This window comes from Lutjanus erythropterus, chromosome 20, assembly GCF_056507025.1.
Source record: "Lutjanus erythropterus isolate fLutEry1 chromosome 20, fLutEry1.hap2, whole genome shotgun sequence".
Lineage (NCBI taxonomy): Eukaryota > Metazoa > Chordata > Actinopteri > Lutjaniformes > Lutjanidae > Lutjanus > Lutjanus erythropterus.
The window spans coordinates 2,273,537-2,408,800 of NC_139336.1; the positions used below are offsets into that span (position 1 = coordinate 2,273,537).

Genomic DNA, 135,264 nt, shown 5'->3' on the forward strand with positions numbered 1-135,264 from the left:
GTGCAAAGTATTCTTCTCAAAAACTACTCAAAGAACCAAAAAGGGTTCACCTATGGGGACAATCAGAAGAACCCTTTATGGTTCTAGTTAGCACCTTTACTTCTAAGAGTGTAGTGCTACGACACAGAGATGGCTGTCACTTACAAGCCTGAACCCATAGTTTGAGGGTTATGAGTTTACATTAAAGTAGGGGAGGACAATTATTTTTCATGGGGGCCACATGAGAAAATGATCAGACTGCCCTGGGCCAGACACAAATGATATAAGGTCCTAATAATGGACAAATCTCTGGTCAGAAGTCTTCTATATAGAGAACTTGTACTGTTGGTCACCCTTTCTGAATTGCCATGTTTAATTGTGAGTGAATATTTTGTTGGCAACATCCAAAACTTGATGTTTTACAATGTACCATGCAGCAAAAGTAGAAGAAGAACATAAACAACATGGATATACAGCATTGAGTGGATAAAGTTACAGATTAATATAAAAGATACAGTTCAATATCATTATCAATGAACACAACACTGAGCCCTTTCAAAATAAAGTTCTGATGACAGTTTAATGGTAAGCAAAATGCTATTGACTGTCTTAGATTTTTAATGTTTGTGATTTCCACAATACTCAGCTATGCATAAACCAGTAAGTTTCACCTGTGAATAATCCATTGATATACGTTAAACTCGGACAGATTGTTGAGCTTCCTCTGATTATTAGAGCTTTTATTAGAGTTTTGTTGTTAACATTTACTGAAAGGTCACCAAATACCTTGTGGCAACATGTGTTCACATGGCTTTCTCTTCATATGTTCGCTCCTTTTCCCAGCATCCTCCCCTACATCCTCTGCTGGCTATCAGCCTTGGCCTCTTCAGAACCCTGCAAGACTGATTAGCTGGATAGATTATTGAATCATGCTTCCTTGTGTACATTGTAAAAAAAACATTTGCATGGGTCCTCAAACAAGCAACACATTTAGAAACTCACCAAATATAATGATAGTAAATGATGTCAACATCAGAGAGAACCTTCTAGTGTGAAACCTGGAATCTAAACCATCTTTCCCCTCTCTCCATTTCTTCTATCTCCAGCCCTCCTCCTTAGGTGCAGACCTCCACCCCCAGCCGCCCTACCTCATTCAAAACCCATCTGGGGCCAGTAATCATAGCGATGTAGTGGAGGGTGGGTGGTTGTGGTGGTGGCAGATGTGACTGAGAGACTTTCCAGCTCTTGAGCCCCCCCCATGGCCGACAAGTTCCCTGTGCGCCTAATGGGAGCTGACACATCGTAATAACAGTAAGAATCCTTTCCTGTCCCGTGTCATGCACTGAGAGATTGGATCTCTCTTTGCGACGCTGGGGTAATTTTCTCGAGCTGGAATACATTTGTGGGTGGTGAGTGTCAGATTCGGCCAGGGTGACATGGGGAGAGAAAAATCAACACCCCCTCCCAGCAGACTCACCTTCCTGGAAAATGTTTTCAATGATATGATATCAGTCTGAACAGAAGGTGCATTTTCTCTCTGTGCTGTTATTGTTATGAACACCAGCAAAGCACACTGCTGATGTACAAGTGTGAGGCTCTGTTGGGTTCAAATCAGCTATCACTGGATTTCAAACAAAGATTGTTGTGACAGTGAGTGTATTTTGTAAGTGAAACAACGCTGTCCTAACCTGACACATTAGCTGGTTTGTTACACAAAACCATCTGGGAAGTCATAGAAACTGTCTGGAAAAGGGCAGGCACTTTAAAAATAAAGACCTGGCAGGTGATTGGATGGACAATCTGTCTGTGTACAGACAGTGACTACAATTTGATTTCTCTAAGCTGTGAATAAAGTGGTCTGTTGCATGTTTTCAAATGGAGGACAGAGATCAATATATTATTTAAAAGAAATTAAACAGAAAACTTGAACAGTGTATCAGCTACTAAGGGTTTAATTGGCTGTTGAAGTTATGTTGAGAATATTCTCATTCTTTTTGGTTTATTGCTGGCACTGTACTTAACTTGAGTGTGTGGCTTTGTAATTTTGTGTCAATGCTGCCCTCTTGTGACCACAGAACAGAGAGGGAGAGTGACAGAAAAAAAAACTCTGGTTACTCAAGTTCAAACAGGACCCTCTGAGTCATGTGACAGTCTGCCAAAAGAAGAACCAGTTAATGTTCCCTCTGATCAACACAACTCATAAAGAACTGTACCAGGGTTTTTGCACATTATAACAGATTTAATGCAAATTACTCTTACTACAGGGGAATTCCACAGACTATATACACAATGATCCGTTCACTCATCTCAGGGAGTACTGCTCAGCCTGAGAACACAGTTGTATGATGTAAGATATTATCAAACCTTATTCATGCTGAGGGAAAATGTCTTTTATGGCTCTGAGAAAAAAAATAAATCCTGAGAGTAGGGCTTGAGATCTGTACCCAAACTCAACGGAACCAGACAGGTTTGTTTATTACTATCATCATCATCATCATTATTATTAATATTATTATTATTTTTATTATTAGTGGTAGTAGTAGTAGTAGAAATAGCAGTACTTTTTTTGTCTTTTTTTTGCTCAGATTTTCAGGCCCAATTATTAAGTTCTACCTTTGAGATGTCCTCAGCTCAGACTTGAAAACATGTAACAGAAACCAGCAGTGTTAATAATATGGATATGGAGGTTAAAGATATGAGTATTTATCAGGCAGAGAGCATCAAACAAAAACATGCTACCGAGATGCATTGTGGGAAGTGTAGGATCAGCATTTTGAAGCTTGACCCATACATACAAAAAATATCTCAGCCCCTGCTTTTTCCATTTAGACTATTCTTATTTTAAAAAATGTCTTATTTATTTAATCTGTAAGCTGAAGTGCAATGCAGTAAGCTATCCCTTTAAAGGGAAAATTTAACATTTTTTATGTGTCCAGTTAGTGTTGATGATAAATGCTGTCAGTTGAAGCAATAAATTCCTCAGTGCTGCTATATTGACTGAAAAAGCTGAGTTCTCCTTCTTGTGGTGCCTACATTTACCAGGATGCATTGTGTTTGTGCTTCCGATGCCCATATTACCATGTTATCACCATCCTAGCCTATATTACTTTATTGGCTAAAATAGTGTTAGGTAACAAAAATATTCATCTAGCACAGCTCCTGGCTTCCCAGAAGAGAAATCCAAGCTGAAATAGCCTGTAGTTCTTCCTTAACACCAACGGCATCACTGTGACATCATTGTGACATCACTGGATGCTGGAAGAACAACAGATTTTGCACCTTGAGAACTGATTTTCTTAGTCAATATAGCAGCACTGAGGAATGTATTGCTTCAATTGATTACATTTAACATCAACACATAAAAAGTGCAGAATTTTCCCCTTATTCCTCACTCCCCTGAAATCCCTCCTGTACTACAGCTCCCTAGTGGGCCTCAGAGCTCCCTGGAGTTTGTAAATTCAACCAAAGCACTTGTGTATTTGAGGAAATGGTGTCATCTGCTCTTGAGCAGGAGTTGTGTTTGTGCATATGTTTGTTTAGAGTAGTAAAAGTCCTGTGGTGCTCCCATCAGATGGATTATTCTAGGACGAGGACATATAGCTTACATTTATGAAGAGGTTCTCTTCAGGCCTCTTATGAAATGTATACAGCACATGTGCAGCATCTTGTGGCTGGGAAAGGCACTGCATACAGCTCAATGTGAACTGAAGGACCAGCCCTTCTCAACACTGTACAGATGAAGGCAGGGGTGGAAATAAGCAAGTACAAATACTCAAATTACTGTAACTCCGTACCTTTGGGTACTTGTACTTTTTTATAAGTAGATTTTCAAGTCTGTACTTTTACTTGTACTTCAGTATGCATACATTATGTAATCTACTTAGTAACATTAGTAAGATGGTGTGATTGCAAACAGGCCAATGAAAACAGGACATTCAAAAAACAAAACGCTGCAGCAGCACAGATTTGAAATAAGGATGCTAATGGTTAATGATTAATCATTAATCGCCTATATGAATTTAATCAATTAAAAATGTATTAATCAATATTCAAGCAGTAGCTCGCCGTAATGTCTGGTGGAGCCATTTGTTGAATAAGGAAACTTAAAATGGCAAAAAAAAAAAAAAAAAAAGAAGAAGAAGAAGAAGAAGAAGAAAGAAAGAAAGAAAGAAAGAAAAAAGAAAAAAGGTTTCAGTTTGAAGAGGTGACTTTTGAAAGTGAGCAGCTGAGCAGCAGTTTGGAGTCATTTAGACAGAAGATTTGGAGAAACAGAAGCTCCTTTGATTCAATAGCTGTTATTTAATTAACAATTACAAAGTAACTAATACTCTGAGTACTTTTGACAGGAATACTTTGTACTTTTACTTCTAAGTATTTTTCTAACATCTGTACTTTTACTGGTAATTTAGTAAAATTGAGTAATGTTTTCATAATGTAACAGTACTCATACTTGAATACAGATTTTCAGCACTCTCACCACCACTGGATGTAGGCTCACTGTGGACAGCAGGCTCACAGCTGCAGACAGTCTATGTCACACACACACACACACACACACACACACATACACACACACACACACACACACACACACACACATATATATATATATATATATATATATATATATATATATAAATATATATATATATGTATGTATATATATATATATATATATACACATGTATATACACAGTATAATATGAGTACAGTATAATATGAATCACTTGGTCATCAGGTCAGAAAATTCTGATCTGAGAAGAAAAATCTAAGAACTAAAGTGAATATAAACACTCAAAAAAGGGAGAAAAAGCGCATAATTAAGCAAGTAACCAAACAATAATCAAGAGGGCAGAAACCCCCAACATTACCACCTTGACTGACAATAGTTCTATCATCAAAATCAATATCAGCAAGTAATATTAGTCAACTGATGTATCTGTCTGACTTTAATGTGTTAGTATGTTTTTTTTTGTTTTTTGTTTTTTTTTTTGGGGGGGGGGGGCAAAAAAATGATAAATAATAATAATAAACTAAAATAATATTTTAGTAACATAACCATACTTGTACATGAGTACAAACATTCAGTATTATTTCCAATGCACCTCTAACGTTTCAGGTTTTATAGGCATATTTGCAGTTACTTTACTTATTACAAGCTAATTGCTGCATGGTGAACCTGGAGTCTTTGGGGTCCCTGCCTTAATTATCAGCATCATCAAGTTCTAGCATTAAAAAATACTTAGAAAAACACTTCATGCTCGATGCTCTTGCGGCCCCACAGTTATATTTTTCTGGAGACTGGAGGCAGTCCTCCACTGACTGACCTAAAATGTATTCATTATATTTAATATTTAATCAGTAGTCTATTTTGTTATTTGTTATTTGTTATTATGTTATTTGTTGAATAAGGAAACTTGAGCTTAAAATTACAAAAAACGGCTCACAAAATGACATGTATGAGCATATATATTAGTGTTTTCATGCTGTGTGGGCCCCGGGGAGGGAGTTGGGGGGGACGGCGCCTCCAGTCGACTCACTGATCACTCCCCCTGCTCCCACTCCCATCCACCAGCTCCACTGATGGCACCCTCCCCAGACCGCTAGCTGCACACCAAAACCACCATGCAAATACATACAAAGCAGCTCATGTTTCGGATTGGTTCGCTATTTCTGGCCAGTTCATAAAGATGCGAGTCTCACCAAAGCTGTGAGAAGGTGTGTGAGAGGACAACAGAAGAAAATACACGACGAGAGATCGGATCGAACTGAAAGCCTCGCTGGGTGAGTGCACTGAGCTGCTTTGCTAGTTAGCTAACATTAGCAGCTAGCTAACATTACTGTGTGTTCAAGCGACACTGTGGTGTGAAAAGCTGCTTTGTCTCAGACAGCGGGACACTACAGAGACTAAGACGTGTATGGGAAGCTTTTAAATGGACTGGTGGACAATGTTAGCCAGGTTAACCAGGAACACCCGAGTCAACGGTCCCGTCTGACAGTGGTGTCGTTTGTCGCAGCTGCTGTTTGGTTACTTGTAGCATGCTAGCCGACTAGCATGTTAGCTATGTCACAGCTATGTACGCTACGTTAAAGCTGACAACCACTAGTCAAACAGACAGACAAACACAAACTGGTTAGTTCAACGACATATTTTTTTTTGACTTGGGTTTATTGTCTAATCGGTTAGTTCGCTCTTTCTGTTGCACCACAGACCCAGAGGTTAATGTTACCTGGTCCAGTATAAGGAGGACCTGCCAAATCCAGTTCATGTGTGGTCGCAGTTATCGATTCTTTTCAGTAGAGCTGCTCACTTGATACAACATGATGTGACATACATCTAAATGTTCAGGTGTTGTTGTGAATTCGGTGTATAGCTAGTTAAAACACAGACCCGTGCTTTTGTTGAAGATATTGTCTTGTTTATGCTTCTATTCGCTCCTTTGTTTTCGAAGGACAGCGGTACTGTAATCGCTTAAATCGGCTGTAAAAGTAGCATAAATCGCTGCCTGAGTAACCTGCTCCTGCTTTAGTCTGTTAAAGCATTTTGAAAACAATATTTTTCAATGTGCTGTATAGGTAAAGTTATTACTGGGGATTCAACTGATGATTATTTTCATCATCTATTAACCTGTATTATTTTCTTGACTTATCGATTAGTTGTTGTTAGTTAGTTGTCCATAAAATTTCAGAAAATTGTGAAAAATGTTTACTACTGTTCCCCAAATCCCAAGATGACGTCCTGAAATGTTTTGATTTGTCCTCAACTTGAATACATTTAGTTAACTGTGAGAGAGAACTAAAGAAAACAGGCCATATTCACATTGAAAAAGTAAAGAATTTGGATATATTTTTATTTAAAATATACTAAAAATGATTAATTGATTATCAAAATAGTCACAATTAATTTAATAGTCAATCTATGATCAAGTAGCCAATTAATCAATGCAGCTGCAGTTATTGTTATTATAATCGTCATCACCATCATCATTTAAAATATGTACAGTGCAAACCAGCCTATAGTTTACACATATATGATCAGTTTCACTAAAATCAAGCACAGTTTCAATGCCTTGTAAATGATATAAAAATTGTTTTCTTTTAACGTGACCTGACATGCAGCTGAGTTCCACTGCATGTTCCACTTGCTGCTCCCAGAGAGGGCAAACAGGTTTTAGGCTAATATAAGAAGTGTACATTAAATGTAATGTATAAACATATAATCTGGCTGGGTGATATTGGCCACATCAATCAGTGATTGGTGATCTATTCATCCCTTCTTCCCACCACCTCCTGTCCTCCCAAGTCTCAGCTAGGAGATATGTGTGAGTGGCAGCTTCACTACTTAAAACTGTGATAAGGTTGAGAAACTGAACTTCAAACTAGTGATGTTTAACTGACTCATTTAATCTCATTTCATCATTTAGTCAACTAATTGCGCATATTTCCTCTACAAACCACAGAGATACGCTTCAAAAGAACTGATAGCTAAACACACAGTCACTTTTAGAAACTTTTGCACACATGAGCTAAGTATCACGACACTTGCTTGTTTGAGGGAGAGAAAAGAGTTTCGTCACAGGTTTGCCACAGTCACTGAGATCTCACAGCAACCTACTAGGAAGTGGCTCAGGCTTGCTTTGGCCCCACTCCAGAGTAGGTCCAGCTCAGGTGTGACTGCATGATAAAAGTCTGAGAGAAATGCAAATCAGTGCCACACAGTTTTACTGGGCATAGCCAAAAGTGCCAGTGGAAAAGCCACTTACATTCACTACATCCAGTAAACAAAACAAACTCACAAAGTGTCAAGATATGAAATGTTCTCACACCTATTTTCCCTATTAAACAGAAAAATACAACCATAAAAGTTTCTCCCCTTTTTTAATGTAAATCTCACCAAAACCGTCTCTGTTCATCTTTTCACTGTCCCCAAACAATCACCAGTTCTGGTTTGGTCAAAGTAAATCCTTCATTCACAGTGTTACATGTTTAAATAGTCTGGCTCTAAAGGCTGTTTACCTCTTCACTCCTCCCCCAGCTCAGAGCACTCGGCTCTGGCTGAGTGGGCATGTGCTGTGCCACTGGATGAGAGCCTTGCAGTGCCTTACATTGGCAAAATAAAATTGTACAAATACTGCCCAAAAAACCTACTGGTGATGGATTTAGCCCATTGCCAATAGGCAATATATTCGTCCAATCATCCAATTGCCCAGCCCTATCTGGTAATGTATCCTCCATATTATGAATAAAAAAGATCTAGTTGGACATGTTTGCATTGTAACACAGAAAAACACTTAGACCAAACAGAATATTTCAATTTTATTTAAATTTACTTATTATAACTTACACTTCATTTTGGCGCTTGGTATATAGAAGCTGTTTAATAGTAGGAGAAGTGATGGACCTTTTGAGTCTGCAGTACAGACTATTTGCTGATTTTACATGGACACTGCAAAACATATCTTTCAGTAATTAGGTTAAAGGTCCTGTGTGTTAACAGTGTTTCCTGAGGATATAGTTGTAGTAGCAGTGGTGGTGAAGCACCAGTGCAGCTAAATTACTTTTTTTTTGGGTGCACTTACAAAGCCTACAGTGCTGGGAGGTTTCTGTGTGTCTGCTGGCACACAAAAATGATGCAGAGCTTTAAGAACCTGGTTAAATAGAGTGATATCAGGTGTGAGACTTCCCCTCTCAGTTTCACTGCTAGATATAGCTCTGTAGCTCTGTAACGCAACACTACCCAGTGTGCCACTTGTACCATGGCACTTCCCCTCAGACTGTGACGCACATCAATTTCCAGTTATAGGATTGAAAGACCATATTACCAAGCCATTAAACATTCAGTATATTTCTCCTAACCTTTATCAGGGGTTCACCCAATGTGTTGCAAGTCCAACAGGCTACTGGGCCTAAGCAGCTGGGAGTTTTAGCATTCCAAGATTGTACATCTTTAGATTCTTTGTAAAACTCCTACAGTTGTTGGTTTTTAAAAATATGTGTTTAATAAATTACATATTTGTAACAACACATTACATAGTGATACTGATACCATTTTTACACCAAAATTAGTGGGTATATGCAGGTTTTTTAAACCCACTAAAAATAGACTATTGTCTGTTTTTTTCCTGATGTATCACTGGATAGTCAAGACTCAGCTCATGTGTGGAGGAGAGCAGAGAGAACATTTTTAAAGTATCAATGTTTAGCTCTAAGTACTTTTGTAGCTTCTAACTGAATTTCTGTGGTTTGAAGTTTAGTTTCTCTGTTGTGTCACTGTTTGTATTTTCAGGTATTTGATTAATTTTAGTGTTTCATCTTTGCTTTCAGCTGATAGTTGTGTTAAGTCACTGCTGATGATTTGGCTGCTTCATTAAAAAAGCTTTTTGATGTTAAAATAACAGGGGACTAGGGCTGAACGATTTATCGTTTTCTGATTGAAATTGCGATTTCAGACAATGCGATCTCGTGATTGCCAAAGCTGCGGTTTTTTGCAGTGCTCCTGAGGGCTGTACTACGAAGCAAGCTCAACACAGCCAGGCTTTCTTTACATGATCTGGATCGACAAAGCCTAAAACCACAATCAGAGATAACAGGTATCACGACGGTGGTTATCAACTCACTTTGTTAATCCAGGCTTTCCTCTTCAGACTCTGTGCGCGCTCACATAAAAGGGGCGTTTGTTGCGTCATTTCACTCTTCTTCCGCATGAAATGAAGCGATCGCGAGCCACTTACTGAAGTCAAAATGATCAAGTTGTTATAATTATGAGTTGTGGAAAGTATACTAAATACATTATGGCAAAAAACAACATTGTTGCTGCAAATAAAGCAGGAGAAGAAGAATGATGTCAGAAAATGACTGATGGACTAAATGTGGTCTTAATGCTGCCGTTTATTCTAACATGAAAACTGCACATTAAAAAATAAAACTCCATACAGTAGATTTAAACATGACGCTGTCAGTCTGACACTGTCCTATGATGACAGAGACGTGGACATCACAGAAGTTTTTGACCAAACCAACGTAAGATGGGTGTAACTGATTTAAGACTGTCTGTGATAAATGATGATGAATTTTCTAATCAGTGATCTGAGCTGCAATATCACGGAGACAAAACAGATAACAGTAAAAAGTATTCAAAGTGTCTGTAGTTGCTTCATCATTATTTTACTGTGTGGATTATATACGATGTAAATTTAAAGTGTTAATATGATCTGGAGCAAACGGGGAAAATGACTCTGCATCACCAAATGACAGCGCGATGCATACAGTTTGTACCGCTGTTTCATTTTTACATGATATGGATTCGTTCAGTGATATAACGAACATACAGCTCAGCAGCTTTTCATTTTTAATGTCTTCCCTCAGTTTAAAAGCTATATCGCTCATAAACAACCTTGTTAGGACAATTATAAGTTAAAGAACGGCGCGTTTTACTGCCGATTTAATCTGAAACTCTTAACATAACCTGCTGTCGACCAGGTTATGAGTTTAGCATAAGTTACCACGGTGATCTAGCAGGTTAAAAGAGAGCCACTTTCGTGACACTGAAAACCCTGGATTTAGACTCAACATAGCTCGCTAACACATTTATCTCGCTTCGTAGTTACACTCCTCTGACGTGCATCACAACCGACAATGCAGCGAACGTCATATGGAACTTAATGAATGGACCAGACCTGTGTGTGTGTGTGTGTGTGTGTGTGTGTGTTTGTTTATTAATTTATTTATTTATACGGATTTAATGTGATGATGTGTGCGAATTGTCTTCAGTATAGTCAGTAGTTTTTCTCTTAACGTTATTTTTCTTTGAAGCCCTCACAAATACCTAGTTTGAATAATTAATAATGATTGTAAATGTTACTATACATTGTGAATATTGCACTGAAGCTTGATTTGAAGAAAAAATTGTGAATCGAATTGAAATCGCAATATCTGCCAGAAAAATCGCAATTAGATCTTTTCCTAAAATCGTTCAGCCCTACAGGGGACTTTTATTGTGAAGAGTTTGTGAGGCGTTCTAATGCTCTTAGCATTGACTTAAAGAAGGACCCTATGAAATCTGTGGGGTTTTTTTGTTCTTTTTTCAAAATTCAGTTCTGTGACTCCAGCTGTGATTATGTTATAACAGAAACTACGGGGCGCTACTTTGATACTGCCATCAGTCTTTCTCGGCACCCCATCAAAAAAGACACCTGGCTGCTGGCCCATGTCAAAAGATACTTGCAACCAGGCCTAACGACTTTGCTGGGGAAAACCCAGCTTGATGCTAATCTATATCCTAAACCCAATAATTGGATTGGTGTAAGCATTATCTGTGAGGTTCAACTTGGGCCAGAAAATCCTTTGTCCTGCTACTTAGTTGTGAGGATGTACTGCTTTTCTTTGTCTTGATAAGAGTAAAAAGCATATTTTGGGGTTTAAAAATGTAACTTTAAGGTTTAGAAAATTGTGTTCACAATTTTCAGACATTATATAGAACTAGAAGAGGTCACTCAGTAAAGTGCATATCTCTGCCAGCTAACCTGAGAAGAATATTCAGATGTAACCCCTTTTTTCTCAGTAACTGTAACAGATAATGTTTTTATTTTGTACATGTAACTAGTTACTCCCCCACACTGCTAGTTGGCAAACCTCACTTTAGCATAGCAGTTTCTGAAGACCTGTGCCCCCTACAAGCCATTAATGTTTCATATAATATTTAACATTAATGTTTCTACATGTTAAAGTGGAGATTAAGTCTGATGTGTCCAATCATCGGTGTGCAGCCTCCTGGGATTGGTTTTGTTCTTAAACCTGAGACCCACCAGCCTTGAGTCAGTCAGCCTTTTCTGCTGAGTTATAATCTCTGTCTTTGCGTCCTGTCTCTGAACAGAGGACTCTGGTAGTCAAGGAGATGCTATGCAGGAGGCCTCTGTTGTCCAGGCAGCTTCTACAGTGTTTGCTGCTCTGTGTAAATCCCACACTTTTTTCTCTTATTAATATGCTGCTGTGTTGCAGTGTACCAAATGGCTGAATAATCCGACTGTCAGTCAAACATGTAAGAATCCAATGCACCAAACAGTTTAGACTCAGTAAATCACATTTACAAGGTCGTCTCTGCATCCGGAAGAGGCTGGAGTGTTGATTTTGTTGTGACCCCTGTGGTTTTGTAATTGCAGCCACTCTGACACACAAACCACTCTTTTTATGTAACACTGCAAAACCTAAATAAACTCAGTTTCAGTCCCAACAAACAAAGTCAGCAAATCCTCACAATTGAGAAGCTGCAACCAGTACTTGATACCAAAGGTTGTGTGTATGTGTGGGTGGTGAAGTATGTTGTATTAGTTTGTGGGGCGTTGTCATGAAGTGCTCTGCTTTTTTTTTAATGTGATGTCATGCAGAGGGAATGCTCACCGGTAAGGGTTTGACGGTTACACAGGATGACTTGAAACTGTGAGAAAGCTGACACTAAGTTAAGCTGTGATTTGCACTGCCCTGTATTTGTTGTAATATTTACATGCGCACAGTGCTGTGGAGAAAAGTCTGGCTGTTCAAGACTAGTAGAAAGACTGTTAACAGCAGACACAACACAGTGAACTGAATGTTACTGGCCTCTTTTTAGTAAAACAAAAGGCTCCAAGGATTTCACTCACTACACCTGCAAGTTATGGTTCATTAACAACCAGTAACACATTGTAGGCTGGTTGTTGATGATCACTGGCTTGAAGATATACTCCCAGGCTGCAATGATAAGTCGATTGAAAGCAAATTAGTTGCCAACTATTTTGATAAAACATGAATTGTTTTAGTCATTTGGTGAGGTTAAATATTTGCTAGTTCCAGCTTCTTAAGTGTGAGGATTTTCTGCAATTTGAAGACACCGGTTTCACTTCACTTTCTTTTTTTTTTTTTTTTTTGACATTTTATAGACTAAATGGTAAAAGTAATCCATAAACTGTGAAAATAATCTGCACATTTGTTGATAATGTAACTTAATAAATAAAACACATTTTAGTGTATTTGCAACACCACATTGTGACTTGAATATGCCAACGGAGCTGTCAGCTCCCCAGCTGTATGTGTCAAATAAACAGTGTTCTTACAGGTGCTGGAAATCCTTGAAAACACTTTTAATCCAATGTTTTCACGGTTTGAAAAGTACTTGAATTTTCGATAAAGTGCTTGAAACTGTAATTGTAATTGCTTAATTTCAAAACAAATTGCTGTCTGACTGAATAGCGTGCTTTTTAGATTTTTAGATTAGACCTTTCAGAGGGCCTAATTTACGTGACACATGACCCATTTGACATGAAACTTTGTCGTCTTTTCCTTTAATTTGTCGCCCTTCTCACAAAACTTAATTTTAGTTGTTAATACACCATAAAAAAAGTTTAGACAAGTCAAAATTTCAAAGCCTGCTGCAATAGATTTTTGAGTTTTGAGTTCAACTGAAACTCTTAATTTTTGGGAAAAAAACAGTATGCTGTAATCTTTAGTGATAATTTACTTGTCTTTTCTGTTTCTAAAACTCAAAGATTATAGTTTATCTTAGAAAAAAAGTATTTAATAAGTATTTTAATTGAAAATATTATAATATTAGCCATTATTGAGCCATTCTTGACTTCACACATTTGAATTTCTCAGGGTTTTTTTCCTTCTATTTTTTACTGTGATCAAATTTAATGTGATAAAGAAGTGAAACTGGGCCTAATCATTTCGAGCATATCTATGTAAGCATACATAAATATGTCATTTAACACAGCTGTAAGGTGCTGCAAAAGCTTGAAAGTGCATCTTGAATGTGCTGGAAAAGTACTTGAATTTGACTTTGGAAAAGATGTAGGAAACCTGACTAAAGGAAACATCCAGGTTTTTTTTTTGTTTTTTTCCCCCCAGATTTTAGCTCACCTTCATTTGTGGTAAACTGACCCAGTAATTGTCTAAACCCCACTCTATTCCTGCATCTTTAGGCCAGTTGCCAAGATGTTAACCTGTCAGGTGCTTTTTGTTGCAGAACTCTGCAAAGATGCCTGAGGTTCGGGAGCTTTCTGAAGCTTTGCCTGAGATGCCCATGGATCCAATCACTGGGGTCGGAGTAGTGGCCTCCAGGAACAGGGCTCCCACTGGATATGATGTGGTGAGTAACTGAACACAAGTTAAAAGAATCATGTAATATCCAAATATTATAATTGTTGTCTCACTTTGATGACTACCTCCTCCCTCCCTTCACTTCCCTGTGTCAGGTCTCCACAACAACAGATGGCCTGGATGCCGATCTGTGGAAAGACGGCCTTTTCAAATCCAAGGTGACCCGCTACCTCTGCTTTACCAGAGTCTTCTCTAAAGAAAATGTAAGTCAAATCACCTCTCCTACCAGCAGTGCATGTTGCAACATTATGTCATATGTAAAGCATCAGAATGTAATTGTTGGTGAATATTTTGAGCTGGTTAGATTCACTCCTCATGCAATTCCAATTTCTTTTTCTGTCATTAATCTGCCTCTCTCCCCTGTTCTCTGTCTTTCTCTACAGAGCCATTTAGGCAACGTTCTTGTGGACATGAAGCTGATCGATATAAAGGACACTCTGCCTGTGGGTTTCATCCCCATCCAGGAGACTGTTGACACTCGTAAGTACTCAGTGGTCAAGTAGAAAGGCTCTGCTAGTGTCACTGTGTGGTAAATGTGTCTTAAACCACAAAAATGAAATCTTTAAATCCCCCAGTATGTCATGTTGGCATTCATAGAACCTCTCTCAGTCTGCCTGTCTCTTGTGTATCCTACAGAGGAGCAGGCCTTCAGGAAAAGGCGACTCTGTATCAAGTTTATTCCACGGGACTCCACAGAGGCAGCCATATGTGACATCCGCATCCTGGGACGCTCCAAACAGGCCCCTCCCCAGTACACCTTTATAGGGTGAGCAGCCTGGGTCACATGGTGGGATGTTAGTTTTGGTTGTAGACTTGACAAATGGTTATCCATACAAAAATCTGTATTTATACACTAGTTTATAATTCAGTGCTTGGACTGACATTATTTGGACTGTAGCTGAAACCAAATTACTGCTGACAGCTGCAGTTTCAACTGAACCTTTACACTTTTTCAAATGAAGAAAGAATTAATGTAATCAGAACAAAAACAATAGGAGTTCCAGCCTCAAGTCCTCAGAGGAAGTATTGATAAGAACAGAAAATGTGGGATGTAACATGGCGCCCCTTTTTAGAGGCTGGAGAACAAGACAAAGTGGACATGCTTTATGTTCAACCTGTAACTGTTCTACATTATCTGATTAAGTCTTTTCTACTTATTAATGTCTATTAACTGGTTTGACAGAGAGCTCAACAACATGGGAATCTGGTATCGCATGGGGACCGTCCCTCGGGCCCAGGACTCCACACACACACCAACCACCAACAACATCCAGAATGTGAACTCCTCCAGCTCAGCCCCAGTCCCTGCAGCTCCTCTGCCCAAGTATGTCCACTCTGATGATGTGTTCACACTCGCTCATACACACCCTGCACTCAGTCACATGGCTGAGACTCTCTGCTCAGTCCTGAATCAAAGAAAGAGGATGTTCACTCTCCTTGAACATCCTTTGGTTGAGGGAAGGGAAACAGATCTATCTTTAGATGACAGTGCAGCAGGAAAAGGTAAAGCTTTCAGCTGGAGAACAAAGAAAAACACTGAAGGTTATCTGCTGTGAGGTTGAATTTATAATCTTTTTGGAACCATCCAATAACTTTAAATAGCTGTTTTAAATTGTGACAATATTTAGCATTTTCTCACGACTCTAGAGCTGAAGTTTGCGTGAGTGACTCCCCTGAGTCCTGAACAATAGACAGTGATACTGTCTGCTCTTTCCTGCTCACTAGGAGGATGATATCACATTTCATATTCAGAGTAGCAGTTTTTATTTTTAGAGGGTTGGTTCAGGATGAGCAGTGTCACAATGACAAACAAAAATACTTTGAAGCACAAAATAACATTAAGCTGTTTTAATTTAAACTAAAGGAACAATGACACACTAACATGAACTAGTGAGGAGAGAAGTTGAAGAAGTTAATGATTTCTTTCACTTTTTCACTTACATAAATACTCTACTGCTACAAAGACTTAACAGTCTACTGTTTACAGAGTGTACCTTTAATGTGTGTCTAGGGGTGTTATTATTATTATTATCATTAGGAGCAGTAGTAGTAGCTACTAACAATACTGCTATACTCTGGACCAGCCTTTCCCAAACTTAAGAAGGCCAAGGCCTGATTTGATTTGAATCAGGCCTTGGCACTACTACTGTTAGTAGTCAGTAGCAGACTTGATAGTAATCCATCAGCTACACCAAGGTATACACACACACACACACACACACACACATCCCACTCTGCTCATGAATTGGTTCAGTTATAGTTGTGTAACAGGACATAGTTGATCTGTGATGATCATCTCAACTGAACTAACCAGATGCTGTATTTTTTTCTTTTTGTCCCAAGGCATATTTCTATGACTCTCCCAGCCAGCTTCAGAGGGAAGAACACCACCAGACCAGACTATGAACACCAGAACTCCAACCTGTATGCTATCTCAGGTCAGTAAAAACCTCTCAACATCCACAAAAACACACACCTTTCTGAAATGTGACAATCAAAGAACTTTAAATGCTTCAGAAGAGCAAAGCCTGAGAGTAGCAGCCTTACAGTTACGAGTCGGAAGTACAGCTTCACTGCCTCACAGAGGTGCTAGTGTAGCTGATTAGATGTTTTTTTTGTTCTTGCACAGATGATTTAATAGACTTGGATATTTATAGTCATAAATTGCTTCATTATCAGAACACAATGAACCAAATGGTTAAAATGACAAGTGTCAGCACTGACAGAACTTTTAATGGCCTTAAAAGTCTTTAAATTTCTCTTGAACATGTGAAGCTCAGTGGAGCTCAGCAGGATTCTATTTAAAGACACAGGTCAACAGAGTGTCTCTGTTTCTCACCACTCATCCCCTTTTGCTCTTTGTTTCCTGCACTTCTGTCTTTGGGAGAACTTCTTTGAGTTTAAGAGCTTCAGTGAGGACATTTTTATAAAGTGAGCTCATTGTGGTCAGTGCTCATGTCTTCAGAGGGCTGTTAGGGGTAACGATTTTGTTAATATTAGATTCCAGTTAGGGGAAAATTGATGACTGATTTTAAGTTAATGACAGAAGTCTGAGGTCATTGGTGTGTATGTGTATATGGATTCTTGGTCTTCAGGGAACATTTCCAAATCGATTTGGATTGTCCAATTTAAAGAGAAATATGTTCCTGTACAACTTAAAGGTCTTGTCATGACTGTTGGGGATATATTTTCATGGTGGTGCAAACAACCAACACAAGCACTGTTCACCCAAATGAGGCAGTGCAAAAGGAGTTGTTGATATTTTGTTGGAAGATAAGTCTTATATTAGATGGCGCGCTGAGAACCACATCTGCTTTTGAAGTCACTCCACTACCAATTTGGTGATTAAATAAATAGCAATAAAGTAATAATGGTAAAAATGTAACTAAACAATTTAAATCAGCATTTTGCAAATTTTAGCAAATTGTTCTAGTAGACTCAAAGTCCTTAAAGTCTTAGACACTAGTCTTAGTTACTATTTAAATTTCCAAACAGCAAAGGTCAGCTGATCACCTACCGTGGCTTTCACAATACATGTCATTGACGAGCTGATACAGAGACTCTCTCACCATCCATTCACCAACAAACCTCTGGAACGTTTAAGGTCTGCAGCATGCACTGTGGGCCTTGTGAAAAAACAAGGTAGGTCACTATGTGGGGATAGGAAATAGAAGCTCAAATTGTCGGGTTTCTGTTCCAAGATGAAAGAGCCAGCACATATGGATCTTAACCTGAGTGACCTGGGGCCTTGTTACAAAAAAATCCTAAGCGTTTGTCCTGTCTTAAGTTTCCAAAATAGGAAAAATCCTCTTGTTCTATTACAGAAGCAGCTCCTAAACTCATGGTTGTGTCCTTTCCTGTCTCAGACCTCATGTCTTGTCTGAACTTAAGAAATCCTAACCAGAGCTGATTCTTCAGACAGTCAGGCCTGTATCTGAGTTTAAAATGTTCAGACGACTGCCTGTATCCATGACAACAGCTGTCTCACTTCACTTGTCACTTAACATCTTGTGAATGGGCAAGAAAAGACGGCGTTCATTATCTTTGATGAGTCAGAGGAACTAATTGTGTCTTGAAGGAGAGGAAACACCACCTCTCAGGGAAGTTTTTTTTGCAATTATAGACCCATGAGAAGGATTTGAATGGACAGAGCATGTTGATCAAATTCAAAATTAATCATCTTGGCAGTTGATATACACCCATCTATATGTGGTCCGGGATCTTTAATGCATCATCATCGGGCATCATAGTGGCCTTTCAGTCATAGTATTATGTATTCATGTTGTTCCCCATCTTCACTGTCTTTTCCATTCAGACCTAACAACAGCAGTGCTACTATTTCTCACAGTTATTTTGAATTTAAGACAGGGTCTGTGCCATCCTAATTTCGGATTCCTAACTTAAGTAATGCTTCAATTTAGGATGCTTCTGTGCAAGTTAAATTCTGATCCTAAGATAAGATGGGATGTTTTCCTAAATGTAGTTAGGAAATAGATTTCTTCAATACCAAAAATCCTAAATGTTATCCTAAACTGAGATAAGAGAGGATTTCAGACTTTGGATGTTTCTTTAATGAGGCCCCAAGTCCGTCTCTGTAAGTTTTAGCAGCTTCCAGTTCAGTTTTCCTGAACTTTTTCCTGGTTTAGACATCCTGAAGTCAGCTTAAGTTAAATATTCAGCATGTAATCTATTCATTATCTCCAACATGGCCATGCATCCTGTTTATCTGTGACCAATCTGTGACGTAGTGGATTGCAGCTATCTGAAAGAGCAGCGGGACACGTATGTTAAATTAAATCTGGAGCAACAGCAGACTGACTCATTTGCTCTGTTTACCTCGATTAAAGGACCCGCAAATTGCACCAGGGTGCCAGAGGAAATCACACACACCTGTACACACATCACACTGGTTGATGAGAACTCACAGTACACAGACAGTTACTGTGGGATACTGGGGCTCATTAATTCTGTTCATTATTGCCTTGGTATAAGTGATGTTTCATGTTTTATTCTTGAGATGCATTACAGTGCAAATTGTGCTGCTGTTATATGACATCACAATGTGAAACAGCAGAATTGTGTCTGAGACTGCGTCAGAGTGTTGTCATCATGTAAATGGCTTCATCTGCATTTTTGTATTATTTATTTCTATCTGCACTGTACTAATTAACAGTCACACACTCACACCACCTGCCTCTGGCTGCAGATTTGTGGTACCGTCTTATCATACTGCAGCCCTCTGCTACATCCAGACAACAAAATGATCTTTGCTAAATCTTGTCAAATTGTGTTGTCATACTTCACTGTGATTGGCTCAGATGAGACCAGTGATGTGAGTGGCTGATTTATTTAAATACACATCATGTGATCTATATCCCACTTCACACAGTGGAAGTGTAGTACCCATCTGCTCCATTCATTGTGCTAGTGTTATAAAAATTGTTCCTCTTTTTTTTCTGTGTGAGTTTTTCTGGGTTTTTATGCCGCCACTGTAAAAGACCCCTCTGTCTCTTTCAGCAATGGATGGAGTGCCTTTCATGATCTCTGAGAAGTTTGCCTGTGCCTCCTCCGATGTAAGTTGCCTGAGTTGTGACTCAAGACCTCTGATGGCAGATTGACTTGATTCTGGCTCACAGGTTTTGTGGGTCTTGTGCTTTTAATACCTCTGCTCAAGCACTGCAGTTATGTTTAATAAAACCAGTGTTAAAAAAGAATGTTTAACCTGTAATTCAGTCCTCGTGTGTGACTGGTCGATATTCTGTAAAACAGCTTTGAAAGATGTATAGCATTAACAGGTTGAAAGAAAAGACGTGCAGAAGTAACACAGGAGTTGTTGAAATTTAACTTGCTTATTTACATTATTGCAACTAATTAACTATCACTCCTCTCCATGTTCAGCTGCAGCAGGTGGACCTGATGGGCATTACAATCAAGTCATTGGCTGAGATTGAGAAAGAGGTGAGTAAACTCATCAATTAGAGTTCCTAGAGTTCTGCTAAATTATGATAACATGGTGCTCACCAAAGTAATAGCTGAAATATGGGTACATGGTGACAAAATGGAGGGATGTACAAATGCAAGCAGTTAGATGACACGTTGTTAGCAAACCAGCAGTTAATCCAACCTTTATTTTGAGGTCAAACTAAAAATGAGCACCTGAAATGTTGATAACACCTACTGTATTGTAGCAATATTGCTATAAAGAACCAAGTTTTAATAAGTAGGAATTATCCTGAATTAGACTCTCTCAATAGAGAGTGAGGACAGTCTCTCACTGTTTGTTGTTAAAACTGGGTGGAAACATAAAAAAAACATTAAAAAACATAAAAAAAAAAAATCTGCACTGCAGAACCAGCCTAAAGGCTTGAGGGGAGCCCTTCACATTGTGGTGGACATGCAGAACAAGTCGTATGAGTTCCACTGAGGAGAATGGGGGGTGAGCGTTGATTCTGGTAAGGCGTGTCCTTGGGTGTAGGTTTGTTAGCAGCCACTTGTGCCACTATTCAAACAACTATTTTGCATTTTGAAATCCCCAGATATTCAGTAGACGTCTGATCATCACGAGACAAATACTTTATCTGCTGTAGTTTAACTTGAAGAAGGTGTTGAAAGTGGTGGCTGTTTAAATGAGAAACATTTCCAACAGCAGTTAAATACATGATGTTATCTAGTGAAAAGATGGTGCTGGAGACAGCAGTGTCTCAAGCTCCTTCTGAACTTGGTTTGCCTTTCTTACAATGTACAAATGCTATCACACAATATGATAGGAGAACAACACTTTTTCACAACAATCAGCAAGCAATAAGAAATACCCATGTCTGGGATTGTGTGTTGCTGTACCTGGAAAACTGAGGCGACAAAGGAAGCAAGGGTCACACGCCAATATTATGGGTACATCCGAAGTCTCTTCGTAATAACCACATTTTCCTCATTTGCATCTACTCCTTGCATCTTAGTCCTTACCACTAAAGGTGCATGGAGAGACACAAGGAAACAGAGAGGAAACAAGGACATGTGTTTTTAGGGAAATGAGATGTCCTTTCCTGTGAAGCGTCATGGAAAGCGTCATCCACTTCTGATGACAGCACAGCTGATAACAGCTTGATCAGCTGTTGGTCTGCTTCAACCACTGCACTGACACACTGTGTCCACCAGAGGCCAGTGTGGCCCTTAGTTTGAACTGTATCACTGTTATTCACAATGTTTTGCAGAAGATTTGATGAATTTGGTGTAGATTAAGATGATATCTGTCAGACCATATTACACAGTAATAATTGTTTACACCCCCCTCCCCCCCCCAGTATGATTACAGTTTCCGCACAGAGCACAGTGCAGCAGCTCGCCTCCCTCCCAGTCCAACGCGGACCTCGCTGAGCTCCGAGGCCTGAGGATCCCCTCCTGAACCCTCAATGATAACACTCTCCTATAATGGATGGCAGCAGGAGAGACCTGTACACAACTACTGAGGATGCTCACAACAAACCGTCCCAAACATCCGTACTGAGAAGAAAAAAGCAAAAAAGATTCCTTGGGTCTTGACTGAAACCACTACATACAGCATTAGTGAACTGGCTTCTGAGAGTGAACTGTCCCACTGTGAGACAAAACTTTCCTACTCAAGGAGGTGGAAAATCATATGATTTTAAAATACATTTCTGTTCCCAAACAGTCGTGAGTGTTGTTCCCTGTGATACTAATAACCACTCCCCATCTGAAGGACTTATTTCAGACAAGATAAAGGATTTAAAGGAGACTTTAACCTGTTGGGCCTTTTCTCTTTCATATGGAACGAGAGACTGAGCAGCCATCATATTCGCCTTCCTCGTTCATGACACACCTGCTGCTCTGTCACTGGCCTAAATCAAGAAATCAGGAAGGCACATCCTCATGTGGGAGTACAAAAGGAAAAGGTCATGGGATTTAGTTTTCAAGCATATACAGCTCTTCTTAATGGAGAATAATCCTAATTGTTCTCTAGATGTTACTGTAATATACTGGTGTGACTGTGAGTGCACTTTGTGTTTGGGAATTTCAGTGTGCTTCCTGTGTGCCACAGATCTTCTGTTAACCACTCCTTCACTGTCTGTGTGTGAGCCAGCAGCTTCACTTACATATATGACCACTGTTACTGTTAAAGGTTTGTTACTGTGGGACTACACATACCACTATTCTTATGGTTTCTGTCAACCATATTGTCATAGCTTCATATTGTCTGCCTGTCTAATGTTTTTTTAGGGCTGGGTATAATTTCTCCATGTTAGTGATGATACACCGTCTGAGTGTTGGAAACAATTCTTGTTCACTACCTTACTTAGTATAACTATATAATAATTTTACTAAAAATCAAAATCATAACAAGAGCATCACCTGTTTTAGCTTATATACTATACCTTTCCTTCACATGCTCAAATAGTGCATTAAAGTTTATAAATGCAGTACAGTACATTGGTCCAGTGACCTTCCCCTGTCTAAACCAAATGCCTTTCAGTCAGTTTTCACTGCTTTATTACACCAGCCAAGGCTGTTCTGGTTGGGTGTGAAGGCAGTGCTTGTGATTCCACCAGAAGCGGCTCTCCACTCTGATTTGGAGAATACAAGCCAAATATATTTTTGACAGAAGTTGCATGAAGCTGCACAGAGCAGATCAAGCTGGGCAAGAAGTCAGACAGAGGAACAGAATAGAGAATCTGGTCAGTTTCTGGTCAGTTGACAAAAATGAACCAATTTAACTGTGTAGCTTATTTAACCCTGGTAAAAGCACAGAATGTTGTCATACCCTGGTGGGGTATGAAGCTGTGTGGAGGATGACTCAAAACATTACTACAGATACATCATCCCCATTGTAATCAAGGTGTTAGTCCATTGCATAGTCTTGCATAGCTAGACCTCTCTGCGCTGGAGAAAGATCTGGCTCCACACATACACATTCTGCTATAAGGCCCTGTCTTGTTTGCATTTCTTTAAACCAAACACAAAGGTCTTGGGCAGTGCTAAGCTCAGGATGCAGCAACAGTGATGCTCCGAAATAGTGTTGATAGGGAGCTTGTTTTGGTGGAACACTTGCATGTTGGGAGGCAAGCTCTGGCATTAAAACAACTGCATCACTGACTGCAGGTGTTAGCTTGTTTACGTTTGTACCATTAGTGTCCCAGGTGCTAATTTATTGTTTTCAGCATGTAGGCTGCAGCTTGGATGTCTTTTGTTGTTTCCTGGGGACTTTGAAAGCTTAGCTGCAGACACTGCAACACCGCTTGGAGCAAATGACCATTGTCACGACTTAGGCCAGCAGTGTGGATCCGGTGAGTCAGACTAGAACTTTTCAGTTTTTCTCCACACATCTGTGTACATTAGCAGTGTAAAGCCTGGATTGTAGTCCCAAACAGATGCATACACAGACACCTGCGGACACCTGGGATGTGTAATAGTTCTGTTTATACTCTTTTGTCCATGTGAGGATGTGTTCCATCAAATGCGCAGTACATTTGTAGTGGCAGTCGCAACAAACTGGGGAGCACATACACCCTCTGATGACAAAATTTACATCATGCAGACTCTCGGGCACTCGCGGACACAACATATAATACTGGCTTAACTCAGGCTGAACTACAAACCAACCAATGTTCGTTTCTACAAATACACTTTACAAATGACAACCTCAAAAGAAAGTTACATATGTAACTATGGTTCTAAGAATTCTGGATGAATTCTATTCTGTTAGTCTGGCTTCTGTAACTCACTACAATCCAAGGTTTAATGTTTACTGTCCACTACAGACCTCGATATTAGAAGTAGAAAGCTTCATGCAATTAAAAAAAAAACTTGAATGGTTAATTTGTTAGCACTCCAACACAACTTAAGTCCTGCTAAGATCATCTTGAGCTCATGGGAATTTTTGTTCAGAAAAACAATGTTAGATTGTGGATTTGATTGTGTTTCTTTTATTCCATCCTCATCTTGACACAAAGATTTGACCACACAGCAGACTCTTTGATGCCAACCTTTGGTACTTGACTAATTTCTATTGGTACCTAAAAAAGTCTTCAGGTTTGATACCCTGCTCTAGTTTCTTTACATCACCAGAACCATCTTCTCTCTTCTTTTTTGTTGCTCTTCTAAGCACAATGCTTACAAGCAGAAGTATGTTGCAGTTTTAAGTGTCTCAAATTGTTGTCTGTTATCATCATCATACATGGACAAAGGCGAAGTTGTCAAGCAGAAGTGCTCTGTTTTTTTTATTTGACTCTGTTGGTTACATGTGAACGAGCTTTGTGCCTACAGTGCGTATTTATCCTCTGTAACAATGGTCAGTCTTTAATGCAGCTTGTTTTGCCTCCAGCCTTTTAAACAGTTTCTTTTAGCTTGAGTCTGTTTTCATAGTGTAATAAATATTTTATTTTTTACTCATTTGACATTTGAAGACCACTATCAACTGAGAACCACTAGAGTTTAGTTCTGATGAGACTGATGGGACTTAGACACCAGGAAGGGGTCAGTCCTGGCTCTGAGAACGTTTGTGACTTTTGACCACAGTTGGCGTTTCCCTGAAGCTTTAAGGTTCTGGCATTGAACCAGTTTAGTCAGGCAACAAAAACTTCTTTAACAATAAAAATGTCACAAATTACTTGAGAGGCGGTTCAGGAACCAGCTGCAACGCTGGCTTCTCATTGGTGGAAAAGTCCTGTGACAAAAAATGTCGAAATTCACCTTTAAGGGATCATATCAGGATATTGGACCCTCGGTACTTTAGTCAACTTTCTCCTTTGTTGTAAAAGTGACATATCTTAAACTAGCAAAATACTAGTTAACTAGCTGGTTAATGATTGATTTATGTTAGCTAGTTAGCCAGTGTTAGCTAATGTTAGCAAAATGCTTTTACAAGTCCCCCACCATCATCTTTTAACCAACTTCAAAATGTGTTTTTCTTTTCAACATAGACAAGCCGAGCACATAGCATGTTTAGGTACAGAAAATGGAAAGGAGAAAGGAGAGCCCAAGTACTAAACTAGCACAGTTGTTATTGGAGCACAGAGCAAAATGGGGCGGGACTCATGAAGGGTCAATCGTGGACTAGTATTATCTCTAATCGCAGTTATTAATTGCTGCATGCTAATCTTAAATTTCATCTATCAATTACTGGAATTTTCACACAGATAACAATAAAGATAATGGTATATTTCGACATGATATGAAAAACATACTCATAGACATCTCAAATTTTGTGCAGGGCCTTATTTCTTCTGTTGTCTAAATATATTTTGTCATTTTTTTTCCAGATCTGTTTTAATTTGCTGAAAAGAACTTTTTTTGATCAGTTGAGTATAATAAATTACACTGACTTTCATTAAGACTTCACTCCAATGTTCACTCCGGCAAGACGTTTCTGTGCGATCTTTCCCTTATGTTAATACAGTATTGATTTGAAAAGCACGAAGGATTTTGGTGAAGAACATTGATCCTGTTTGATTTAGATTTTTTTTCACTCCATTTGTTTAATAAGAAAATAATGTTTTTTGTTTTTTTTTCCTGCAAGTGTCTCTCCAATGTTATCAAGTCATAAATGCATGGATTAACTCCTTTTATTTTCTGTTTTTGTTTGTCTAATTTATTAGTCATTTCAGTATTGTGTTGTCCAAAAGACTCTGTTGTTTTCAGAAATGTAAAATTGTCATTTGCACTGCTGACATGTTTGCGAGGGAGAGAAGATGATTGGCTCATGTCCATGTGAAGCTCTGTGTATTTGAGCTGAGTGTATCGTTCTGCTCTGTGATAAGCTACACATGTATCATTTCTTAGCTGTGGTGTTTACTTGCACCCAGTTTTGCTGAAACATTTAATAGCTAACTAATATGGTGTCTGCATTAACAACAAATAACAATCCTGCTTTGATCTGTCTGTTAGTTTGCATGCATGGTGACATGAGACGTCAGAGGTTTCAATAGGACAGTTATTTTTGTAGTTTGTTATTGATCAGAAGTCACAGATTTTGTCTCATAAATAGATTTTATTCACTAAAGAATGAACAAAATGGCATCAGTTGAATTTGTATTATAAGGACGTTTTATTAAACTATGAAGAACTGAAGACCTCGACTCAGAGTTGCAGTTTATTTTGGTAAGCATGGTGATGTCAGAGTGTAACAAATCTGTATAAAGTCCTAAATTTTAAAATGTGTTTTTTGATAATAATCTATTAATATGGTTCTTAAACAAGTACCAACCTCTCAGGCTGAAAAATGACACTGAAGTGCTAAAAACTGCAGTTCCTCAAATGGCCACTTGAGGCTCACCTCAAAAGTGAGTAAGTCCCCACAGAGCACCATTTTGAAATGTCCAACTTGGCCTAAAGGTGTTTATAGTCTTTATAGTTAATTTCCCCCATTCATGACAAATGTACATGGTGGAATTTTATGTAAATGACCTGTTTAAATGATTAAGTCTTGTCATTATGTATAATTAAGGGAGTGGCCAATTTGAATTTGCCATCACAGATGGTTAGCAGCATTCAACCTATCTCAGCTGCACCCGCCTTCCCCCTTGGCCCATTTTGGAATTTGATGGGACTTTCCTTTTCACCTGAGAACAGTCTGTTTCTCCAGGGATATAACATGTATGTCTCAGTTAGTGCAGCTCACAGAGTTATTATTGTGAGTCGCAGTGTACCTTTTATGTCTTCCTGATCAGACACAGGCAGTGCAGCTGTGTGTCCACAGTACTGACTGAATGTGGAGAGGCGGTGCTCAGTGATCAGTGCAGCTGAAACAGAGAAATTAAACATTATTTCCTAATTGTTTCACAGCAGTTAAGCTCTACACGAATAAATACCCCTGCTCACTGCTCACTGCAGCAACAACTGATTCACCTGATAGGAAGTTACAACAGCTTCACCACTTCCTCCACAATACATTTCTATGCAAACATATTTCCTCATATAAAGAAAAGTGGGCGTGGCCGATTGAAGACAGCAGGCGTGAGCCTGTCGATTTAGAATGATTCTAATTCACTAACATACAAACAGTAGTAAGAACAAACTCGGAGAGAACTTAATTTGTATGCACAGTAAGAACATTTCTATGCACATGCTAGTGAATGAAAGCCATTGCTATCTGTAACAAGTAAGGGTGTTTTGTTTTAAAATTTGAGAGCTTTAACACAAAAATTCAGTGAGACAAAAAGTGTTACAACTGTCCCTGATCTCCCCTATTTAATTTTAGTTGAGTCTTAACTGAACTTAATTATTAGTATTTTAATGTCAGCAAATTTGACATCAAGACCACGTGAATTTTTATTGAGACAAAAAGTAATAATATAACAGTGGCAATGTCTATGAGGTCAGTAAGATTTTCTTGACCTTCTGTGTAATTTCTATTAAAAAAAACTTTTTAAAAGAAAATACTTTTAGGAAAAGTCAGGTACCAGCAGCACTGTATTTTTTAATTCAAGTTTATCTTTTTTCCTCATGCTTTTCTGAACACATTCAATCTCCCGAGGGGATAAACATTTATGATTTTACACACTTGTGACTCTTCCTCACATGCCACAATAAGGACAAATTACAGGAGTGGACTAACAAATCAGAACTTAGAATAACAAATACATTTACTTGATCCAAGACTTGTGGTGTGAAAATCGCTGTGTTTAAGGGCCTGCAGTAAGTTTGTGTCTCATTTAAACTTCAAAGCCTGGTTGACAGTGAGCCTCAGACAGTATAATCCTCTCAGTGTGGTTGTCTTGAACACATGTTGAAGGTTCTGAAGGCAAACTGTTGGTGGTTCATTTGTCCTGCAGTGTTTCATCTCTGTGTGTTAATCTGTATGGTTTAGTCACAAACACAAGTCAATTAGCTCCCCAACAAACGTCACTGCCGCCAGGAGCTTTACAGGGTGGAGACATCTGGAGCTGCATCACTACACCACAGAGGGCAGAAGTGGAAAAACTCAGTGTGTTTGACTTTACTTTATCATATGTTGTGCACACAAGTAAGCAGTGTTCTTGTTCTACATCCCAGCTGTTCCGGTCAATGTGAGTACTTTTCATAAATATGCAAATAATATATTAATAATATTACTTAATAATAATAATAATAACAATAATACTTTCCATCAAGCAGTCCCTCCAGGATTTCACAAGCTTTCTTTGGGATTGTTGCATCATAAAATACCTGCAAATGCAACCAAGCAAACTGATAAACCTAACAATGAACATAAAATACAGAGAGCTGCAACGATTTATCGTTGTTATTCCACAATTAAATTCTAATTATCTGCATCTATTTGGATAATCAATTAATCATTTTTAGTCATTTTTTAATTCAAAAAAAAAAATCTCTGATTTCAGCTTCTTCTTTAGTCCTTTTGTCCACATTTGAGGACATCATCTTGGACTTTGGGAAACAGATTGATGTTTTTCACTATTTTATGACATTTGATGGACTAAATATCTAGTAGATTCATTGAGACAGTGGTTGACAGTGCATCCCTCAGGTGCAACAGTCCAATCCAGAATACTGTGGAGCAGGTCTATCTGTGTGGACACAACAGTCTCTGCTTTAATGTTGCTTGTCCAGCCTGAGTCCCATTTCAGCCGTTTCATTCTCCTGACCAGTCATTATCCCACAGCAGCTATAACATGGTTCTTGTCTCAACTCACCTCTGCTCCTCCTGGGGTGTCTGCAGCGCTGTGTCCAGCTGATCTGACTGCATGTCCAAAAGATGGCAACTGCATTATTGATCATCTGAGAGTCCACTGCTCCTTAATCCAAACCCCATGTGTCATTTCCCAATGTATGTAAGTGTATTTCTGTCACTGGTGATGCGTGTTACAGCACTAAAGCCAAAAAATGACAGATTGACGGAGAAAAGTAGCACAGCTTGAAGGAGCCACTGGCCACTGCATCTACAGGTGCAGCCGTTGCCATGGCAATATGATTTAAAAAAAATGTTATATATATATTTGTTGAACACTGTTTAACAAACTTGTGTTTTCAACCACAGAGAAACAAAGATACTTAAAACTGGATGATGTTTCAGAGCTCTGAGTAACTCAAATTAGCTCCTCTTACTTCCCCGTTATTTGAACTATGCCTTTAATGCTGTTTATCCATCTAGATTTGGTGTGAGTTACAGAGTTTTGGAGATATCAACTAGCAATGTCTGCCTTATCTCCAGTATTACGGGACTAGATGACACTGTGATGCTCAAAGCACCAAAAAATGATTTGGAAAAACACCAACAGCAGTGTCTCTTTCCAGAAATCACAGTCTGGTTCATGTGTATATTAATTGGTGCTGGTGCATATTTGGCTTGTACTTGTGTTGTTACACCTTTATACTGCTACTGCATCTTTAAGTAAAAAAAAATGATAAATATTATTTCAGAGGGAGGCTGCATCAACAAATGTATTATTTTTAATGTGTTAAATGTGATACTAACATGACTTAATGGTTGTATCTTGTTCTGCTGCACCAGTTTCATTCTGTGTCAGTATTTGAGATCAACTAGCTATGTTTTAAAAATTAACTTAACAACCCTGCTGTATTTGTGCGACTTGTATGTTAATTGTATCATTTATCATCTGTCTGTCAGGGGAGCAACACTCACACACACACACACACACACACATTGTCTCTCAGCCCTCCTCACAGTCACACACACACACACAGAGTCCACTTCTACCGACAGCACTTGAATGAGTGTGAATGAGACGGACTGTCATTATGTGTAATTAACATGTCAGCAGGTACTGTAAGATGAATGCTTGTACTGGGCTGCTGATGGTACTTATCTGATGATTAATGGAACACTGACTGTTTGCACATAAATGCAGAGGCAGACTGGCCTGAGGGCAGCACACACAGACTGAGGAGTGATGACAACTGATACACAGGAGCTGTCTTTAGTGCAGTCCTGAGTCAGGCTTTCACTGGGAGCAGAGGTTATTTACATGCTCAAAGAGGTGGGAAGTAACTAAGTACAAATACTTACTACAATACTGTACTGTAGATCTATCAGATATCTGTTCTTAAGTATTTCTTTTTCTGACTTTTTACTTTACTAACCCTAACCCTAACCCTAACCCCCCTGTCTACATTCGAACACAAATATCTGTACTTTATACTCCTTACAGTTTCAAAACTGGCTCATTACTTTAGTTTTAATGCATTTGAAGGGAATAGGGATGTAAACATGAACTGTGTCCTCCTCGTTTGAGCTGTAACTTGTCTTCCATGAGTAGATGTGCGCTTCCTTCTGCACAGTGATACAGTTGGGGTCGTAGTTTAGTACAGAGAAAATACACTGCCTGGCCAAAAAAAAAGTCACACATTCTAATATTTCCTTGGAGCGCCTTTAGCTTTGATTTCACCATGCATTCTTCATGGCATCATTTCGGTAAGCTTATGCAATGTCACAACATTTATTTCTGTCCAGAGCTGCATTAATTTTTCACCCAGATCTTGTATTGATGATAGGAGAGTTGGACCACTGTGTAAAGTCTTCTCCAGCACAGACAACATACTGTATCATAACATGTGACTTGAGATTATTTAATAAAAAACATTCATATTCTATATTAAAACCTGACTCGTCTTGTTGCACGTAACTGCCCACAATGCTGTGTGTTGTTACCACCACTCCTTAAAGACTGTCGCCTAATTTTCCACAACCTTCCCAACCGCTCAGATACATCACACAGACAACATTATAAAAACGTGTTTACAAGGACGTCAGCTGCTGATGATTTCCGAACAAACCGGTTTACAACTCTCTTTGACAACAGCTGCTTGTTAAAATCAGAGGATGATGGGAGTCAATGTGTGGCCCACATGTCATCAAACATCTTCACTGAGCTTTGACGCTCTTATCGTCATGCATACATGTGCGGCATTACATTTACAGGCATCTGATGGTTAAGAAGATCAAACCTGCTCCTGTCTTTGTGTCAGTTTTACACACCAGCTGCTGGATAATTAGTAGAATGAGCTGTTAGGGAGTGTGTTAATTAAGCTTCTCTCAAAACTAGCATGGCACAGTGGTCTGATTAACCCTCGACAGGCCCTGGGGCCAAAACGAGCTGCAGGCCTCTGGTGACCTGCAGGTAAATATTTAGATAAAGTGGATTTCTGCGAAATTGTTTTGTCATAAATTTAATTTGCTACAAGTTTCATTGTGTTTGTCATTTGTTCTCACATAGCAAAGAAAACTCTCATGGATGGTACAAACCAGAGCTACAAGGAGAGTGAATATTGCACTTACAGTTGTACATTAAAACTGGTGATAAGAGCCAGACTGAAATAAAGAGCCTTAAAGCTCCAGAGTGTAAGCTTTACTGGCAGAATGTGGAGGAAATAGAAACAATATTTATATATATTTAAACTTGTTTTCATTAGTTAATAATCATCTGAAAATCAGTGTTTTCGTTACCTTGGCATGAATCTTTCGGATTACTGGTTCCCAACCTGGGGGTCAGACCCCCACTAGGGGTCACTGAAGCTTCACACTTGGTTGTGAGCCCTTGGTTTTAAAAGGTGCAAAACAGTGATACTCAACTTGGGGCCCTTCAGACAAATCTGGCCCCTGATAGTGTGTTGGGTGGCCCTTCAATCATTTTCTATTTCACAATGAAAATAAATTGATTCACACTAGGATTTTTATTCCTTTGTTTACACATTAGTAAACATTCAATAATGTTGCTTGGCTGTTAGTGGGGAAGTTGAATTTTTGCCCACACAAAAGAAAAGAACATAAAAGAATTTAAATATGCTGATCATCCTGTTCGTGGAAGGAGCAGATTATATTAATCCCACATTTGACTGACTGCATGATGGAAGAGATTCCAGTTATGTTTAATCTTATTAGAGCCAGACAGATTTTAGTCAGCTGATATGATCAACCCAATATTTGCTTATCACAGCTATGTTGGTGTATCTGTTGTTTCATTTTTATTTTATTTTATTTACAGAAAATAACGCAATATTTTGTGTTTTATTTGTTTTTTTTATAGACAACATCTGATCATTGTTCTTTATTTAAGTTCTGTTTATGTTTTTTTTTATTTCTAGTTATTTATAATTATTAAAAGTACCAGTGAAAGTTTGCCGTTTCAGTGCCCTGATGTCGTTTTGGATTTTATATAAATATCATCCAATATACTGATATCAGAATGTTTTTACTGCCTAATATTTTTTCTGCTCCAAACCTCAAGTATCAGTCAGGTTCAAAATGTTATATAACTCTTTCAAATATAAATGACACATTTTCAACTAAACTGCAACTGCTGCTATTAAATGGAGTAAAATATCTGATTTATCTGTCATTCATTCAGGCCTGGCATCAATCATTGTACCAAGTTAATTTAGTTAATAAGTCAGTTAATTTGAAAACAAAGAATTACAAAGAAAGATGAGTTACTGGTATATTAATATTTTTCATTTTGTCCTATAATAGTAGTTATGTTTGTTTATTAACTGGTCCATCGCCTCCTGTCATTTTGCAAAAGTGGACTCCAAGAAAAGAAAGTTGTTTCTCTCCAGTGTGAGAAAACTCAAGTAAACTGAATGAAATTGTTATTTTGAAAGTTTAGATTATTCTTTAAGATATAAACATAAAAAAAATAATCTGACCAGGATAAAGGTGAAGACCTGAACATCAGCTGTATTCACAGAGCCTCACTGTCTGCTGAACAGCCTTGTCCTGCGTTAGAACAGTGCAACCAAAGAGTTAGAAGAAGAAGCCTATTAAGTATGTATGATTGTTCAAAAAACAAAAAACAAACAAACAATAAAAGACAACACCAAAAGTTCCTAACAATAAATTAAATTAACAGTAAATAATCTGCACAGAATTTAAACTGCTGGTTTTACACAAAGCTCCAGTGGTTATTTTGTCACTATTTGTGTTAATTATACACTTTATCAGTTGTTCTGCACTGTTATTGAAATATCAATAAGATATGCAAGTTCTGTTGCCACTGTATGTTCTTCAGCACATTAGGAAGGGGAAGGTGAGACAAGATGTTTGCGCTCTGCAAAATCACAGCTGATTGTCACTAAATCCTCCACACTGCTCCTTTAAGGCTGTGGTCTTATTTCTTTTTTTACCTGAATTTTCTAAAAAGTGCTAAATGAGTAAAAATCATTATTATTATTATTATTATTAGTAGTAGTAGTAGTAGTAGTAAATTAATTAATTAATGTCAATAAAAGAACAGAGGTGTTAACTGCCGTTGCCTTATAACTTAAGTCACTAGAGCTGCAACGATTAACTGATTAACAGACTAGGTGTGTTGATAATAGTTTTGATCTTTTTTTTTTTCTTTTTTTTTTAAATGTCCAAATTCGTAATATTTTCTGGTGTCTTTACTCCTCTCTGACTGTAAACTGCATATTTTTAAGTTGTGGACAAAACAAGACACTTGAGGACATCATCTTGGACTTTCACTGCACTGACTGACATTTTATGGACCAAACAACTAACTGAGAACATGATTGCCAGATTTATCAATAATGAAAAAAGTCAGCTGCATCCCTAAACTTGAGATATTTCTTCATACTAAATACAGATATATAAGATATGATGCACTGTATGTGACTTCAGTTTGCAGTTGTAGGTCACCTGTTTCTCTCATCCTTGCAGCAGCTCTGCACTCTGACCTGCAGTTTTCTGTTATTGGTGAGTTTCAGCTTCTGACCACAGGGCGTCAGGATTGTCTGCTGTACGGAGGAGGATCCAGTCTACTTTTCAAAAATAGGAAAGAATGGTTTTGATTTTCTGTCTGAACGTATTCATATTATGACCTTGTTCAAAATATCTGAATCTGATGAAAAGAATTGAATAACTACCTACTTCTTCAGATGGAAGATACAGATCCTCACTCAAACACAGCATGAATGTTTAATGCTGTTGCATACAGCATGTTCAGAGAGGTGTGGAGAAACTATCAAAGCCATGCAGGGATCATCCTCAGTCTCACAAAACAACTTTCATTCATGAAAATGAGACATTTAAATGTAACACTTTATATCTATAATGCATAATTATTTATGAGCATACTTATAGCAATGTATGATAAGCACATAAATATCCATAATTCTTTATAACAAAAAAAATATACCAATATATACATATATATATATATAATACTACATAATTCATTATAAACACTGTTATAATACATACAATGCATTACTTTTCTCCCAAAGTAAGTTCAAATTTTAAGATGTGTTATGTTATTTCATTTTTTTATTCCATGATTGTCTGTTCTTGAATAAAAAACATATTTACATGTCTTCATTTACTCTTTTTGAAATCTGCTTTTGTTTTCCATTTGAAATCTTATTTTATTATAAAATCTTTGACAGTTCCTTCACAAACTTTGAGTTTGTGTCAAACGTTTGAGTCAAACGTGTGGTTGAATATACATGACTGCCTGTCTCATTGCTGTCTTAACAATGTTGTTTTTTAAGGCTACCTATATATATTTTTTGTGATGTCCCATTATTATTATTAAAAATCTGAATGGTTCTTCTACATAATCTCTCTTTCTCTAAAAAAAAGAAATGATAGCTTTACTGTTACTGTTACTTTACTGTTCCTACCCATACACACTGTGTATATATGATAAATAGACTGACTGTATCTGGTTCCTCTGATATATTTGTAAAGATCTGGAACTCTTTCAGGAGTATCATCTGTCACACTGTTTTACAAGATATCTTTTGGTGTGATAATTTCTTTTTTCTAATTAATCATCTTGCTTGGTAATTGCCTAATATATTATGGTTTTATGTTTTATATCAGCCAGAGGACAGCTCTGACGTAGAATGTGTCCTCGCGCCCCTCGTCAATTAAACATGACCCGCGCGCATCTTTCAGTATTTAATTTCTCTTTGTTAATTAAAAATCTTGTCGTCATACATGAGACAACACAGATCAGCCAGCTGATGAATGCTGCTCTTTATTGCTGCTCGCTCAGCTGATCTCAGGCCTGCCTGCGGAGCAGAGATGATCAACGTTGGACGTTTATTTAAACTGCAGGTCAGATCTGTACGTTCACACCGACGTGATGTTATTTGTGTGAATTAACATGAATGTGACAAATCAGACTCATCATGCAAATTCACAATCAGGCTGCACGTGCACAGATCGGATCTCAGATTGATAAACATATTTCATATCCTTTTTTAAATTCAACACAACATCAGTCACATGTCCAAACACCCCGAACACGTGGAACTAAAACGACTCACATGACATGTAAAATATTTCAGCGTAAATGTCCTTAATAATTCATCACATTTTAATCTCAATAAAATGTTTCCACGAGGAGAAAAACCTTATAGTGTGTTTGTACACACACAGTATTAACAGGGCCGTAGGATATTTGATATTTGAATGATTTGATATACGTTTTTTTCTACTTATTTAGAATTTTTATATTTAATTTGAGTTAAATATTCAATACATTATAATTCTTAACCCATTCGTACAAATTGCAGGTGTCCAGTCAGGGGTTCAGGGTGGTCTAAATGCTTCCATTATTATTATTATTATTATTATTATTATTATTATTATTATTATTATTATTATCATTATTATTATTATTATTATTATTTACGAAAAGATCACCATGTTAATGAGGACAAAAAATAAGACAATATATGTTTAACATTTACCTCAGCAGTAGAGTTAATTTCACGCATTCGGTTTGGTCAAATGAAAAAAACAGCACTCTGGGTTAAAGAGTTCAACCCAGCACGTGTTCTGTCCCATAGATGACCAGTGGTTGGGTTTTGTGTGTGTGTGTGTGTGTGTGTGTGTGTGTGTGTGTGTGTGTGTGTGTGTGTGTGTGTGTGTAATAATCCTTTCATTTTATTGTTTTTGCAGTCGTCAAATAGAAAAAATGCTGAGTCTAAACATACTGGAATCAGCCTGTAAAATATTATGTAGATTTTAAATTGTGATGTCAAAACAACACAAACAAAACAAAATAAATAAATAAATAAACGAACAAACAAACAAAAAAAAAAAAAAACAGAAAAAAAATCCAGAAGAGGAAAAGTGTCCAGCCAGTGGAAATGTTTTAATGGAGCACAACAACAATAATCCTCTGGTAAAATCAGAGTTGTTTGATTGGATGTTACCTGTTTTAAATACACTTATTGTGTGTGTGGATATTTGATTTGATTCCAGATGATACATTTAGCATCAATTTAACATTAATTCATAAATCAAAAGAAAATGTTTACATCATCTCAATAGATTAGTAAATTACAGGAATATAAATGACCACAGGAATATAAAGTTAGCAGTGTGAGAGCAGTGAGGCTCTGAGGACTGACCGAGCAGCTGCCGCTGGAGGCGGATCCATGCGGAGGAGAGAGCGCGCTGTGCGGAGGGCAGGGGGACTTGTGGGGGGGGGGGCGGGGGAGGGCTTCTGTCCCCGCTGTTCTTTGAGAGAGGAGGCTCCGGCTCAGGATGGCACATCGAGTTCAGGACTGCTGGAGCCTTTTCATCCCGTACATCTGGATTTACAGCTGCTGATGCCTTCTTTCCTCCCCTGCATGTCTTTCTTGGACACTGAGAACTTGTGAAGTTTGAACTTTGCGGATTTAAAGAAGTCCGTGTCAGAGCGGACTGAGGGCTGAGACGGTGAGACGGCCGGGACCCGAGCAGCAGCTGAGTGTTTATTATAAAAATAAAAGATGCTGAACGACATTAAAATCGAGGACCGTCTGCGGACTGATGCGAGCTCTCTGGATGATCTGATCGGTGAGTTCAGTTTTCTGTCTCCACCAACTCCAGCAGTCCAGTCTGTGATCAGCCTGGACACAAGACTTCTTCAGTTTGACAAAGTGTCAACTTTGATTCAAAACGTGAAATGATGATATTCTCAGTCTGTTTTCAGTTATGATATTTATTCATTTCTTGTTTCTGTTGTTTAGTTGTTCATTTTCTTTCCATTCGCTGTTGCTGCAACCGATTTGAAAAAGTCTTTTTTTTATTTTTTTAGGCTGTTCAGTTCAGTTTGATGTCACTGCTTCTAATATGAGCCTATAACTAGATTTTTTCTCTTCTAATGCTGATTTTATTAGATTTATTTATTTTGGTTTAATCAGGGCCAGACAGTTCAAAGTGAAAAACTCTTTTTGAGGACAGATTTTTGTTACAGATGGATTTCTACTCGGCTAACATCTATATAATAATAATTAATGACCGAGCAAAAGCCGATCACATCAGTCTTTATTAAAACAGTATTTGTATGTTTATTCTTCTTCGTCAGCTTCACACTGACTGTGCAGCTTCCTCCTTGTTTTCCTGTTTTTTTTTTTGTTTTGTTTTTTCTATTTACTTTCTACATTTCCTGGTATGATTTTAGGGGAGTTTATGTTGTTGTTTTTTTTGTTGGAGACTAATTTTTTATTTTATATGTATTTAAACAGGAATCAATAATTTCAGCTGAATTAAGTTTTACATCCAGCTGTTTTAAACCTGCATCAAACGTTATAATATAGCTTTTCTATATTATAGGATAATTATTAATTCATATTTAGGCTACAAAATGAAAACAGAGGACTTGGCGCGTATATATTTGCACACTAAACTGTTTTCATAATAACGTGGTGACAGTAATTCCTGCCTGGATTGTGTCCACAACCGAGGGGTTTTATTTGTAAATGTAGTGAATGCTCAGGCCTATATGGAAATATGACTGATGTTTGCTGTCACCATGGTGATTATGAGGTGACGTCGGCCCTGACATAAAGGCCACATGGATGCAAATGAATGATAGCGTTATCTTTTCTCTTCACTGTATTGTAATGGAGAGAAAGAAAAGTGCAGCCAACTCCGGAAAAATAGTGTTCATTTTATTGACTTATTCATATGACACGTTCAATGGAAGAAAACAAACAAACAAAAAAACAACAACAACAACAACAAAAACCAAACAAACAAAACAAACAAAAAAAACAAAACAAAACAAAACAAAACAAAAAAAACAGTACAATTAAACAAGAGAAGACAGAGTGAAACCCCCCGAACCTTCATATAAAAAACGACCAGGATAAAATTAATTCTTTCACCAAACAAAACAAAACAAAACATGAAACACTCTGCCATAGTTTGATTTCGATTTTTTCATATTCTGTCTGTGAAATAATAAATTTTATTCAAATAGTGCCTTTTACAATACATTTTCACAAGATGCTTCACAGAATAAAAATAACAATAACAGGAATCACGGAGGCGCTGAATATTAAGAACAACATCAATAAATAATATAAAGAAGAAAGAATAAAACATAAAAATAAGTAAAATAAGGGAGATATGCAGAAAGCGAGAAGAGAAATATCAGCCTACAGCTTTAAAAATGACATTTTAAAATCCAGTAGCGACCTGTTCCTCTGCTGATCCACAGACCTCACTCTGAACACTTTTCATTGGTGCTTTCTGCAGGCCAAAAAACTTCTATAATAAAACATACATTTCTATCTGCATGGCTGGATTACATTTTGGCAACTGCGATTTTATCTTCTTATAATTTGAGAGAACTGATCCTTTAACACGCAGAGGACACAGCTGTATGAGAGCGGGCCGTCAGGTCACACTTTTTGCTTTCACTTCAATTTCTAGGTCTCAGTACATCACAGTCACTCATTTATCATATTAAAAGAAATAATGAAGTTTTGTTCATAAATGTATAATCTGAATATTTTTATACTTTTCACTTTAACCCTAAATGCATCTGACTGGCTGCGGGGGAGGGTTTTAAACTTTACATAATGAAAAACACTGAAGGGAGGGTGGGTCGAGTAGTCAGGTCATATGACTTCGTAAAAATATTCTAAAAATATATTCTAAAAATATACTCATAGTAATTTGTATCAAAGTCCAAGATGGCAGCGTCCCTGGACAGAGACACTGGCCTGACACTGAGTAGGGTGCTTTTATTTATTTTTTATTTTTTTGTATTTAATCAATTTGGGACCTGATTTTGTTTTAGAAAATTGATTTTTAGACTTGTTTCTATATGTATATTTTTCTTGAAAAATAATGAATTACATTTTCACAACCTTGATAATCAGATATTAAATGTCTGTATTTATGTCTGTATCTTATCGCCCAAAAAAAAAAAAAAAAAAAAAAAAAAAAAAAAATCAGATGTAATTGATTATAATAAGTATAAGCATAATCATAATGAGTCAGATATACTTATGTTTTGAGGCCTATAATCTACAGATAACCAACATATGATATGTATAATATGCAGTTGTGAAATATGAATCACTCTTTTTTAATCTTAAATATATATTAATGTTAAATTTATGTCCTAACTGAGATTCAGAGTGTAATTGGAAACTAAAGATCATATTCTGAAATGTGTTTATCTTAGATATATTAGAAAATAGCAATTAATTGATTTTCGACATTTTTTATATGTGCTTGCCCATTTAAGGGTTAATATAGGGTTACAGATGGTGAAGAACAGAATGAGAATTGTGACAAGTTGCCTTGTCAGTTGTCAGACTATGTGAGGTCTGAATGATATTAAGCCGAGGCTTTTCACACTCATTTTTGCAGTTAAAAATCAGATTTTTTTAGACAGATGTTTTTGTGTATTATCAATATATTCCAGCCTCACCGCCCTGAGAATTATGTTGGGTGGTGTTCTGCCATTGTTGGTCTTTCATCTGTAATTTCAAACCTCATTAACAGGATTCATTATGTGCTTTCTTCTGTCTTTATTTTCTTCCTTCTGTTTACATACTTTCCTACAAAGAGATATTTTATCATTAAAAATCCTTTACTAATTAAAGGCTTATTACGTGCCCTCCTGTGTATTTTAAAGATTTTGTGGCCACATCATTTCTAACAATTTAATTACTAATAATGCTGTGTGTAACAGTATATCAACACATACACACTGTTATTTAAATATTGCATAGCAATCACCAACTTTAGCAGCTAGCAAAGTCAGCTTCTGTAACACTGCGGCTGGATAATGAACATTGGGACTTCCTCCCCTGGAGTGACATATGTATTTTAGCTAGCTACATCAATGCTAGCTATAGTACAGGTCTGTGCAAAAATAATATAACTGAACAAACTTTCTTATCACAGTGTTCTTGCATAAATAACGCCTTTTTTTTTTTTACTTTTATAGTTGAAAAATATGAAAATTGTTCTCACCTCAAATTACAGTGACATATTATAATGTCTAGAACAAAATGACTGATGAATGATGACAGTGAGTTGCACATGCAACTGTTAGACTCAGATAGCATCATCTGGTGGTGGAGATATAAGCAGTGTGACAACCTATCCATGTGACGAGATGCCCCGTTTCATCTTGTAATCACAGACACACAGTCCATGTGAATGCAGGACCATTAATTAATTCTGTCAGTGTTTCCTTAGGACAGTGGCTCCAAAACTAGGGGGCCACAGAGCCACAGCAGGGAGGGTGTGAATGCCCAGGGCAGAAACTTGAATCTTTTTTATTAGTTGCTTCCCAAATTATGGTTAATGGTTATAATAACTGTGAGGTGGTGGGGGGCTTCTGAGAAAGAAAAAGGAAAAGAAGAAGTTTGGGAACCACTGCCTTAGGATGTTACCTACATGAATGTACAGGGTCTCCATAAAGTCTCTTTACAATTTAACAAATTTATTACAAAAGCAAATGAATAGACAAATCTGTGGAAGTTATTACAAAATGAAAAGTAGATATTGAAGTTTTTTTTTGCCTCATTTAATACACTTCTATATGGGCACCATTAGTTGCATGAAGCACATCAAGACAGTACTCGATTTCTTGTCATGTTCACTGTAGCACAGCCTCATCAATGGTGGCAATGGCATCAGTGATCCTTTGCTTCATGTGTGAAGCATGAATGTGATTAAAAACTTTGATAACCACTGAGTATGTAGAACAAATATGATTAACATATCTCATCAATTGCTATTATAATAATTTTTTAAATTGTAAAAAGACTTTGTGGACAGCCTGTATATATAAGGTTTTTGGTGGTAAACTGTATAATGTGCAGTAATGAGTTTGACCTCCTGAGCCCTGTGTTCACCTCCTCCTCTCTGCTTTTACATTAATCATTCTGCGACAGCTCATGAGGCAGCCGTAAGGCCGACTGCACACTTAAAGGTTTTCTCCTCTCATGTCTTCCAGGAGGTGACTCCCCACAGCAGGCCGTATGTTCCGGCTGCACGCGGATCATCTCAGACCGCTTCCTGATGCGGGTCAACGACGCGTCCTGGCACGAGGAGTGTCTGCAATGCACCGCTTGTCAGCAGCCGCTCACCTCCACCTGCTACTGCAGGGACACCAAACTGTACTGCAGGACAGACTACCAGAGGTAAGACTGCAGAGACAAAAAAAATACTGCTTCCAGTACACTTCTAAACAGCAGGGACACCAAATTGTACTGTAGGACAGACTACCATACCACAGGGACACCAAACTATTCCTCAGGACAGACTAATAAACAACAGGGACACTAAATTGCACTACAGGACAGACTAACTATACCTCAGGACAGGCTACTTGACTGCAGGGATACCAAACTGTACTGCAGGACAGACTACAAGAAGTGAGACTGCAGGGACACCAAACTATACCACAGGACAGACTACCAGACTGCAGGGACACCAGAGGTAAGGAGCGTTTCTTCCAGTACACCGTCCTGTGTGCTGGGTCAGCCGTGTGTTCAGTGTGAAGTGTGTGTGGTGCTGGTAAGTGTTGAAAGGAGCTTGTATTAAAAAAAAATACATTTGCTTATATTTGAGCTGTAGCCTGTTGGACTAAAGGACATTATGAAGTTGTTCATTTTAACATAAGGAGCCTCTTTTGTGTTTGAAGCTGTGCAATATTCCAGAAGTGCTCCTTTTCTCTGTTGTTTCTTTTCACCTACACAGCAAAACAATTTCACAGTTCAACACTTTTTTTCATCAGTGCTCAAATAGTTGAAAGCACCAAAAACTCAAAGTATGGCAATAACAAAAAAAAAAAAAAGTCCATGATACAGTATTTATCATGATATTAAAAAACAGAGAATGACATTATTATTAAATAATAAATCTGATGTGTGCAGCATTTTTGTTTGCATGAAATGTTTCTGCTTTCCTTCTTTAATAAAATAACAAAAGTAGAAGCCATGACGTCAACATGTGCAAAAACTTGGCATGAATTATCTTTGGCAATGAATGTTTGAATTATGTACAGCAGCAAAACAAAACACTGCAGCAGTCAGCAGCAGTCCTTTTATGAAATAAAATAAGAATAATGAAATAAAGTAAAATAATAACCGTGTAATATCACAGTTAATATTGATAAACTCTGTTACGGTCTTGAGACATTTTTTATTGTGATATTTGATGTATTGTTACATCCCTACTGTTGAGTTATTCAGATGGGGATTTTAGGATTAAAAACACATTGAATGAATCAACAAAGTTGGCATTAATTAATCTAATTGAATTGAATTTTACTTCATTTAACTTTATGTCGACACACATGCCAAGGTTCATCATTATGAAAACAATAAGATTCTATACAACAACGAGAACACAGAAATACAATCACTGCAGTCCACAGTGAGTAAAACACATCCAGGTGTTAATACCAGTGTTTTTTAAAAACATGAGCAGGACCCAGATGATGGAACAATTTACAAAGTATTCAGATCTTTTACTTCACCAAAAGTTTACCAAACACACTGATTAAGTAAAAGTCCTACATGTAAATTTTTACTATTTATTGTAGTAAAAGTACAAAAGTATCCACACCAAAATCCCAAAAGTAAAAGTACTCATTATTAGAATGGCTCATTTCAGAATAATTTCTATTATATTATTGGATTATAATTATTAATGCATTAATGGGATCATCATTTAAATGTTGCAGCTGGTAAAGATGGAGCTTTTATTTCTGGGTGGCTTCATATATAATAACTCATCATGTAATCTGCTTATATCCTGCCTCATTACAAACCTTTGTCACATGTGTTATCATTGCAAAAAAATATGTATATATTCTGTAAATTATATTCTGTATAAAGATATCAGATGATATATTGATATTTTTTCCAAAAATCCAGAATCTGTCGGGTCCTCGTCGTGATAGGCTAATATTGATTGAAAATACTGGCCAACCAAAATAGTTTCTGTTGCAAACTGTGTGAGGTGACGTGTAGAAAGAGTCTGTAAAAATCCAAATATTGAAAAAGAAAAATAATGTGACCAAAACAACATGCATGTTCTGCTCAAAGCTGTGAGCTAGACATTTTTGGAGATAGCAGCTCCATGTGTTTGATGTGTGTGATGTGGTTGTGTGTGATGTGAGCAGTGTTGTTGGTGGGGTGGGGGGGACCCCACTGCAGCTGGGTGGTCCTGCTCTCTGTTGTATGGAGGTTCTCCAGACAGGCTGAGCAGTGTGCTGACAGCGGGCCGTCTGACTGTCACATCATGTCTCTGCTGGGCTCCTCTCTGAGTCTGTCTGCTTTTCTTAAAGAGCTTTTGTCCACTCCTGGAGCTTTACACACTCGCTGCCATGTGTCCCTGCTGCACGCTGGAGGTCTGAGGACCTGCACTGGGCAACAAACATCGCACACAAAATTACAACAGAGACCGTGCAGGCCATGCACACAGATGTATTTCAGTTTGTTGTTTTTTTAAATTTATATTTATTTATATTTTGATCTATATTTATTATTATCTTTACTTTCTACATATGAGTTATTAAGAGGACAGTTCACCCTCAACTCAAAAATACATATTTTTCCCCAGACCCGTAGTGATATTTATCCCTCTGGATAGTTTTGGTGTGCATAGAGATGTCTGCCTTCTCTACAATACAATGGCACTTGGCTTGAAAAATTCAAAATCAGTGTGGCTTTACACAAATCATGGCCTAATTACTCAAGATAATCCATACATCTTGTTGTGAGCAGTTTCATAAAAGAACTACTTTCTTTTCTACTAGAAAGAAATTAGTTCCAGTAGATTCAACTGCAGAAAGAAAGTTCCTACATGAAGCCGCTCACAACAAGGTCTGTGGATTATATTGAGCAAACAGGTCATGATTTTTGGAAACAGGTACTGGTTTTGAATTTTTAAAAAGTAAGCTGTCAGACATCTCTTTGGTTAATATCAATCAAGAAAAATCTAGATGGATAAATAGCACTGAAGGCCTGCATGGGGTAAAATTTGTATGTATGATTTTGGGGTGGACTGGCCTGTTCAAGGTTTAAATAAAACCAAGAAATGCACAAAAGAAGGTGAAAAAATCAAAATAAATAAGACTAAAAAAAATACAATTTAACAATCTAATTAGGTGAGCAAATATCCTTAAAACAGTTAGAGTACAGATGATTTATGGAAAGGCAAGTCTAACTAATATGCTTTAAATGTGTGGCCTGATCTCAGCGTTTCGGGGCCCTGCTGCCAATCTCATCTGGTTTTTAGCCTCAACCTGGGAGCTACTAACTAGGATCTCAGGCTACATTCAGGCTCATATGTGGTTAGTAAGTCAGAAATATAGTCAGGAGCGGACCCCATATGGGTCTTTATGTTGATCATTAAAATGTTAAAATGGAAATGTACAGGCGACCTATGACATCAGGCTGAAGCAGCTGGAGTTTAACTTGATCGCACTGACTTTGATAGGAATATAATGAGTTCCTAAAATCAAAATGAAATGAGATAAAAGTGTGGACAACATTTTCCTCATGTTTTTCACATAAAACGGATGCATAATTGGTCTTAATTGACACATCATTGAAGTTTAAGTTTGTCATCAAAATGATACCAAACTTTTACCATGGCACAGTAGTCATGTGAAGTATTGATTTAAAAATGTATCTACATTATTATTCATTATAGTGAGACATTTTAAACCAAACTCCAATAAGCAGGGGTGTGTCCAGACTTTTTTGACTGGGGTGGCCCAAGCAGTAACTTATACAGTGGTGGCCACACATATACACAGACACACGTCAGAATATAATTAATTTAGCATTTAAAACATTAATAACATTCATTTAATTTTTCATATTTAACTGAATTACTAAACTTACGGTATATGACTAATTTCTTACATTCCTGTTTAACATTTTTATGACAAAGATAAATCGTCCTAGTCCATAGTCCTTTCTTTTTATGATTGATTGTTTTAATTATTATCTGTCATACATTTACCTGCTTGCAGTATATAATTTTTTGCTATTTTGTGAGTAGCATCAAGGGAAGTTAACATCCTTGTATACACACCTGTGCAGTAAAATAATCCATGAAGTAAATTAACTTTGTAGAAAAATAAAAGTAGGCTACACACAAAAGAAGAAAATACGTATATTAAAAATACTTGTAAAACATCGGGTTGAAACTAATGTCTTGCCTCTCACTGGACAGATAGCCAATCAACTTGAGGACAATGGGGTGGCACTTGGGGTGGCCAATAAGATATCAGGGCTCCTGCCTACTTAAGAAATATTTCTGTGTTCTGATGAGTTGTAGAAAACCCTTTGAGGGGTCTATCAGGAGTTTCATGAAACCAGAGAGCCAAGTGAGAATTTGTGTTTATGAGTTAAGATTCCAGTGCATCAGTTTTAGGTGGATTTATTGTCAGAATATTGCTGAAATATAATATTCATAGGTATGTTTTTATTAATTATTATTATAATGATTAATCACCTGAAAATAATAATCCTTAGATTGTTGTTCCTTTTTCCACAGAGTTTGCCATGATAAGGGGAATAAAAACTAAATATTGATACACTTGAGTATTTCAATATTATGTTTTGCGATCCTGTACTGATTCTCAAGAACACTGTATCATGCATACATGCAAATATTGCATGATAAATAAATATAAATATTGTTGCAATCTATCTGCGCTGGTTTATTTTATTTATTTATTTTATTTATATGGTGATCTAATCTTTACACTATTCAGTTTTTCTAAAATTAGATTAAATAGCAATATATCACAGTATCAGAATATATCGCAATATATTGAAACACTGCAATCGCTGTACCATGATATGTATCATATTGCCAAATTCTTGCCAGCCCAGATTCTAGTCCAGAGTAGACAATTTCCAGATTTGGCATTTCGTAGTTCATGTAAGTTTCGTGGCCAGTGTAGGTTCTCCTACTCTTTTGGAAGGGTGTGACAAGGCGTTTGCAATGTGCAAGCTGACCACTAGCTGCCACTCAATCCTACACACTAGTCCTTTAATACCAGGTGAACAGAAAAGGTTTTGCCAAGATTTTTTCCTTTTTTTTTTTTTTCATCTGTGTCGACCACAAAAGGCTGAATTGAAGCACTGCTCCATGTTCTAACAGGATTAAATGTTTTCTCCCAGGAGAGGTTTAATTTCTCTACATTAGTCTACAACAACAAACAAAATATTCACCTGCCAAAACCTTTTGTTTTCACAGATGAAAAAATACTCAGGAAAGTGATCCTTTATTTTTCCACCTTTTTTAAGACATTAAGATGGGACAGAAAATGATTTAGATAAATCTTCAAAAATGATTCACCAGAATTTTTGTTCTCACTTGCCTCTCTGTGTGTTTTAACTGAAGGCCTCTTATTAATAAACACAGTGTATAGTGTGAGGAAGGAATAACTTCAGGTATTATTAATGACTCTTTCAGTGAATTAGTCTTTCATGGTGCACAGTCACTACTCTGAGGATTAGGGTTTTTTTCTGGAATTAAAAATGTAGAGATGAAATATAAATGATAGCTGTGGTACACTTGGTATTTTGAATTTAAAACTTACAAAAAAGGGAGCCAATGGGGTACATTATGACGGAGAAACTGTTAAACACGGCTCTTTGACTGTCTGGAATTTATAGTTTGGATTTTATGTCATGATTTCTATTCTATGTTCACATCATCCATCGCTTCTTTACCTCATCTTAACTCTCTTATCTCTACTGGTCAAAGCAAAACCCCCCCAAATTGTTCTAATGTATTAATTTCACTTTCTGGTGAATTTATAAAAGAGTAAAAAGAGTCCATAATTAAAAACAAATAGCAATATCTATAGTATTATCATTTTCGTTATATTAATTATTCTTCTGTGGTCCTGATTTGTTCAGCTTTGATCACACATTTCCTGTTCTGTGCCAGCTGGCACACAAATCTCTTTCACTGTGTTCAGAGAACCTGTGAACACGACACACACACACTGCAATGAAAGCATGAAGGAAAACAGTCCCAATATAACAGCAAATAAGTTATATAAGTAAAGTCATATAAAAACATTATTTTATGCACTTTATTGCAACACAATAAGATAAAAGTGAGAAATAATAATTGTTTAATATTGAATAATATTCTAGTACTCATGATAAATATTTAATGGCCTCTCCAGTTTAACATTTATGCCATTTGAAATTTAAAAACATTAAAAATGAGCTATACTGATAAGTTTGTGTGTCTGTTACCTTCAGGCAACAGTGTATCATTGTGGAACAGCCTGTAGGAATGAACGTGTTAAAGAGTGTCAGTGTATTTCAGCAGACTTTACAACAATTTATCAGACCAAATGATCAGAACCTCCACAAAACAAGTTAGTAAGTCACATTCTACTGTCTGATCATTTGTGTTTCATCTTAAAGCTTGTTTTCATGCTTGTGTGTGTCTTTCCTGACACACTGTATGTTGCAACCATTTGTTGTGTTGCTGCACCGTTTGATTTAAAATAAAATATTTATCAGTGCATTTTACACCATATCTTATATTGGTTGAAGAGTATATAAACTTTAAATGCCTAAAATAGTATAGTGTTCTTTCAAGGCAACATTTACATTTTAACCATGACTTAATTATCAAATAAAGTATATTAATCAATTGAAAATGTAACTTTACTCCTCTATTAATGTGAATCATTTTTTCCAGATTGTAAAATGACAGAAAAAAAGACACTTTCAGAACATTTTTGTGAAGAGAGATGATGGAACTGAACCATGTGAAGAAGGCAGCAAAAAAGGGGGGATTCAACATGACCTCCAGAGGGTCATGTGACAGATTAAAACACTGTATTGTGTATTAGTCTCCTGAGGGTTCTGCTTTTTTTTTTTTTTTTTTTTTTAGTATTGCATCATAATTGAGGATATATAGTGTGAGTGATGGGGCTGTTACCTGGAGACAACACTGACAACAATAGAGGGTTAAAACTGTTAGAGTAATGTTATAAAGAATTTTGAATATGATTATTATTTCTCATGTGAGAGGAAACGTCTCATAAAGCGTTCAGTGTTTTCTACTCTGGTTCGGCTGCTGTATTGTTCTGTGTTGTGTATCTGCTGCAGACTGTAGTCACCCACTGCACGCAGTAACATGTTACGTAGTTTTCAGATTCTGTTCATTTAAAATCCAGCAACCAATGAATTGGCTTGTCTGTCTTCTTAAGACACATTTGTCTTTATGTAACTTGTGGACAGGGTCACTGCATATAGGCTAATTCAAATGCAAAGTAGACAACAGACTGTACGGTTCTTTTCAGCACATTTTAAAAATACTATAATACTGATAACTATGATAATTTTCAGAGGAAACACCAACTGCACAACAAACACTGACGCACAGAATGATATGTATGAATATTCAGTCATGCCAACCCTCATGATTTTCTTGGGAGACTCCTGTTTTTCATTGCCCTCTCCAGGTTTTCTCCCAGTGTCACAACGCTCTCAAATTTCTTTTGATATATAACACATTTGTACAACCTTTTCTCCTCTTCTTCTCCTTTTCTTTTCTCCTTTTTGTTATCACAACCTGTGTGCACATGTTGCACTAGAAAGCTACTTGCATCTGCTGTATCCAGTTGAGTTCTCCTCAATACACCCACACTCACGCCTCATCCTCCTCAGTGAATGAGGGACGGAGAGAGAGAACTAGCAGAGAGAAACATTCAAGCAAATTTAAGACATCCTGGAAAGAAGAATTCCTGTTTCTTTTGAAAAAATTCAAAGAATAGGGGCACATTTTTTTCCAAGACCAGCCTACCTAACATACTCATAAAAACATTTGTAAAATGTTCATTTTCTGTGTTATTGTAATCAAATATCAAATTGAACTAGGTAAGCCTAAATGCTGTGGTCCCACTGTGATTTCCAGCTAATAAGTCACCTGCAGGCATATGTTTGTTAATTCTTGAACAGAATTCTTTTCATTCTTTAAGTCACCAGAATGCAGGAAACTCATTTTTTTCTGGGAGGACCCCCAGGACCCCTCCTTTGGTTTGCAAATCCTCTCAAGGTGCAAGTATGATAAATATTTATTCCTGTGGCCTTATTTATGGAATTGACTAACTGTCACAATGTGACTGTTTTAACTATTTTGGCTCTTTTAAAAAAAAATAAATTATAAAATATATGTTACTGGCATAAACAGTAAACAAAAAAGATTTTTCAACAAAACACTTGCAGTATACAAGGTCTGTTGTGAATGTGGAGAAAGGTCTGGACAGATATTAGACTCCCAGTCACCAGTCTGCCACTGGTAATACAGTCTACAGTGATATACCGCGACATGGGCGTGGGCATCACAAGCAAGCTCACACACATTTGCATCTTGGTACATGTAGGCACTGCTGGCATGACTTGGATAAGGTGACCAGGTGTCCCACTTTATGTGGGGCTGCACAGCATTTTTATACCTTTGCCCCACCGTCCCACATATTGAGACAATTTCCCACATTTTGATTGGCTCTAGTTTTCAAAGGTCAAACCACTGCACGACGGACACTTCTTCTAAAATCTGGCTGTTATCCAATAGCTGTGAAGACAGCAGGGAAGGTGATATCAATCAAACTGTGCAGATGTGGATCAAGTGCAGGTTAAGATCAGAGATAATCTTGGTTTTAGTTATATATTCACATATGGATCATGGCTGTTTCACTTATCCTGTGTCTGTTTAGTTAGTTAGTAAGTTTTCAGTTGTGCAAGTCCTCAGAAATTAAAGCTATGGACATGTAAATGCATGGTTAAAAAACAAGTTCGGTTTTGGCTTAACCTGTCATCATCTTTGCTACCCTATGCCACGTCCAACAGGGAAAATTGCTCCTCACCACAAAGTCACAAGCTATGCAGATTTAAGTGGAATATGATAGAAAGTACCCCAAAGAAGAAGACATGCAGCTACTGGGAAACTACTTATTTATGCTCTGCTGTTGCTACAGAATCAGCCAGAGCTAAGGGGCAGAATAGAATATTATTTTTTTTTAATTTCAGCATTTTATTCTGCTTCTAAGCATTGGTACATACTCCTTGTCCCACATTTTGGATCTGAGAGAGCCAAATTTTCCCTTTAAAGACAAATACTTTTTTATTGCGTTTTGGTAAAAGCAGCTCACATTATTATAGTACTAATACTGTTGCACTTGAATAATCAGTTTCCAAACAAGACAAATGTGTTCCCATGTCCAACAAGTTTGGAAGTGTGTTATGTTCAAAGAGATGCTAAAACAGGTGCTAAAACCTGCAGAAACATGTCTGCTCAGTCTCAGTGTTCCACATTAACTGCCCTGTTTTCTGTTTTCTCTTCTCAATGAGCACTCTGTTTTTGTCTTTGTCTTTGTTGGGAGGTTTTGTCTTGGTTGCCTCAGTTTAACGTTAATCTTTTTTGCTTGTTGCCCTTCAGCATAGGCCCTCCATTATTCACATTTAAACCAGGAGGTGTATGGGATATGTCATTGTAAAAGTGAGCAGGTTTATTTTATTAGAGACCAGAGGACCTGCTGTCTTCAGCATTAATCAAAGCAGAGACCCCTGCAGGTGAGGATCCAGGAGTAAATCCTGGACCTGGACACAGCGGGCTGTCCTGCCAGGACTCTAAATACGCTCCACCCCCCTGGGAGCGGGGGGCAAAGACAAGAGGAGGGTGGGGGTGTACAGAGTCAGCCGAGAGAAACAACAGAGGGAGCAGCAGGAGCTCCTTAAAGCCCTGTTCTGTTTGGATACCACAGCTGACCGGCGGCCGGGCTCAGCGCTAGAAAAACAAGGCTTCATGAAAACTTTGCAGATTGGGTTTCATCGCCTCTCCACACTCATGCCCCGGCAGCCACAGGTTGTCCTCCTCCCACAGTCTCCAACATCAACTAACTACAGTGATTTATGCCACTGGTCCTCTGACCCCACCTTGACTTCAAACAGAGGCAACATGAAACAGTGGGTGGATGTGGTGCACAGGGAGCTGTGGAGGGACAGTTTGCAGCTACAGTATTATCTGAGGAACTATTGCTTTTCAGGACTTTCAAATGGATACAAAACACATCATCCCATTTTCTATTGAAATAATAATGAATGGGTATATTTGGTCTAATGAAAAGCTCTGTATGCCCCTGTCTAGACTGAAAATGTCACACCACCATCATACTTGTGTGACAACAGCATTCACACCATACTGATGTGCCTGTTTAGGTTCTGTATTGTCCAACCATTTCAAAGCACCCAGCAGCAATTTTACCTTGCAAGGCAGCTTGATTCACAAAATCATGTGAGAATCCATCTTGCCAGGCTTCAAGTTATCCACTTGTGTCCACACCAAATGTGGTGCAGCTGATCAGCGTCCTAGGAGGGACAACTGGCAGCTACAAACGTGGTTTTAGGTGTGACAACAGCAAGAAGAGTCCATGGAAGCAACTCAATTGAAACAAACAATGGCGGCTCCTGAAGAGGTTAGGATAGATACTGTGATAGCATCAGTTATATCGAAGAGCAAAGACCAACACTGAAAGTTTTTCTCTACAGGAAAGACATTTTCGCTCTTTTCCTGATCGGCTTTGGCAAGAGTTTGATTTACCAACTGGCTCCACCAGATGGTTTGTTAAAGAGAACCAAAAGATTCTTGATCTCATGAATCCAGCTGCCTCGCAAGGTCATTCTCCTACTATGTCATATGGTTCGTTGATCTGATTGGTTGAAGTTAGCCCTTGTTAGACACAATAGAGAGATGGTTCATCCATTCACCTGTCAAGTGTTTTTGAAAGTGCTTGTCCTTTTCCAAACACTTTCTAGGGACAACCCAGATAGTTCTTTGTAACAAACCATCCAGTATGTCAGGTTAGCAGCAAATGAGCAGCCAAATTTTCTGTGCAAAGTGCAGTTTTCCTTTCATATGTGTGAATATTTTCCATCAACACAATACATAAGCACTACAGTGTGTGTGTGTGTTGGTGTATGTACACAATGGGTGTGGACGAGCAAAAGAGATGAAGAACAAAAGAGAGTGCCAGTGGCTGCAGTCAGGAGAGACAGGTGTTGGCGATCAGAGCAGAGGGATTAAAGTTTATCCATAAAGTTGTCTTTTGGCAGTAAATGTACAGTTTGCACACAAAAACAGTGCAGAAAAGGTTAAAGAAGCTCCAGCGTCTTGTGAAGGGAGAGTCTGTAGAAATAAACAGGAGTAGAGGGAGCTGATCTCTGGCTGTGAAGCACACTGCTCCACCTAGGTTACAAAATGTGGATAAGATATACTTTCAGTGTCTTTTTAACTGGGAACCAGCCTCGTGTTTACCCATGTATTGACGTAAAAATATGCTTGATGTCTAGATAAACACGTCAGCTCTCATGCAGACAGCTACACTGATAAAAATGGAGGCTTTTCTGCTTTGTGAGGCCTGCAACTAACAGTCGAACTGTGGTGTCACCCACTGGTTTGTGGATGACTGTCTTGAAGCCTTGAGTTTGGCATTGATGATATCATACAGATGGCTGCTGTTGTTGGCCGCTGCGCAGAACACATTTCATTGCTACTGAACAAGATACATGTGATAACACTCTCCCTTTATATCCAGTCAGCATCCTCTTTTATCACATAAGGTTAGGAGTTAGCACAGTTTAAGAAGTGATGTGTGTTTCTTCCCACTGACCTCAGAACAGCTTGGCATTCCTCTACCACACTGGGACAGACTCTAAAAGCTGACAGAGCCACAAATCATGATGGGGCTGCAGGCAGTCTCTGATGGATCTACCTCTGAACATTCATGCCACCCCATCAATCAGGGTTTAATACCACAGCATAGTGTTTGAACTAATCCCAGGTTCACCAACATGGTGCAGTACAAACAGTGATGTATCACTATTGTTATTGCACTGTTGTTTTTATGCACTGGAGTCTCAACACAGCCGAGGTAGAGGGTGTGAATGATGATCAGGTCTAACTTTTTTAACACTTTTTTTTTCAAGTTGAAACAATTCTCTGAGATTTACAGAGCGATAGCTTGTGGTCAGTGCCAATATCTACCTTTGGGCAGTGACCTGTATCAAGACTAGGCATGTAATGTACCGTTGTTAGTCTATGGTCCATACAGATCAACCCCCATGGTCCAGCCCCCATGCAGTACGTGGACTAAATTCAACCATCATAATGTGAAACATAGTTTTAATGTCACTGTTACTTTTTAAATAATAATTCCCAGAATCTCCATAGAGATTTGTAACAAAAAGACAAATGTTTTACTCTGAAACGCAGCACTGTGGGATACGGAGTCTTAAAGAAAAGCTGGAAGAATGACTGATTTAAAAGCTTTCACCTCCATCAAGTGAAATCCAGACCACGACTTTGGGTATTTTCAGTGGTGTACCTGGGAAACTGGGCATGCAGTCATCATAGAATAGATGATATGATTGAGATGTTTACTGTAACGTCTGCAATATCTGCTGTTATAACTTCTACACACACACAGCTCTGCTCGGCTCACTGTAGCAGCAGCAGTTTGTCTGTCTGTGACACAGCCTTCAGTCTTGGTTACATGCAAGACTACAAAGTGTAGTATCAATATAATGTATGGTGTATAATTATATATCATATGTATTATCAAATACTATAATACAGTAGAAGACAGTAGTATATAAGTATACTGTAATTATTAGTGTCATCACCTATTTGTTTTAATTCTTCTAATTATAATTTTCATTACTATGGTGATGACTACAAACAGAGAGAGGCTTAAAATAATTTAAACCCAAGCACACTATTTTTTTGTAAAATCTTTTTTGTTGATCCCAAAAGTGATCCGATTCATGACTCAAAACTGTGATACGATCCAAACCAAGTTTTGTGATCCATTGCACACCTAATTAAAACTCATGTTTAAATCTTTAAATCAACATGTAAGGAGGCAGAATATACAGTAAGAGTGTGGAGGTCAGGATGGTGGATGGGCATGCAACATATCTGACTTCTGTCATCATAGATATGCTTTTAACTTTAGCATTTTTATCTCCACCAGGTGTAACCATAGACTGTAAATAAAGATGGTTGATGTGTTTCCTCTTTCTCCCACTGTACAAAACTGAAGCCAAAATATGTACATATTATTATATGTATATGTTCATATAAAAGAAAAACCTGTAATATATTTACTGTAAGAAATCATAAATTTACCACAATATGTGATCAGAGATCAAAGAAACATGTTGAGTTGAAAGTCTTGCTTCAATTGACATGAACGCTGCAGCCACAGTGCCCCCCTTGCAGGACTGGAAAAACTGTTAAGTATGTATGTTTCACATTAATCAAAGTTCAAATTAATGTTGAACTTTTGCCAAATGAGTGAGTGTCTGTTTATGAGTTGTAAGAAATCATTAATAATCTTGTAGAAGGAGTAGCTGTAGAAATATTTGGCAGCAGTGAGACATACAGCCACTTAACTCATCATCCAGAGTGTGTTATTTCAGAGCAGTGAGCTTTTGTTTTCAGGATAACAGGCTGAACTTTACACTGACAGACAACTGACAGTTATAAACAGCTGATCAGCTTACAGTGGAGGACTTGTCCTCACTTGTGATTGTCAGTTTATGAGGTTGTGTGCATCCTGCAGAGCTCCTGCAGCCTGCTTGTCTCTGCAGTGCCTGGGGAGGAGGGGACAGGTGGGGAACAACTCACTTCCACCATAGACCGTATTTAAACAGGATTATAACCTATTTATCATGTAGTCTATGTCTGCAACTCACCATTTGATCTGCTGTACTCATTTTCAACCCCAATTTTATACAAATACCAGTGCCACACAAGGGAAAGGTGTGGCCACAGTGCCTCTTGCATCTAGTGGCTGTGCCATCTCATAGTATTCCTTTTATTATTGAATCTCAGTAGACATGAACTGACAGATGCATGATAAATTGTATTTTGCATAATCAAGATCATACCAAACAAATCCAGTGTTCCTGGTTTAAGATCTTCCTTTTATAAATGCCATCTTGTGAGAGCGTGACCAGCTGAGTTGGCAGCTGACAAAAGGAGCAAAAGTAACTTTTGAAACTTTATTCAAAGACTGAAAACTATGTGGGTTTACATAACCATAAAAAAGGATGTTTCCAAGATGGATTACACAGATCTTCTCACTGAGTTTGATGGCAGGGAAGCAAGGACGTTTACTTTCACACAATCCGTCCCCTGTATGGTAAGACCATCTCATTTGTTTGGAACATGCCAACATGACAGCTGACTGGCAGAAACATTTTTAAAATGTAATCTGGGAGGAATTACTGTTCTTTCAAAATGTTTTTTTTTCCTGTTGGAAAGTAGTCATTAAGCATAATGTTCAGGGGACAGGATTGCTCAGACGTAGGAGTTGTGTTTGTATTGGATTATTCTGCAGCACACCATTTAGACTGAGGATCTTTGGCTGTATTCACACAAAATACAGCGCTGTGCGGAGGTGTGGGCCTGTTTATTTGTGCTTTAGAACGTAAGTGCTCATCAACACTCAAAAACATTGCCATTGAATGTAATCCAGGTTTTGCAGAATCATCCAATATCAATGGTTGTGTGGTGATAGCATTGGCATAATGTTAGAGGCATTCATAATGCTGGATAATCTGTGTATAGAGCTGTTTTTGACTGTTTTGTCATGCCACTGTAATACACACAAACATGCGTGTCAAAAACACGTGTTTGCCTGAGAAAAGTTGCATGTCACTTTTGTTCATTATGCTTTTGATTTAATGTGTTAGAATTGTATATATAACACTTAAACTACATAGAGTGCTGCAGGAATGAGTCCTAACACTGTGAAGTGAGTTACCATCAGCACCATCTGCACCAGTTCTCTCATCTGGAAGTCAGTGGGGTTTTTGAATGGGTTTTTGGTTATTTGTGTGGAATAATCTGTGGTTAAAGATTGTGTAGAGCAACGATAAATGTGTGTTCTGAGTCTGTCAAACCACAGAAATGTGTTATTAACCACCCAGACAAATGTGAATGAATAAAAGAAAATCAAAAGTGAAAAAATGAGCAGTTTTCTCTGCTGAAACTCTGGGGGTTTATCCGCTCCACTGTCTCAGTGTCAAACACCACTACAATCTGAAAACAAACTGAAACATGGACGCTCTATCTAGCAGCTTCATTGGACATGTTCAGATATGTTTGAACCACCAGAGCCAGAGGACAGTGAGAGGATGGTATTGTTTTTGTTTGTTTGTTTGTTTGTTTTTCTGTGTTGGGTTGTTGGAACTGAAGTGAGCTGCTGGGCTGATTGAACACAAAAATCATAAACAACAGTAGAATGGTCTAACTCCATAATTCAGGACTACAAACATCTCAGTCTTTTCATTTGTTTTCACCAACTATTTTCTAACATGTATAATGTGTGTAGGAGAAAAATTCCCAATTTCCTTTACATGATCTTTAACACAAGCTGAGAAGATTTTCATGATTTGTTGTACATAGATTATGGTGGTCAAAGGTCAAAGGTCACTGTGACCTCACTAAACACATTTATGGCCATAGCTCAAGATTACATACTCTAATTATTCCTAAATTACACAGAAATATCTAATAGGATAAAATAATGAAGTGATGACATTTTATATCCAAAAGGTCAAAGATCAACTTCACTGTGACATCATAATGTTCAGCTCTGTATCTGTCAGTTAGTCAGTCTTCATTACAGAGATTATATGAGTGTGAGCAGACATGGATGTAACCTGTGACTTCACTGTGACTCTGTTTTATACGACCATTGACAGCTGACTTCTCACTCTTCTTAATCGGCCTCTAGGGGCCAGAAGTGATCAACATCTTCTTCAGTTTGAAATCTTGTTTCAGTCCAGAACAATGTATGTGAGGGTCATGTTAATGTTGGTGGAACAGCAAATCTCTGCTGGTTGCATCTGGCAGTTGTGGTGACATTGCAGTAGGTGCTTCACTCTCTGTTGCTTGGCAAGGATCTGCAGTATAATGTATACCTCATTTATTTATTTATTTATTTTGCCAGAAACCAACTGGCAGAATAATATTGTGCCAGTTTATTGTCGCAGTCTTTTCCACAGTTAATTCTTTGAATCAATATTTGTTCATCTGATAGTGCAGAAGGTAGACAAATACTGTTGTCTTGACTTATTTGTACAGTAGGTGAAAAACGTGGATTTACTAACAAGATGTTTGTGACGTGACATAATGAGGGGAAATACCAACCACAGGAACACTCTGACATCACACAGCTGGTTTTAGGATGGTGTATACTCCCCTGTCCTTTTTGTCGTTTATGCCTGAGTGAAAGTCAATAGCCAATAAATGGTGTCTGCTCTGTGGTTTAACTTTCTAGCAGACGTACCACATTCTTACCGCTCATGGTTTTATCTGTAAAGAGTCACTTTTCCAGCCAGGCACCACCTCTGCACTTCATCCACGTCTGAGTGTGGAGCGCCGTGGCCCTAAACACGTCCCTGACATGAAGCTGTTTATGCAGCAGATTCATAATGGGGTCTGGGGATCAAAGAGTGAGCCACAGCAGCAGAGCCAAACCACTGCCAGAGGGGTGGGGGGGGTTGGAGGTGGAAGTGGGGGCCACGGTCTATTTTGTTGTGTGGACCATAACAGTGGGATTTATAGAGCATCGTAGGGTGGGAAAGCGTGTCCGAGGAGTTTGTTGAATTAATTATTTTTATTACCAGTGACAAGCCAGAGAGAAAATAAGAACCAGATTCTGCCTGTCCCTCACAACAATACTTCAAGACAGACAGACGTCAGAGTGTGGACACTATTTTATATGTCCCCCCACTATGTCATGTCTTTACCCAGGGCTTGGCCAGACTGCTGATTGGTTTATTGTTTTAGATTCACTTCCCACAACAGCAAATAGTCTGTTTTTGTGCTCCCAGCCCACATCCTCCAGTCACACCAAGGCTGCTGTTAGCCACATTTCCACCTATTAAATATCAACTCAGGACAACTCCAGCTTAAGTTAACAACTTAGCTCTTATTTTCGTTCTTTTGACCATCATGTATGAGAGGGGTTCAAAAGTTTTGATGACTGAGTGACAGTTTAGGGAGCCAGCATATGATTAAGGGCCACACAAGAAAACCCATGAACTCTGAACATTAAATTCACCTGTTTCACTAACTTAGCTAACTTTTGCTAACTTTCACTAACTATTGCTAATTTTGAACTTGGGGCACAGTCTGATACAGTAGATGAAAAGTGTAAATGCAGACTATTGCGAGTGAAACTGTTGCAAGTATGTATTTCATGTCATGTGCAAGGGCCCCACAAATTGTTTCTGAGGGCCGCCATTGGCCTACAGGCCACATTGTGGCGAACCCTGGGTTTATGATTAACCATGCAACATGTCCTCACACCTAAATGACAGATGAGGTCTATTGCCATCAATTGCCAAAATGACATACAGCAAAATGAAGAGACCACTTTTTCTCAGATCTTATTCTCTACATGTGTGGCAGCCATTCCATTTAAGTATCTGCTGAATTCTGTGTCTGGAAGAAATGTTAGTTTATAGAATAAAACATACCAACAAGTAGGAAAAAAGAAAAAACAATCATTTGAAGTGGTTTCAGTGACAGACGCACTGAACATTAAGTATGTGACATAGGTTGCGTGATGTTAAACGTGATTAATATAGTGAAACAGCAACAGTTTAGTTATATTTAGGCACACTAAACTATTTGGTTAAGTTTAGGAAAAGATCATGTTTTGGGTTAAAATAAACATGTTACATATGTGATGTAATGTAAGTGATGTGACAGAGGTAGTAACTTCAAACTTTGGTCTGGTTTGGTTTCAAACAGCTCATGAATCCCAGTCTCCTTGCTGACAGTTCTGTGTTTGTGAAACTCCTTCACTAGTCTGACCCATCCATCCACCCCACCTCTGTCCTACGCAGACTTTAACACTATTTGTACTGCTGCCACAATTACTGCTGCTGCTAGACGTCTCCGCCTAACAATAAACGTAAATGTGGGTCACAATAAGCTGCTTGTAGAGAACCTGTGTTGAAATGTTGAGAATTAAGTCAAATTGTCTAGAATAAAGTCGAAACATTGAGAATAAAGTTGAAACGTTGAGAATAAAGTTGCGATAGTAAGAATTATGTGGAAATGTTGAGAATTAAGTCAAAATATCAAGAATAAAGTTGAAATATTGAGAATTAAGTCAAAAGGTTGAGGATTAAGTTAAAATGTCGAGAACAGTCAGACTTTCAGTATTAGTCCTAGACATAAGGAAAAATAAATCAGAGGAAGATGTTTTCTAGTTTTTTGACTTTGAGAATAAAGTATGTTGTATGTATGTGTGTGTGTGTGTACTTTATTCTCATTTCAACTTGTCCTAAGTGTTTCTCCTTTATGTGGCCCTGATACTCCATTGTTAAAAAAAAAAAAAAAAGAACTTTTCTTCTTTTTCTTTTTGCAGTGATGGCTGAGTTGGTGTGACTGTTTTGTTTCAGGTAACAGTGAGATAATGAAATACGATCGAGGAAGGCCACTTGGAGAAATAAATCCAGAAGTCTGGATGTTTAGAAGCTACACAGCTGTTTATAATACTATGAGACCAGATTTATCCTCTGGAAAGTTCTCACTGTGTCATTCATTTTATCCTACCTGTAGAGATACAGTATTCATGTTATTAAGCATTATACCAGGAGGGTACACTTGCATGTATTTGACTGGTGGATGCTGTCACATTGCATTGCAGTAGATCTTGCCATGTTCAACTTTTTGCTGGCCAACTCAATGTTTTTTTGTCAGGGTAAGCTGCACCAAGCCTGTCTGCTTTGTGTGTGTGAGTGTGTGTTATTTCAGGTCAAGCTCTGTGGGGTTGTAGCATTTCTCCCGTCTTAAACACAGAAACATCAACCACAGTGCAGCCACAGACTCTTGTAAAGACTCAAGAACTCCAGCTTTAACAGACCGTCCTGCTTCTCAGTTTCCTTTTCTGTCTTTGAGCCTGATCACAGCACCAAGTGTCACAGTGAAACAATGTAATCCAACTGTGACGATCTCAGATTTTGAATACTGTTATACTGTTATATGGCATAAGTGTAAAAAAGGAAAAGAAAGAATAAAGAAAGAAAATCTGGACTGAAGGACAGCTTAAGTTTATTTGGTCATGATTAGATATAATTCAGTGTAACTGTATGGTTTATCAGTTTATCATGACACTGCATACTGGAGTCTGCTGACAGTGACAGACACATGAAGTGGTTAGTTTCAGTAGCAAGAAAATGGATACAATAAAGATACATATATGGATACATAAAGACCTAAGAATAAATATTTTTGACAAATAATGTAAAGGAGATGCTGTATCTAAACTGTACTGCTATTTTTTGTTACTAATCAACAGACATATATGCTGATACAGTATCATATACTATAACTATTACAGATCCAAGAGGAAATACAGATAAAGGGGCAGGACTCAGATAAAAGGTTGTATAATTTCATCTGCTCCTTCAGCACTGTGGACAAATCCATGGATTTACCAATACACAGTCAGAGTGCAGACATTTCACAGCCATGGTCGATACTCGGCCGACTCTCAGTTTTCCTGAAACAAATAGTTGAAAATGTAAATAATCAATAAATCATTAATAATTTATGAGATACAAACACATTTTCCCCTTATTTTCCTTTTTGTTTGTTTGTTTTTGTGGGTGTGTTTGTTTTGGGTTTTTTTGTCTTTTTCTTCTCATTTTAAGTCCAAATTTTAGTTTCCTTAGTCATCAAGTAATCAAAATCAATATCAAGTGAGGTGCAAATTACTGACATCACTATTGATTTAATACAATTTTAATTGACTAAATTCTTAATAGTAATTAATCGATTAATGATTAATCAGTAACATCCTTATTCCAACTGTGTGACACAGCATTTTGTTTTGTTTTTCATTTGTATGTCTTTCTTTTCATTGGCCCACTTTTGATCAGATCACCTTATTGGCTGCTAAAATACAGACGAAATGTTTGGATATTAATTCAAACTGTACTGTGTGAGTAAAAGTACAGACTTGAAAATCTACTCATAAAACTACACATACCCCCAAAAAACTACTTAATTACAGTAATATGAGTGTTGGTTACTTTCACCCCTCTATATAATATAATATAATATAATATAAAATAAGATTACGAGAATTAAAATTATGGTAAAAGGAAAAAGAATAAGTTAGTTTTTTGACATCACTTGATTTTAGAGAGACAAGATGTCGCCTGATGTAAGTTGCTTCACTGGTTTTTAGATTCAGCTTGATACAGTACATGTCAGATTTATATATTAGCAATAAGCCAGGCAGATTTATTGGCTTTTCATTTGGCAAGAGCAAGTTTATGTGTTGGATTGGAGCTATATGGTTCTCTGGTTCTCTCCAGTTCCTCAGCGTTCAGCACTGTCAAGCTTAACTTGGGTTATGGAACCTTACATACCATACAAAAGCATAATGTTGACCTTACATAAGCTATGTTAGTTACACACTTTAGGTAACATCTATGAAAGAAGTGAACGTGTGGTTTCACAGTGGACACAAACCCTGGTTTCCTGTGTGAAAGTCCTGTGTTGGTTTGACCCATCCATCGACCCCACCTCCTCCACTTTCTCACTCATTATTCTACGTCACCTGACTTTGACAGCCAATGACTAAGCTGGCATATTTGACACATTGGGAGTGAGAACAGTCTGGACTGATCGCCTGACTGCTCATGTTTCTCACCCTGTCAGAAAAATGTTATTATTTCTGATTGGAAGGTTAGCCAGCACTACAAATCGTAATAATCCGTGATGTTCTGGCTCAAAATTTATGCCACCAAAAATGTGGCTGTGACTGCATGAGCCCTTTTTCTTGGTTTCTTTTAAAAATTGAAATCTCTCAGAGCATCAGAGCTCTGTGCTCTGACAGATACATGTTTGCCAATGTTTGGTTGGCTGCGTCTCTCTCTGTTTTCCCCTTTTCTCCTGTTTAATCGTTTTATCAGCGCTGCGGGCCTCTCCTGGGAATCCAGCTGGCATTTAGCAGGCTGAGACGACTCAAGACCCCAAGGGCTCATCCAAACCCTGCATGCTCCAAGCTGTCCACATTATTAGCTTCCTGCTCTCAGAGGAGACCTCAGTCACTCACACACACGGCACACACACCAGTGTAAACACACACTCTGTCTCTCTGTCTTTATGGTTCTCCTTCTCTCTCTCTGTTGTTTGCTTTCCTGCTCTCTGCTTCTTTTCATTTCATCTTTTCTCTTCACTTTCTCTGTTGTTCTGCGTCTTGTTCTCCCTGGAGAAAGATGAAGAAGACGCGTGTGTTGTCACAGAGCGTCTCCACCACCAGTGTAACAGTAATTACTTCATTGATATTCCTTGCCTAATTACACTGCTGTGGGTCATTTGCATAAATCTTTTCCCTTTTTTTAATCATGAGGACAAACAGATGTCTGTAATCTTGTTGGGCTCGTCTCACTGCTGCATGTCTGCCTCCAGGATCTCTCTCTGTGTTCCTGCCTGCCTCTCTGTCTCTGCAGACAATACTGCAAGAGTGTGTGACACCAGGGTGACTAACCCACATGCTGTATTGGGTGAATTTTAACCTGTCAGCTGCTCAGAGCTATTAAAACCCATATTACAAAGCCATATTTGCATCAAAAGAGTAACAAGATCTCTAATAAAAGATGATTAACATTTATCGAATGTAAAAAAAAGATTTACTGATAAATATAGGGAATATTACTTATCATTATTTTATCAGATTAGTGCATCCAAATAGAGAGGGGGAGGGAGGAAGAACCATCTGACTAACAGCAATCTAGTAACAAGTGGATAATTTCAGCAAAGAGGTCTGTAAGTGATTTGGTGATGAAGATACCTAGGTATTTAAATCTTTTAAAGACCTTTCCAAAAGGAAAGAGAGCCTGGGAAAGCCTTTCGGGGAGGGAATTAATAGGGAAATATTTGCTTTTAAGTTTATCACCAGAAAGTTTTCTAAATTGCTCTAAAATACTTCAAATTATGAGAATGAAGAATGTTGGGTTAGAGACGTAAAGCATCAAGTCGTCTGCATACAGAGAGAGTTAATGGACTGACTGAAACATGAACTACCCTCAAATCTCTCCTTATTGTGAAGACATATGGCCAAGGGCTCAACAGCAAGAGCACACAATAACAGGGTCAGATAATTCATATTTATAAACATATATTCTGTAACACTTCTTAAGCATAGGTTAAAAAAAAAACATTTAAATTCTATGTTTAAAAAAATGAGCACATATACCATGAATAAAAGTTTAATGTGACATTTGATATCTAAATAAGTAGTAGGCTAAGTAATTTAAAACAGAACTTTATTAGGCCATATGCTATTTTTTTCACTGTGCCACCAGTAAAGTGGAAATGTGATTTTTTTTGTCATGACTTTTCAGTCATAGCTGGCTGCACATTCATAAGTAATTCATAATTTGTGAGTACATTCATATTACATTATAATGCATTTGTAAAGATTTATAAATATTTGTAATCATGGATAGCAACTTATAACAAGGTTTATGAAGTATAATGTACTTTCAGCATTCATAATGCTTTATAGCTCCATGTCAAAGTGACAAAAGTGTTTGACAAAGGAATCTGAGTCCTGGGTTACATTACTACTAACTGCATTAATTTAGTTATAAAGACACACAGAGAGCTGCTTTGATGTGCCATAACATCTTATGAAACAAAGTTTCTGAAATGGAATAATAAGTCTTATAAATATCGCATGAACTTCATACAACTGGTAATAACCATCATGTTACTTAAAGCTTAAAGTCATGCTTTAGCTTATTATTGATGTTTAGCATTATGAATGTTGAATTTATGATGCATTATGTTCACCATAAACCCTGTTATATGTCAATATGCATGATTATATATTTATAAAGAGTTTTATAATGTGTTATGAATGTACTTATGATGCATTATAGACATGACCTTCATAGAAAGTGTTACAAGCTTCTCCTCAGTTTGCATGGCTGACATTATGGAGCTTTATGTTGGGTCAGTGATTTTAGTGGTTATGAAGGGGAGGTACTTATGAACAGACTTTGAGACAACACTGCATGGTTTAATCACAACCCAAGTATGTTTCCTGCCAGGGCTGTCTCCTTTTTGTTGTGGCAGTAGATTATATCATGCATATTATTTTGTGGGTTTTGGATGATATTAATCATGGTTGTCTCCTGCATGCAGCCCTAGGCAGAGAGAAAAAACACTTCACAGGAGTGTTCAGATATCTGATGTTATTTCTGAGTAAGCTCAGTTACAGAACTGGTAGATCATAAAGACAAGAAACAAGAGATCTGCTGGCCTGAAGTGACTCACTGGTCACCACAGGAGTTGTATGGATGCTCCTGGAGGCCTTGTTGTGCAAATGAAAGACCAGCACTTAGTGTTTGACACTTGCACTGTGTCTCTGTGGTGTTGACTAAGTGGTACATGAGGATTTCTGCTGATCAGCACAATGATGAAGGTACAGGACAATGTCTGTTAGTATATCCAGCTAGTGTTGTTATTGCAGTATATCAAATTTTAAAAAATATGATTCTGCATTTTATTATCTGTACATTTTCATGTTAAAAAAATCTTGAGCAATTCATCCTCAAGTGACAAGTGAAGTATATATTGCCCTTTCTTGAGAAGTGGGACAAATCAAGTAGGATTCATACGAGGTATATGTAATTTATGAAATGTTTTCAACTTTTTAATTTTGATTAGCATTGAGAGAACTCTGAGACACTTTAAAAAATAAATGGCTGCTCACTACAACTGTGCTATGAAATGAAAAAAATGTAACATTTTGTCAACTCTGTAAGACGTCTGCATTTAATAGAAAAATTAATCACATGGAGGCTGGCCTGTTACAAGGGTTAATAGCCAAGATCTTTGAAATATATTTTGCAGCATAATCGATGAGTATAATCCAAAGCCCCTTCAAAATACGTTTGTTCCAATTCAGTAAGTCATATATAATAATTCATTCAGTATGAAACATATCTGATCAGTTCTTCATCCTGGATAAAGTGGATCCAGGTAATGAATCAAAAACTGAAAGCAGGAACTACTTTTTGATCCTACCACCAAGGGGCACCAAATTCTGACATTTTCAAATCCTACACATAGTGGCTTTTTTCTTCTCTTTCTGATATACTTTGGTTTGGCAAACATCATCATGCTGTGTGCAGTTTACTGACAGCATCTCTGATATGAACAGTTACCACCTCCTGCCATTTGGTGCCACCCAAATCCAAGGTTGCCATGTGCAGCTTTAAGGGGATCATTCCAAACTATTCAAATATACATGGCAAACAGTGGCATCTTTGTTTTTCAATGCTGCATCACTTTTGACAATCTGGAGCACAGAGCTCACCAGTGATTGTCAACAATCATTTGTGTATCAGCTGACACATTACAGACAGGAAGAAAATAGTACATTTACTCAAAGCAAGTGATATTATACCTCTGTCTATTTGTAGCATTTCTGAGGCTGCTGTTACTCCACACAAAACTTTACATGTAACTTTTTGGACACACAGATGCTCTCCTCATTGAGCTTAAACAGATTCTCTCTGAAACGGGCCAAAATTCAATTATATTACTCACCAATCATTGTTCCATGTTCAAGCCTATAACAGTGGCCACTGGCTTCATCTGCAAAATGACACACAAACTGACTGCAACCACAAGAGATGCACAATGATAAAAAAAAGAGACCAAAGTAACTAAAAACCGATGCAAAATGACCATAGAGATGCAAAACAACTATAGAAAGAGACCAACATGACTACAAAGAGACTTAAAATCATCACAGAGAAGCAAAATGACAACAAAAAGAGACCAAAGTAACTAAAAACCGATGCAAAATGACCATAGAGATGCAAAACAACTACAGAAAGAGGCAATAGTAACTGAAAAGAGAAAGATATTGCAAAACAAGCACAGAGAGACACAAAGAACTGTAAAGTGATACAAAATCACCACAAAGAGATACAAAACTACAGAAATATGCAGAACAACAAAGATGCAAAATGACAAAAGGGCCCACAAAGGCACAGAATGACCACAAAAAGTGGGCACAACAACCACAAAGACTGTGTGTTTTGTAGGGACGCAAATTCAAATATGGTTTTTGGGAAAGCACAAATAATGTGTTGGAAACAGATATTCCTTCTTCTTTCTTCTTTTTCTTAAAATTTTTCTGAGGGCACGACTTTGCATTGCCAAGAAATATAAGATTACAAAATACAACATTTTCCTGACTTGACATGACTTCCAGTGTAAACCACACCCACTTCCTGTCCTCTATCCAAATGCAGATACCATTAATTTTGTTGGCTGAACAGATTCAGATCCATTAAAGGTCTGTAGGACCTATCCTACAGACATATCTCTGCTCAGGGGCCCATTGTCTCATACTCCCTCCATGTCTAAAACCCACACCTGCACCTGCCACCACATTCCTTGAATATTGCATCTATTCATAGCTGTCGTGCTGTGGCTTCTTAGCTGCATAGTTGCCATCTCTGACTGGATTAAGACTGCCCGTGTGAGTAGATAGTCTGTCAGGTAAGTTTGATGCAGGCCAAGTCTGAGTTCATTAGAGCCATGACACAGGTTTTTCTAGTCTGAACCTGGCTTCACCTCGCCCTCACAAGCTGTTAAACAAAGAGTTCATCAGTCTCACTGCTGCTGCACACAACATCCTCAGCCTGTCCTGATGATCTCAGCACAGAGGTTGGAAATGGTGAAGCTTGGTCAGTGACCCTACGTACCCCTCTAGTGTCAGTTTTGCATATGCAGGGGTCCTCGGTCAAGTTAATAATTATATATAGGCAAATAGGTAGACTTTCAAAATAAAGGCACCACAACTACTTAAGTAAAATTTAATTCTTGCAGTCATTCATTTCTGTCTTCATATTTTATGATGTTATCACCCTAAAAAAAAGTTTTTAAACCCTCAAACAAAATTCTCAATTTGAATATTTCATCTGTCTAAATGGAGTGCTAAGCATCAAGAGTGCTGCAGTTAGCCTACATAATATTTTCATAATCTAATCTTTTTTACATGCACTTCCTCAGATAAAAACATGATGTTTTTGGAAATTATCACATCTATCTTTTTTCCAATCATTTTTGATTTTCAGACTTTGCAACATTCTGGAGTTGGTGGAAATGTTTGCATCACACAAGTCAGAAACAATCCTACGCAGCCACCGCTGAATCTAATTCTACAAGCCAAGCAATAACACAGGTGTTGCTTCATCTTGATTTGAAACCAAACAGAAATACTGGGGGAAAAAGGCAGAAAAATAAGGAGGAAAAAAAGAAAAATAAGGCTGTGCAGCATTCAAATGTTTTCAGATATGAATGTGCTCCTCCATCAGACTCAGCATCATCATGGCTCTGAAGCTAAAGCCTCTGTGGCACTCATTCTCCTTCTAGCTGACATTTCGTTCTGATATTCTTCCAAGCTCTTTTTCCTACTGGGTTTCAGCTCAGAGCTAAAGCTAGGCTTTAGCTTTGCAAGAATGCAAAAAAAAAAAGTTGCTAGGCAACGATGATGCTTTCATTAGCAAGAACCATGCCACAACAATATGTAGTTAAAGATTTTAATGAACATTCAGAGGAACAGGATGTCGATGATTAATGAGTGAGCGTGAAAGGGAGCAGTGAAGGTGGAAGGAGTATGTCATCAGCTAAGCTGGTCCAACAGGGTGTGCTGTAGACTGGGCAGAGGGAGACTCAGTGTGGGGGTTCTGTCTCACTGTATTTCTGCCTGAGCTGATTATGGACCCCTGACTGTACCTAGAGACATGAGAGAGGGGAGAGGTATGCACTAGACTGAATCAGAAGGAATGAGAGGAGAAGGGAAGAGGATGAAGGAGAGGGAAAAGGGTGGATGAGTTGAGAGATCTGAGACAAAGTAGTCCTGTCAGGTCATTAGAGGTGTGGTTCAGACATGACCCTGGAATGAAATGATACAGTGTTTATAATGTGGTCTGCTATGCCCATTCAAGGTAGAAATACACAGAACTCTTTTGTGATTTGTAACTTTAATAAAATAACAAAGTTAGAATATAATATGGACACATTTAGTAGAGGTCAGGGTCCTGTAGTTATATGGGTTTTATTTCAACAGTTATTAACTTTCAAAATTTAAAACCTGTCAAACTGACTGCCTTCTAGTGTTCAGGTTTATGATAAGATCATTGTTTGAGTTAATTTAATGTACGTCAATATATAACGTAAGTAGAGTGCTTTTCACACTGCATACTCTGCTTACAAGACTTAACCCTGAACTAACTTAGGCCATTTTCACCCTCACATTGTTAACCCAGGGTTAAGCTAAGTCCAGGGCTGTATGATTCACAATGCCCTTCTTCTAGCTATGGATTAATCCCTGGGGTTAATTGATTTTCAGAGGATAATCTCAGAAACTCAGGGCTAACCCTGCTCTAGCTAGCCCTAGGCTAAAGTGAGGGTTAGCCCACTTTGGAACATGCCGGAATTGTGCCGGAGTAAAAGCTCTTTTAGCCTAAGCTAGCAGCCCCTCAGCCTGGGGCTAACTGCTCTTTTAACCTGGGACTAAATGCAGTGTGAAAAGCCCTCTATGTAATTTATGTACACAAGTACTTAACATTATGTAGTATAACGTATGTAACATATCTTATGTAATTTACATATCAATTATGTTGTTGAAAAACTGCCTGGTTTCTTGTAATGTTCTAAATAAAGAACAAAATAAATAAATGACAGAATGTTCTAAATTAAGAACTAAATGTTCTAAATAAATTAGTGTTTAAATAGAGAAGTTTGGCCTTGACATCCGGTTTATTGTTTCTTTATTAAGTTTATACAGATAAATGATGAACCCAGGATGCTCGATTACAAAACCATCACACTCTTCTATGCATCTTTAAAAAAACGGAGATTTTAACATACATCAACACTTTATTTTAAACTTTGCAAATCTCTTCTGGTTGTATCTGGCAGTTGTGGTGGCATTGCAGTAGGTGCTTCATCATCTGTTTCCTGGCTGAAATCTGCACTCTCCTGAAGTACCTAACATTATGTAGCATAACTTACATAACACAGCTTATATAACATCTTAAAAATAAGTCAGCGTTGACTTTTGGTTTTAAAAGGGACCTGAACCTTGATCTCTTGGGTGAGTGCTGTTTGTTTGATCCATCCATCCACCCCACCTCCATCATTCCACTTTCTCGCTCTTTATACTACGTCATCTTACTTCAATGGCACATCAATTCATAACGCCAAAGAGACACCATCAGAACTGACACTAGAGGGATATCTACAGCATCATAGTTTGAAGCTCAGGAGCACTGATTTGGCAGTGAGGACAGGCATGTATGTGTGTATTCATGTCTTCACCTGCAGGCCAACATCATATAAACACAGTAGGAGTTACCTTTAACTGATCCGTAAAGCTGAACACATGTGACCCAGAACAGTGCTAAAGAATTAGTTTCCTTTACCCTCCATTTATTTCTCCAGGGTCACTGCAGTGGACAGCAAGGCTCCTTGAAATATAGAAAAACAATAATCCAATTATGCAATTATAGCCTCTTACAGTGGTCATCTGATCTGCTGGGGTCAAATTCTACCAGCAGTGACATTTTCTGACCAGACACACAGACCAGAAACAATGCAGAGGACTGCCTCAGAAAAGAACCTCCATTTATTGGAATGAAAAGTTTGTCTTGGCATCTTTTCTTTGCTTTTTGAATTCCCATGTTTATTCATGAGTTGTTTTCTGCTCACATGTTTTGATTTGTTTATGCAGTTGGAGAGAAGTTCGAGACATCCTAAACTTAAAACTAATGGAATTGTTATTCATCAGACTGAAATTCCAGGATTGTATTTCATTTTCTCACCAGTACCAGCAGTATTATTAAAAATACACAACAATGCTTTTTTCATTTCTTTCTGTTTGTAAGCCTGGAGGAGATCATACGTCTAGTAGAGAGAGAGAGAGAGAGAGAGGGAGGGAGAGAGAGAGAGAGAGAGAGACAGAGAGAGAGAGAGAGAGAGAGAGTCTATTCTGTCTGCAGCTAATCTGTCACACTACTGACCCCATCAGGCCCATAGTTTTGTGCCCATTTATTACTATATGCTCAAGGACCTCTCATGATTGTGCTGATTCAAACTTTTTTGAAAAACCTGTTTTATTGGCTGATCTGTTTTATAGCAACTGCTGACTCCTTACTCCTCTTGTCCAGCCAGTAGGGGTCACAAGTCAGCAACAACTGCTAGGCTAAAAACAAGGCAACTATTCATTCTGAATTGATTTATGTATGGTTACATTATGTTATAAACAAGAAAAATTAAACGTGATAGTGGCTACTTGTTTGAAATAAATTCACTTACTGGGGGTGATATAACCATCTCTAATCAACTCTGTTCCAAAACACTCTGCCCCAACCTATAAACAGCCAACATCGACAGTGAATTATTTTTGTCAGTTTCTTAAAGCTGCCTGGTGTCTTGTAATGTCTTAAATGAATAACAAGATGTTCTAAATAAAGAATAAAATGTTCTAAATAATAACAAAATATGAATAAATGACAACTTCTAAATAGAAAACAAAATGTTTTAAATAAAAAATAAAATGTTCTAAATAAATAACAAAATGTTCTAAATAAATAACAAAATGTTCTAAATAAATGACAAAATGCCCTAAATAAAACAAAATATTCTACAAAAATGACAAAATGCCCTAAATAAAACAAAATATTCTACAAAAATGACTAAAGCTTGTAAATAATAATAAAATGTTCTAAATTAATGACAAAATGTCCTGAATAACGAGCAATGTTTAAATAGAGAAGTCTGGACTGAACGTCCAGTTTATTGTTTCCTCATTAAGTTTATACAGGTAGGTGTACGGTTATAATACAGTTACACTATTCTAGGCAAAAGTGAGTATACTATACAAAAACACTTTTTTCAAAACTTTGCAAATCTCTACTGGTTGCATCTGGCAGTTGTGGTGGCATTTCAGTAGGTGCTTCACCATTTGTTACCTGGTAGAGATCTGCACTCTCCTGAGTGACCTCTTCTAGTTTGTTCTAAAGACATTGCTCTTTTTGTTGTGAACAGTGTCTAAAGCACTGGAGATGTCTTTAATAAACACATTTTCTGTGCAGTTCACTGCATCAAACCTTGATAACTGTACGAGTTTCAGCTCTAAATGACAAAAACAAGAGGTGAACAATAAAAGAGAGTGAGTATTATCTTTTCACAGGAGTGTGGCTGTTTAAACTGCAGCGGTGGTTTATGAGGCTCAGAGCCAGCTGAGAGCAGACGCTGTAACAGGAAGATGGAAACATGCTGCAGAGGGCGAGGGCAGCCTTATTGTTATGTCTGCCTCTGCTTCTCTCCCTGTTTTCATCATGAAAATCACTGCTGGTCACCAACACTGTTGGACTGACAGGCAAAGTGTTTATCTTTGTTCTTCTGGAACCTGGACACTGTGACTTTTTGGACCTTCATGTTATGAATGTGTATGTGTGTACACATGTGTGTATGGAAGTGTTAAAGTGTTTTTGGCTGTGAAGGGGACACGGTTTCTTATTTTTGGCCAGTGTTGAACACCAAATAAGAAAAATATACATGTATAATCCCCCAATGGTTCTATGGCTTAAATAAACAATTCATTTTCTCCCCACTCTACACTGCACCACAGACTGACAGGTGAAAGATGTAAAGAGTGACTTGACGACATGCAACACAAAGTGAGTTATAAATCAGATTTTAACTACATGAGTTCATATGAGCAGTCTGCTGCTGCGGTATAACTCGAGAAACACGCCACTTCTCTAAACACTATTTGACTGTATATGTGTGTGTGTGTGTGGGGTGTGTGTGTGTGTGTGTGTATAGTTCATCATGTCCATCATAAGCATATACAGCATCACATTAGTGTGTACATTACATTAAGACACTGATCATACAAAGTTCTCATCCATTCAATCCAAAGTACACTGATTTCTGACTCTGCTCACTGTGAATTTGCATACATTTGAAAGGTTCTCCTTCAAAAAAATGATTTCCTTTCCGTTTTTTTTTGTTGTTGTTATATGTGTACCACATGGTGTAGTAATGTGACACTTTGTGGGTATTTAAGATGGCGACTCTATGTATGAGTAGCAGTCTGAGGAAGAGCCTATAACTCAGGAGCATTTTTAGTATGTGGATTTTTTCCTCCTTTATTCAAGTATTTTTGTGACGCAGCACCCAACCCATTGGGCTCTGGGATGTGTGTGTCCTTTTCACATTGTTAAACATACTTGACTCACCCACTTCTAATTTTTGTGAGATTAATTCAAAATTCTAACATTAAAGTCTCAAGTTTTGAGAAATATCTCAGAACTGAGAGAATAAACTTATCTCATCATTTGGACTTCTCACATTTCTTGGTTTCTTGACTCTTGTCTGTGTCGGACAGAGACACACATCAGCAGCAGCAGCAGCACAGCTTATGAAGCTGGAGGTCATCCCCCCTGTCAGAGTCAGAGCCAGGTGTCAGTGGTGTGTCAGTGCTGTCCTGTCCTTGGAGAAGACTGTGGATGCTGGAGGAGGGGGGGCACAGACACTCAGAGACAACCTGCACTGCCAGCAGTGATGAATTCTTCTTCATACAAATGTCTGGGCTAGGGACGGGAGGAGGGACCCCCCTGGGAAATAAAGTGTGCCCCACCCCCGCCCCTCAGCTCTAAGCCTTGCCTATTTATGAGGGTCTAAGTGGTGTTAAGTCCCTTTGCCTCCAGGATGGTTATTAGTAGCAGGTCCAACTGACTGACATGTTGGATGGAAATAATGTCTCACCTTTAACCCACAGAGATTCATATGTGGCCATATTAAAAAAAAAATGAAAATTTATTCTGTAAGGATTTATATATTATATTTCATTTCTGATTTTTTTTTGTTTGCTTTATTTTATTTATTTATTTATTTTATTAAACTTGCTCTGTGCCAAAAAAAACAGCCTTGTTCCAGACAACAAACAAATAAAAATGTGTTTAAAGCCTTCAAAATCTAAAACTAAGAATAACTAATGATGGTAAAAAGGTATTTAAAGGACCAGTGTGTAATAATTACAGGAATTTATGTACATAAATGAGATATATTATATATAAGTATGTTATTTATTATTATCAATCAACGTAAACTCATAATTTATATGTTCCCGTTACTTTAGAAATAGCCATTTATAGTTACATACGGTCGGGTCGACTTATGGAGATCATCATCCTGCGCCGTCTACGGCAGCGCAGAGCGGACAAACTGCACTAACAGTGAGTCTTGGGAAGCCCATGGCGACCTTACGTAGACGCCGCAGCGTAAACACGGAAGTAGACAGGGAGGATAGATGCGGGTGATTGCTGGCAGACCATTTAGCGTTGTGAATCTTGACTGGCACAGTTTTGACAAATGGAGGATCATACATACACTGTACCAGAACAAAAAGCAGCGGACAGTGAATCCCCGTCATCCAAGAAGCGGAGACGCGAAGTAAGTAAACGCAAGCATGACAGGAAATGGCAAAAACACGAATCAACATCGGCATAGCGTTTACACGATGGAAATCGCTGATGGAGGACAAACGTTTTCACAGTGATGCCGAGGTTGCCTGTTTTCTGCTGGACAGGTAATTCATCCTACACACATAATTGTAGTTTGTTGTGAGATAGCTTTCGCTCGCCATTTTGTCCGCTGACGGCCACCGTACTCTTGGTGAGAGAGGGGCGGTGTCGGGGTAAATCCTCTTAGTTGCAATCTAAGGTTTGAACGCTAGATGCCGCTGGAAATCACACGTCTCCTTTAAGGTTATAGTGAAGAAGAAAAAAAGGTGCTTGTATAGTTTTACCTTGCAAGGCAGTTAGATTCACTAGATTGAGAGATCACGTGAGAATCCACCTTGCCAGGCTTCAAGTCATACGTTCCCTCTTGGTACGCACCAACAATGGTGCAGCCAATCAGCACCCTAGGAGGGACTGCTAGCAGCTAGGGATGTGGTTTTAGATGTGACGACAGTGAGAAACATCCATGGAAGCACTGATCTGATTGGTTGAAGTTAACCTGTTATTCGTCCAAACACCTGCCAAATGTTTTTGGAAAGTACCTGAAAAAAAATTAGATTTTTCATCTGACAGTGCTGACATCTACATTTAATCAAAAAAATATATTTACACGAAGGTTGTTATAAGGTTTAATAGCCAAGAGTTTGATCTTTTAAAATATATTTTCCAGCATAACTGAAGAGTAGATAGTTTCAAAATACAGTTTGGTCCCAATTCTCAAGAATGAGTCTCATATCTAAAGGGACAGAGAGCTGGTCTGTTCTATTGTCACACACACAGGACAGACAGACATGCAGTCAGTGTTTCCAGCATCACAGAGAGGCTGGGCAGCAGGGCAGACTGTGGTTTAGATCAACAGGACACCACCCTCTGAGCAACACACACACACACACACACACACAAAAATGTTTTGACCAATTTGCACATAATGTTTTATTGTAGATTCACCATTTCTGCAAGGGTTACAGGATTATTAAAATCCAAATATTATCCTGCAGCATTTGACTGAGCAGCTTGTGTTTGATTAAATTCAGGTCCATTTTTAGGTCATTCAAATGTTACAGATTGTAATATATTACCAGAAGCTGCCACTCTTCCTTGAGGTCAGTGAGACGTGTCACTCCAGGACAATGTTTTTCTTACCTACAGTTGTCTCTTTTTACCAGTTCAAGATACGACATATTAATGTTTCTTTAAGCACAGAGCTGGAATACATAAAAACAGACAGGAGCAGTTGTTTTACAGGACATTTGGAGAAACACTGGCTCTAGTCATTGTTATTGTTCTCACTCAGAGTTGTTTTCAGGCGTGTGTGGAGCTGTGTGAGCAGGAACAAGAAAAACACTCCCCATGTTCTCACTCGACTTCTCGCATGCCTGCTCAATTAGCACCATGGCTACAGTGTACAGGTACAATGTCATATTACTGGTAAATGCAGCAGGGTGACTAACTGCATGAGAGAGCCAGTCTGAAGAACAAAAAAACAGGCCTGAAGGATGATGAATCAGCACTGAATAATTTCTTTTAAATCAAATGCACCCTCAAGAGTGCTGCTTCCATTATAAGACAGCAGGAGCTGCTATTTACATTTCACATCTTACCTGTCATTTTGTGTTTCAAATGTGGACGTCATTTTGAAGTAAAGAAAAGCCCTGTGATGAACCGTGCAGGTGAAGTGGTGTTTTACTGGCAATGAGCTGCTCAAATTGGACACAGACTTGTCACCACCTCTCAGTCTGCAGATGGGCTTCATCCTCTGACACACAAAAAGCCAATGACAGTTGACACACTCAGCAAAAAGTTATATACTTTGCTGATAAGGTTAATGTCCCTACATACTGTCACTGACATCAAATCCTTGTACAAATATATCACCAGAATTGGAACAAAACCATAGAGGGTTTTGATTTTTACTATACAATTAATCTGGAAAATATATTTTAAAAGATCAAACTCCATTAAACCTTGTAATGGGCCAACCACCTATTACATTTATAATTAATCTAGATGTCAACCAAAATGCTACATTTTTTCATTTCACAGCAGAATCATAGTGAGCAGTCATTTTATTATTAAATTGTCTCAGAGTTCTCTTACTGCTAATCAAAATACACATTTTCTAAACCATATTCTTATTTAGCTTTGATTTAGAAGAACTACAGAGTTGACATGTTATGGTTGAGACACATCTAATAGAAATATTATTTAATATATTTGTTTAAAAGTCGAAAGTTTACCAGTGCTTGAGCTGTATTTCTCTGAAAAAAATCAATTGTAAATCGAATATGATTATAACACAGAACCTTCTGGGAAGTCGTCTTCAGAAACTGTTTGGAAAAGGGCAGGCACTGTGAACCATGAGCTAACTTCAACCAATCAGATCAGTGCTTCCATGGATGTTTCTCACTGTCGTCACACCTAAAACCACAGCCCCAGCTGCTGGTAGGGATGTGCACGATTAGTCCACTACATGATTAAACGTCGCCACCCTCGCTAGTCAGCACCAGAAATACTAGTTGGTTAAAGTATTTATCAATATTTTATTCATGCACAATGCCTGTTAATTGTTGCCTCTAAGATGTTATGCAGCTGCCCACCACTAGTTGGAGGTGAGACAGGGGTCCTTAGGATATAGCTAACTCTTTTTTATGCTTAAATCAATTTTATGATTAAATCAGGTTGTTGCAAAAATGTGATGGAGTTGATGGAAAACTGGGATACAAATTTAGAGGACCAACATTTTCATAAAAAAATCAATTTAATTAGATTACACTTTGAAGACTTTTAGCACTTTTTAAAAATTGTTTGAAGATGTGAATTCTTGTCTGGGACAAGGATGTTTTCTGGCACAGAGCAAGTTTAGAAATAAAAAAACTTAAAGCAATCCAAAATGTTCAAGAAATTATATATATTCCATATATATAAATCCTTAAAGAACACATTTTCACCAAAAAAAAAACTGAAATGAGATCGTCAGTATGAATAATTTTTTGGACATGATTTGTCCTTCTTTCAGCCAGTCTCATTGATGAAATATAACTATACAAATGAGAAAATTCCTGAATGATGGGCCTCATGTACAAAACATACCTAAGAAAGGCACTCTAATACTTCTTTGTCCTGATAAAAAATAGAGTAAATGGTTTTATACACGAAACATTATTCTGGATCTCTGTGGACTGTGTGTGAAAGAGAGGAGAGCAGAGAGTTTCATCCTCTCAGTGTGTGGACAAACAGTGTGGCAGAGGGCCAATCAAAGGGCTGCTGATGTGAGCGGAGCAGCGGTGAGGAGCACAGGTGAGGGGTTTGTCCTCGGGGGAGAAGGGGGTTAGCGGCCTGGAGGCAGGGATATTGAAGGCATTGTGTGGTGACGGACAGCAGTGTGTCAGGAAACAAATGAACAGTGACAGCCAGCTGGAACAGCAGCCAGCGAGCCCCAGGCTGTGTCATCATGTCAGGAGGTGATGATGAGCAGCAGTGCTGATCCACCTGGGGATATGACTCCATCATAACCAAAGAAGTGCTTATGAATTGGGCCTGTAAGCAATGAATGAAACCCATCAGACTGTTAGTGTGGTGAGGGGGACATCCTGAATACAATAAGTATTGCCATGGCAACCATAATTTCCTTATCTCCTTTATGAAATGTACTGTTTCAAAAGTGAGGGGATGCAGGCAGGTTGTATTTCTGTAGGGAGCTGATAGTCTTGTCTGGTCAACAGGAGCTGGAGACTGATTATCAGCTAGTTTTAGATTTTTCTTTGTCCTGAAATAAAAATCTGGCCAGAAGGGGATCATGTAATCACTGTCGTGTGTGAGTGAGTGCGTGTGTGATGACTGGACCTGCATCTTGTCCAGAACTAATCTTGAATACTACTGGACCAATCAGCCTAATTTTTGTGCACATTCATGACTGTATGCTAAAGGACCTCTGTGATTCAGAATTTGTCAAAAAACCTTAAGACTTTTATGCTCATACATTTTTGTAGCCGGAGGCATTAATGTTTTCAGATCATCCCACTGAAGAAATTTCTTCAAACTAGACACAAATATTCACTTTGACTCAAAGATTAAGTGATCAGATTTTAGAGATTAAAGTCAAGGTCTCAGTGCCTGCACTAAACACATTCATGGCCATAACTCAGCATTTCATACCATAATCGTGACAAAATTACACAAAAAATACACAGGAACAACAAGCAGGATAAAACGATGAAGTGATGATATTTTAGATCCAAAAGGTCATAATAATGTTCAGCTGTTTTGTAGTCCACAAAACACTGCTGGAGTTTCACAGGAAAACAGTGTTGCAGAATCTCCCAAACAATGGAAGTGAATGATGACCAGTTTTCAAACAGAAAATAAATAGATAGATAAATTAATTAAAATAAATAAATAAATAAAAAACCTCCATACTGCTCATCTAGTACAATCCAAGTCTCCTAAAGTCCCAACATGCCAAGATGACTTGAAAGATATCATTTACACCATGTTTTTAGCCTGAATCTTCACTGTAGATCTTTAGCTTGGAGCCACGTCACATGCACACTGTCTGAACTGGGTGTGTGTGTGTTGTGACCATGTACGCATACAAGTGAAGAGCCTATCGGGGCTTTAGGAGACTTGGATCACACCAGATGAGCTGCATGGAGGCTTTTTTTTTCTTCTTCTTCTTCTTCTTCTTCTTCTTCTTCTTCTAGTTCTTTCTTCCATTTGAAAACTGGTCACCATTCACTTCCACTTGGGAGATTCTGCAACATTGTTTTCCTGTGAAACTCCAGCAGCGTTTTGTGGACTAACAAAATAAACCTGATCTTCAATGGGCATGAAGGTGAGAAGATAATGACTGAATTTTCATTTTTGGGTGAACCATCCCTTTTCTAATTTCTTAATCCTAAATACTAACAAAGCAGCTGAGTCACTTGCAACACCAAGTGGTCAAATCTGGTATTTGGCTCAATATCAAACTGACCTATAACACTTCTCTGCTCAATGACTATAAGAAAACAAAAAAAACAATCACTATTGATGGGGGGGAGGGGGGGTTGGAGTCTAGTTTTTAGTGGAAAATACTGGAGTTTTATTCTTATCAGATTCAAAGAAAACCACACACATTTTTAATAAATTTCATGTTGACAAAAGCACTCGAAAATGTAATAGTCTGCCAACTCCAGGCATTTCAGTCAAACTGAAACTGCTTACAGGATACAATCCACCTTTAGCTTAAAAGAGAGAGTTTCTGAAAACTTACAGGTTCTATGCTGTGTGTGTGTGTGTGTGTGTGTGTGTGTGTGTGTGTGTGTGTGTGTGTGTGTGTGTGTGTGTGTGTGTGTGTGTGTGTGATGTGGCTTATCTCTCTGCTGTGTGTTGTAAACATACTTCTCTCTTTTGTGGTTTCCAGCTGTTAGTGTCTCATCTGAGCTCAGACAGATCAGGTTTTAACGGTGATCACAGAGGAGATTAAAGGATCATTTTGGTTTATTACTATTTGGCTCTTATTCTTGTAGTTTAGCCCATCGTTTCTATCAGTTATGATAACATTGTAATCTCCAAAGTAATTGCTGACATGTGAGTACACGATGACATCACTAAAAGTATTTGTAAAGAAAAGCCAATGAAAGTTTCACTTGTGTGTGTGTGGCTGGTACACCTGTGTATGCTTGCACCATACACAAATTAAGATTCAGACAGAGATTACAAATGAACAATAGCACATATAATTGGCATATCACCTGAGGCTCTGGCACACATACACACACACACACACACACACGGTAAGAAATCCCCTTGATACAGATAAACATAAATATGAGGGTATCAGAGCAGCTGCGTGTTGCAGCAGGATCACAAAGCTTTTCTTCTCTTCTTGAACTCTTCTCTCCTGCGGTTTGCTTTAAGGGTCCTTTTTGTTGGGGTTTATGGTTCAATGTCTAGACAGAGCATTGGCTTCCAATCACTACACACACACACACACACACAGTGACAGCCTGTCTGTCTGGCCTCTCTGGCTGGGCAGCCTCAGCATACCCTCATGGACCCCACACCTTTCAGTTTTTGGTTTGTTTTCTGATCTGTTACAATGATGATTCACATACTTTCTCTCATATTTTCATCATATTGGTGAGCTTACTACACGGTGTGAATAAAGTGTCCTTATTGTTGATGAAAAAAGACTAAAGAGCTGGTCATTTCAACTCAGCACAATGCCTGAGTGTCACTGTTTCAACCTGTTGTGATGAATGAGCAGCCTGTCGAGGCAGTGGAGAGTTTTAAAGTTTGCACTTTAAATTTTACAGCCAACACAGATTATATTTTGCAAAAGTATTGCAGCACTTATATCTTATCAGAAAACTGACTCATGCAATATAAGCAAGAGCATTTAGGAGACTGTTTACAGAAGTCTTGTTGAAAGTGAACTTTTACGTGGTACGGGCACCTGGGGGCTAAGACCAAAAACAGATTGTCCAGAATCACAAGCATGGCCAGTAAAATTATTGGCAAAGAGAAGAAACAGTTGGAATGTAGATATAAATCACAGGTGAAACAAAACGCCCAACAAATTGTGTCTGATCCTGTGCATCCCCTTTTTAAAGAATTCATAAAACTGCCCCCAAGTAGATGTTACAGAGCCGCTGCAGCAACCCAGAATATCTCTGAAAAATCTTTCATACCAAGTCACGTCTGATTACGTTAATGCAAACTTTTACATAAACTGTGTCTTATGTAATCTAGTGAATAAAGTTTATTTGTTTGTTTATGTTCAGTTTATACTAAGCATCAGGGGTGGAAGCAACTAATTATAAATACTCATATTACTGTAATTAAGTAGTTTTTTGGGGTACTTTTATGAGTATATGTGCTTTTACTTGTACTTAAGTATGTAATGTACTTAGTTACTTTTAAAATCATAGTTGAGTGCTGAGTACAATTTGACTTAATATCCACACTTGTCATCTGCATTTTAGTAGCCAATCAGGTGATCTGATCACAGACCAATGAAAACAAAGACATACAAACAAAAAACAAAACAAAACACTGCAGCAGCACATATTTGGAGTGAGGATGTTAATGACTGATCATTAATCAATTAATTCCTGTTATGAATTTAACCAATTAAAGATGTATTCATTCGGGCGCCCCCAGTTTTTCATAACTGCATGTTTAACAGTATGTTAAATATTTTCAGTACATAATTAATGAGCAGCTCAGATGATGAGGCTTCAGCTGTAGGCACAACATTTATTTGGCTACATTCTACAGTTTTGAAAATATATCCAGACATATATAGCTTGTGATTTTCATATCCTAGAGAACTGGACTATTGGTCTTGTCTGCTCTCTCTGAGTGTCCTTCTAGTTGCTTGTTTAACTGTCAAACATTCTGTGAAAAACATTTGTTTGCTGTCTTACTCTGATTCAGATTGGACAATGTATCTGTCCTAGATCAGCTCTGTGGTAGACACACAAAGATTATACATCTTCTCATCTGACTCTGACAGCAAACAAGCACATTTACCAAAATGTCACACTGGCTCTTTAAGACTATAAACCACCTTCTACAACTGTATGTCAGCCTCTTCCAACTTGCATTTTCTTTTCTTTCTTTTTTTTTTTTTTGTCTTTCACTGTCCCCACATGGACCTGAGAATCTCCATCCTGGGGACCTCTTGGCTTTTGACTCGCCCTCCTCCACTTCCCTTGACTCTCTCTGTGTGGTGCTTGGCATCAGACTTACTTCTGCTTTGTTGCCAAGACAAGACAGTTCCAACTTGAACTCCATGTCTGTCCTCTGCACAACACCACCCAGCATTGCTGTAATGTGGAACAGACAGTCACCTCCACCTGTCATTAAGCCTTTACAGGATCAAGTTGTTAAATTTCACATTAATCAGAATTCAAATTAATGATGATTTTTTTTGCTAAATCAGTAAATGTCTGTTTATGAGTTGTAAGAAATCATTAATAATCTTGAAGAAAGCATAAGATGTTTATAACTTAAATTGAGCAAAATATTAATTGAGTTTGGCAGGCAGTATTAAATAGGTTATAATCCTGTTAAATATACAGTCTGTAGTTGAAGCGAGTTGTTTCTCTTCATGCAAATGTGAGATAAAAACAGAGAGAGAGAGAGAGTACTCAGAAGAAGAGTAAGGGGATTCACCCGTCTCACTCCCAGGGTGTCCAACACCACTCCATCACAGCCAAGATTTAATATCACATAACCTGCCAACAGCTGCCATGGCAACCTGCCCTTTTCCACAATGCAATTTCCCCACTGTCCCTGAGCTTTTATGTACAATGTCTCCTTTCTCCCTGTTTGGATCTTCAGTCGCCTGAATGTTAGAAAGTATCAGTGTGGAATGAGCAGATTTCATGTGGTGGATGCTGAGTTTAATGTCATGTTACTGTTCCTGTGGATTAAAGGACTGATTCACAGGCCTGTTCAGTGTGGATTATAAACTTTGGCTGTTGATTAATTTCTTTTTGAAATGTCATGACTCAGTATTGGACATGTTTAAATTAAACTCATCCCAACACTAAAGCTGAGGCACCGGGGTAAACACACTGATAATCAGACTGATTGTCATTTGATTTCATTTTATTATTCAGTCAGTTTGACACAGTGTTCATGTTAGCATGTTTTGGAGGTTGGGTCTTTTTGTTGTCTTTGCCTTATTTTTGAGTGATGCATTCATCCCATCAGTGTCATGTTTTCAGTTGACCCAGAAGCCATGGTAGTGAGTGCTAAGAGCAGATCATATTTGTTATATCAATTAATTAAATGCTGATTTGAAGTATGAATTCACTAATGATCATTTCTGGACTTATCTACAGGTGATACAGGGATTTCACTTAGGGACCATCAACAAATTAAAGATCACGTTAAGAAAAAAGTGTTTTTTTCTCCTAAACACATTATTAATTTTAGAAAACAGTTGCTAAAAACATTTGAAAAGACAGAGCTATATATACTGAATTGATACCTAAAATGTGACGTGTCACAACAATGGTACCCCAACACTATATAAGCCTCGCAAACTGACACATGAACGACACTGTATCCTCCTCCCTTCACCATCCCTAACCATCAGTTACATCATAGATGTGCTGCTTCTCAACCTCGTAAATCAGTGTCTCGTCCTCCCTCTTGACTGCTGACTGGAGGGTAAACAGAAACTTTGAGAATGTTGAAAGAAAACAGGTTGGAAGTGAAGTCAGTGTGAAGCTTTGCAAACATAGAACCAGGGTGAGCAGTTTTTCAAACACTGGTACACGGCGCAGGTTAGGACATCCTCACTGGGGAAAACTGAAACAATCTGATCTTTGCTCATTTACGTAACTTCCAGTTAGGAAATAGTGAATGCATCTTTTTAATTTTGATACTTAAATTAAATGCAGGTTGTAAGCTTGTAATGGACTAGTTTATAATGTGGTATTGCTTTTACTGGAGACAGGTGCTTCATTACAATCCTTGATGCTGCTGTGATTCTTTGAAAGCTCCCTCAAAGAGCAGATCCTTCTCCAGACCTTGATCCAGCCCTTATCACCCAGCATCAGTGTTGGACCTCACCTCTTGTGGCTAAATAAAGATTTAGAGGACCTCAGAGCAGAAAAAGTCTTGGGGACCCCTCTGTGATTTATGGTGCCACCCTAAGGGGGGCCCAGACCCCAGGTTGGGAACCAATGCTCTAGAATATCCCTTGAGTGGACAAATTGTGATTAAGTTACCTCTAGAATGCCCTTTGAGTGGACAAAACATGATAAAGTGCATCATGACCTTCTGTGCACTGGTGCCCCACAGCAAAGAGCTGGTGCTCTTTTTATTTTTGACGCCCCTGCCCCTCAGACAGCCCAGTCCACCACTGCTTCTTCCTTCTGTCTCTAACACCAGCACTTCTGATAGACTCCTCCAGTGTACAATGATATCCAGAAGGTGAATGAATGAGTGCATCTGATTGGTTGCTGAGATCATCTCCCTGCTAATAAACATGTTGAAGTGAGTCCCCAGAGAATCCCGAGGCCTTACTCTGACTTCTTGAGCTTTGGCTGAGCAAATAGCACATCCCCACTCTGTGAATCCCGCTTTTATTTCCCCCTGCCTCCTTCACAATCATCTTTTCATTACTCCTACTAATTAAAACTCCAACAAGCTGCCACCCGAAGCCGCCACCCACCCACCCAGCCTCCTCCTTTGGGTCACCCAGCTCCCTGAGGAGTGAGAACAAACAAGAGAACAGTGGAGGAACACACACAGTCTGTTTTTACTGCTTCATCCTTTCTCCACTCCTCTTATCCTCTTTAATCCTGTACCTCTTTATGCTTGTTAAGCCGCTGGAGCAGTGTGGAAGCAGAGGGCGCAGGGCCAGGAGGTCAAGGAGGCTCCTCCAAAGAGGTGGCCCCTAGCAGTGGTGGTCCAGGCCCTCAGAGAAATGAGCCGCTGAGGACTTTTCATGAATCCTCTGTTCACTCACAGTGAAAGCTGCACCAAACAAGAGTTTAAAATAAACAAGACTAAAAGTCTAAAGCCTCACTTGCTGCTCCTTGAAGCTACGGTGTTCAGCAGACCCCACATGTGCTGGACGGAACCAGCAGAATGCTAATTTAAAAGCCTTTGCAGCTGTAGACCTAAACATATAAGGTTTGCCCTGAGGACAGGTCACGGGGCCGTTAAAACCTTAATGTTTGTCCTCTTGGGAGCACAAATGTGCTTAGAAAATTTTGTGAAAATCTAAAGCCAAAGCTACACTTTGTGATTTTAGCCCTGATTTTCTACTCATCAACTCATCAAGTTTTGAACATTACCAACAAAATATTAGTTTACAATTCATCATATTGCAATTCAGGAAGGGTGACCAACAGTAGACGGGCCCTATATACAACACGTCTGACCACTCCATTATCAGAGATTTGGCCATTTTTCACACCTTATATCATTTGTGTCTGGCCCACAGCAGCCTGATCAATTTCTCATGTGCCCCCCCATGAAAAATAATTGCCCACCTCTGCTTTATAGGGTTTACTGGACAGGGAATGTAACAGATTATAAACCCCCCTGAGGCAAACAGTGATTTGTGATTTTAGGCCATATAAATAAAATTTGATTGATAGATTGATTTATTGAACTGTTCAATGGTGCGATCCAGAGCTCCTCCCCAACACCCAGAGATATCAAACAGGTTTAATATCTGGTCTTGTCAGGGACAACTCAAGGAGCCAGTAGCAGCTTCAACCAGCGAGAGCAGACACAGCACAGGCTGAGGCTGAGAGCTGCAGATAAGAAAGTCCAAACTGACTAAAACTGACTAAAATGAGCAAAAAATAATTATAAAGCAGCAATAGTGGCTATAAGGTAATAAAGTGGTTTAAATGAGCTCCACTGGGGTGTCAACATATAATGCACATGCTTTTGTGACAAAACGTAGTTTCAGTGTTTCCCTTATATGCATATTGAAACGTTGGTACACCACTGATAAAAAAAATAAGGGAGGAGAGGAGAGGAGAGGAGAGGAGAGGAGAGGAGAGGAGAGGAGAGGAGAGGAGAGGAGAGGGCTGTGTCTCACCTCTTTAGAAACTAATGTCATTTCAATCAGGAGAGACGTCATTCTGAGTGTACAAAATAAACTTAATTGACATGTGCACAATCGGGATGAGATTTAGAGAGATTAGAAGAACTGGAGGAGAATGGGGTGGAGGAGGGCTGCAACAATTTCCATGCTGAAATGACAGCTGAAAGTGGCAGAGAGGAGAACAGATTTAAAGTTTTGATGGCAACGATGGGGACTGGCTAAATCTGGTTGGTTAATTTAAAGAGTGAATGCGCATAGATAGCTGATTGAGAATAAGTTGGTAAAGAGAGAGGGGGAGAGAGAGACAGTTGTGGATGATTGAAGCATAAAGATAGTTTTCCTGATTGAACTTACACTGAGCTTCATTTTGTGCTACAGACGCTTCATATCCAGGTTGGTTAACACACTTGTGAGTGAGTAAAGCATGTAAACTGAGAGGAAAGAGGTGCCGGCTTTTCTTGAGAAACTATTTTGCACTGAATACTTCATCTGCAGGTCACAACAGTAATATGCTGCACACTGATGCTTCAATATTAACAGTCTAATTTCGCTTCCAGTGTGTGTTTTCTTGACAAAATGTAGCTTGGACAGCAGACAGACTCGTTTGGGTTTCCTCAGGTAAAAGATCTTGTAATGACTTTCTGTCCCCTGCCTCTGAACCTGATGGGTCCCGATGGGACCTGACCAGACCCAACAAGTTTGGGTCAGATTGGGCTGTATTTCTCACCTATGTCATGGGCTTATTTGGGTTTGGGCTGCATTATTTATTTATTTATTTATTTATTTATTTATTTATTTATTTTCATTCAAAAACCCCAATTTCGTTGTTGTCAGTTCAAATTTCCCCCATGTATTGTCTCTGTCACTGCCGACTGCCTGTTTGGTGCATAAAAGGAAGCTTGTTAAGAAAAATGCCAGGCTGTAATCAGGTTCGGGCTTAAATATGCTAAAGAGGGATAGGTTTGGGTTAGGTTCAGATGGAATTTTGTCAGGCTTGGACCTTTTCAGGCTCAACTTTTTAGGCCCAATTATAGTTCTAATGTAGTTCGTCAAAAAATGAAAATTCAGTCATTATCTACTCGCTCTCATGCAAACCGAAGATTGGGTTTAGTTTTTTAGTCCACAAAACACTGCTGGAGTTTCAAAGGAAAACAGTGTTTCAGAATCTCCCAAACAATGGAAATGAATGGTGACCACTTTTTAAACAACAAAAACAACAGAATAAAAACATACAACACTTCCGTACTGCCCATCTAGTGTAATCCAAGTCTCCTAAAGCCCCAGCAGTTGTGGTGACATTGCAGTAGGTGCTTCACCATCTGTTACCTGATGAAGATCTGCACTCTACAGAGTGACCTCTTCTAGTTGTCATGAGCATCTCTGATGAAAATAACCAGTAGATCATGTGTCCTCTGTGGTCATCATGTAGGAGTCTTTGTGTCCTATTAAATAAAATAAACCTGGACTGGTGATTATCTTCATGTATTTGGTGTTCTTGGTGACCAACAACACAGTGAGTATGACCATTTGCTTTAAACAAAGCTTTGATGGTGCATTTGTAGCCTTGTCAGCCATTTGAATCCATCAGTTCTTGATGTTTTGTGTTATTTTGTCATCATTGTGCATATTCTCAGTGGTTTTTAGTTTTTCTTTTCATGTCCCCTATTCTGTCCTCCAACATTCTCTATGTCAGCCAGAGAACAGAGCAGTCAGATGATTTGTGACATTAGATGTAAGCTAGATATAATACATAACAGCTTGACATTACGCTGTAAGGTTATAATAACCATTGGAGCTTTGTGCAGAGCCATGTGTCAGCCATGTGTTATTAAGTTCTCCTGCACCAAAGGCATTTGCATCATTATGAAAACCATGTAGCTGACCAACACAAAGAGTTACTGCAACCAACCACAGGAAGTGTTGGAGTGACTACAGTAACTGAGTGTGTCCAGCTGAAATGTGTGAAAAACTAAGAAGAACATGAAAACCATGAAAAGGTTGCAAAATAGTGACAGTAGTTCATTTCATTTCTTCTCAGGGTTCTTTTAATGAAATGAAAAGAAAATAAGTGTTTATTTGCACTTGGATTAAAATAATCACACAGCAGCTATTTAGTCCATCGTCTGGGCTGCTGGTTTAGCTATAAAGAGTGACAAAGTCAGTGTAGAGAGGAGGTTGAGGTGGGTGACTCAGCTAAACACAGGGCTCTCAAGAGTTTGGTTCAGTTTAGGCAACAAAACTACCTGGTTAACCTGGGTATGGTAATCTGGGTGCTAATCAGGGTCAGATCTACAGTAGGAGTTGAGGAAATCTGGGGTTAAGCCCAGAGACTGCAACTTTTTTTTGCTTCCATGCACCAAAATAACTTTTTTGCCTTAGTGTACCCAAAAATGTTTTTTGCCTCTACTGACTCTACAAAAGGCACTGGAGAACACGTTAAAAACATAAATTCCTACCCTTTAATGATGCAAACAAATGTCTTTATTCATTCAAGACTCAGTCAGCAATTGGTTGAAGTCACTGTTGAGATCACTGTCTTGTATGATCCAAAAGACTTGCCTCCACTTTCTGTAGATGGTGGTGCTTGTGGCTTTTTGAAAAAAAAGGCACTTTTTGGCCACACAGAGTCACGCTGGCCACGCTGATTTGCAGTTCCATTACCGCTTTTATCTTGCCACGCCCAAGATGGACCTTCTGGAGTCAGACTTGCCTCCGAGCGGTCTGCAGGGATGTAACCTCTAATTGAATCACATTGGTTTGAAGTTTAGTTTCTCTCCTGTGGCGTTGTTTGTACTTTCAGATATCTGCTTTATTTTACCATTTCATGTTCGCTTTCTACTGTGTTGGAGTCACGTTAAGCTACTGCTGATGAAACCCCCGAATGAAAACATTTCCTAGTTGTATTGCTTCATATTAAAAGCATTTAAATAACAAAACAACAGTTTATCCATCACTTTACAGCCACTCGACTTGAGCCTCCTCAAGCTCGACTTCAGTTAAAAGACACACCTTCAAGTGGGTAGCCCTGTAGTAATGGAAATGCAAACCCCCGCCATGCTGGGCTGATCAGCCAAATCAAACCCAGTCGAGCCAGCATGAGTAAGAGAGGCACACTTCTTCTTCAGGCCAGGCAACAGAGGCTACATGCTCATTGGTGGCGTGTTACTGCCTCTCTGTTAGACTCCAGTCCTGCACATTGAGACACACGCAGAGAGGCGGTGCAGTTGAGACAGACTGAGAGAAATTACTTGTACAATATCATTTCAAAACGTAAAAGATTCAGGGCTTTTTAGAAAATATTCTGGGCTTGACCCATGTAGCCACCCCCTGATCCTGCCTCTGGTGTTAAAAGCATCTGCCTTTTTAATATTATTTGTCAGTGTCATGAAAATGAATAGTGTAGAAGATTTTTTTAGAGGGTAATTAATAGATTTTTAATGTCAAATGAGTTCAAGTAACTCTATTTACCATAAGGCACACTGAATTCTTGCACACTTAGGTGAAAACTGTAAAAAGAAGAAAAGGCCACCAAATTGTTTCCTAAAATAATACAGTAGAGTTAATTGTACAAATGTGAGGCAAATAAAGACAAATTAATCAAATTAATTAGATTTTTGGTCAATCATAAGTAAATACTCACTAGTTATTATTATTAGAAAATATGTTCAGTTTAATGGTTGACTGTTGACAACTTTGACCTTTTTGCATGTTCAACTGATCTGCTGTACCAGCACTGTCTCAGAGAATCTGTTTATATACAACTCATTTGTCAAAGCTATGAACACGATGAACGAGCGATGAACACCTCTGCATTTCACAGCCTGCAAAATATATACACATAAAAAATAAAATAAAATACAATAAAGCTTTAAAAAAAATCCTAAAATAAAAACAGATGCATCCTATAAACACACCTGTAGACACCTACTTCCTATCAGACTTAAACTTTGCCTCATCCTTTCTTGTGTTGTATCAGCTTTGGATAAAAGTATCTGCTGGATGAAATTGTAAATCATACTGATGAAATGACTGAAGACTTTATACAACCACCTACTTGTGAATCCTGAGTGTTATCTAAATGTAAAGAAATGTTTTATTATTATGTTGTTGTTATGTTGTCACTACAATGTTAGAGTCTGTACTGAAAAACTCATAGCAACATGCATCTTGACCAAACAGTTGATGTCACGTCCAAGCCTCACTCAAACCACCAAAACACTTCATGCATGTCTCAAAATAATCTTGTACGACCAAAACACTGACAACAATTCTCACTCACACAGTGACCTAAAACACTAACAACAGGGAGAATGACATGAAAGAAGTTTGAATGACTTTTCATGTAAACTAGTATTTCATTATAGAATAAGAATAACACCTTTTCACTTCACTGACTGTGATAAAGTACATGTAACAAGAGCAAATCAGAAATGCAGCAACTTGCTTTAAATAATGTAATTTACCTGTGAAAAATAAAACGATGAGACAAAATCTGATACCTAAAATTCCAGAGATGCAAAAATACAGCAATTACAAAAAAGTAATACCCTCTCCTGCATTTGGCCACAAGTAGGATTTCAGTTGAAATTGCAATTAGCTGTGTTTTGAATGATTATTACTGGGGCGTCCCTGTAGCTCAGTTTGTGGAGCATGTGCCCTGTGTTCTGCAGCTGTCAGTCCTCTGCAGCAGCCGCTAGTTTGACTCCCACCTGCAGCCCGTTTGCTGTGTTACATCCCTTCACTCTCTACGCCTCTTCCTGTTTTATCTTCAGCATTTCCTATCAAATAAAGGCAAAAAATGCCCAAAAAGAATGATTATTACCATATTTCATTTTAACATAAATATTCTGATAAGATTTTCTATACTTTTCAATATAGCTTCTGCAAACATTTGACCTTTGAATGTGTTTTTAACAGTTTTGAAAACTGTGTATTAGCATTTGAAAACTGTGTTGCAGATATACAGTATATACAGTGTTTTGCAGGTGTTGGAGTCTTACTGAGCAAAGAGTTCATGGATTTTGGAAAAAGTAGTCACTGACGGCATTTTGTGTGAAAGCAATGAGAAATAATTCACAGTTTGGTCCACATGGACCTCTGTCTCTCTGACTGTGTGAAAAGTTTTGACAGTTCTGATTGATGCTTGTTGGCAATCAAGTAAAAAATGTAATAAACTGAAATAATTCTGTAGAATACTGAATTTTACATATCAATAAATTCTTCTTAATACTGCTGTTATTATTTATTTAAATATAATCATATTTATTCTTTTATTTATTAGCTGTAGCTGTTTTTGTTAGAACAGTTACATACAGTTATGACATGTTTCTCTGTGGAAACATCAAGTTGTTTCTAACAGCTTCACACTCAGACTCACTGTACAGTCACTGATACCTCCTGTACTCTCTCAGCCTGCAGTGTCATTGTGTAAATGTGAGCTGCTGAGCAGACAGCCAGAGAGACAGAGGTTGAAAAGAGGAACTCAGAGAGATGGAGGGAGGTGGACAGCAGGAGAAAGAGCTGTTGAATAGAGAAGGGGAGTCACAGTCAGAGAGGAGGAGGAGGAGGAGGAGGAGGAGGAGGAGGAGTGCAGCTGTCCAAACACTGAAGCCTTCTGTACCTGCCTTACAGCTACCTCCTTCCTCCTCCCATCTCTCTGTCCTGCCCTCATCTAACCCTGCTCCCACATCTAACACTCAGTCTGCACGGCTCTGCCGCTTGCTGTATGGAGGAGATTGTGTTGAATGCTGAGCTGTAATCAACAAACAGCATTCTGATGTCGGTGTTGTTCTCCTGAAGGTGAACAGACTCAGTGGAGGCCAGTGGAGACAGCATCCTCTGTGGATCTGTTGGTTCTGATTGTGAACTGTCCAGAGTGAGGGCGGTCATCTGGTGATGTGGCCTCACACATGATGGGGGCGTTACTACTTTTGTAGCTTGTGACATTTTTAACCACCTCCCACACATCATGTCAGCTTTCAGTTTTGCTCTGGCAGTGGTGGAAGCTTCCTTGTCACCTGACTTAAAGGCAGCTTTTTTTTTTTTTGCTCTAGATAAAGCTCTCACCTCTCCATTCATTCAGTATATATCACCCATTCTTAAGAATTGGGACAAAACTGTATTTTGAGGGAGTTTTGATTTTTACTCTTCAATTATGCTGGAAAATAGTCGACATCTTACAGACTTCACAAAATCTTACTTTCTTATACATTTTACAGCAGAGTCATAATCAGCAGCCATTTTATTTTTTAAAAGTGTCTCAGAGTTATCTTACTGCTAATCAAAATACATATTTTTAAACCATAATTCTTATTTGGTTTTTAGCTTTTTTTTTTTTTTTTTTTGTGGCAGGACATGATTTGTCCCAGTTCTAAAGAACAGGTGATTAATATGAATTAATTATAATTTCCAACACTGCATTATAGTAGTGAACTTAAGCCATCAGTGTCCTCCAAGACTTGGCATCAGAGAACAGGACTCATGTCCTTATTGGACAATCACTGCACTGACTGCCATGAAATTTGGTAAAGATAGTGACTGTGTTTCCATCTTCCATCATCTTATATTTGCAAATTTGCACATTTAAAAACTAGTGAAAACAATGGAAATGTAAAAAACAGAAAGGTTTTTACAATTGTTTGAGGTGGATAAAATGACAAAAAAAAAAAAAAAGTCAATAAAACATGATGTGCATAGCAAGCATATGACAAAGATTTGGTGACCTGATACATTTAGTTTTTGAAGTGAAATCTTTCACAAGTGGAAAGAAGTACCTAAGAAGTACCTAGTACTTTTTTCTGGACCAGAAATGATTTTTAGAAGTTAATATTGTGTGAAACTGTTCAGTGTGAATAATCTTGCTATCAAATAAAACATTGCTGACCACAGACAAGCCTGATTTATGACCCTGGAGAGGCTAAGAAGTTTCTTCTACCACTTGGGTATTCAACATGTGGTCCACAACCTTATGAGGGTCCTCCAAGTTACAGTAGAGGCCTCAAAATTATTGTTTGATTTGATTTTTTGTCTGGAAATACACATTAACATAAATCCAACATATTATTAGTCCATTCATTAAATCATTATTATTACGTCCATTCATTAAAAAACCCAAAACATTTAATTTACACAACTCTGATTAAAGCTAACCGACCTTTGCTGACTACTTAAATGTTCTCAAGGTGACAAAACCTTTTAATTTTTATGATTTCTTGCTCAACCACAAATTTGGTTACAGGCTGCTTTTCTGCCTTTTTAGAACATCAGTCAGTTCCTGTCAGTCACAGAAATATTTTACCGATGTCCAATCGAGGGCCAGGAGTTACAGAAAAGAAAGGATCTCTCCACTTCACCATAATACACACTCACATGCACACACAGACACACACACACACACACACACACACACACACACACACACTCCTCACACAGTTCCAACATTTCTAAAAAGGGCACCCACACAACTCACTCTCTTTCGTCTTTTGTTCGCTGTCTATCTTTTCTCTCTCCTCGGCTTCTCTAATCTCTCTTTCTGCGGCCAGTTTTTCTCACTTTCGCTCTGAACTGTCAGGAGGAAGAATGTGTCTATAGAGATCTGTGCTGGCTTCGTCTCATGTCCCAGTCTTGGCTCCACTCCGCAGCTTGGTTGCTCTTCAGCTTGAGGTCATCATACTAAAACTATAGAGCTAATCCACACACAGCAGCCTCTGTGAGTCCACACAACAAAACATCACTGAGAGCAGATGATGAAATGGATGCATTTAGGCAACCACACTCTTTTCTGAGAGACACAACGCAGCATCTGCAGGATTTCCAGCTCTGTGCAATTATTTCTGCTGCTACAGAGCTGCGCAATTATTGACTCTTTCTGACAATATTTGTAACTTTCAGCAGTTTGTGAATGGAGGTGTGAAAAAAGTCATAAAATTTAATCTACTAGATTTGTGTACATGGACACACAAACTTTCCATTTTTTTCAGTGACACTCAGTACAACTTTCAAATGTCTCATTGCACTTTCAAAATGAAGGTCTAGGGTAGGTTTAGGCATCAAAACTAGGTTTGGATGTTATGCTGGGTGGTGTATGATACACCAGCTAAATTTGACAACAGATTTAAACTCTGGACAAATGCAGGCATGACCTCATACTGTATGATATCCTCCAATTGAGGCTTAGATACCTTTCAACAATTTTCAAATACATATACCTTAGAGAAATGCGATTTCTTTAGGTATCTTCAACTGAGACATTATTTTGACATAAATATTAAAGCTATTGAGAGAAGGGAGATTGATTAAGATATTCACTGATGCATACAAAGGTAACTCTAACAGGAAATTGATCTCAAAGACTTACTCATCTTTACAACTGGACAGGGGTTTTTTCCACTCTGTATGTTAAGTCAAGGTGGGAGAAAGAAGCTAACATAACATTGACTGAAGATGACTGGTTAAATATTTGTAAGACAATGTCTACAACTTCAAGTTCAGATTTATGGAGAGAATACACCTGGAAAAACCTTTTAAGGTTTTTCATAACTCCAAAGATTAAAAAATCACAACATCACAATCCCAAACAAGGTCGGTGCTGGAGAATGTGTGGTAAAATGTCTGCTGGTCATTTTCACATTTTTTGGGAGTGTCCTAAAATCTCTTCTTACGGGACAGATGTGTTGACAGAGATCAGATCTATAATCAGCTCAGAGCTTGATTTTAATTTCAGTGGTATATATTTGGGAAATGTATCAACTGTGCTGAAAAAACAGGACAGATACCTGTTACAAATACTACTAGCAGGTAGTAAAAAAGCAATAACCAGAAAATGGTTGAGCATAGAACCTCCTACAATCCTTGAGTGGATAGAAATAATTAATGACATTTATACTATGGAACGATTGACCTTTTCCCTGAGACATGCTACCAAGAAATGTGAAAAATACTGGAAAAAAATGGAAGTCCTATTTGAACCTGTAGTGACTTCTTTATACATGTTTGGTTGGACAAACAATGTAATGTATTTTTCTTTTGCACAAACAGAGTGGATTTTTAAGTTAAGAAAGAATGGGAGACATCTCACTTTGAAGGAAACACTGAGGACTAGCATTAAATGGAGCCAAGGATCATAAAAACTTTTTGGACCTCAAATAACACTCATGGACATAAAGGACTTATAGATTTTGACAATGAATGTAACCCAAGTTCATTCAATCCTCATTCTGTATGTTTAGCATTTCTCTACACCTGTGATGACCCAGTCTGTCTTAAGTTCTGTTTTTGTTTAAAAGAAAATAAAAAAAAATAAAGTAAAAAAAAAAAAAAGGTTTGGGAAAAGATCATGGTTTGGGTTAAAATAACACAGCACTTGTCAAAACAACACCAACACTTGGTCTTCACATGAGACACAAATCCCAGGTTTCTGTGTGAAAGTCCTGTGTTTTTTTTTTGTTTTTTTTTTGACCCATCGTTGTACTTACCTCGCAACGCAGCTGGATTTGCGAGATCACAAGGTCATGCGAGAATCCATCTCGCCAGGCTTCATGTTATTTTTTGTGTCCGCACCAAAAGTGGTGCGACCAGTCAGTGCCCTCGGAGGGACTACTGGCAGCTATGGCCGTGATTTTAGGTGCACTGACAGTAAGAAGTGTCCAAGGAAGGGACTCATCTTGAAAAAACAACGTCGGCTCCTGAAGAGGTTAGTATAGATACTGTGATAGTATCAGTGGAGAGTATTTCTTCATTGAAAGAAGAGCAAATAACGACACTGAAGGCATGAAAAAGATGTTTTCACTCTTCTCCCGATCAGCTTCAGCAAAAGTTTGATCTGATTGGTTGGAGTTAGCATGTATTAAACAGATGGTTCATCCAATCACTTGCCAGGTGTTTTCTGAAAGTGCCTGTCCTTTTCCAAACAGTTTCTAAAGACAACTTCCCAGAAGGTTCTGTGTAACAAACCATCTGACATGTCAGGTTATCCATCTGCCACACCTCCTTCAAACTCACTTTTTTGTTCTACATTCATCCTTTTACAGTTGTGCTGACTGTGACCAAAAATATTGCCAATTTGTGTCTATGTACACAGATCTATTGTCTACATTTCTTAACTGTTTTCTAAACTGCTGTAATACTGCACTGGGAGGTGTGAAAGCAGAAAGGATATTTTGTGTGAACCCCTCTGAGGAGAGTACACTGTTGCAATTCATTATGTATCATCCCACAACAATTTTAACCTTCAGATATGGTCTGACAACACTTTGTATGAACTAGTGTTTGTATCAAAACAGAAAAAAGTGTGCATCTATTCATGGGTGAGAGGCTGGTGGTAGCACAGGATGAAAACATGAATGACGTTCTCCTTGGCTGAGCTGTAAAATTAGCACCACTGAGCTAGCTAGAGTGGTCATACGGTGAGCAGGTTTGCAGTATAAACATTTATGTCCATATTGGACAATTCCACACGTCAGATGGCACTGGCACAATGGTCAAGAGACAAGTCAATTTTTCTATTTGCTCCAGGGTTTTAACAGTCACACAGCAGCTTTTTGGCTATTTACATCATTATTTACATAATTTACATAATTTATCTAGAAAGAGCTGCAAAGTTTCAGTAGAGAAGAGGTGGATGATTTTTTTATTATTAGTTTCAGTTTTCAGTCATAGTTTGGTTAGGTTTAGGCAACAAAAATAGGTTTAGGAAAGCATCATGGTTTGTCTCTGAGCAACCAGCCAATGAGGCTACAGACACTTGGGTGCTAAAAGCATCGAGTCTCTCCAAAACCAAGTCCAAATCAGTCCAGCAGTTCACTTCAGCTCACTTCAGTTCCAACAACCCAACACAGAAGAAAAAAAAAAACATCATGTTACCATCCTCTGTCTCTGGTGAGTAAAACATGTCTGGACATGTCCAATAAAGCTGCTAGACCATGTCCATGTTTCAGGTTGTTTTCAGGTTGTAGTGACATTTGACACTGAGACAGTGGAGAGGACATGTACCCAGCATTACAGAGCAGAGAAAACTAGACCTAATGTTAAATAATTAATGATTTGTTTAATCATTCAAATTTGGCTGGATGGTTAATAACACGTTTCTGTGGTGTGACAAACTCAGAACACACTTTTATAGTTGCTTTACTTAAACTGAGGGCTGGCTGGAGCCAGTCCCAGCTCTCACTGGGTCACCAGTCAGTCAAAGTGCACACATAGAGTCACCAGTTAACCTGCATGTCTCTGGAAAGTAGGAGGGAGCTGGAGCAACAGGACCCTTCTCGTTGTGAGGCAACAGTGTTAACCACTGCACAAAAAAATCAGATACATCAAATAAATCTTGAATTTGTCACAGTGGACCAGCCTTGGAACACATTGGTTCAGTAATATTTCCTCATCTAATAGCAGCCGACGATCACATATAGCCTCATTAGGTGGTTGTGGAGAGCGGTTGGAAAATTGTCCCTATTCTTTCCATGTGAATCAGGCCTTTGAGCAGCAGGCCTCCTGTGGGCCCATTACAACATCAAAAAGCCTCTCTGAGAGCTTGAAAGGGTTAAAAATGAGTGCCTGTAATTGCTCATTCATTTATCTTGAACACATCTGGCTTCTTTCTGGTGTCTGGTTCTGCTGTGTAGAGATGAATTTACAGCGTGTACGATAATGACAAACCATACAGTGTGTGCAGTATGGTGTGTTTTCTCTCAGGGAACTTCAGTGTTCCTGCCAACTCATTCTCCTAACTTGTTGTATCGTCATCAGCTCTTCGTGAACTTGGAACCTGGATATTCTTAACCAAGATCTCCAGAATTGATGTTCAGTGCAGGGATTGTGCGAAATATTTTCCGTCAATTACTGACTCCTTTTTTTTCTTTTTTTTTAACAATGAAACTAAATCTGAAGGCTGTCCATCATTTTGATAGATTAAACCTGTCATTCCCAAAGACTGGGTTGTGACCCACAGGTGGGTCAGAGGGGGTTTTATTTGGGTCACAAAATAAAATAAAGACTATGGGAGAAATTCTGGAAAATGTATTCAAGCATTGAAAATGTATTTAAATGTTAAGACTGTAATAGCATATAATAGTAAATAATAAGTGAGTTGACTTGAGATTTTGAGTTGTCTGAAAATTTTTTGTGTTTGTTTTCTTGATGAGAGGAAATACAAACAATGAGGTAGCATCAGTTTAACTCAGTTTAAATACATTTATTTCAGATTTTTTGAAATATTTAATGTGTATGCATACATTAGTGTAATCTAAGGTGATGCAGAAATAGCAGAAAAATGGTCAGAAACATTTGTTTATACACAAATGAACCCCAATCGCCCAAGATTTATTGATAAGATATGATGCTTCATACAATTCAGGTCCTGTTTTCACTGAGTCTCTCAAATTAACCTGGTACAACAGTAATATGTGGTAGCTTTCAGTGAGCTCGTGTGGTGAAAACCGCTATGAACTGATTGCACAGCAGACATTTAGACTGGTCAGAGCAGGAAAAACACTGGTGGACTTAATGACAGTAATTATGGCTCAGTTCCATTAAGTGTCCCAGCAACAGTGACAGTTAACAGCATGCACAACAGAAGAACTTCCCCTAAGTGGAATGCAACAGTCATTAATACACCTGTGAGTCTTCTGGTATGATGCTGGCTTTTTTGGGATATTGTTGTCAGGTAACCCATGTTTGGAAAAACCTAGCAAAAGTGCCCTCTTAGATGCCCCTATGGTAAATACAACAAATACCCTCTTGAGAGTCCAAGGCAATGTGATAAAGTGCCCACTAGGGTGCCCTGTCAGTGGAGAAAATGTGGTTAGTGGCCTTCAAGTGGACAAAACCTGAGAAAGTGCCCTCTATAGTGCCCTTTAAGTGAATCAGAACATAATAAATTACCCTTTAGAGTGCCTTGTTTGTGGCCAAAACATGACATGAAGTGCATCTGCCACTGCTCTGTCTAACACATTTTGCCATGAACTCTGTGTCGTTGCTGTCAAACTTTAAAACTACGCTCTGCTGTCCTCTGCTGCTGTCAGGGGTCATGTCAGAGTCAGATCGATACAACCCTCCTCTTTTTTTCATCACATCCAGCATCCATGGGTCTTTCTACTGAGCTCATCAGCTCCATGTCCGCAGCCATGGTCCTCACTCCTTCACCTCCAGTGTCTACACTCCATCGGGGGGGATATCCCTGTACAACTCATGACATTACTGCCCCCCTAAAATTATGACATCACAATAAGATTCTTCTTATATTTCTCCAACGTTCCTCTAATCAATTCATGTAATTACTCTTTAAGCGTCTTTTCAATTACGTCTCCCCTGATTGAAATGTGGTTGTTGAACACAGTACATCCTATATTGTTCACATTCTTCTCTGTCCTGTGTGTCCTCAGGTTGTTTGCCACCAGGTGCAGCGGCTGTCTGGAGAAGATAGCCCCCACAGAGTTTGTAATGCGCGCTCTGGAGAGTGTTTACCACCTCAGCTGCTTCTGCTGCTGCGTCTGTGAGCGCCAGCTGTGCAAGGGGGACGAGTTTGTCCTGAAGGAAGGTCAGCTGCTGTGCAAGAGTGACTACGAGAGGGAGAAGGACCTGCTCAGCTCAGTCAGTCTGGACAACTCAGACTCAGGTAACGCTGGGTTGAGTTTTATCTTTCCTTTGATGCAACAAATCTGTAATTACATACAGTGCAAGTCAAAGGGTTAAATAAAAATGTTTTGACAGATAAGAGTGAGGATGAGGATGTGGATGTGAAATCAGAGAAGTGCCCTGCAGCAGGGAAAGGCAGTGATGACAGCAAAGACCTTCGCCGGCCCAAACGTCCACGCACCATCCTCACCACCCAGCAGAGGAGAGCCTTCAAGGCCTCGTTTGAGGTCTCCTCAAAGCCCTGCAGAAAGGTGAGCATACACGCTGAACAGTATCCACTTATCAAACTGTAGACTGCATTCTAAAGCTTTCCATGGTGGCTACGGTGGAACTATTATATTCCTGTTTATGTTCTGTAATTTTTTTGTGAAATCAGACTGAGATCAGGGCTGTTGAGTAAAGTATTTCACACGGTAGGTTTTTCTGATTGTTTCGGAATTCATGTCATATTTAAAAGATCAGTGTGTAGGATTTAGTAGCATCTAGTGCTGAGGTTGTAGATGGCAACCAACTCCCCTCACCCTCCCCTTCCAGCCTGTTCTCACTCAAAACACATCAAAAATGGCACCTTGGTCAGTTCCCCTACACATCAAGCTATGACACTGTAGGTACCCCTGTACCAACATTTCTAAAAGCGCCCCTCTAGCGCTATGTTTTGATATCTTGTGAAGTCAGGTGACGTAGTATTAACATTCAGTTTAATTCAATTTTATTGCATAGTGCCAAATCATAACAAAACCATCTCAGGGCTCTTTTCAAACAGAGCAGGTCTAGACCATACTCTTTATAAACCCAGTTGTTCTCACCAAGAGCAAACACTGACGCAGCTGTTGTGAGGAAAAACTTCCTTTTAACAGGCAGAGACCTCGAGCAGATCCATGCTTTTTATTATTAAGGGTGGGGGCTAGAAAGTCTGCATACGGAGAAGGTGGGGTGGATAGATGGATCAAACAAACACTGGACCTTTTACATAAGTAACATACATACACAGGTGATGTTATGTAAAGTATGTAAGTAGCATTACGTACATTAACTTATGTAAGTAATGTTGTGTAACATATGTAAGTGATGTTGTGTACTTTAACCTACACACATTAACTTATGTGTGTTAATTTACTTGTGTGTAGGACGGGAGTCTGCAGCCTGATTCTCTGGAGCCACATGTGGCTCTTTTCTCCTCTCCAGAGGCTCCCTGTGGCTTTGACAAAAAAATTATGTGAAATTGTAAAAAAAGTGTCACCTTTACACTAAATTCTTTAATTCTGTTCTTCTGAATTTTGCTGGTAGCTAGACTTGAGTCTCTCCAGGCTAGCTGTGGATGCCAAATTTAAAAGGAAAAGGAAAACAGATAATTTAATAGTTCCAGCTCCAGAGAACCTACAGCATTGTTTTTAATTTCTGTTGTTTTCTCAATGTAGAATTCTGTACCTTTATTAAATCTCATTGAATATTTGACTGTGCTGAGACAGACTCACACGGAAATGTATGTTTATTTCATGTACTGTGTATACTACTCCCAGGTAAATTCTTTAATCAAGTAAAAGTACAGATACTTGTGTAAAAATAGGCATTTTTTATCTTGTTACATCCTTTTTCATCTTTTTCGATTATGTTGTTTTTGTCTTGTCACATCATTTTTCATCATGTTACACCTTTTTCTTTGTTTTTTCATCTTGTTATGTTATTTTTCATCCACGGCATCATTTTTTTCTTGTTAAATAATTTTTCTGTCTTTTACATTGTTGTTCATCTTGTTATGCATTTCTGATTTTGTTACATCGTTTCATCTACTCGCATCTTTTTCGTCTTGTTATGTCTGTCGTGTGTGACATGCACTGACGAATACACCAAGGAATCATCTTTTCAACATGTTATTGTTCCATCATTTTAGGCTGAGATCAGTCTTTATGTCAGAAGGCAGCAGATGATAAGTGTGACTGTGCTGTGACTTGCAGGTGAGAGAGACCCTGGCTGCAGAGACAGGACTCAGTGTTCGTGTGGTCCAGGTCTGGTTCCAGAACCAGAGAGCAAAGGTGAGTAAATCAGTACACCAAAAACAAGCTGTAAATAACAACATTTTTATCAGCTTGTATTGTTTCTCAACTGGTGGCTGGTCAGTCAGAGGATGCTGCTGGCTGCCAGTTTTACTGTGCCTCTGCTTGTCGCTCATTAGTGGAGATTTCAGCTGTCTTACAGTCTTACTGTCATGATTTCAGCTGTTCTGTTGTTCAGATCCAAAAACAGATCCGTACTGGCATCAGTGAACACAGGCTTAACAAACTCAAGGATGAGAAAAGTGACTCTCAACTCTCAGCTGAAGAGGTTCAGTTCTAAAAGAAAATCTGAAATCATGAATGTTCTCATGTTCTCAGCCTGGTGGAAATGCAATCTGTGTAGTTCAGCCTTCATTCTTAAAGTCTGTGTTTTCTTCTAAAAACATTCTACATATTAGAGAATAGTAGCTGAAAACATGTATAAAGACTGAGAACTATGTACTACTATGTAGTGCTATGTAGTTCTGTGTTCAGGATTTTTAGGGTGGACCTGAAACATGGCTTGGTGACGTGTCATAGCATGGTCCCCCAACACTATATAAGCCCCGTGAACTGACACATGAACAACACCACCCGTTAGCTATGAACAAACCTTAAGAAACTCTCTCAGTCCAAATCAGCCCAGCAGTTCACTTCAGCTCCAACAACCCGACACAGAAGGAGAAAAATACCATTCTGTCATTGTCCTCTGACTCTGGTGTCTCAAACATGTCTGGGCATGTCCAATAAAGCTGCTAGACAGAGCGTCCATGTTTTAGGTGGTTTTCGGGTCATAGTGGTGTTTGACACTGAGACAGCAGAGCAAACACACCCCCAGCGTTTCAGAGCAGAGAATTTTTAAATGATTTTGAGACCAAATTTTATATACTTAGGGATTTTTTAATCATTCAAATTTGTCTGGGTGATTAATAACACTACAGCTGCAATGATGATCATATTATTAACTTAATCACCAACTACTTTGATAATCATTTCATCAAAACGTCTCTGATTCTAGCTCCTTAAATGTGAATATTTTTTGGTTTCTTCAATCTTCTATGAAAGTAAACTGAATATTTTTGGGTAATAAGCAAAAAAGGACATTTGAGGACATCAAAATAGGTTTTGGAAAACACTCATCAACATTTTTCACCATTCTCTGACATTGTAAAGACCAAACAACTATAACTCATTAGTTGCAGCACTAAATAACATATTTCTGTGGTGTGACAAACTCACATACATTTATTGTTGCTTTAAACAATCTTTAAAAACATCTGAAAGGGTGTATCTAAGGCTGTCCATCAAAATTAACAGTAAAGGAGACCTAAGTCCACACATGAACAAGAGAGGTAGCTGAACTCTTCTTCTCACAGGAGTAAGCAAGGATAGAAATGTGACCCTCACACAGTAGTGGTCCCTGCAAATTCCACTTCACTTCCATCAACCCGAGAAGCATCATGTTTACTGTCAGTGTAACCTAACTTGTAAACTAATGTGTGATGTGTATGACCACAATTCAGACAGAATTATATCATGATCCAGATCCAGATCACATGTGAAATGGGGTCTTACTGTCTTTTGCCAAAGTGCTTAATTGTCTAAACCAGTTCTTCATCAGTTAAGCTTCAGTGGATCAAGAATTTATAATCTACTATTTGCTGGGCTTTGTAACATTTGGGAGAATAAACTTGTCAAAGTCTGAATATCCAGTAGGCCTTTTACTGCAATCAAGTCACCAAATCAACCAACATATCACCATCAGGGCTGACATGTTTGGTAAAGATGGTTTGTGTTGTACTTCTCATTGTTTTAATATTTCTCCTCTTTTGAAAATTAGACAGTGGAATGTCAGTGTCAGTGGAATTTTGTTTCATACACAGTTTCAGCACCACAACATGTTGTCAGACATAATGTTGCAGTATCTATGCTACCAGTTGGCTGTGTAACTTAGTCTTCACATCTTCTGTCTTCTGAACATACACACACCCCCCTTCTGCCCACTCACAATTACAACAACATGATTCAGTACAACAGCCAACTGCATGTGTAGACAATGTTGATATTTAAAGCAATAATGTCAAAGATTTTCATTTAAATAAATGTCTCTGAAGTCATTTTCTATTGACCTACACATCCTCAGACTTAAATTCCAGAATATTATCAATTACCCCTGAACAGAGCTGGTCCTAACCTTCATGGGACCCTAAACAAAACTCTGCTAAGGGCCCCCCTAACTGACCAGAGTGCCATGTCAACCATTTGCCACACAGTCACAACCCAGTGCTGCCACTACAATCCTCCCTCCTTTAAAACACTTTACTTCATCTGTCAGTTAAAGAACAATTAAATCTATATAGAACAGAGTGATGTATAAACAAATAATATTTATTGAATATAATATTTTGTGCATAATTAATTAAAATTGACATTATCATGAATACATTTTGGAAAATATAATATGTAGAAAATACTAAAACATACCACTGAACTTTGGATCTGCTATCTGCTAATTAATCAGTTAACTAATTTTAAAATCAGCATTTAATCAATAATCAGTCAATATCAATCCATTAATTTCCATCTTGCATTAGTTCAGAGCTGTAATCAGTGGTAGACAGTAACTGAGTACATTTACATCAAGTACTGTACTTATTTTGTACTTAACTTGAGTTCCATTTTATCGAACTTTATGCTTCCACACTACATCCCAGAGGTAAATACCGAACTTTTTCATCCACAAAGCTGAAAAAAGATTCAACCAGCCAACAGTGGCCTGTAAAGTTCAAATGAGCTCAACCCTAAAAATCCACAACAGTAAACAGCAGTAACATTAATGTAATAATATTCATTCAACAACATCAGACATAATAACACTGAGAAGAACATTTTACAGAGGAGTAACATTGTGTCCATATATTGTCTGGACAGACAGACAGACAGACAGACTGGTCTCCACAGAGGCTGTTGCAGTAAAGTGTGCATGCGCATACTTCCATGTTCATGCACAACGTGGTTATCTTTTCTGAGCTACAGAACGCTGCGGCACATTGATGCTCATCAAACATGATAAGTTATATTTCATTCTCACCTCTGACAGACACAAAGTCACAGATGTGTGATGGATGTATCTAAGCACGACACAGACAGACAGACAGACTGCAGCACAGCTAACATCAGACAGACAGGCAGACAGGGGGAGGAGCATCAACTTAACTTTACTGTGATTGAAGGATTTCAAACTTGTAGCAGAGGGAACACAAATTTACCTGGTTACTGTTCACTCTGTTCACTCTCAGGATGTTATTTTCTCTTCACTTATGCTTCATTCTCTCATCAGAGATGTAAAAATTGACACCAGCTTTGACAAGAGGGGGAGGCGGGGCCCTACGCAACTTGTGTAGTGTGCGTCTAAGGCCAACCAGCTGTGACCCCAAAACAATCTATAATATGGGTGGAGAGTACTAGCAGGCTTACCAGACCTTGACTAGATTTGATAGGTCATGTGACACAACTCACATGGTTTACAGTCATAGTTTTCTTAGATTTAGGAACAGACCCTACTTGGTTAGGTTTTGGCAATAAAACTAGTTGGTTGCTTGGGTTAAAATAACTACATTATGTATGTCACATCATGGATGTGACTTCACTCATGTAATGCAAGTGAAACAAAATTTTAAGTTTAAATCAAGCCACACCGACAACAGGGGAAAACAATTCATGTCTCTTTGTTGACTTGTATTGTGTGACAATATCTCTTGTCACTTTCCGTCTGCTAGCAAACAACAATAAATGTCTGAAAGCTGCTGTGCACTGGATGCACAACTAATAAGTTGAAGAACCCAAAACTACGTTTTTATAAGCTGCTGAGTTGAAAAAAATGGTCTTTAAGAAGACAAAAGTGGAGACAGATGTAATGCGTCAACAGGATGAACAGGGAAACTGTAGGTTCTTGACACTCAGTAACATTGTGCCTAGATTACAAAAACTGTAGAAATTTAAGATCACCCAGACACAGAAGGGCTGGTTTTGATGTTTGTTGGGTTAAATGGTGATCTTACATTGTGATGTGATCAAATAGTTGTTCATATTAAAATATTTCACCTCTGGCCATTCGGTGGGATCATTTCTTACAGAAAAGCAAAGTAAGGGGCACTGAGAATTACTAGAAATATTGAGTTTGTCAGTTTAATGTTTCCTCTCTGGTTAGACACAGGCTGTCTAAAATAATAGACATATAAAATAATTCACTGACATGCTGAAATCTAATGTTTTTAGCAAGGTAAACTTTGTTAGTGTTTAAGCACTTAGGGTGCCAATCTCTTCCCCTGATGTGTGTGTGTTTTTTAGGGATGAGCACGATTAATCGATGATCGATAATTGATCATTAAGAATTTTGTCGATCACGTAATTTTTTTTCGATTTTTCGACAGTGTTAAACAGAGTTCATGTAGTGTGCGTCGAGAAAGCAATGTAATGAATTTCACTATGTGGCGGTAGTAAAATATCCCACCAGCGGGGGGCGATATAGCAGAGAAAACCGCCTGCGAGCTGACTTTTGCCCTGCCGCCGTATCTGAAGGTAGTAAACATGAAGCGTGCACGGCGAACAAAAACAAGTAGGTTAAGTAAGCTATAGCCCAGGACAGTGACCACCGTAGCCTTCATGTAAACCTATAGGCCTATAATGTGTTATTGTTATGTGGGACCTCCCTCTCTCAGTCGTGCCTTCTGGCAAAAAAAAAAAAAAAAAAAAGGTCAGCTGCGAGTCTACTTTGTTCTTTGATTAAATGACTATTAGTTAATAATATGATGTTTTATTTTTGGCGAAATGTAGCCCATTTATTTTGTTTTAGAGAATAGCCTACTGGCTCTTATTTTGTTAAGATCCCGAGTCCCGACGCCTCCGCGTAGGTCTATTTCTATTGTTTAACAGTTGCACATTTAAATTGTAAATCGCGCAAGACGTGGATTAAAGTTCTCCTTCAATTATTATTAATTATTATGATTTTTTATTCTGTCTAAAAGAGGCGGAATTGTATTTTGTTTGAGAAAATAGTACTGTCACTGGCTTTTATTTTGTGAGGAGTTTCAGCCCGACGCCTCGCGGTGTTTTGTTTAACAGTTGCACATTTAAACTGTAGCCTAAATTGTGAAAGAGGATTGTTGGATTAAAGGTTCTTCTTTAAATAAATACTTAATTGAGAAAAAACAGACTGCCTGTGGTATTTTTAATCATTTTTTCTATCAGACATTTCTTAATGATTAAATCGATAATTGATCGTTAATTCTCATGATTATTGATCAAAAAGTTTGTCGAAAATGCCCATCCCTAGTGGTTTTCAGAGTATGCTGCGTTGCTGTCTGCCTTTGACACAGGACTCAAACCCTGGTTTCCTGGGTGAAGGTCCTGTGCTTGTTTGAGCCATTCATCCAACCCACCTCCCTCAAAAGTGGGCTTTGTTGCTCCTCATACATCTTCTGTCATACTTACTACGTCCACTAGGCAGCACAGCCTAACATTAAACAGACGTATCAGTCAGAATAAGCTCAAAAACACATTTCTCTGGTGAGGACAGGCTGCTGTTGCTGAATGAGTTCACACATGCTTATTGCTTATTGCGTATTGACCTTATGGCCCAGTGCTAAAGTACTGCAAAATTTATGTATATGCAGTATTACAAACTAGACAACAGACATTTTCAGCAGGGATCAGTAGGAAATATGTCAGGGAGTAATGTAAGAGTCAGGAGCAGCCACAGTGAGCTGTTTGATGAAGAGCTGCAGGAGACAGGCTGCACACCTCCAACTTCTCAGCTGCATAGGACTGAATTCATTCATTCTTGAGAATCAGGACAAAACCATATTTTGAGTTTTTGATTTTTACTCTTCAATTATACTGGAAAATATATTTCAAAAGGTAAAACTGTATATTTGGTATAGGCTGCCCTATAAAAAATGATTGGCATCTATGTGCCTTTAAATGGTTAAATACTTCCTTGTGTGTTTTTATTACAGAGTTGTAATAGTTTTCATATTTCAAGTCATTTAATAAAACTATTTTAATTTAAACCAGAGATTGAAACTGTTCACCACACTGGTGCCTCACCACGTACAGGTGGCGCCCTTTTAATTTTTTTTTCACCGCTGCCCATAATACAGCCAAGTCTGCCAGTGGTCTCAGGTATGCTTTGATCACCTGAAGGAATTCCATATCATACACCTCTGTTAAAGATTTCATGTTTTAAATATAGAATTTAAAGGAGGTTGACAGGTGAGCTCTCAGTCTTTCAATATCTCCTCAATAAAGTCGTGTGAGCCACATACTCACATTTCTGCTGTTTATTTCTTTACAGATGAAGAAGTTAGCCCGCAGACAACAGCAACAGCAGGAGCAACACAACAGCCAAAGACTAGGCCAAGGTGAGGATTTATCATGTGTGTGTGTGAGTGTGTGTACACTGTGTCAGTTAGCTGGTCAGCTACTTCCTGTGATGTTAGAAAAAGTAAAGCACAGTTGATGTCCATCTGCAAGATGTAATCTGTCCATTACAACTGTAATGAGAGTGATTACTGAGAGCTAGGTAATTTATGAATTATTTGGAGAAACAGCTTGAAATATTAAATTTATTACGGGAACAATAAACAGAGTAGAGTCACTCAGCAAACACTCCCAGTTTTGTAGGCTTTAGAGTGAGTCCCGTACTCTGAAGCCAGAGTGACATCTCTGCTGGTAAATATGAGTTTTCTGACGGCGAGGCTGTAAAGTGTGAGCCGCAGCCATGATTCTCGCTGCAGCACGGCTCCTCACAGCTACAGGCTTATTGCCACTGTGGTCTCACAGCGGATATGAGCAGACAGTTTAGATAAGTGTCTCAGTGCTTTGGCAAGCGCCGACTCTATCTGTTCAGGGACTTCCAGCAAGTCAATATTGGCATAGCAGCAGGGTTTATTATAGTGGAAGAAAGCTGCTGCTGTTAACCAAATGAGCTGAGCAAACCAGCAAATGGGGGTTGTTTGAAGTTGATGTTAGGATGAGATGAAGCCTCATGGATGACTGCAGAGATATCCTAAAGATCAAACAGCTACTCAGTTTAGACAATACATTCATAGTATATGATTATATGAAGCCATTTGTTGTTCAGCATTCATTGTCTGCAGAAAAAACATGATGTAGTGTCTATGTTCACATCTATAGGGATATTTGGTGCCCAATTCTCCAGAGCAAGAGAGTTATTTTCTTTTTTTTTTTATTGCTTTTTGAGTAATTCCACAAACTGTATATTCATGCAACCGAACAGGAAAGGAGGACAATATATATCCATGGACAAGTGATACATTTAGAGAGAAAAATAATAAATGAAAAAAATGTTACAGCAAGCCAGAAAATACTGTTTCAGGTAACTAAGGCCAATTTCTCTTGTCATTTCAACTGTCTCATCAAGACAAAATCACGATAGAATGTGATACACATTTGCAGAGATTAACACGTGACCACATGTAGCTCATGTGGATCAGATGTGATCATACTTGCCAACCTTCCTGATTTTTCTGGGAGACACGTTTTTCATTGCACTCTCCTGGTTTTCTCACAAAATTCTCCCATTTTTTCACACCTTTTTTCCTTTGCGTTATTATATATTTTATATGATCTTTTTATTGTGCTTTATTTATTATTCCATTCTACATTAAGTCTATGGCATTATGAATTTTGTATGTTAGTGTGTTTATTATATATAACAAGCTCCAACAAATTACCTCCTGTGAGATTAATAAGTTGTATTGAAATGAATTGAACAACCTGTTTCAGGCGCTGTATAGTGCTTTACAACACACAATACAGTTGCACGTGATGTGGACGAGAGCTGCTGCTTGCTTGTGAAGACTAAAGTCAGCTGAGAGTTGTGACAGTGTTCTCACTTGTTTCTGCTGACTGTTCCAGAGGTGATTCCAGGCTGTATGGAGGGGCTGCTCAGCTCCTTCTCAGGGCCTCTACCTCCAAACCAGCAGCAGCAGCTGGTCACCATGGAGCACAACAGCTACAACACCGACCCCTTCCAGCAGGGCCTCACCCCACCACAGATGCCCGGTGACCACATGAACCCCTACGGTGAGCATCACACTGTATCGACTCTATCTGTGGAGGCCTGTGGCCTTTTCCTTGTTTCCATCCATATTAAAGGGATAGTTCACACAAAAATGAAAATTCAGTCAGTATCTACTCACCCTCATGCTGATTGAAGGTCAGGTTTATTTTGTTAGTCCACAAAACACTGCTGGAGTTTCACAGGAAAACAGTGTTGCAGTATCTCCCAAACAATGGAAGTGAACGGTGACCAGTTTTCAAATGTAAAACAACAACAGAATTAAAACATAAAAAGCCTCCATACTGCTCCTCTGGTCTAATCCAAGTCTCCTAAAATCCCAACATGCCGTTTGCACACTCACCACACACACACACAGTCCAAGCTAAGGATCTACAGTGAAGATTCAGGCTGAAAACATGGTGTAAATAATTTTTTTTAAGTCAACTTAGCATTTTCATTTTTGGGTGAACTATCCCTTTAATGTGGACCAGTCACTCTTTGTCCTTATTGGTCTCAAGCTGGTGATCTGACCAAAGTGCTTCCCCACCTTCCACTAGGACTGAACAATTTTGAAAAAGTATGTCATTGAAATTATTTTTTACTGATTTAGCAATTGTGATGTCATTTGCAATCTGAGGACATCATCTTGGACTTTGGGAAACACTGATCAACATTCTCTGACATTTTTTGGACCAAACAACTAATTGATTAATCGTAAAAATAATCGTCAGTTGAAAATAATCATTAGTTGCAGCCCTACAGAGATGTTTTCTTTAGTCTGTAAAATCTGATGTTTAGGCCACAGATCTCTGCAGCACCACAATAATTTTACAGCAAAAACTGGGTTTTATCAAATATTGCAGTTTGAAAGTTGCAGTAAATCATATTTTGATTTCAACCTGCCTCCCAGTGCCCTCCACCACTTTAGAGTCTCTGAGTAATTTTACATGTTTTCTTATTTCCAGATGTATAAATTTATGTGCTGGGCACAGTCTCGTATGCCACACACATTCTTCAGCCTTTGCCACCTTTGCCCATTAATTACAATTAATTACAAAAAAAAAAAAAAAAAAAAAAGCGTCAGGCTCCGCAGAGAATACACAGCAAGTCTATTTTTGACGGATGATGACGCCAATTGCCACAGAGCTGGTCGAACGGGTAGGAAGTCGGGCATGGAAAACAGGGGAGAATCCGGTTGATTTTCAAAATAAAAGACCCTGTGCAGACTCGTGATCATAAAGACAGACAGAAAATAAACAATTTAACTACGTAGCAAGGAAAGATCAACAAAATCAGAGCAAGTACACATAATCAGATGGGCAAAACACTGTGTTTTGAATAATTAAAATTAAATAATTTTTAAAGTTCTATGAAAGCTTGAATATAGCCACCATTATGATTTATAGTGCCATTGTCAGACTGATACAAAATAAACAATATTTTGTTGTTTAAATGTATGCATGTGTCTATTATTTGATTCAGTCATATACCAAAATCCATTTAAATTGAAAATTGTTGCTTCTTGTGGCAAACATTGTTATGCCATTAAAATGCGATTAATTGAGATTAATTAATTACAAAGCCTCTAATATACCCCACCCCTACTTTTTATGAAATATTACTTTTGAGAGCAATTTCTGGAAGTCGGGAAGAACCTGTGCAGTTCGGCTGCTCCAACATATGTTTCAGATGCAATTGCAATACAAAAATTCACAAACCTTTACTTCATGAAGAGTGACGCTGTCTGAGACCAAACCCTCAACAGAGATTGACAGAGTGGACAGAGGACCACAGTGTCTCACAGTGGATCAAAAAATATTAACAGAAATGAACTTTGTCCCTGAAATCTTGAATACCTGATGAACAATGTGAATGAATGTATATTTTTAAGATATATAACACGGTACTTCATCACTTAAATGTTGTGGAGGTGGTCTGTTTTTTCTTTTCTCCATTATCCATTCAGGCTATGGTCACAACCAACATCTAACTGCTGTGTAACATTTGAGGAACGTTAATATCTCCATCATAAAAAGAACCTTCATCATTTTCTGAGGACCACTGTTTAACATCAATCCAGTTATCCATCTGTCACTGTCAGCAGGCAACAGTAGACACCATGTCTAGAAGGGAACCCCAGACCTGAGATCTCACAAGAGTGAACATTTTGACCAAAAACATGAAAAATCTCACAAGAGTCACGTAAATCTGGGGTTCCCTTCAAGGCACTTGACCTGGACTCCAACTCAGAGACTTTGGACTTTGACTTTCAAAAATGACTTGTATTATTGTTTTTAATGTTATTTGAAGTTAGAATGGTTTAATTGTCTTAGAATGTTCTGGTTCAGTCAGCTTGCAGAGAAACAGCTGGTAGAAACGTCCTTCAGAGGGAGACTTTTTACTTTTGTACTAGTAAATTTCAGAGCCTGTACTTTTTCACTTATACTGCAGTAAAACTAAAAAATAAGAGCAGACATAGATAACATATAGACAATTAAACCAACACAAATGTTAGAAAATGCAGACAGTTCAGTCTTGTGGCACTTTCTGATATAATGACACTTCCCCTGTGTTCTCGCCCTCAGCCTCACTCCTATTTTATTGGCTGTGATGGGAATTAACCAATAAGGCGTGACGGCTGATTAAAAATGGATGACCCATCAAGTTGTCATCATTTGGACCCAGTGAGCCCAATAAAAACCAGTGACACCCAGGAGAGCAGTACTACACACCCCTACAATTAAATATTTGGGAGAACAGTGTGGCTGTACACACACACACACACACACACACACACACACACACACACACACACACACACACACACACACACACACACACACACAACCACAATATTTGATATTTAATATTGTGTCTTATGGGAGAAAATGTTCCAAATGGTTTCTATCACCAAATGTGTTATCATCACACAAGAGTTAGTGCATTATTATTTCAATTTATTATCATTTTCTTTGTCTTTTTGCAGGGATGTGTTGCTATTACAGATACTGTCTGTGGTTGAGGAAAAAAGAACAACATACCCAAATTTCACTTCAAATCTGTTTTATTGTAAAGCAACATGCAGCTACAGCAGTGTTGGGAAGTAACTCAGTACATTTACTCAAGCACTATACAATTTTGAGATACTTGGGGTTTACTTGAGTGATTTGATTTCATGCTACTGTCCACTTCTACTCTATAGAGAGTATGCATGTGATGTCACAGGGTGTGGAAGTCTCTGTAGTTACTGGAGACATGCAGGAGATCTCCAGAGAGTTGTTAGGGTAAAATAGATCAACACCAGGCAAAACCCTTCATGCCTCAACTGTAATTTACTGCATCCCTGCTATACATCTTCTAAATCATGATTCTCACCTTTCCCTTACGGAAAAAGCATGCAAAGTCTGGCTGGCGGACCTAACTGCAGCCAAGAAGATTGTAGTCCAGCAATGGAAGCCTCCTCACAATATTTCAAGTATGCATTTGGCTCTGGAGATTTTTGGAGAATTTCTTACCTGGAACTATCATCAGCAAGAATTAATGATGCAGGACCAAACACAATTCTAATGTGGATTAATCCGATACCTGACTTGAAAGATCTTCTGTCTAAATAGGACTGATCTGATCTTCTGTCCTGTTGGTTGGTGGAGGGTTGGGGGGTATGAAAACTTAAAATGTAAACAGTAACATGTTGTGTTGGCTCTTAGCCTGTTTGTTGATGTTACAATAAAAAATGAATGATTGAAAACTAGAGAGTTTAGACATGCATCTTCCAAACACTTCACCAAGAGGGAATGTGACAACACTACATGGACACATAAATTAAAATTGACCATAAATTATACTGACTGAGTGGCAAAAAGATGGCTGAGTGGCAGCATTAGAAAAACAGATCTAACACAATAAAGAGCTGTTGTGTGATTGACACATAGATTAGATTCAACAAGAAATCAGAGCAATCTTTTTACAGAATGTCAAAAAGCTAAAGAAAAGAGAAGTAAATGGATCGCTGCCATTCACAGAAACAACTGGAGAAACAAACATGCATTGTGCATCCTCACTGTGGATATAAGTGCAAACATCAGTGCTGCTGCATGATCAGAAAGAGTTTTTGCAGTGAAAGGCGTCACAGCAGAGGCAGCCAGACAGTCAGACAAGGAGAGCGTGTGTTCTCTGACCTCTTTGTAAAATTATGAAGTTAAACATGATGAAACTATTCCTAAAAAGTCAGTCTTACATCAATCGTGTGGCCGGCTATAGTTGACAAATGTCTGTAAAGTGGTCAGTGGTTAGTGGAACAGGTTAAATGACCTGAAACAAGCCTCAATATAAGCGAGCGTCTGGGCGCATCATATATACGCTCCAGTAATTCAGCATATAACACTACACCTCTGAATTTAGCATTATATAGTTATGTCAGCATTTCACACTCTGATAAAGGCTTGATGGCTGAACATTTTGTGTTTGTCTTGCCAGACATGATTAAGTAAAAGCTCATGAATGACATTTCCTCTGAGTACGACCTTTCTCTTTTCATGATACATGGATATATACAATTAGGATAATACCCCATGGCCAGAGCACAGTGGTAACCCTGCAGATAGAACCATTTCACAGCACAAATATTCACTTGTTTCACTGTGGGGCTCACAGTAATCATCAGATAACATTAAATATTGCACACACTTTATTTAAAGATTTTGATGGCATCAAAGGAGATCCAATCAAATAAGTGCTGGTCCCAATCTGAGAGGTGCAGGATCCTGTTCCGGCACAATCCAGCATAATGTCTCATATCTGAGCAGAGAAGCTAGTGAAACAACACTTCCCCATTGACTTCCCCATGTTTTCTCTGCTCCTCCTCCCAGGTACGGACTCCATCTTCCACGACATCGACAGCGACACCTCTCTGACGAGTCTAAGCGACTGCTTCATGGCCACTCCAGATGTAGGCTCTCTGCAGGCTCGGGCAGGGAATCCCATTGACCGCCTGTACTCCATGCAGAGCTCCTACTTTGCTTCCTGAGAGCCCACCGTCACTTTTGGTACAACCCCACCCACCACACCGCCTCCCAGGCCATGAACAGTGAGCACACAAGAGTGCAGACACACACAGGCCACAGGATTCGCAGCGAAAAGTGACTGCAGGACAGAATCCACCAAATATACCTGACTGACCTCCACCAGCCAAAGGAAAAGGGAAAACTTGAAACTGAACGTATGCCTCCACATGCCCCCCGCTGTCTGCATGGGGAGTCAAAGCGGTACATTCTGCTTCTCAACTGGGTTCATTTTATTTGGAGGGATAGCTGTCAACATTTGTACAGATATCACAATGGAGGTATTTAACAGTTGGACTAAAGCTCAAGTCAGAGATTTGTTGCAAATTTAGTCCAAATCAAACTGTCACAGGAACATTAGACTTCATGTTTCTCAGTAATGAATACAGTTTAATAGGTGCATTAATACTGTTGTAAGTTGTTTTCAATGGGACAATTAAGCAAGTAAGGTTTTGGTGATGTAATTTTAGACAACTACCAGCTTTTCTGGTCTCAACTGATTGATATCTGTTGCTGAATGTATATAATGCTTTATATATAATTACTGTTCTTCAGAAACATCCAGTTTTGCATGTTAGGATGGACAGCAATTTATTTATTTCTCACCAACATGCTGGTACACAATAAATATAAAATTTCTATTTAAAAAGACAATATGATCCCATTGTAAAGTACAAAAAAAAACGAGCAGGCTAATTCACTGATTATTTGATTCTGCTATTTATCATAGTATTTGTGTTGTTTTAATGAGTATGTAAATTAGTATCTCTTTGCTATTTATTTTTTCCATTGAGATCATCTGAACATTCTCAAGAGTGCATTTTGAATTTGGTAACTTATCCAAAGTGTTGGTAGTTCAAATAAAAAATGCATTCCCTTGAATATTGTTTTGTTGAATTACATGAGAAACAATCAGCAAACACTGGCAGGATGACTCAGCTGATCTGATACTGGTATAAAATGACATTTTAATCAAAAATATTCTATAGTCCAACATATAGTGCTTCATACATGAGTCCTATAATGATAACCTCGTCTCAGTCAAGTCAGTGGGTTCTTTTTAATGTTTTTTTGTCAGATGCCTGTAATCAGAGCCGTGATTAATGAAAGCTTAAGACATTTTCAGGTTTCGTTCTATGACATAAGATATGTCAGTAAAACCCCCCCTTATGAATTTTAAAGATTTTACTTGTCTTTAAAAAAAGCAGTTGCTGACAAATGGTTAAATTAGATGACTGAGATTGTCAGGGAAATTAAAGGTCATTGTGCCGAACATTAGTCACTCTATGGTGGTGACAGTGAAGTCATGCAACTGTGGCGTAGTTAGTTTATAACCTAATGTCAGAGGGGAACCCTGAGGGCCTTCTAGGCCTAACATGTCAGTATTTCAAATGTTATATTTAAATATATTATATTTGATTTGTTTCTTGTAATTATTAGGCTATTCTCTTCTCATTCTAATTTCATCCTCATTTTCTATGAACTTTGTTTCAGAAATGAAAGGATTACTGTCCTGAAAACAGCAAAATAGAGTTATCCAATCAGAGTTTTTTGTTGTAGTCTCTAGGCAAAGAAAGGTTGATGCTGTTGCTAGGTGACTAACTTGATAACGCTGCTAAATGACAATTATCTACTGTTTAATACAAGTTTAAGTACAGAAAGCTCTAGACAACAAAACATGACTTATTCTATCAATGTGTTGTGTTTACTGCCTTCTACTGTTTTTTTTCTATGTTGCAACTACACACTACAAACTCTTGTCAAGCTACCTGCTGCCTGGTCATTATTCCAGCAAAATCATTTTGCTGCATTTTTGGTGTGTCTGGTTAAGTTTTGGCTGAACTGAACTACCAGCTCTAATAGTCTGGGTTCAGGCATAGTTAGGGTCAGACATCTAAAATACTTGGTACCAAGGTTAGGGGACCATTGCAGTTAAATTTAATAGAAAGGTCAACATCAACTGTAAAGGTCTCATGTATGAAAATCAGCCCTCGATGTTCTCACCCTTGTTTTTTGCATTGGTACATATGGGGCTTCACTTCTTCCTGCACTGGCACTGATCATTGGCACTGGACATAAATTACGAAGTGGAAAATTCTTGATTATGGATGTAACTACTAGTAAGTAGTAAGTAAGTAACTACTAGTCCTGGGTGACATTAAATGCTGAGGTCAGCTTGTATCCTTGATCCACCCATCCTGGGGCTCCTGAGGCATTCCCAGGACAGATGTGAGATGTAATTCCTTATACCAGTTGGAGTTACCATGTTTCTAATGAGACTCATGACACTTCTGGATGTCCAAACATCCCACTCTGAACCCACACATCCTGCAATGGAAAAGTCATACTGTATCTCACTGAAGAAATGACACTTTGATACAATGTAAAGTAGTCAGTGTACAGCTTGTATAACAGTGTAAATTTACTGTCCCCTCAAAATAACTCAACACACAGCTATTAATGTCTAAACCACTGGCAAAAAAGTGAGTACACCCCTAGGTGAAAATGTCCAAATTGGGCCCAACTCGCCATTTTCCCTCCCCGGTGTCATGTGACTCATTAGTGTTACGAGGTCTCAGGTGTGAATGGGGAGCAGGTGGGTTAAATTTGGTGTTATCGCTCTCACACTCTCTCATACTGGTCACTGGAAGTTCATGGCACCTCATGGCAAAGAACTCTCTGAGGATCTGAAAAAAAGAATTGTTGCTCTACATAAAGATGGCCTAGGCTAGAAGAAGACTGCCAACACCCTGAAACTGAGCTGCAGCACGGTGGCCAAGACCATTCAGCAGTTTAATAGGACAGGTTCCACTCATAATAGTCCTCGCCATGGTCGACCAAAGAAGTTGAGTGCACATGCTCAGCGTCATATCCAGAGGCTGTCTTTGGAAAATAGAAGTATGAGTGCTGCCAGCATTGCTGCAGAGGTTGAAGGGGTGGGGGTGTCATCCTGTCAGTGCTCAGACCATACACCGCACACTGCATCGTATTGGTCTGCATGGCTGTTGTCCCTGAAGGAAGCCTCTTCTTAAGATGATGCACATGAAAGCCCACAAACAGTTTGCTAAAGACAAGCAGACTAAGGACATGGATTACTGGAACCATGTCCTGTGGTCTGATGAGACCAAGATAAACTTATTTGGTCCAGATGGTGTCAAGCGTGTGTGGTGGCAACCAGGTGAGGAGTACAAAGACAAGTGTGTCTTGCCTACAGTCAAGCATGGTGGTGGGAGCTGCATGAGTGCTGCTGGCACTGGGGAGCTACAGTTCATTGAGGGAACCATGAATGCCAACATGTACTGTGACATACTGAAGCAGAGTATGATCCCCTCCCTTAGGAAACTGGGTGGCAGGGCAGTATTCCAACATGTTAACGACCCCAAACACACCTCCAAGACAACCACTGCCTTACTAAAGAAGCTGAGGGTAAAGGAGATGGACTGGCCAAGCATGTCTCCAGACCTAAACCCTATTGAGCATCTGTGGGGCATCTTCAAACAGAAGGTGGAGGAGCGCAAGGTCTCTAACATCCACCAGCCCCGTGATGAGGATTCCAGTGGCAACCTGTGAAGCTCTGGTGAACTCCACGCCCAAGAGGGTTAAGGCAGTGCTGGAAAATAATGGTGGCCACACAAAATATTGACACTTTGGGCCCAATTTGGACATTTTCACCTAGGGGTGTACTCACTTTTGTTGCCAGCGGTTTAGACATTAATGGCTGTGTGTTGAGTTATTTTGAGGGGACAGTAAATTTACACTGTTATACAAGCTGTACACTGACTACTTTACATTGTATCAAAGTGTCATTTCTTCAGTGTTGTCCCATGAAAAGATATAATTAAATATTTGCAGAAATGTGAGGGGTGTACTCACTTTTGTGAGATACTGTATTTATAATCACATTATTTCTGTCCCTACTTAGAGCTTATGACCATATGTGAGGGTTTCAATGTATAGTCAGCACATCCTCATACTTACACAACAGAATCATTTGATTGTCAATTACTCCTGAAAACAACATATATTACTGATAATCATGTTAAATAAGTCATGACATAATTTACGTGGTGTATGTTGTGAAACGGTTGCAGATTGGTTAGGTTTAAGCAATAAAACTACTTGGTTAGGGTTAAGAAAAGACGGTGATTTGGGTTAAAATAAGTATGTTATGTATGACATTCTAAGTCAATCAAAGACATTCCTTATACTGTCATCTTTACTATGTCCACTAGAGGGTGCCGCCTAACAATAAAGTAGAGCTTCTAGATCTGTGCCCGAATTCGACGTGACCCAGCAGGTTCAGGTCAGGTTGGGCCTTACCTCTCACATATTTCAGGGGTTCACGACGGGTTCCAGCTGCACTATAGTTATTTATTTATTTATCTTAATTTTTCTCTCAATTTAGTTGTTGCCAATTCCAATTTCCTGCATGTATTGTCCCTTTCACTGAAAACACCTACTGTTTGGTGCATAGAGAGAAGCTTCTTAAGAAAAATGTTGGGCTGTGATCAGGTTCCGGTTGAAATACACTAATGAGGGTCAGGTTCAGGTTGGTTACTGACAGAATTTTGTTGGCATCCGGCCTTGATGGGCTCAGTTTTTCAGGCCTGATTATACTACTTCAAGTCAGTTGGAATAAGTTGCTTACACTTGTGACCAACACACGCTTTTGAGGATAAGACGGACTTGCACACTGCCTTCAGACTAAGTTTTGTCGTCACAATCATAGTGGCGAAGAGATAGAACAGTAAATTTGATTTTTGTTATTTCTTGTGAACAAACAAGCCTGGGAGTGGTGCTCACATTAAGGTCATACAAACACAAGAGTCATTCAGATTCATTTGTTTGGGGAACATGAATGTCCATGGTAAATTTCATGGACGCACAAACAAAATTATTCAGATAGCTTTTCATGGACTAAAGTCGTCAAGTAGAATTTGGGCCACCTAGCAACAGCATCGGTCTCGTCTGCCTGACCTTTGGGAAAGCCATAAGGGGATTATTTTTAGTCCCACCCACTGTAAAAAAAAATGTGATTGGTTAATTCACCTGTTACTTTCTAAATAAACACACAGGCTGTGGCCTTCTGTCCCAGTGATGTGAAGTCCAAACCGGTAAGTGAGTCAGATCTAACCTTTCTCTGCCTGGAGACGACAAAAATAATCTGATTGGATAACTCTATTTTCTTTGTTTTCGGGACAGTAACCCTTTCATTGCTGAAGTAACGTTGAAAAAAAAAAATAAGGTTGAAATTAGAATTAGAAGAGAATAACTAATAATTAAACGAAACAGATCAAATATAATACATTTAAATATAACATCTGAAACAGTACGTTAAGGACTAGAAGGCTCTCAGGGTTCCTCTCTGCCTGAACCAGTGTTTGCCATAACCATCATCTTTTGCAAAGTTAAACAGTATTGGTGCACAGGGTTGTGAAAAAGATACTATTTCAAGTCAGCATTACCTTCACCATATGTTGTGATTGCTGCTTTGGGCAGACCAAAGCCAGAGTCCACAAGCCTCAAATAAAAAAATCCTGACATCTCAAATGTAATTTGAGGGACGTTTCCCACAAGGTGGGATGTAATCAAATAATAAGCAGAACAAGGAGAGGAGAGCAGAGGGGAGAATGACAGAGATAAACGATAAGGAAAGTCAAGAGAGGGAAAGAGTCAGAGTGCAAACGGTGAGGAGCAAAATGAGGAGAGGAATTCACAGCCATCAGCAGCTCAGAGTTGTGCCTGAGGTGTGAAACACTGTGTGATGTTAGACAACACCTCCTCCATCATCCTGACAGCAGATCATCTTAGCATTTGTGCTGCACTTCGTTCTTGCCTAACCTACACCAAGATCTATCTTGATGAGCAGCTGCTTCTCTCAGACCTGGTAGCTCCTTTCTTATTCTTCAGCCCGTCATCTACTGCACAAGAACCCTGAAGGAGAAGTGCTGTCCATTACTTATCAGTCCCTCCTCCTTTTCTCTTGCTTTCCTTTTCCTCCCTTCGGTGCAACTTAGATTCTTACACTCACTCTAACTAAATCTACAATAAACCATAATACAGAGTGATCTTAATCTGACCATTAACTTAAAACCTTGACCCGACTTATAACCCACAACTCATTGTGCAAATGCTTCATCATCCAGCCTAAAGATTTCCATGCTGGTTGATTTGACTGATTTTGGTTGTTAACATAAAGAAGTCAGTCAGTAATAATTCATGCTGCAAATGATTTGGAGTTGGTTATGTCGCAGAGAAGTTGGAGGTGTGAAGCCTGTTGTTTACAGCTTTTCAACTAACTAATTGTGGCTCCTCACACTAAAACTAAGGCTGGTTCTTTGAACGTATTTCACCTTTTTTAAACCTGTAAAAAAAAAAAAGAAAAAGAGAGATTTAAGTTTGTAAACAGTGAGACTGAGATGTAACAAGACAAAAAAGACGCAACAGGACATAACAATATGAAAACAACATAACAAGATATAGCAAGACAAAAATGATTTAGAGGATGAAACAAGATGAAAATGACATAACAGAAAAAACAAAAATTGACTAAAAGATGTGACAAAAAAGACGTAACAAAAAATGACAATACAAAAACAACATTATAAAACGTATCAAGACAAAAATCATGTAGAAGACGAAACAATGAAAATGCTGTAACAAGGCAGAAACTACTTAAAATATGCAACAAGACGATAATGACACAGCAAGACAAAAACAAGATAAAAGACTCGGAGCACGTAGCAAGATAATAACAATCTAAAAGATGTCACAAGATGAAAGAGACAGAGAAGGAGACTAAGCTGCAGAGAGGTTCAGTTAACTTTGACAGCAGGCAGAAATGTCCTTCAGAGGACGACTTTTTACTTTTATACTTTGAGTACATTTCAGAGCCTGAACTTTTTCACTTTTACTGTAGTAAAGAAGTTGAATCGGTACTTCTACTTTTACCATTCTGTTTTTACAAAAGTATCCGTACTTCTACTTGATCATGTGTGTCTATTTTTGCCATCTCTGTTCTGAACACATTTGATGTAGACATTCTCACACTCAAAAGGGTGAAAACCACCAACTGATAAACCTGAAAGAATTTCTAAGCATAATCTCAGTGCAAAGTCTTGATGTTTATGTGACTAACACCTTTTTGAGTAGTCACTTTATGATAACCAAAGACTTAGGCCTAATTTAACACTTAATCTAATTATCTAAACTCCAAATCCCAGCCAGGTTCCCTTACTTTCTGACCCTTGAGACATTTAATCCCTAAACAAATAGAACACACACAAGCTGGTACGCTCTAGAAAGACCAATCAGCTGCACAGCCCAGTCAGGTTCTGCAGAAACACACTTCAGACCTGGACTCAGTTTTCCCTGTGGTGTGGTTTCCATGTTGGAGCTTATACCTCACATGTTGAATGTTGTATCCAGGTCACTAAACAGTACATAGAGTCCACCTATCTCTGGACTTGGTTTCATGACTGACAGACGGCAACAATGTTTACCCACCATACAACAAATCCCTTCCTCCTCTTTGTATGAGCTGTGAGCGAACATGAGAGGAATAACTTTGTTCCGCCCCGTCAAGCTGCTGGCTGAAAGACAAACAGCCGCCTCTTTGCCAAACAATTGATCATAAAAAAAGTGATGCGTATACACGGCAGCACACAAAGACAGCTCATGGTTTGAGTTCAGTCAGGTGGAAGATACAGAGTGAGACAGATGTCAGTGGCTTTCTGCACGATGAAACCTGTCGCCCAACAACGTTTGGCCTCAGTGTTACCAGCAAACATTTCCCAGGTGGTTCAGAGGCCAAGGTGACAAAAGGTGATGCTCACCGCGCTCCTCACTGGGCCGTCATCAGACGCCTAATGAAAAGACATAACATGTATTTTAAATGTTTCTCAAAAGATTTTTGCAGGAACGAAAAGTGCTTCACACTTCTATGAAACACATTATTCATTTTAGAAAATAGTTGTTGAAAACGTGAAAACACTGACAACTATGTAACACTGAACTGACCCTTAGATAAGCCCCGCCTCTCAACAGCAATTGTCCAATCATAGGTTTACAACTGTAACTAGAGGTGTCAAGCTTTCCATTTCTCTACATGTTGAAGGTGTGCAGGAGGCTCTGAGAAGAGGGATAATCGCCATTTCATGAGTCTGGATGGTTGCAGTTTTTTTTGGTTGTCTCTCAAAAACGTGAAACACAAGAGCACATGTATGGTGAATGGATTAAACTCAGTCTTCATCTGCTCTAACATAAGCTGCAAACTAACACTAGCTTACTAGCTGCAGTAACCTGACGTCCAGACAAACTTGTTAGATCCCACTGCATTTGCATCTGTTCTGTGGGGGTTTGAGGAGGAGGATGTGGGCTGATGCAGAATCAAAGTGGGTTGATGACAATACATCTCACTCTGGCTCGCTGTCTCAGGGCTAACCCGGGTTAGCTTAGCTCTTATCCTTCCTGTGGTGATTGTGGTCCAGCTGGTCTGGCTAGGTGACCTGTCTCAAGGTCCACTGCACTAATCGAGTCTCTGCGCTTCCTTTCCCCACATTAATGAGTGTATTTCTGTCATCTATCATGTAGATATACCTGCTGTATTTCACAATCCACTCAACATTTGCTGAGATGTAAGCTGCTTTAGCCTCAGTCTTTTAGTATTAATGTTATATCATGTACGCTGCTAGCTAAATTTACGTTAACACTTCCACAGGGTTCTTGTTTTAAAAGGTGTCAGACATCAAAACATCAGCTGAAGAGTCCTCAGCTCCCCCAAACCAAATGTACCTTCAGCGACTCTCTCAGTCCAAGCCCAGCCCAGCAGTTCACTTCAGCTCATTTCAGTTCCAACAACCAGACACAGATGAAAAATATACCATCCTGTCACCATGCTGTCCAATAAAGCTGCTAGACGGAGGGTCCATCTTTCAGGTTGTAATGGTGTTGTGGTGAGAAGTGGGGACTAATATTTTTCCTGAAAATGGCACATTTTATCTTGGAAACAGAGGCAAACTATCCTGTTGTACATGGGTTCCTAACCTGACCACTTTAGTGCATTATCTGGTGGTATTCATTATTATTGAGGTAGAAGAACCACATTTCAACATGTATCAACAGGAACTTATATAAATATTAACTGCCCATGGTGCATGCAGCTTGACTTTTGCAGTGGATTAAAATGCCAAGTATATTAGATGTGATCTGTCACTGTCTGATTGAACAGCCTCATGGAAGTGATCATTCTAAATATTTTAAACTAATGGCTTGCACACATGTTTCCATTTTGCTCCTCCGGCCACTGGGGATGCACAAACCAGTACATTCCCAAACTGGTCCCAAGCCAGATAAATGGGGAGGACTGTGTCAGGAAGGGCATCCAGCGTAAAAAGCCTATGCCAAATCAGAAGTATGTGGAGCCATGCCAGCGAGCGGATGATCCACTGTGGCAATCCCTTACAGGAGCAGCCATAAGTCAAGGAGGAAGAAGATAGTGTGTCCATCCACCTATTTTTATGCAGATTTCCAATTTGCATATAAAAGGAACCCGAGAGGAAACTGGGAATTTTGAAAAGTTAGTGTGTGGATACAACTATGTGTGAGGAAGATTTTAATTGACTAAGGTATAAATATATGATGGTACTGTGTAAGACCATCTTAAAATAATGAACCTTGTAGTATTCTGTATTTGCAATCTTTATTTTGTGATATGAAATACATTCTGTGGAAATAACTGTGCAGTTTGTGAAGATGTATGGTGTCCTGACAGAAGATTTGAAGGGTAACCTTTATGAACTTGATGTCACATTTTAGACTTTATCTGCTTATTTTTTGTGACTTACACACACTTTCTTTCACTGTATGTCATTTTTACACTCATTCTTGAGAACTTTTTGGTGAAAGTTTATTCTATAAGGATGATTATATATGAAATATATATAATCAATTTGGTTTGCTTTAGTTTAGTTTAATCTGTCAGATTTTTACATAACCTGATTTCATCAGGCATAAAAAGGGTTATCTATACCCTAAGCACCCCTGTCTCACTTCTTGGTTTAAATATAGGTGGGAATACTGCTCAAACACATGTCAACTCTGTAGCCCTTTTAAATAAAAGTCAAATAAGAATTATGGTTTAAAAATGTGTATTTTGATTAACATTAGGAGACTCTGAGACACTCGGTTGCTCACTATGGTGGTAAGGTTTGATAGCCAAGAGTTTGATCTTTTAAAATATATTTTTCAGCATAAGAGTAAAACTCAAGAGTGATTTGAATTAAAGCACCATAAAAAATTCTCCTAGTTGGATATGTAGCTCAGAAATAGAAGTGAATGTTGCACAGTTTTGTACACAAACACAAAGGACTGTTTGTGTGTGTGTGTGTGTGTGTGTGTGTGTGTGTGTGTGTGTGTGTGTGTGTGTGTGTGTGTGTGTGTGTGTGTTTCAGTGAAGAGCAGGTGAGATTTGATTGTTAAACATTAGTGAAGGCAGCTTCTCCTCTTCACACGTCTGTAGATGTGATCTCACTTACAGGAATGCTAATCCTCACACACATTCTTGGCGCTCTCGTGTAAATATGAGATAAATAGTGTGTGTCTGTTGCTGGTGTCCCCGGGGCTCCGCTCTGGGCCCGCTGACAAGGCAGTGTTTCTTATCACCGTGGTAATCTCACATCGCAGGTGTGAGTGAACAGATCAGTCAATCTGGCCAAGCCGCCACTCAGGCACGATACACGTTTCTACCCTGAGGACAAGTTTGCTGTCAGGAGTTGCCCTGCTATTGGCTGACCCTGAGTCAATGGCTGACACCTCATTCTCCACAAATGTGGGAACAAACTCGTTCTGCTCAGCTCTGGAACCTGTGGCCCTCAGTCACATTACTCTCGCCTCGCTCAGAGAGAAAGCCTCTGTCCTAACTAAGTCTGTGTCTGAGACAGATGAGTGGCTGCCAGAGGGCAGGTAGTTATGCACGCACGCTCTCCATGTTTGATGGTTTTCACCTCTGAAAGTAGAGCTGACACTTCTTGTCAGACTCCTCTTACCTCTTTCTTTTTAAGTAACATGATCAACTTCAAGAGAGCCTGTCTGCATTTTCTACAACAAAGTGATCATATAAAATACACACATTACTTTAATAATTCTGTCTGTTGTAGGAAAATTAAATTATTGTGATACCAACTGTTTTATGTCTTCATTTTATTTGTTCCTCTAGCCTCATTCGCAACTCTTCAGACGCCAACAAAATGTCAGCACCCCTCAGCACTTTATTGGACCTGAAAAGTTGAGCCAGTCGAGGCCCAATGCTGACAAAATTCTGTCCAAACCCAGCCTGAACCTGACCCTCATAAGCATATTTCAGCCCCAACCCAATTACCCGATTATTTTTTCTTAACAAGCTTCCCTGTACCAAACAGTAGGAGTTTTCAGTGACAGGGACAATACATGCAGGGAATTGGAATTGACAATGACTAAACTGCAGAAAATAAATTTACACATATTGTACAGCCCATTGTGAGCCGCTGAAATATGTGAGAAATAAGGCCCAACCTGACCTGTTCCTGTCGATTCGGGCACAGATCTCAAGCTCTACTGACTTGTCTGTTTATTGTTAGGTGGCACCCCCTAGTGGACATAGTAAACATGACAGGAGAAGTATAAGGAATGTCTGACTGACTGATTTGGAATGTCTTTGGGTGCCTTTGGGTTCAGGTACAGATTTCAAGCTCTACTCAGTGACTCATACAAACAAGCATGGTACCCATTTGTGGCTGAAACCAGCACACCAGGCTTTTCAATGTAAACCCATCCACGCTGTCCACAGAGACTCCACACATGGAGGAGGTGAAGGGGATAGATGGATCAAACAAGACCAGGACTTTTATACAGGAGACTGGGGTTCATGTCCCTGTGAAACCAAAAGGTTATTAAAAGCTGTAAGGTACATAATGTTACATGCATCACATGACTTTTGTTACGTGACTTGAGAAGTCACAGTAACCCCAAACATGGTTTTATCCTAAATCTAACCAACTATTTTTTGTGTGTCTAAACTTAACCAAATTGCAACCCTTTCAGAGCATTAATCACATGTTAAAAGACTGTTTCACTGCATTAATTAAAAACGGCTTTATGACCATGTCAGATACAGCAGCTAAAGAGTACCTTCTGCCTCAGTATTAGACGCCAAAGGGTGAAGACATTTCATTTTTATGTGACAAGTTGGAATGAAAATGTGTTGGTTCTTCAGGTGTGATTTGGCTCAAAAGTCCAGGATTGATTTAATATTATCCCAACTCTGTTCAAAGAGCAAGATGCAACACAAGAGGTGGCTAGCCTCTAGGAAGTCACTTAATTCAGCCCACCTCAGCTCCACCCATGATGCACCTCCTTTAGACTAGCCAGGAGGATTTGTATGTGAACTTGTGTGATTTTCTTCTGTGGGTTTCTGTCTTTTTAAACACATGACTTTTAGTTTTCATTTGAATGTAAAGTAAATTTGCTTTCTACTTCTTTTGCATGAATTTGACAGCTGAACTGTCAAACTGACTGCAGTCCATGTATATTTACCACAAAGAGCCAAAGACCCAACTGTATGTTAGCTGTGGCTAGCTGACAATGTTAGCACTGTGCATCTTAAGCCAAGTTCACTCTACAACCTTGATTTTCCACTCAAACATTTTAGAAATTGCCACCACATCTCAGATCAGAGACAAATTCAGTGTTTGCCCCCATCAGCGACGATCACTATGTGTGAACTGTTAAATGACATAATCAAGTGCTCTACAAGAGCTCCCTGAGGCCTCACCGACACCCAAAAGAGATCAGACAGGTTTAAAGATAGTGTGAAGCAACACTACATGTGTTGTCTGACTTTGTCACAACACAAAACATGTGTTATTAACCACAAGTTTGAATGACTAAAAAACACATTAAGTATATTAGGTCTAAAAATTGTGAAAACATGAGCAGTTTTCTCCATTCTTTTGGGTTTTTGGAACTGAAGTGAGCTGAAGTGAACTGCTGGACTGATTTGGACTGAGAGAATCACTGAAGGTATGCTTCAAACTGACTGTTGATGGTGTGACTTTCAGGAGCGGGAGGCAGAGGGGGAGGTGGTGTCATTCATATGCTGGTTCATGAGGCTTATATAGTGTTGGGGGACCATGGCTCCGGCATGTCACAGAGCCATGTTTCAAGACTGCCCAAAAAATCCTGAACACAGAAACTGTCTCACTTCACAATTCAGTGCTACATAGTTCTCAGTATTTTCACGTTTTCTGCAACTATGTATAATTTTTTTCCTTTACATGATCTTTAATTTCTGGTTGTGTCAGGAACGGCTCTGGGAGCCATGCAACAACTATGGTCAATGAGACCAGATGTGGGCTGAGGGAGGAGAGGAGTCCAGAGGGAGCAACAGAGAAGGAAAGATGGAAGAGCACTGGAGCAGTCACTAGAAAAGCCTAAAAAAAAAAAAAAGAGCTAAAAGTTATTATAAACAGGGCCGTAGATGAGGGTAAACCCAAGTAAACTCAGTTTATCCACCGCTTTGAAATGGCTGAGAGTTTACTCACCAATTTTCTGATCAACTGCATCAATCAATGAGAGGAAACAACGCAAAGTAAATTGTAGTTTACACACCTCTGTATTTAGCACTACACCACTGATTATAAAGTAATGGTTATAAAGATATAAAGCAGTTGAAACTAGCTCCATCTGCTGTGGAGGACAAGTGAACAGGGTGAACAACAATCAGGTAAATTTCTGTTTCCTCCTCTCCAAGTTTGATATCGTTCATTCACGGTAATGTTAAGTTGATATAATAGTTAGTGTACCTCTGTCTGTCTGTCTGTCTGTCTGTCTGTCTGTCTTATATTAGCTGTGCTGCAGCCTGTCTGTCTGTGCCGTGCTAACAGACACATCCAGGGCTGCTCTGTGACTTTGTGACTGATATAAGTGAGAGTGAAATACAATTATTTACCACGTTTGATGAGCGCCAACATGCAGCAGCGTTTATAATCTGTAGCTCAGGAAAGATAAGCATGTTGCACATGAACATGAGTTCATATGTATACAGACACTTTCCTGCAGCTCCTGTGGAGCCCTGTCTGTCTGTCTGTCTGACTGACTGACTGTCTGTCTGTCTGTCTGTCTGTCTGTCTGACTGTCTGTGCAGACCATATATGGTCATGATGTTACTCCTCTAAGATGGTCAGGAGTTTAAGAAGTATTCAGATCCTTTACTAATGCAAACGTACTAATATCACACTGTAAAAATACTTCACTACAAGTAAAAGTCCTTCATTCACAAAACCTTACTGAAGTAAAAGTATGTAAATATTATCAGATAAATATACTTAAAGTAAAAATATTCATGTTGCAGTAAAATGTCAGTGTTATTATGTCTGATGTTTTAATGATGATTAATATTATTGCATTAATGTTTCTGCTGTTTACTGCTGTGGATGTTTAAGGTTGAGTTCATTTTAACTACATTATAGGCCACTGTTGGCTGGTTTAATCTACAGCAATGCATCATGGTCTGTAAGACCATTAGATGTCTGTAGCATCACTGTCATGTGAGAACCATGTATCTAAAAAGTCAGAAAACAGCCTTTTTTCAGTTTTGTGGATTAAAAAGTGCAGTATTTGCCACTGGGCTGTAGTGTAGAAACATAAAGTTGGATAAAATATAACTCAAGTAAAGTGCAAAATAAGTACAGAACTTGATGTAAATCTGGACTGACTAATGACTGATTAAATATTGAATTTGAAATCAGTTAGTTAATTACAGGGCAGCAGAGCCAAAGCTTATTGTTATGTTTTGGTATTTTCTACGTGTTATATATTCTTATTTATGTTAATGTTAATATTCACTTATTTAAGATTTTAAACAAAATATTCTATTCATTAAATGCAGTTTTTTTCTGTATCTCATTCTGTTCTATATAGATCTGCTTATTCTTTGACTGACAGATAGAGCAAATTGTTTTAAAGGAGGGAGAACTGTAGTGGGAGCACTGCAGTGTGACTGTGTGGTAAATGGTTAACATAGTTCTGTGGTCAGTTAGGAGGGGCCCCTAACAGAATTTTGCTTTTCTGGAGGTCAGGACCGGCTCTAAGTAAAGACATATCTGCCTCCACTGACAGCTCACTGCTCTCTAACCCAGGGAAGGTGTGGTTTAAGTGTCTTCTTCTCAAGTATTTCCAAAGTCTTTCCAAATTCTTTTTTTTATCAAGACATACTCAGTCCTGTTTGCTGTTTGACAGTTCCCCTCAATAAGTCTGCAGTAGTTCCACTTGAATAGAGACTGACTGCTTCACAGTATGATGGACAGCCCAAGATTGAGATTACATTATTACACCACCAACAGAGAATATGTTCAAATTCACAAAATTTTCTCATGTTGATAGAAAGAAACGTCAATTTTTTCTTGTTTTCTAGAGGTTTGTCATGCCTCCCTGGGCTGTCTTCAAATACTTATGTAAGAAAAAAGGAGAAAAAGCTCATGAAAAGCCTCCAACTTGCAGCTGCCACCTTGTGGAGGCAGCAGCAAGTATTGATATGATGATATATGATGTATTTCATATCATTTTTCATATAATTTTGAACTAACTTTTATGGAATCTTCAGTTCTTATGTAAGCAAAACAAAAACACAACATAACTTTAAAAAAACACGATGGCTCAAAGACCTGGGGTACGAAAAGAAGCATGCATGGCCCCATGAACAGAAGAAGCAATGATAACACACAGCCCAAAGTCAGTTCAATAATCCCATCAGAGAATATAATAGTGACTTTTAAAGTCACTTAGTTATGCATGCACATTTCTAATCTGTTCATTTTAGCGCAGTGGCCACAATCACTACAAACAAATATCTGTAATTTCACACTGATTAATTTTTCATCACAAAAACACAAATACTGACCTCTTTAGCCACTAAAATTCTGATAAAAGTCTTCAGCTCACAAACTTTTTCAGTGTCTGCACCGGGTGAGGAAAATTCAGTTAAAGGGGCACCATCGTCTAACACAGTATCCACCTCTGTTGATACATCAATGGGATGAATTTAAAGGGATAGTTCACCCAAAAATGAAAATTCTTACCCTACCCAATTCTACTCACCCTCATGCTGTTTGAGGATCTGGTTTATTTCTTTTGTCCACAAATCACTGTTGGAGTTTCACAGGAAAACATCGCTGCAAAATCTCCCAAACAATGGAAGTGAATGGTGACCAGTTTTCAAACATAAAAAACAACTTAAAATTAGCAATGATTTTTGAGCTCATCTCTATTTAAAAAACAAACAAACTCCTGAGCAAACATATTATTGTATCTGACAAAATATTGAATAGGCTCCCCGGACACTGAAAAAATTCGGACATCTGTGAGTTATTTCATTGAATTTATCCCATTCGTCAATCAAGTGTGGGACTTGATTGACATTTCATAATAAAAAGGTGCAGGGGCTTTTAAAGTAGTTCCACTCACTGCCACTCATTCTAAATCTACCACATGCTAAGAACAGAATATTCACCTCACAAGGTTTCACATGGATGAAACACCAGTGTACAATATAAAATTTTATCATTTATAAAACAGTGCACACACAGGTTTGCCTTTATAAATCATAATCATCTTGAAATGTGGTGTACCTTTTGCAAATGCCTAGCTACATGAAGATGATCATGGCAAATGCTGAGAGAAAGACTAAATAAAGAAATTTCACAGTGTGTCAAAAAAGAGGCAGCATGTAGCAGACACTGTCTTTGCTGCTGCCAGAGTTTACCAGAGGTCGCCTCCTTGACGAGAAACTGTCAGGAATTATCACACTGTAAAAAAAATTAAAAAATAAACTTGAAATGCTTAAAATTTCAAGGCAGCACACTGTAACAGATTTTTGAGTTTTGAGCCCAACTCAAACTCCTTTTATTATATCAACTTTAAAAAGTGTTGCTGATCTATAATCTTGGATAATTTTCTTCTTGGATATTTGAGTTTCAGAAACTAAAATAAATCATTCTAAAATTGGTCACAGTGAGCTGCAAACATGATTTGTCTTTTTTAGTTTTAACTGAAAACATTAAATTAAAAGTCAAAGTTTTAAGTTCATCTAATGAAGATAAATTAATTCAACAAAAGTAGTTGGTAAAACTTTTTCTAAACTTAAGAATTTGAATTGTGCTTAAAACTCAAAAATCTACTGCAGTCTGTTGCCTTGAAATTTTGAGTTTTCTCAACTTTTCTGTTTTTACAGTGCAGGGAGCCCCTCCTGGTTGCAGCAGTGACGGAGGTGGAGGAGGACGCAGATGTGCAAAAAGCACCGGATGAATCACAGCCTGTTTTTCCCTGCTTGAAATGTGACCAAACCAGATGCACTGATGTTACAAAAACAAACGACAAACGAAACAAAAAGTTTCTATTTCTTTTAGTCACTGCATGTTACAGTCACACAACTGAAACAGAGAAGAGATATCAAGAGGAAAACTCTTTTTCTTCATTTTAAATGACTTAAATTGTGTGTGAACTCTGTGTTAGAATGTTATTTCATAAAGCATACGCTTCCAAAGCAAATACTGCTGTACTACATGAACCTAATATTTGAGTATAAAGCTCATGGCCAATCAGTAGGGCCCATTCTACAGTCTGTCATTGCCTGAGGCCCCTGTGGCCGTGTTGTGGCCTGTAACATGAGTTGTTTCCCTGACTTATGGGCTGGTTTGTTTATTGTTTTATAAGGAGCTACTTCTCTCCCTCTGCTGACATCATTTGAAGCTATGGAATCATTTTGGGCCTGAATTTGCTCTGAAACCTGAGCTCCCACTGCCAGACGTTATTCATTAATAACCGCCGTCTCCTGGTGACATCAGCAGCACACAGGGAACACAGCTCTGTCATAAACATTAAAGATGGCTGACACCTGTCTACGGCTACATTAGCAGCTTGCTACAGTGCTGCCAGCCTGCTGCTGTTACCTGCTGCTTCAGGTGAGCCTGAAAGATGTTTCACACACAAACTGCTGCTTTATAGCATGTCAGCTGGTTTTAATGCATTGCTTAGCAACCAGGTACACATTTAGAATACAAAGTGATGCTGAAACACGAGAGCAGCCATCATGATGCATGGATGTGGTTTAAAAATTTTTTTAAACAAATGTATTACAGTAAACTGGATGTCCTGAATCATTATATTAAATAAGTGGATTATAAACATGGAAGAATTCAAGAATGTTCAACATTAAAGTGGTACACCAGGTTTATTTGTCACATATGAATCAGAGGGATCTATTGACAGAATATGGCAGGAATGGAACATAATATTTGTAAAGTACGTTTTCATTAGTGTATTATCATCTGAAAATAAGAATATTTCTGTTTTTGTTACCTGAGAATGCCCACTTCCACAGAGGCCGCCATGTTGCATCATCATGTTTCTACAGTGGCCCACAAACCAAACACTGACTCTATATACAGCCTTTTGTGCTTTGAGTGAGGTTCTCTGGAAGAGGAGAGTGAGACAAGGTGTTTGCAGTCCTCAAGCTCACCACTAGATGCAACTAAATCCTACAGACTGATCCTTGAAATAATGTATTTTGAATATTTCAAATACATAAAAAACAAGCTCTTCATGTACTTGTTACAAATTCCAACTTTTTTTCTGACCAGCAAAATATAAATTACAAAATAATCAAATGTGATTTAATTCTTATTTGAAATAAATTTAATTGACATACTGCCCATCTCTGAACATAAGCAAGAACGTGATCAGTGGGCATCAGTAGGAGCTGCACTTCACTTTGCCAGTGACACTTTACAAAGGGGTCCATTTATTAACATTAGTAATGCAGTAATAAGCAATAACTAACATTTAACTAATAGTTAACTAATGTGTCTTGTAATCATTTACTAATAGCGTTCATATTAACTATGGTATTATTCATACATTATTTAATAGTAATATTAAAAGCATTAACTAATAGTTAACTATTGTGTCTCATTATCATTTACTAGTAGTGTTATTGTTAACTATGGTATTAATTCATACATTATTAAATAGTAATGTTATTAACATTAGTTAATATTATAATCAGCATTAACTAAAAGTTAAATACTGCTATAATAAGCATTAAGTAATGTTAACAAATGTTTCTTACTAACATTTAGTAAGTTTTACATATTAATTGGGGTATTAACTAATAGTAGTATTTGGTTGATATTAATGTAAATTAACATGTTTATCATGAATTTCACAGCTAAGCCATTTCATCAACAGATTTGTTTTGTTATATAAGCAATACTTACACGTAATCAACCATGTATTAATGCTCTTTGTGACCGTTTTTATGAAGTTGAAACACTTAATGCATAAGGGCACTGAATAAGCATTACTTAGCATAATTAATTGTGTATTAATGCTGAATAAGTATTACTGAATAAGTTTACTTAAGTAAACTTTTAATTAACTGTTAGTTAATTATTAATAAACTGTTAGTTAACGCTTATTACTCATGTTAATTAATGGACCAATATTGTAAAATGTTACCACTCTGTTCTTGTAAAGTGTTACACCCAAACTATGATTTCATTGCAAAGCATGACATGAACAGAATATCTATCTGTAAAAGAGAAGTAATGAACATGCTTTAGAAATGTTCAAACTGAATATTGTTTCAAATATGCGTAAGAAAAATGCAAACTGCTGCATATTTCTCATATATATTCTTACCTTCCTGCAGTCATGAGAAAACACAGATGTGTATCGATGTGGACAACAGTACATCAGCCTCAGTGCTCTTTAATAGTTGTTCAGGTAAGGAGGTAATGAAAGATTTTTAATGATATCTTTATGTGTCTCGCTGCTTTATGAAAGCTTTTCCAAAGACCTCAAAGGTGAAGAAATAACCAAAGTAATTTTTCACCTGAAGCACTTGTGTCTCCTCTCACAGGAAGGTTGAATCCCAGGGTGGTCACACGGTTCAAAGGCATTAAATTTGCTCCATGTATTGATTGGTTTGTTATTAGTTGGGGGATAAGTACGGAGCTCTGGAGAGGAGAGGGGAAAGGTTTTCTAATAAAGATGTAAGCTAGGGAGAATGAAACATGTTCACTGGAAAAAGACAGAACTTGTAACTGATAAAATCAGCTTTGATATTCTTACAAAACTTTTAATAACTGTCTATGGTTAAAGATTGTTTCTTACCTGTATTATATTAGTTACCCATATAAATCATACCTACTGTTACATAGGTTACTGCTGTACCACACTGGATTGTTATTTGTATTTTAGCTTTTATATTTCAACAATTCAATCAAATGAATGAAATATCAGATACTAATGATTAGGGTTGGGTTCCAAACATGGTACTTTTCAGGATACCGGCTGAATCATGTTGGTACTACTGAGTACCAATAACACATCTAACAAACACCAAACACAGTACATCTATAAGCTAACTGCACTGTTTTTGTAGTCTGAAGTAAATCCCCCACAGCAGCAGAAGCTAACGTTAGCACGGCTGCAGCCAGCATCTTAACAGTGTAACTTAACAACATGGCATAACATGGACAACAAAACTTTAAATGAGGCATCGACAATTTCAGCTGATTAATGAGTTTGTTGGATTAAGCTGTTGAACAAATACTTCTTTACTCCACTACATGTCTATATTGTACTATTTACTCCACGAAATATATCTGACAGCTTTAGCTCTTTTTTATCTTACAGATTCAGAAAAATGATACAGAAAATGTCACTGTGATCAATTTGTCTTCTTTAATATTTTTGTTCGTTAAAACAGTGAGGGTCCCTGTCATGGGTGTCACCTGTCTACCAATCAGTCCTGTACCCATGTGGTTTGTTGGACTGAGAGAAAATCAACTTCACTTTTTTAATGATGAG

General features: G+C 38.4%; 2 protein-coding genes across 2 annotated transcripts; both read left to right on the forward strand.

Annotated features, from left to right (window-relative positions):
• The first annotated feature begins 5,523 nt into the window (after positions 1 to 5,523).
• mvb12ba (multivesicular body subunit 12Ba) lies at positions 5,524 to 21,871 on the forward strand. Its single transcript, XM_084746041.1, has 10 exons — positions 5,524 to 5,763; positions 13,976 to 14,098; positions 14,205 to 14,312; positions 14,493 to 14,589; positions 14,746 to 14,875; positions 15,293 to 15,433; positions 16,453 to 16,547; positions 19,627 to 19,682; positions 20,008 to 20,067; positions 21,411 to 21,871. The coding sequence occupies exons 2-10, from the start codon at positions 13,988 to 13,990 to the stop codon at positions 21,495 to 21,497; spliced, it is 885 nt and encodes a 294-aa protein (XP_084602167.1). The 5' UTR covers positions 5,524 to 5,763; positions 13,976 to 13,987; the 3' UTR covers positions 21,498 to 21,871.
• Positions 21,872 to 36,748: 14,877 nt separating this feature from the next.
• On the forward strand, positions 36,749 to 115,242 carry LOC146307996 (LIM/homeobox protein LMX-1.2-like). The gene is made up of 8 exons (XM_084746321.1): positions 36,749 to 36,871; positions 41,283 to 41,469; positions 98,929 to 99,161; positions 99,257 to 99,432; positions 101,137 to 101,214; positions 107,570 to 107,636; positions 109,156 to 109,323; positions 114,169 to 115,242. Exons 1-8 carry the CDS (start codon positions 36,805 to 36,807, stop codon positions 114,324 to 114,326), a joined length of 1,134 nt encoding a protein of 377 aa, XP_084602447.1. The 5' UTR covers positions 36,749 to 36,804; the 3' UTR covers positions 114,327 to 115,242.
• The last annotated feature ends 20,022 nt before the right edge of the window (positions 115,243 to 135,264 follow it).

Bases quoted from the DNA above. Each gene is read 5' to 3' on its own strand.
- mvb12ba (XM_084746041.1), top strand. From the start codon at position 13,988: ATGCCTGAGGTTCGGGAGCTTTCTGAAGCTTTGCCTGAGATGCCCATG. The intron at 14,590-14,745 runs GTAAGTACTCAG...TGTATCCTACAG, and splicing joins CCAGGAGACTGTTGACACTC to AGGAGCAGGCCTTCAGGAAA. The intron at 16,548-19,626 runs GTCAGTAAAAAC...TGTCTCTTTCAG, and splicing joins CAACCTGTATGCTATCTCAG to CAATGGATGGAGTGCCTTTC.
- LOC146307996 (XM_084746321.1), top strand. From the start codon at position 36,805: ATGCTGAACGACATTAAAATCGAGGACCGTCTGCGGACTGATGCGAGC. The intron at 99,162-99,256 runs GTAACGCTGGGT...ATGTTTTGACAG, and splicing joins TCTGGACAACTCAGACTCAG to ATAAGAGTGAGGATGAGGAT. The intron at 101,215-107,569 runs GTGAGTAAATCA...ATTTCTTTACAG, and splicing joins TCCAGAACCAGAGAGCAAAG to ATGAAGAAGTTAGCCCGCAG.